The 144,179-nt window shown below is 37.2% G+C and overlaps 1 protein-coding gene and 1 long non-coding RNA gene across 3 annotated transcripts; both read left to right on the forward strand.

The window, feature by feature from the left end:
- The first annotated feature begins 2,625 nt into the window (after positions 1-2,625).
- SNX13 (sorting nexin 13) lies at positions 2,626-70,574 on the forward strand. Of its 2 annotated transcripts, none has more exons than XM_032686323.1 (26): positions 2,626-2,908; positions 24,391-24,503; positions 29,257-29,359; positions 34,283-34,372; positions 34,788-34,909; positions 37,199-37,320; positions 37,460-37,561; positions 38,229-38,317; positions 38,725-38,808; positions 41,215-41,353; positions 41,858-41,946; positions 42,572-42,671; positions 44,232-44,425; positions 45,904-46,008; positions 47,469-47,601; positions 48,345-48,382; positions 52,789-52,858; positions 55,523-55,662; positions 58,016-58,123; positions 58,830-58,940; positions 60,220-60,381; positions 61,593-61,664; positions 63,480-63,625; positions 65,370-65,438; positions 66,413-66,525; positions 67,018-70,574. In XM_032686323.1, exons 1-26 carry the CDS (start codon positions 2,897-2,899, stop codon positions 67,263-67,265), a joined length of 2,874 nt encoding a protein of 957 aa, XP_032542214.1. In that variant the 5' UTR covers positions 2,626-2,896; the 3' UTR covers positions 67,266-70,574. The 2 variants fall into 2 exon arrangements, with proteins under 2 accessions (XP_032542214.1, XP_032542207.1); XM_032686316.1 differs by having other exon boundaries at positions 2,681-2,908; positions 55,490-55,662.
- A 10,485-nt stretch (positions 70,575-81,059) lies between these two features.
- On the forward strand, positions 81,060-83,095 carry LOC116798769. Its single transcript, XR_004360942.1, has 3 exons — positions 81,060-81,122; positions 82,659-82,748; positions 82,906-83,095. It is a non-coding gene; the product is annotated as an uncharacterized LOC116798769 (long non-coding RNA).
- The last annotated feature ends 61,084 nt before the right edge of the window (positions 83,096-144,179 follow it).

Here is a 144,179-nt window from a genome sequence, read left to right on the forward strand (position 1 = left end):
ATCATCTTCTTTCCAATCTGCTGCCTCTTCTCACCTCTCCTTTATGATGCTGCCCCCTCTTCTGCCTTGGGTCTACCTTTATGTGGTTCAGTCCTTCCTCAAAGCCCCATTCCTGCTGTTGCAATTACACTGCTTTTCCCTTTTGAAGTTGAGATGCTATTGACCAAAAATTAGAACAAAGCATTCTAGCATTAGTAACAATTTTGAATAATATTAAGGCTATGCTGACTGGTGTAAAATTAGAGAACAGTTTTCAGTAGAAGCATTGGTAGGTTTATTCCAGCAGTACCAGAATGAAAGGTGCTTCCCAGACTAGTGTACTGTTGGGCTGCCAAGTCCCAAGCAGAAGTAGAGGCAAACTCAAGTACAAAGCACAAACTGTGACTTCATCTTGCTGGGATATTTGCATAACATTTGCTCTTCTTTTACATCTAGCACACAGGATATATACAGCTTTGCAAAAAGTTTTCAAAGGGGATTATTTCTTTTGAAAACCTTAACTGCTATGTCTAAACATACAAGGTAGAGAAATATGGTGCCAAGAGACAGTTTCTTTTGCTAGACAATTACCTTGGTTCAACTACTATCATTTACATATATTGATAAATAGAATGAGATTTTTACCTCCTGTTTACTCCTTACATTTTATGTACTGGGTAATTTATCTTATCAGTCCATGGTACTGTGCCTTGCCCAGAGGACGTATTTATTGACCAGTAGATGCTTTAAGTATTTTGATTCTATTTTCTACGTAGCTAAGTACATGTTGAAGTTTTTGCATAATTACACTACTGATGGTTTACTGACCACTGCTATCTTATGTGTACCTTCAGGGTTTCCTCTATCACAGATCTGAGCACAGGGCATTATCTGCTTGAACTGAAGTGTGACGAAAGCCATGAACACAGAGTCACAGCTGTGTACAAATATGACTGTCTTCCAAATAAGCACCTTCAAAATGTTAGGGGACCAAAGCAATACAATGGATTTGGTATTTTTACAGTTCCCATTGCTTAATGTTTTTGAACAATTTGTAATTTATCAAGATGGTGAAAAACCATGTGCAAGACCACTGCTTGGTTCTGTTATTGTCAAGCCTATTGTTTAGAGTTGTGTGTGTTGTGAGATTTGGATTTTCTCTGAGGGATCACCTTGGAGGAAGGAGTAATGCTAACACAAAACATTCCAAAATATAGACTCAGAAGTACAAAGCATATTAGATACTTAGAAAAGTACTTTTTATTATTTAGAATAGGAAATAAACGATTATGAATATTGAGGGTCTGCTCTTTTTGATTCACATGACTAACAGCTGAACTAAGAAGTGGGCAACCCTGAAGTTCTAAGTATTTAACAATCCCTGAGAAAATTACAGAACTTTGACAAAACCCACCAGTCTTAAGACCTGCTTAATGTGCTTCACATTTCTGCAAGAAAACAGATTTGACTTTTACTCAGGGACAAAAAACACTGCAATTGAAGAAGGTTGGGTTTCTTCACATTATAATAGTAGTGTTGCTTTTCCTCCATCTTTCCTGATAACCACTACTATTTCTTTAGTGTGCATGTTGTATTATTGGCAATGCAGAAAAAATATTCCATCTTGTTTCTACTTTCCTAATACACCTAAGGCTAACTTCATAATTTTAAAGTCTAGTTTAAAAGCAGCCAAAAACCCGAAACCCCACAGAACAATGTTTAAAGAAAGAGCAACAAGTTTCAAACAGGAATCTTTCCATGTATTCAAATACTGAGCTGTGGGGGCACGTTGCCTATGGAGCAGGGCTCACTGGGCTGGGGCAGACATGGCTCTGGTTCTGAGGAGATGTGGCTTTATATGCCACTACTTAACAGCACTGTAGGTGACAGACTTACAGAAGTCTCTTTCACAGACTCACAGGATCAACTAGGTAGGAAAAGACCTCAGAGATCATGGAGTCCAACCTATGACCGAATACCATCATGTAAATTAGACCATGGCGCTAAGTGCCACTTCCCATCTTTCCTTGAATACCTCCAGGGACAGTGACTCCACCACCTCCCTGGGCAGCCCATTCCAATGTCTAACCACACTTTCTGTGAAGAAATTCTTCCTGTGTCCAACCAAAAACTCCCATGGCGCTTAAGAACTATGTCCTCTTGTCCTATCACTAGTTGCCTGGGGGAAGAGGCTCACCCACACCTGGATACAACCTCCTTTTAGGTAGTTTTAGGGAGGGATAAGGTCTCCCCTGAGCCTCCTTTTCTCCAGGCTAAACAACCCCAGCCCCCTCGGCCGCTCCTCATGGGACATGTGCTCCAGGTAGGACATGTGCTCTTTCTTAACATCTCGAGCAGGGAACGACGCGCAATGCTGTATACGTCACTGGTGGATGAGAGGCATGCTGCTTGGTCAGAAATTTAAGAAAATATTTCGATTAGCGCCCGCAGAACAGCTGCCTGGTACCGAAGAGCTCTGAGACAGGTCACACTAAGGGAGACAGAGAAAAAAAAGACAACATGCAGCAGAGCGCCTTCGACGATGGCCTTTCGAGCTCTGTGCCCCGCGGCCGGACCCCGGCGCCAGCCGGTGGTGCCGGTGGGTTCCCTCGGCCCGGCAGGGAGCGAAGCCCGGCCCCGGCAGGGGCGGCCCCGCAAGGCGGGCGGGGCGCGGCGGCGGCGGCGCACGTAGCCGTCCCAAGATGGCGGCCGCTCCGGACCGGGCTCCGAGGGTGGCGGCGGTGCCGGGGGCGGCGGCGGGCGGGTGCTGAGCGGGGCGGCGGCGGCGGGGGCTGGCTGCGCTCGCCTCGCCTCGCCTCCCCGCGGGGTGCGGGGTAGCTTTCCGCGCGGCCGCCAGGCTTCACCATGCTGCGGGGCTAGAGCCGCCGAGGCGCCGCCGCAGCGCAGCGGGATAATAATGTTAACAGAGGTAAGAGCACTGCCGGCAGGGTGCGGGAGCGCGGGGAGCGGCGCTGCGCCCTCCCGGGCGGGCAGCGCTCAGTGCCGCGGCTCTGCCGCCCACCGGGGCCTCCGAGCTGCCTGGGCGGCGGGCAGCCTCCCCCTTGGCCGCGGAGGGCAGAGGCGCTGGCCGGCTCGCCCAGGGCAGCGCCGGGCCCCTCTTATCACCCTGCCTCCTCTCCAGGCAGGGCGAGATGGGAGCGGGGCTCTCCAGCGCCGCGGCGGAGCGCGGCGCACCGTGCCCGCTCCGTGCGGCAGCTGGGCCCGGCCCGTCCTCCCCGCGATCCCCCGCGGCGGGGCCGTGGCTGGAGGAGCGGAGCGCACCTGGGGAGGGGGAACCCGCCTGGGCTCCGGGCCGCGCCGGTAGGTGCCCCCGCCCGGGCCCTGCGCGCCCGCTCCGGCTTCAGCCCCTCTGGCCTCCTCCGGGTAGGCTTCGTGGAGGCTCCGTGTTTGCTTTCTCCTTGGAGGGCTTAAGCCGGGCGGGTCGGCTGTGCTTGCAGGAATCCGTGGCAGTAGGTAATCATTAGAAGTTGGCTACCCCGGCTCGCCGCTCCCCGGTGGGGGGTTTCCGTCCCGAAGCAGCCGGGCAGCTCAGCTGTGAGGCAAGCAGGTATTTGAGGATCAGCGTGGGCTAGAAATGTCTGCTGTGTCCAAAGGCACTCTAAAAGGGGGAACCTGGCAGTACTATCTGCCCGTGCTTTCTAGTTGCTAGGAATGAGACTTTACACCGGTTTCTGTTTTCCTCTACAAAGACCAATCGATTTTCTATTCTTATTGTGTCAGTAAGGTGTCTGGAGTGCAAATACTTCTCCAACATGATGATTGCATTACTCGTGTTTTATAATTTACCATTTTGTCCTCCAGTGAAGCTTATTCATTCCAAAAATGAATTGTCTTAAGTCTTTCAGAGTGAAGTCTTGCTTTCTGACACCTGAAAAATTTAGCTTTGCTTTCCTGAACGAGAGTAAAAAGTATCCTCTACCTTTCAATTTGCATCAGTTAAAAGTTTTAGGGCATTAAGAAAGTGGTTCTGTAGAGCCACGAGCTCTCAGATTTCCCCAGGAGGGTAAAATTTGTGGAGTGAGTTAAACCTGTAAAAATACATGACCTATTTTTGCATTGAGGGTATTTGGTGGGTGGTCAAGATTAATAATGTCCATTAAAAAGAGTTGGTGAGTGTGACGCGTAAGCATTAGCCATAGTAATTTAGATTATTTTAAGGGTGGCATAGAACGTTCTGGGTCAGTGCCTCATACTGAACTGTTTGTTCCTTTTGATGATGGCTCTGTGTGCCTATCCAAGACACTTTATTGTCTGGGAACTGAATTTTTTTTTTTCTAATAATGCTGATATAGTGTGGATAGCAGTGTGGATGACACTTGATCCATTGGCTTTTTGAGGTAAAACCTAGTAATTACGTGTGTGATGGCGAGTTATAATACTTAGCCTTGGTGTCAGGAGGATTCTGATGTCTTTCTAGTTTCTGTATATAAATTATTTGTAGACAAAATGCTTCAGGGTAAAGTATTCCAGGCTTGTCTCTGCCAAGGACATGATTTTAAATTTTAAGCAAAATTGCAGGCTTTGCCTGCTTGAAAAGCAGTTGTAGGGAGTTCTTCAGGTAATCAGGCAGCTCTTGCCTGTCAGGAGTACCCACCTAATGTGAACTGGAGGAGTCCTTTTCCAACACACTTTTTTGGGTGTTCCGGTGGCAACTTGGTAGCTAAAACATGAACCGTGACCAGACTTTGGACAAAGATGCAGATTGTTTCAAGTCTACTGATACATGTATTTCTCCTCTTCTCCTTTTTTTTTTTTTTTTTTAATATGTGAAAATTGAAATGGAATGTGTGGTAGACTGATATTAGAAGCAAACAGTGCACTTGTTTTTGGTGCTGGATTTTTGTGGCCTTGTCTAGTTTACTACTGTCTAGAATGACCAAGATCACTCTACTTTTTTCTTTTTTTTAGCCATTAAAAATTTATATCCATAAGTTTTATAACTTAAGAATGTAGTTAGAATTTTTTTTCCTTGAATACATTTAAGTGTGAAGGAAGGGCACAGTTTCTACATGTATTGTTATCATGAAGTTAAAATATAACTTAGAGTTTCTCAAGGTCAGTTTCCTACATCCTTTGACTGTATCCATGTGTGCAGACCCTAGCAGATTCATTTCAGTTTTGTGTGGATGCAGTTAGAGTTAGGACTTTGTAATCAGTAATTTCAGGGGAAGATCGCACTTCCTGGCAGGAAAAAAAATACTGTGTTTTTTATTTGGCCCTTACTGCCCATCTTATTTTAGTTGCATTCAGAAATCATCTCATTGGATGCCAAGCTCATACACTTATTTGACTACTTAGCAAATGCCATTTCTCAATTTTTCATTCTTTTGGCCACCAAAACTTATTTCTGCAATCATGTTGAATACATTCTGTCTGCATGCATTCCAAGTCCTGCTGCAAGTGAGCGTTTCCCTAGTCTGCTGCGTTGGCCTTTCTGTGTCTTTTCACTTGTTCCCCTTTTCTTGTTCATCAGATGTCTCCTCTGCTTTTCAAGACCCAGTGTGGTCTGTTTCCATGTGATTTACTGTCTCAGCACTTTCTCATCTGATGGGGCCATGATGGGCACAAGTTGCAATGATCTGTCTCTTGTGTTTTCGGACAATCATCTTTGTCCTGCTCGCCTCTTGTACTGCCCTGACTACAGTGATGCAGCTGGTGTTTTACAACTTTGGCTCTTGGTGGTCGATAGTGTCTTAAATTCTGATGGGAACAAACATTCAAAAGGATTTTGACTTAATTTACAAGAAGTTTTAGAATGTCTCTCAAAGCGATGGCCGATGCTCTCTACATTTGCAGCCCATGCTACCTCTGAAGAAGGCACGTTATGTAAAGTGAGGAGTAGATTCCTTCTTCCTTTTTTTTTCCCTGCATTTACTCATTAAACTGCTTTGAGATGCTTGGTGAGGACTTTCTTCAGAATTTATCAGCAGCTAAATTTTTGACAACTTAATTCTCAGCTTAGCAAGGGTACCTTGTGATGGTTGGAAAGATTTTTGAAATTTGATAAAGTAGGAAAACTTTTTTGTATCCACAACTAAAAGTGAACCATGCAAAATGAGCTCTGATGTGTTAGTATTTTTTGTTATTGCCATCTGTCAAGATAATTCACTAACTACATGCAGTATTTCCTTTCCATTAAACAATCTACTTTTTAAGAGATCTTTAACAAACCTTTTTTTGTTAGACTGTGATACTAGCCATTGAGAACTGCTTTTGAGCAAAACTGAGTAAATTAGCCTGATTTTTAAGAATAAAGGTTGACTGAGCAGCTTGTTTGAACTTGCATTAGAATAATAGTGAATTAGCCTTCCTGCAACAGTAGCACATTGTAATGTATGTTAGTCCAGCTCTGAAAGACACAGAACACAGTTGTAGAACACAGTTAACTGCATGATGTACTGTAGCATTTTTATCTTTTCCTTGATACATGGCAGTGGCAAGTTACTTGGATGCTTCATGTATCTGAACTATGTTCTGCTGATAGACAGCTTCAAATGTGTAGAGATTTATCGATGCGTCGAAAGAAATTAGTTTTCTGTCCTTTTGTGAAACTTGTATGCTGGGACTTTCTTTAGTGACAGTATTTTGCTAGATGAGATCTAGTGGGAGCATTAGTTGCAAGCCTTTGGGAGTAAAAATCCTCTTTCTCCTTCAGTATATTTTGTAGTTGAGGTCTGCATTGTCCCTAATTGTTGCTATGGCAGCTCTTTTAATACCTCCATATTTTGTAAAGTGTCAGTTAAAATTACCTGAGGAATGGTAAAATTAAGAAAACTAATCTTCTGAAAAGAATGGTTGTTGTATGTTCCAAGTACTTGCTTTTAAATATTTTGCTGGCTACTAGTAAAAGATAGTGTCTAAACTCAGGACTATTCTTAGAGTGTGCAGTTGGGCCTTGCTGAGACTGAATGCAGAGTTCTGCAACAACTCTAAAATATCAGTCTGGACCATTCCCCAAAGCTGTGTGGAAGAAGAATAGTGTGAAGTTCCTTACTTCAATAAAAATACTAATAGCTTGTCTGGTTAGATAGCTGAAGGAGCTCCATGATGATTTCCTTGGTCTGGTTGCACTCTAGGGAATTATCTCTGTTTTAAATATGTTTGTCCTTTTCTCCCCACCCTTACAAAGATGACAAAGCATGTTTTCTTTTGAACTAGCATTGAGAGAATTGCTATAATTAGAAACAAGAAACCATTGGGGTTATATCTATGTTATTTGCACCACTTAAAGAATTAATATTTAGAAGTCCCATTAGCACTTTTCCCCATTGCTTGGCTGAGAATACCAAGGCTGAAATGATAGAAAAATCAATTGCAATTGTTACTTGCAGTTACATGAGAAAGAAGCTTCAAGAAGCAAAAGTCATTGTGATCTTGGGCCCAACTGCTTCTTCTTCTCCCCCTGCCAAAGTAATGTCTGATTTCTGAATTAAAAACCTCAGGCATTATTTCATGAAGTAAACATATTGACAAGCTTTAGCAAGAGCACTCTAAGCTTGTTTACATAATTTCTATAGTATCATACCTTAAAATGATAAATGCATAATTGTGATTTACAGGTATGAGGTGAAATGGGTGTTTATTTTTAATGTGAGTAAGCATAGTTGATAGGTATGTTCAGCTAAGGGGACTCCTTTTATAACTGCCATTTGTTTTGCACGAGAGATCAATTCCTACCCTGTCAGAGTTTGGGAATACCTCTTAAAGATCACAGTTATTCTGAAACAGGAGTTGTGTAAAATTGTCAGAGAGCTGAAATGGTTTTCTGAAGAAGTTATGTTGTTTTCTATGTCAAAGGGGACATGATCTCAGTTATGCGGTTAAAATAGTGTGAGTCAAATTTATTGCTGTATTTTAATTGGCATTTTACAAACATTTAAGAAGTCCTATGGATTTGTAACTAGCTTTGTTCAAATGGGATTCTATGAAAAATCAGAGATTTCCAAGGTCAGAATACAGAGTTGGACCATAGCAGTTAGTACAGCACTTTTTTTTGAAACTGTTTTGCCAGTGACACTGATATTTGTTCAATCCTGCTGTTTTGCATATTTCTCAGAGAGTGAGCACAAGGCTAATTTGTTTTGAGCCTCACCAGTTTGTCAGTCCACTAGTTGCCAGCAGGAGGAGATAAACTCATCTCTTCTGGCTTGCTTCCCATTAAATCCCTTCATGCCTCAAATGGCTGCATGGTGTCCTTTCTGCAACTTCACTTGGAAGAACTTTTGAGAATCAGAAATATTAAATTTCAAGAACTGTGATTTGTTGGGTTTTTAATTATTTTTTATTTCACAGTTAAAAACAGCACTGTGTTTATTCCAGTGAGGGCTAATGTGGCCTAGTTAAAAGTTCTCAGGTATCACTGATGTCTAAAATGTTTAATTCAGTATCCCGTTGTAGTTGGAGTTTTGGGTAGGAGGATGAGCCTTGCACATTTTCTCTCCAAGAATGTTCATGAGTTTGGGAATGTACTTTGAAGAGTATTAACTGCCTAAATGCAGTTGTGCATTTGTTACAGTGTTATTTTTATTTTTTATGTCTGTTCCTCTGCCTTTCTTCCGTTAATCCCATGCTTCTTCAAGGAACGGAGTGATCCCAGTTCTATTTTAATCAAATCTGTTTGTGTCAGAATGCTATTATTTCATAAATGTCACTATTTTAAGATCACATAGTCCTGTTCTTCTGTATATTTTTGTAATTCTAAGAAATGGCTGTACTCAACGCTTCTGCTGGTGCCTCTAAAGCAGTGCAGGTTAGGCTGTCTCTTGTGATGTAAGGGAATGAACTTGAGCAGGAGGTTTGAATTGCTACATGTCCTGTAGGATGCTCTGCATTTCCACTCTTCCAGTCAGTGCTGTTAGACAAGGCCAAGTAGCAGATACTCTAGAATCTTGAAATTCTCGCCTCAGAAGTTCCACTGATTATGAAACAGTGCCTCAGACCTGGGGTAATTTCTCTCATACCTCTTAATTGGTACTGAAGGCAATGAGGAACAAACGTGTGATGTTCCCAGTCACCCTCTATTCAGCATTTGGCATTTCAGGCTGCGGGGTGAGTTGAAAATCTGGTGGCGTACATGCTTTGGGAAACAAATATGCAACCAGTGTAACTGTAGAAAGAGTGATTGCTTTAAAACCTTGCTGATTGTCAAGATGATCCTGTTTGATTTGGAGAGATGAGGGAACCTTGCTTGTTGCTGAGCTGCTGCTGCAGTCTCTGAGTCTTCAGTCCTTCCTCCTATGTGAGGCCAATTTAAACCTTGGCACTCCATGTCCTTTATAATAACTCGAAACTTTGTTTATTTTCAGTTTCCCCAACTGTTGTAGTGTTTGATAACATTGTATCAGCTTACTTTTTGAAATGTATGTTTTTATTTCTGTATAAAAATATTTTTTTATTTTTGTGATACTTTGAAAATAATAGGATCAGTAATAATGATATCTGTTCCTTATCCACTGAAGGAACTATTTGTGCTTGAAAATCACATCTGTATTTCGATGTGTGACTTATTTTTAATTTTTTCTTTTTTTCTAAAAAACTATGTGAGCGGTTCCCTTCCCCCAATATATCTTGGCATATTTCTTATTGATAGACATCTTAATTTTTATTGAAGAGTATATTTGATTGAGGTATCTAACCTCTTCTAACATATGTGGAAGAAACATACTTTTTTACATTTTTTATACTCAAGTTAGTATTTCTGATCACAATGCTAACAAACTGAAATGTCATCAACTTTGTAAAGTAAAATCATATACTATGGAAATTTTAAATCTTGTGATTTAATGTCTGAATTACAGATTTAATCTGATGGTACATATAATGAAAAAGTAATTAATATGGTTTGTTTATTCTATAAAATTTAAAAATTCTTATGGAAAACAAATTGTTTTTTATGAATATAATTTTCATTTTTTGGTAAGAAGGTATTTCTTTACAACACTAGGCCAGTGCTTCATGCTTGCATTAATTTGATTTGCGTATGTACCTAAAACTTTGAAATAAGCTTTATATTTATTTCTTCATGTTGGTTTTAAGGTCTGGACTTTAAACGGTATTGGTCTTCTGTCTTTCAGTTGACAGCTGTACTACTACAACTGCTTAAAATTTCTTGAGAATATTATGAATTAGCAAGAGTGAGACCAACAGCAAACAATATATCTAGAAATGTTTCTAAGTTCTTCCATTACTTTATTGGTTATTTTCCTTTATTGAATTTTCCAAGTAATGATGGTCTGCCATTGCCCATTACTGTTACTGTTAATTGTGCTTTATTTTACTCATACCTTTTTTGTTTTCTATTTTAAATAATTTTTCTATTTTAATAATCTTAATATAACATGATACTTGCACTCTTCTTAATTTTTCTCTTTAGATTTCTAGAGAATTGCCTATAACTCCTATTTCTCTTATTCTCTAATTTTTGATGCATTATGCAAAACATTTTTTTGTTTTCCAATGATCAAAATAATTGCATTGTTGCTTTTTGGAATAGTATACCTGGGTTAGTCTATGAATACTTCCACCTTGCTGTCTGTATGGTTCTTTGGTTTATTACTTGTTGTTTTTGTGTATTTCCTTCTTCTTTATATTTTTCCTTATATATTTATCGTTGTTTTCCTTCTTGTATCAGGTCTAGCAGCTAAACAGCAACTGCATTCTTTTGCCCTGGTGAGCCAGCCTTCTGGAGAGATACTGAGGGTGGGAACAAGGGAGAAGGTGCCAAATCAACAGCTGCATGGTCCAGTGCTAGAGAAGTGTGTAGTGCTATTCTGCATTTCCTTCTGTGTAGATCTAAAGGGAATCAATATCCAAAATAATTCCTGTCCTTTTGAAAACAGGGAATGTCATCATTCCTTCTGTGACTTCTGAATGTATCTCTGACTCCAGAAAAAGTTATGAGTAAGGTTTGGTAGCTCCACTTTGGTGAGGTTTCTTTTTTTGTTCTTGACAAAGTGGCATTGATTCAAGTTTTCAGATATCTTCTGTAAACTTACCCTGAGAGCTGGATACTCAAATGACTCAATTAGTTTTATCTATAATTAGTTTCAGTCTATAATCTTGAAGTGGCAAATGTTGATGCACCATTTCTGTGGTTTCCTTTCCCCCTTCCACTTCAAATTCATTGAAATATCTTGGAATATTCCATGCCCTGATGTTTGAGAATGAAGTGTTCCAGCGAGTTCATAGAAGTGTCCCTCTACATAAACATTATTTGTAGATATTCACGCTTTCTTTCCTTCTTCAGTGTCTTAGTGGGAGAGGGAGTATATGCACCTGAGAGATATCCAGTTGATATGGTGATTCTGGGCCTAGATTTTTTGTGAGAGAGGAGAAGATTACTTGAGGCTAAAAGATTCATTTAGAATACTCAACAGACTTTTTGTTTCCATAGAGAGGTCAGATGGACAGAGGTTATGGAACAGATTATTGGAAGAAATTGTAGGAGGCTCCACCCTACTTACACTTACCTGTTTACTTCTGAGCTACACATTGCAGTGCCTGTGAGCAGCGTTCTGTAGCAAATCACTTGATAAAACTTGTGAAGTTTCTCAGGGTTGCGCAGGCAGCAGACAATGGTTTTCTCAGTACCAGTATTCAGAAAAAGGCAGAAGTGCATAGGGGACCATGAAGGACATGCACAAAGCAAGTATGCCTTCCCAAAAGGGATGGTGAGCCAAATAGCTCTTGGAAGTGAGTGGGTAAAGCACACAAGCAATAGGAACTGGAAGAGGGATTAGGAAAGGAGGATATTAAATACATGAGGGGGGAAGATTTGGTTTCTTTTTATTATGTTCCCATTACACTTATCCCATTGGAAAAAGACAATAATATTTAAACACTCCCCCCACTCTTAAGTAAGGACATTTTTTGCCATACCCTCAAAGTGCTGATTTTTTTGTGTTGGCACTGTCTGTTCTGCCAAGAGTTAGACATCAGCTGCTTATTAAAGTTGCAGTCTTCCTTGAATATTGTGAACTGCTGAATAACTTGGTGACACTGAACTAATCTCTATCAATTGCTTTTTTTTATGCAACTGGATGATATTCGGTCCAGGAAAACAGCTGCCAGGAACTGGAAGTTTTGAGGCTTACTCTAGTTTTATAAAGGTTTATGTCATTTTGTATAGCAGCTGTTTCCATGGTTATTTTTGTCTTCACCCAGTAAGTATGCTTCATAGGAAATTTGGCCTTATTGGAGTTTGGATGTACTCTCAGAGACCACTGGGAATTTATAGTGAAATAGTGGTTGTATCAGAGTTTCTCTATTTTGTAACTGGAGAACATGTATGGCAGTCAAAGAACTTTATTGAATTTAAACTTGTGAAGGAAGCAGTGGAGTAACACCACAGTTTTTGGAGGACGGTGCTAGTATTCTGTCAATGGATTTAAGTTTCTTAAAAATGTACTATATTTGCAGCTTGGGATCTGTTTGTTATTTGTGTACTGAAAACTGCTTCTTTATGGTGCATACTCTGCTTTGAAGTTCTATTTTTATATCCATTTCGTTTTATATTTTGCTAATTACAATGCTGATTAAAAAGTACTACATACTTGTAAAAATGTTGGGGAACTATCAGTAAATTTTTGACAAGAGAAATTAGATATAGTGTAGAGGTGATCATTTCAAGCATGAAACTAGTTCATGATGCTGGCACTGGTTGAGGTCTTGGAATTAAAAGAACAAAACGACCCCTCTAAGTATTAAAACCAGTGAATTCAATGTTGGTAGCTCTTTCTTCAGATTCCAGTGCTTAGGTAGTAGATGCCTTTTATTATGTTGGTGGTAGGTGTGTAGAGACTACTGCTCTTGCAGTATTTTTATTTTTATGTTATAGAATATATTATATTTATAATATATAAAATATTTATATATTTTTTTATATTATATTTTTAAAGATAAAGATGAGCATCAAGGAGTGGAGGAAGGGGATAATACTTTTAAAAATTGTTTTACTTCTCAGTCACATAAAAGAGGGTTAGAATATTAATTGGGAGCACCAACAACCTTTCTAAATCTACCCTTCTCTTGGTGGCCAGTATAGCCAGTATGTGGCTTCATTATACGGATGTATTTTGTTTTGGCACAAAATCTCTTGTGGTGGAATTGGATATTGTACATTCGTTTCCAGATGGATTTGTTTTGTAGTAGGGGGACCGACACTGGGCACAGGACTCTAGGAGTGTCCAAATAGAGAGGAAGGGTCACTTTGCTGGACCTGTTGGTGACATTTCTGTTGATACTGGGTAGAATACTGTTGTCCACCTTTACTATAAGGGCACATTGCTGACACATGTTCACCTTATGGCCCAGTTCTGGGTCCCTTTCTGTAGAGCTGCTTCCCAGAGAGTTGGCCCCAGACTGTATTGTGGCCCAGGGTATTCTGTCCACCCCAGATGCAAACCTGTGCTTGTTTTTCGTTGAACTTCCTGAGGTTCATGTCAACTCATTTCTCTAGCCTGTTGACACCCCTCTGAATCCTCCAGTGTACTGAGCACTCACCCCACTTTGGTATTCTGTGCAGACTTCCTGGGAGTTCCCTGTGTCCCATCACCCACATTGTTAAGACCTAAAACATCATCAGTCTCATACTGATCCTTGAAGGTTCCCACCTACTTACTGGCTGCCCACTGAACTTGCACCACTGATGGTGTCTCTGCATCCAGCAATCCGGTCAATTTTCCACTTACTTTATAATCTACTCATCCAGCCCATACCTCACCAATTTTGTGATAAGGAGGCTGTGGGATATTGTGCTAAAGCTCCTCTGGTGCCAGTACAGTCTGGGAAATCATTTATATTGGCTTTCTGTTGAGCTTTGGCTTTTTGGATTCCATGATAGTGGTTGCAGTACTACCTGTAGTCAAGGTGCCATTTGACATTACAACTGAGAAATTCAGTGTGTTTTCTCCTTCTGAACACTACATTGTTGCTTATAGATTTTCTCCTTTATAGTAATTTAAAAGAAAAACACTTTCTTACAGGAGTGGTGAGGGATGGGGATTTTTAAAACATGTTATTTCATTTACCGAAATAATTCTACAAAGATATATGACACAACTGACTGGTTAGAGACTAGTTAACCTGATCACTAAGGACAAGGTAGAAATTAATTTTTAGTCTTATTGAGTGTTAACTTGTTGAATGTTGGGTAGGAGGGTGAGTATTACTGAAGGACTCCTTCTGGCAATTGTGATGGATAATATGAATTATTTTCTTCCATTTATGCTCTTTGACATTTGTATCCTGACCTAATAAGGCAAGTATCACAGAATCATGTCAATCTTTATATTTGGTCTAGTATTAGATAAAAATATTCTTAAGGTTATGTTTCTAGTGTAATATTTTTAAAGTAACTTTTTCATCTAGATGAGGAATGTTGCTTATTTGGGAACTGTTAGATTGTGGTATGTAGTATTAAAAGCATAAAAAACCACAGTAAACCACTATACTGCATCCCTAGCAGTTTCATCTTAAAGTTAGTGGGATACTGCTGAAAACTGTGCTGCAAGTGTCAAATAGCACATATAGTATCACCAGCAGATTAAAGAACTAAACAAAACTGTTGGATGACTAATTTTATAGCCTGAGGAAGCCAAAGTCCTAACACGTTGTTTTGAAGTTAATGACTAGATCTTTCTACAGTAAACTTAAGTACTAGATTTTGTGTGTGTGTATAATATTTATGTATATGCAAAATATGTGTAAACACATATAAGTTAAACTCTCAGTAAAAAAAAAAAATCACACATCCTGCAGATATGAATTGAAACATATGGTTTATCAGTCTGTTTAGAAGAAACTACTGAGTCTGAGGAGTGTGCTTGAAAATAATTATTTGCTTATTGATGCTTTCAAGCAAGTCATCAAGTGGTAAAAACAAAAATTTTAGTATTTTTTTAAGTATAAAATTTGAAGGTATTGTCTGCTGTTTACATTAAATGAGTTGTTAGGGAAAAGCAAAAAAAAGCTCAATAGCTGCTGTTGCAATGTGCAGTTCCAAAATGTTCATAATTTTATGTAGTTTGTCTTATTTTGTATCTTTATGTCATTGACAGTTTTGTATTTGCAAAAAGTAGGCACTTTTACTTTGTTTCACTTTTTGTTTTTGTGGGGTGGTGGTTGTTTGAAGTTACTGAGATTTTCTAAAACATACTGGATTACTGTGCATATTTTTTTTAGGCTGATTCTATCAATTAAATATTGCACAAACTATTTGGCACACAACCACTGCTGTGAAATTGTGTGGTATCTCCATAGAAAATATAATGGATTTATTTTAAGAAAAGTAATCATTGTTTATCAGATGTCTTATAACCCACCTTTTTCCACTTTCTCCTCCCTGTAAAGATCATAGACAGGAATGGGTTGCCTTTAAATTGAAGACTGTGTCCCAACTTTCATATAAATTTTCTTAGTAAGTATGAGCTGATACAGGTAATGGCATAAATTGGGCAGTATGATGGAGATTTAAGTTCAAGGAACAGACATTTATTGCTTGGCAGAAAGGGTGTTGAGTTGAAGTTACCACTATCATGGAAGAAGAGCTTAAAACTAAAGAAATTTCTACCTTCCAAAAGCTCAGCTGTTAAGATACAAAGAACCTTTTTAAAAATGTGTCCAATGCAACTGTTTCTGTAGTATCCCTGAGCTTTGCCCTCCAGTTTTTATTAGAAGAGACATAGAGACTGCTTATGAGATCTGATTCTTAGGGAGAGAGACTGATTTAATGTATTTGCTTCCAGATAAATATCGGGAACTTTAAGTGGTAGAAATTGTTCTAGAAGTAAAGCTGATGATTAAGTTCATTCAGTGGAATCAGGTTTCTTTAGCAGTGAAAGAAGAAAATATTGGTGAAAAGAACTTTTAAATAACTCTTGGGTGCAGTTGAAGGCAAGAAAGTAAAAAGCTTAAAATGCTGCTTGAGCAGTAGTCACAAATGAAATCACAAGAACAGTTTCTTGACTAAAGAGCATGTGACTTCATTATTTTTAGCTCTTTAGGAGTACAGAAGTATTTTATTTTTTTTTCACATGATAAAAAGTTGTGGGGGCTTCCCCCTCTCTTCCCTTTGCAATTGCTTTGCACTAGAAAGACTTGAAATACATGTAATCTGTTTATCCAGAGGCTGAATGTAGAACAGTCTAGATTATCTTATTGGCTTAAATTCAAGATAGAGGGATTACTTTATTTTCTCACTTTAGATCACCCTAGGTGATCCTGTCAAGCAATAAACCTGGCCCTGTTTCAATCACCTGAGGTGATCCAAAATGCTTTCATCTTTTTGTCTTGTTTTCTGTCCAAATAACTAAATTAGCTTGGATACAAGTCAATATGGATTGTTACAAAGGAAAAGGATCACTTTCTTGGAAAAAGTATTAAATATGAGTTTGAGTATGTCACTTTTATATTTAAGAAAGTATCTGAAAGTTGGATTGCATCACTTATTTCTCATGGCTATCCGAGATGCTCAAGTGCTTCTTTTAAATTTGACCAAAACTCCATATCCTTTTAAACTAGAACACGATTCAGAGTGTGTTTTAATGCATGCATGTTATCAAAAAGAATGTGTGTGTCTGTGAAGGTTACCTCTTGCTTTTGTAATAAGAGAAATACTTGGGCCATCCTCAAGAAACAGTGACATGAAATGAGGCCTTCTGTCCCTTGCTGATAGTTCTGCGGTATAATAAAGTAGCTGTTAGTGCTGAAAATAAAAGTTAGTAAAATGAAGGTCAGTTTAAATGAAAATTTTCACTTCCTAATTTCATGTAGTGATCAACAATGCTGGCAGAGCAGGTGTGAGAGAGGAATTAAAAATAATCTTTACTAATCTTGATTCTTGACTCCAGGCTGAATTTTTCATCTGCTTTTTTCACTTGAAAAGAAAGTTCGATGTTGAAAATGTTTACCATTTCTGGTAGAACTGGAAGTGTTAACTGAAAGGTTGGTCTTTTTCTTGCAAAGAACCAATTGTATAAAAATATGGAACGTAATTTTTCTATTTTTATTGTAATTATATTACTAATTCAATACTAATATTCTGACTTTAGCAAACAGGCAGGTTTTACTAATGGAATTTGTTGGATAAATACTGAAATTGAAGTAATATGCACAATAACTTTTAAACTTTCTTGTTAAACACCATAATGTTGTGTATTTTAAAAAAAAGGTCACATGTATTTTCATTTAAAGGTTTGTGCTTCTAAAAAAGAGTTTCATGAATAGTCAACAGTGCAGTAATAGTGGTCTTAGAGTATAGATGAAAAGTTATTGCCTCTTCGTAAAAGCCTAATTGGTTAGACTGCCTTGTATAGCTGTAGGGGAGGGTAGGGGGAAATGATCCCAAAAGCTTTACTGTTTCGTGCAGTGTAAGGAACAGCAGGAAAATCTGAACTCAATACAATTAGACCTGATTGTGTTTGAATTAATCCAACTGTTAACCAGTTAAGCCATTTGACATGCAAGGTGTGCATTGAGCGGAAGAAGAGGTGAGGTAGAGAGTGGACAGGTGGACTCTTGTGTAACAGGGAAAGAGCGTTTCCAGCCTCTTAACCCAGAAGGAATACAGCACTTATCCAGAAAAAACTTCACTGGCCAAACTTCTTAATTCTTAACATTAATTGTGTAATTTTATTTATTTAAAAGATGATCAGTGTCTATTTATATGCTTTAGTATTTTAAGCTTGCTTTGGGAAAAATAATAAATCTAAACTTAGAGCAGTAAAAGCAAAATAGACTACGTAAAGTTCCTTTTAAAAAAATTTTAAAAAATCCCAAGAGTTTTCTTGTGAGTAATGCAGTAAATTGTTGTGTAGATTCACTACAATTATTTTTACATAGTCTGAAGTGGCAGTGGAGCTCAGGGTTTTGTTTTGCTTTGCCCTTTTGAGCTAAGGAAGGAAAAAGGAGAAAGGATAAGAAGAAAGAAGTTAAAAAGAGAACTTTAGTGATGTTAGGAAACCATAATATGCAGAACTCTTCAAAACCCTCTTTGACATGCCTTTCAGTTGATTGCTGTAACTTTTCCAGATGGGAGAAGGTAGCTACAGAGTTGTTAATGGTTTGTATTACAACTGTTAAATATTTCTCTGAGTACTGTAACATAACAATTTCTCTGGAGTGAAATTGGCACTCAAGTTGGTACAGCTTTCTAATTTTACTTGTCATGCTAGTGAAGAGACAGTAATTTGAAACCTAAAATAATGTTTTTAATCACTTGACAAAAATGACACTCACCTTAATTTTAGAAAGGTTTATATGTGAACACGCTCCATTTACACTCAAAATGGAAGTCAAATTAAAAGGCAGATGTGTAGAATTAACAAAATTAAACTTGACATCTACTTTATATGTAATATCTGACAATTTTTTTTAATGTGAGCCTAGAGGAGGCATTAAATACATTTGATATAGCATATCAGAAAAACTCTAGTAGTTTCAACTACCCAAATGGAAAGCAGTGGTTTGATTATCAATGTCTTGTTTGGGACAGGTCAGCTACAGTAATTTTTAATGTATGAATGGACAAATGTAATTTGATGAACACAGTAAAGGAATTGTGAGCAAAGAAACATGTTTTTATTTTTAAATTACACTGTTCTTTCAAAGTTCAAATTATTCTGTTGCAACCATTACATTTGAAACCAGTCATAATCAGCAATCTTCCCAAGTGGTACAGGTCTGTTGGATGCTGTTGTAAGACTTAAGTAGTATTCTGCTGAAGCTTTAAGATTGACAGGTAGGTGATTCCACAGCCTGACTTTTCTGTATGGGTGTTCTTTATTTCCTCTCGTACTGCATCTCCAACCTTGGAACCACAGTTACTCTGAATATGTGGGGAAATTGTGAAGAGAGACAAGTGCTGGGAACAGCTTTTTGCTGGAGTGAGAGTACAGTGGCACCTGGGGCCTCAAGAGAAAACACGTGTGTCCGCTGTTTGGTGGCATCGAGGAGGATAGGAAGAACCTGTCATCTGGACTTCTGGAGTAGCACTTGTTTTGCACTAAACTAGAGACACTCGTATATCTTACTGCCAGTTGCAGGCTAAAATTGACAGCACTAGTTTAAATCCAAACGACAAACCTATGTTACCCTGGTGAATCATTTTAAGAGAAAGGTGTGTCAAGGCTGAGGATTTTGCTTAAAGATGGGAGAGAGGCAAAGGTCTGAAAGCTTTGTCAGCTGGATTAGGCAAGCAAGAAACCTCCTGAAGCTACCTGTTAGTAAGATATAATTATGCTTTTTATGGGAATAAATAATTGCTGTTGTGGATTTATATAAGGTCCTGTGTGAATGGTCATGTTAAGTCTCATAGTCAGCTTAGCCCTGCTAGACCTAAGGGTATGCAGCTAAGACCATCAAAATGTTGCAGTGATTTGCTGGATTCCAAAATTTGGATATGAGAAAAAGAAAACTGCTAGGTTTAAACAAAAGCCTTGGGCTGACAGAGACTGGGAAAAAACCTCCACGTGGAGTCCAGACAAGGATCCGTTGGTGTCACTGGTTTGGAATGTCCTGCCCAAGCTTGGAGAAACCATACCCTGGTTTCATCAAACTTGTGCAGAAAAAAAAAACCTTTTGTGTTTTATCTCTGCTTTTGTGTTACCTGTTCCCCCCATGGTCTACTCTGGCCTCCAGTCGGGAGGTCTGGAGACACACTATCTATAACGCTGCTGATGCTTTTGAGAACGCACGCGGGATCACCCTTGAGGAGAAAAGACAACGCAGAAAGAATCGTGCCTTGCAGAATACACCATCTAAGGAGTCTTTCTGCTGTGCCTTTTGCAACCTGTCATGCCTATCTTGTATTGGCCTTTTTAGCCACCAATGCACTTGCAACAAACGTGGGTAGAGCCCTTCCCAAATCTTCGTTCGCGAAGCCCAGCCATGATGATGATGTGTTACCTGTTCCCCCCATGTAATCCCCCTAAGATAAGATGGGTTTTTCCCTATGAGGTAAGTGTAAGACCCCAAGATTTGTTAACCTGGGTTTTCCCCTGATGTCATCCCTGTGAAAACCCTTGTTTAGAATAAACCCAGCCTCCTTATGAATATGCAAATCCACCATGAATATGTAGTACCTCAGACCTATAAAAATACCAGTTTTGTACAAATAAAAGCATTCCAGCTTCTTGCCTCCCTGAGATCATCTTAGTTTTATTGACCTCTGCAGTGGTTAGGAAGCAGGAACCGAAGAAAAAGAAAGCAGATGTATATAAGAAAGCAAATCTTAATGTACTACTTTTAGTAGTTGGCTGTATACTGTGGGAAAAGAGTTCAGTGGGAAAAACGGACAAAACCTAGTAAAATAACCCAACTGGTGGTGTCATTAAGGTGATAGTCTTGTTGTCTCTAAAAGCTGAATCAAACACGTGTTAATATTCACCTGTGTGTGTCTGTTCTCACCTGATAAGGCTCTGCAGTGCACTGTTTGAGCTTACAGACAACCCTTTACTTCAACTGCAATTTAATTTGCTAAACCAGTTCCATACTGTACAAAGTTACCGTGTGTGACCATGATGCTCCATTAGCCCATTGTATATATAAACTTAGTAATACACTGCAGAACTCTGTGAAATCTTAGACTTGAAAGCTAAGAAGTGGTGATGGTGGGGCAAACATACGGTATCTGTAGTGGTGGTAAGCAAAAATGGCTACAACTGGTGAGGTGGAACAGTTGTTGTTCTGCAATAAAGATCCTTTATCCATGTGTGCATGTGTGTATGGACACGGTATGTACCCAAACATGCCTACCACAGGACTAAGGCCTGTGTACTTCTTTAGCCTTTAGGTAACTGTCCCTACTTCCTTGAAAGTCAGTGAACAGCACTATGCCAGTTCAGCTTGAAAGTTTGCCCTTCCAACCTAGGGCATGTCAGCTTCTTTTAAAGGGTCTGGATGGCTGCGACTTAAATGCCAGCATTTATACCATTTATTCAGAAGACTGACTTGTTCTTTCTGTCAAGAGTAGTAAGCAGTTAACTTTAGTAAGGCTAGACAGAGCTTTAGTAAATCTGTGAATCTTCTAAAAAATAATATCATAAAACTGATATTGTTGCAAGCAGGGGTTGAATTTAAATACCTGAACCTATTTTTATACTGATCAGCTGTGTAGTCATATATGTGTAATGTTTAATCAATTATTAGTTGATTTTGATGTGTCTAAGGAACTTTTACGCAAAGTTTTCATTTTTTTTCCTAGGAGTTATACTGCTGAAGTGCATTTTAGAAGTGTGAAGTTAGGAGAAGTTTTTTTTACAGTCAGCCAAAAGAGATCCTGATTATTAAATCCCTTTGAATGTTGCAAAATCTGTAAGACTATAAACTACACATTTAGAGTATACAAGAATTGGGCCAGTATCTGTTGTACTTGCTGCAGTGTACCAAGTTGTATGAATTTTAAGAAATCCTATTAAAATACCAAATGAGATTTGAATCTCTGTAGCCATATGCTAAATTGCAAAACTAGAGCAGAGGACAAAAGGTTACTGTTTTATTTGAGTTATAGAACTTTCTTTGTTAATTATGCATTCATCCAACTCTGAATATGCATCCTGCCATCTAGTTTAATTAAGTCATTTAGAGTGCTTACCCCATATTTAGAACTTAAACTTTTTAAAATGACGCCATTAAACGTACTGGTTTTTTGACCAAAAAAAAGATCCTGATTAAATGTTATTTTCTGTGTGCATATCTTCCTTATCTTCCTATGCTTGTAGTGTTCTGTAGAAGTTTTAAAATGTATTTCTGAGGGCATAATTAGGCAGAGCCTTCTTTTTATATTGAAATTTAGATGTACAGTGAGATCTTGTTTTTACTTTAATTGTTGCATTAGCCAGGTTGTTTTGGGGTTTTTGTTTGTTTGTTTTTGTAGATTGGCGTGTCTCTCTTCTCTACCCTCCAAAGTTTGTCATCGAATCATAGGATGGTTTAAGTTGGAAGGGACCTTGAAGATCATCTAGTTCTAAGCCCCTTGCAATGGGTAGGAACACATTCCACTAGACCAGATTGCTCAGAGCTTGATCCAACCTGACCTTGAACACTTAAATTAAGGGATGGGACGTTCACAACTTCTCTGGGCAACCTGTTCCAGTGCCTCACCACCCTCATAGTAAAGAATTTTTCCCTAATATCCAATCTAAACCTACTCACTTTTAGTTTGAATCCATTCCCCTTGTCCTGTCACTACATGCCCTTGTAAATAGTCTCTCTCCATCTTCCCTGTAGCCTCTCTTCAGGTACTGGAAGGACACAATTATCTACTGCATTTACTTATCCTGAGTCAACAAAACAACAAAATCTTCTACTCAATCATGATCAAGATTTTTCTTTTTTTTACTGTAGCACCAATTCAGCATTAACTGTGTGGATTGTATGGTTTATATTATCTAATAAAGCACTTTTTCAGCTTGAATAGAATTGAATAACTTGCAATGCAGTATTTTAATTGCAGCACTTTAATTACACTCATCTATGTACTTGTATGTTTAATTTTTCCCAGCCTCAAAACTAAGAAAAAAGCCAGTATAGATTATATCATTTGCTAAGAAACTTAACTAGGAAGAAAATAGAATTTCATCTCTATGTTCCATTAAACTTATAACTAGGAAGAATTAAATAATTCTGATTATTACAGTTTAGATTTGTGAAACAGTCTCTCCTCAGAGAGATTTTGCTTTTTGGTGTTGCTCTCAGAAATAATCAAAGCTGCTTTATGTAAGAGTCTTTGTTGTTTATAGGATTTTTAAAACTTTGTTTTGAAAAAGTTGATTTCTTTTTTTAATCCTGTGAAATCTAAGTAGTCCTTGAGAGAAATGGGTTGTAACGAAGCTTCCCCTGTCCTCCATATTAAAAGCTAAAAAACGACTCTCTGCAAATATGGTGTTCAATCTCTGCTTGTTCTCTAAATGTCAAACTGCAAGACAAGTTTATTTAAATACTTCCTTAGTGTTACTTGTTGACATAGCAGTTGTCTGAGTTCCTATCAGGGTATCATTTGATCACTGTTAGGAAAGGCGTAAATTAGACAACAAAAAGAAAAAGAAGTTGAGAACCTTAGAACTGGAACAGTTTTGGTGGCCTATAAATACTTGTCATCATTGGTTTCACACTCTTGGGACTTGGCTGAAACATGCTTTCCAGATTGAGCTAGAGACGGGGTTGAATTAAATTTATGTAAGCTTTGTTGACTGCATTGCAACATTGTGAAGGTCTAAAAACTATTGTAGCTAAGATTGGTCAGGTTTTCCCTACCGTGGTTTTTTAGATTACCCTGCATATGTGTATATGTATGTGCATACACACATCTGTCTATATAGATAGATCATGTATATATATGTGTGTGTATATAAATGCACTTATACTGTAACCTATATTAGCACAATAACCTGAATCTTGCTGCTTTTTTTTGTATTTCTGGTAGCTCCACCAGTGCAGGTGAAGCACTGTTGCATTTATGCAAAATCCCACCAATCCCACAGATGTTCTTGTGGCTGGCTTTAAATGCCCCATGGATTTTTCAAACAACCCTTGTCTCCCCACCACTGCCAAAGTATTTAGTCCTGCCTACTAAACCAGATCTCTTCTAGGAATGTGGTAATGCCCGTGTGGAAAAAGTGTTAATCTGGGATCTCTCTTGCCTTTGTTTGTTTGTTTGTTTTTATATATATATATAAAATGTCCTGGTTTTAAAAGAAAATCTTACTTGGATGTTTCAAAGGATTGTTTGAATGCCCTTAATTTCTCTGGTAGTAATAGTTAGAGGTAGTAATCAGTTTCCTCCCTTTTGTTTATGGGGGAGAGTAAGAGTATACTTGCACGAAATATTTGGAGCACCTGTTGACCCATCTGTGACTTGACTGGAGAAAGGGACACCTTTTTAGTCTTGCAACTGCTTTGATCTAGGGAAGGAATAGCATTGCTTGGTTGTAGAAAATAACATGTTTAGATGTGTAAAACAATGTTGTATTCTGTCTCTTCCCGTTCTGTCACAAAACCTGCCTTTTTCTTGGAAATGTCAGTGAACTTTTCATGCAGAAGGAGAAGGGGGGGATCTCAAGGAACAAAAGTGCACAAAATGAGGGTAGAGAAGAAAAAGAAATGACACCCTAAAGGGTGATAGTTGCATCCAAAATTAGAGATGAGTAACAGTATTTGAAAGAAAATACTCTAATTTTGGCTTAGCTGGACTACTAGCCCACAATATAACAGGGGCATATTTGATAGCAATATAGTCTTTAAAACAACGATAATTTTTATTTCAGCAAGCAAAACTTATTTCCTATCTAGTTACAATGTATCAAGCTTTGCAGAAACTGCAAATATTGCTCTGGAGATTTAAAATTGTATGAATTTCATATTAACTGTTCCTCTTCTATGTGTTCTTCATTACAGACCAGTCTTTCCATATGGGGATGGGGAAGTCTTGGCCTTGTGCTTTTTCTAGTAACTTTTGGACCCTTCGCTATATTTTACTTTGCATTTTATATCCTCTGCTTTGTGGGTGGGTAAGTATACTACTTAGTGTTTTGTGTAATTATCTATGAAAGTAAAATTTGAGTGTGAATTTTAGCAAATAGCTTGCTCTGAAGATCTGTAGTGGCTAATTAATATTTCCACATTTGAGCAGCTTTTTTTGAATTTTTTTTTTCCTTGAAATCTCAGTTTGGCTGTTTATAGTGAGTGTTAGAGGACAAATGCTGATGTAAAACCAATGTTTATTTCAGTTCCTACTTTCTATTACTGTGTCAGTTCTTTTCCCAGGCACTTACTAAGTAATTATGCCTCCTTTTCTATCACAATCTCATTTCCTAAGACACTTGATTCACAAGGGAAGCTAGTGGTTGCTTTCTTGAGTGTTTGGAAATGTTGCTACACTTTGAACAAGTAGATCTGTTCAGCAGCTGTAGACATTTCGTACTTTATGTAGACAGAAAGGAAGCAAACAGGTGAAGTTTTTATAGTCTTTAGCACCATTATTACATTGTATATTATAGTGTCTGCCTTGTAACCATTAAAACTTTCATTTTCGATACCAGGTCAAAATGTCTTAATGGGCTGTTCCTCCTTCTTCTCTCTCATAAAACTAATCTGCAGAGTAACAACATTTCTAGGCTCTCCAAGACCTGCCTGAATGGAGTGTGTGGGCTATATTTAAGGTTTTTTTCCCTTTGTTTGGAACACTCTTTTAACCTTCTTATTCAATACAGTATGGAATGTATGTATATTCCTGTATGTCTCATCAAAAATGTAATAAAGCTTTGTAGCTAGGATTAGAGGTGCTGTGCATGGGTTTCAACTGGATTAAGTTTGGCATTCCATCTCTGAGAAATCAGAATAGTCAGTCTTCTAGAATGAGGATTTAGTTAATGTAAAACTAACTCCAAGTAAATGCTTTTGTCTTTTTAAGTCTTGATGCATGTGTGTTTATCATATTTTACTGGCTTTTTGTCCAGAGGAAAAGGCAAAGAGTCTGTCCAAAGGGCAAGATTTCCTCTGTTTACTGTTTTGTGCTACCACTTCCTTAGTATTTGCAGTACGAAAAATAAGAGCTTCTTCTTCATTCTTGCTCAATTTCAGTAGCTTGGCTTTTCAAAGCTAACAGTAAAAGCAGTCTCTCATAGAGCGTGTCTGAAGCCAGCTACAATTTGCCACCATGAGAATGCCTGTGCTGCCTGTGCTCACTCATTCTCAAGTAAGCTCTGTGGTTCTTCTGTTGCTTTGGTTAATTTTTGTAGCTAGTCAGTAAACATTGATCTTATTAAGGATAAATTCATCTAGTGGTAGTGTATCTGTTAAAGCAGAATTTGTATCCATCTCCCTATTATGTGTTTACTTGACATAGATGTCAAGTCTCAGCCCTTCCAGTAGAATGTCATCACTTCATTACTTTAACATACTCATTTTGGCTCAGGCCATGATCTGGCTGTTTTTTACACTTAATCTTTTTCAGAGTGACACGTTAACATTCAGCACACAGAACTGTGAGTGCCAACTAGGTCAAATAGATTTATATCTAAATTTTTCTTACCTGCTTTTTCCTTTTTTTGAATTAATTCCCTAGAAGTTTAGCCAAATGGTTCATCATCTTTCTCTTATAAACAAACAAATTAATGTTACAAAGTAACTTTTCCACTTACAATTTGCAATTTTATGTCATAACATAATTTACATAAATTTGGAAAATAAAAATGTAGTTTTGTTCCTGATTATTGTAGTGTCCATAATATTTATCATATCCTTTTCTGGAGCAAAATAACAATTTTGGACAGCGATTTTTATGCTAGAATTTTATGGTTGAATTTTACGGTTGAATTTTACGTTACTTCTAGGTTTTTATACTTTGCTCAAAAAAACCAAAAGTGGCCTGTATCAAAGGTTTCTGACTTTCACTAGCTGGAAGTCCAGCTGTTGTCCCATTTTGCAGTTTAAGCAAAAGAAAATGCTGAATCGTAGCTGGTTGCATTCTTAGTATTGACCTAAGCATTTAAATTATACACCAGTGGGCTATGCAGGAAAACAATGGTGATGCCATATCTGTATCAGTATAATCAGTCTGTTTATACTGTTTACTTCTATTGTGTGCTAGTTATTTCTTTTTGATTTACTCTGAAATGTGTGTTTGCACAGATCACTTTTAGTAAACGTAGTATTGTTTTTTTGTGTATGTGGAGGAATACTGAAACCATTTGTATATATGAATAGAAGTTCTAAATCAAAATTTCTCCTTGTTTCATTTTGTTTCAAGGCTGATTTATGATAGCCTTTTTCGATTCAGGATCTGGTAGCTCATCACATAGGGAACTGAGCTTTTTCCACCAAAAGCAGGAGGCAAAATATAGGTATTGTTTCCTTAACCTGTGTAGAATATTGCAGGGTGTTATTCTTCATGAAACACTTTTTGCCTCTTTTTCAAGTGTTGGTGCAGATCCTTCAACCTGACTGCTGGGCCTGTTGGTTTCCATCTGCCTTTTCTTTCTACTAAGCATTAATTACCTTATTTTCTTTCTTTCTCTCTTTCAGTCCTAAGGAAGTAAAATAAAAATTATGTGAATTGTGGCTCTCCCACCAGGCTTGGGCTTCTGATGTTGCAAAAATTGAAATTTCTTGGATCATCAATTGCTGTGTCATTTAAGGGAATTTGCTCTGTCATCAAAACCCATAATAATTGATACTCAATCACATCCATGTATATGTGATTGGCTGCCTATGTTGATGATTCTAACTGCTGACCAAATCAGGAATGGTTCTGAAGCTGCTTTTTGACTTTCACAAAGCATTCAGCTGAGACTGTTACTTTTCAGACTTGAGGGGAAAATGATAAATCTGTGGTCTTCACTTTTCTGTCTTTTACCTTTGTTCTGTTGTTACTCTGTCCTTGAGAAAAGCTGGCCTTCCAGTAATCTTTGGAAGAAATTTTAAAAAATTAAGTAAAATACAATCTTTTCCTTTTCCTGATCAATTCATTTAGAGAAAAATAAAATCGTATCTCATTCACCATATTGAGAATCCTCTTGATGAATTAGATAAGCATTTACACTACAAGATTCCAGTTAGTAACGGATGCCCTGAATAATCAGATTATGTATCCTTCTCTAAGGCATGCAAGGTTTTAAATTAGAGAATTTCTACATAGAAGCAGAAGCTCCTAACATTTCTAACTTAAAAGTGAAAATACTTAAAGGCATCTAAGAAGATGAGCATATTTTTAAACTATATTGGTAGTATTAGTGTTTTTGAATGAGTCATTAACTTTAAGAGTATCAAAACATTTGAGAAAAAACAGAGATATAATCTATAGTAGTTATTTCCAAGACTTCAGTCCTTCTGCACGAAAGAAGAGAAGCAATTTGCTGATAAATGTTTGAAGTTAAAACTGATTTTAGGCCAAATTTGAGTATACTGCTTTCTTTAAAAGACAACTGAGGTTTCTAATAGAAAAGTCATAGATAATCAAAAGAAAACCCAAACTGTTTAATAATTAAAAACAAAACAACCAAATATTAGTGAAACTAATATTGAGATTTTTCTAAGCAAGTTCTTGTCCTTGAACTGAATTATGATGCTACTAGCACCATTGATGTTATGATTTTAAAGTTATCTGGAACAGAAGGACAATTAGACCTGCTTTTATTTTTTGCTGTCATTTGGCAGGTAAAGACGACTATAAGGAAATTAGAGTATAAAGTGAACTTTTCTTATGCATTGCCTAGTTACTGGTAATAATTTTCGGTAGCTTTTTTTTTTCTCTCTTTCCTGGAGTTGTTGAGGTATAAATGACCACCTCCCTACTTCTGAATTACTGAGCTTCTGGGGGACTTAACAAGAACAGTTCCCATTTTGGAAATTAAAAACTTCAAATGTCATATTTTAGCTTGGATAGGAATTTTTCTCTAGTCTTGTGAGTATCATATATCAACAGCAATCTATATTAAAAGAATGTATTATTTCACCACATTTCAAGCTTGAAATAGCTTTGTGAGATCCTGTGGTCACAAATACTGGTCAGCTTGCCTCTAAATTGAATGCTTTGAAATTTCTCTAAAAAGCTATGCATGTTTAGCCATCCCAAGGCTAGTCTGAGCAGCAGTGACTTTTTTTTTTCAATACACTTGATGTTTCAAAAGCTACGTACTTTGCTTAGGTTAGGTTTTCATGTCTTTCTTAGTAAAACTAGCTTTATGTTTATGTATTTTTGTGCCCTAGTACCATAAGCTGTAAATAAATTATTGCTGTTGTAGCAAGTTTGAGTGCAATCTTTAAACATATGTAATCAGTGGTTAGTTATGCTTACTACATCAGTTTATTTTTGGACTGTGCTTTTGTGGCCTATGCTACAGTGGAGTGACCTAAACATATCACTGAAAAGTTTATTTCTTCATAGTGTTGAAGTAAAAGAATCTTTGTATAAATACAAAGAGAGCAACTTCTGTATGTACCCCTCTCTCCATGTACCCCTCTTTCATGTTTGTGAGCATAGACAGTGTGTTATCACACGTTCTTCCCATGCAGCAGGCTCTGTAGTGTACACTGTGCTTTATAGAGCTGCTATGTGATAAGAATATATGAAGACACATAATACAAGACTGGGAAACCTCATACTCAGTATTGTGTCAGTTATTTTAAACAGCACAGTACACTGTGAAAGAGTAGGAGAGTAAGCAAACTGTCATATATTGTCATTCTGTAACTTGCTGTGAAATATTTTCTAGAGGTGGGGAAAGATGGCTGTTGTAACTGGTCTTTCTTTTTCCATTTCAGGGGTTTTGTGGTTACTCTTTTATTTGGAAAAAGCAACTCAGAAAAATACCTTGAACAGTGCGAACATTCATTTCTCCCTTGTACGTCAGTTGGGATCCCTAAGGTAAGGAAGGTTTTCTGGTCTTAACTTCTAGATCAGATTTTATAACTTGGGAAATTAGAGTGACACTAATAATCAGTTTTAATCTAAAAATTGTGCCTTTTTCCACTTTTCAGCTTTCCTTTTTTGAATTCTTAACAGACAGATCATTTTGGTTAGTGGACCTAAATTCACAGTTCCTCATTGGATAAATCTGCATCTGTTTAGTACAGAAAAAATTGTTAGCAACCAAGAGGTAGAATTTCTAGGAATTCCTGGTTTATGAACCAATACATCTTGGTAGCTCAGAAGTTTAGATATATCTTGGCCTAATCCATTTGCATGCATCAGAATAGAGAAAACAGTTTAACCCCAAGATTGCTAGTTATGTTAGATTTAATCTTATAGCTGTTTTTACTCTAACATCTTTCTTAGCTGTCAGGTAACTACACTTCATGTTGTGTATGAAAGGGCATGAATGTTCAACATTATCAGTAGTAACACAGAAATTTATCTTGTGATTGAACATTATGTTTTCTAATCACTGAACTTTTTTGTGGCTGGTTGGTAAGTGGCCTTTTCACTTAAATTGTTGAAATAAATCTACAACTTAAGTATGTTCTAAACTGTAAAATAAGGTCACTGGTCCAAATGGAAAACAGTTAAGACTGAAAAAGGGAAAGTCAGCAATCAACTAATGATTCTCTTCCACTAATGAAACCTCATCTTACAGTACTAGTGTTCTTGGTGTGGTATAGAATTTAGTGCTTATATGGATTGTGGAGTGTTACTTGTGTCATTGTGTTTTGAGAGAAGATTTAAAGAAGTTTTTCTGTCTTTTAAATTTCTAATACATAGATGAAAACTTTTTTAATATTAATGTTACTTTTTTTATCTCAGTACATATGTGTGCTCTGGTTACTTTATAAAAGAATAAAATCTTATGGAGGTTTTTGTGTAATCTTTGCAATTGCAGTAGTTTCACTTCTGATTTGAGTATGGATTATTGACACATCACTTTTCTCAACTGACCTGCCTTGACTAATCTCTGGATTTAAGTTTTGTAGTACCAAAGGTATTTATTTTTAGCTGACTTACAAAATGCTTTTTGGAGCTGTTCACCAACTAGAATCTGTTTGTCTTCTACAATAGTGTTTTGCATTTCTTTTTTGCCATTGTATTAAAATTGCATTAGATAGTGTAGCTGAGTTTTTCAGTAACAGTGCAAGAAGAGATGAGTCCTAACCGAAACCAAATTTGTAGTTTGCTTGTGATTCTTATTTGCTATTTCTGCATTAAATTTCTCCTGACTTATCTATATGGAAAGTAATATTTTTAACTTGAAATTGTTTTCATGTTTAAAACCATTGTGACCCTAAGTGGTCTTGAACTAGGAATATTTTTTCTAGTGGCTAGTCTATATGGGTTGTACTTCTTCCATGAACCAAATAGAAACTGAATTCACCTTAATATAAAATTTTTTTGTGTTACTCTGAGAAGTAATCTGAAATAAATAAGCAGCTCTTTTCAAGAAAGACAATCAGAACTTTATTGATTGTTTTGAGGTTTTTTTGTTATTTAGAGATTTTTTTTAGACTAAGATAAATGTTCAAGTGCTTGATTTTACAGAAATCATTTATAATACAGAGCACCAAAATTGTGGATGGAAATAACGTGTAAAATGTACTGTAAGTTACAACACAGGATTTGGTGCTAGTAGGTTTCCCTGATTGCTGCTTATTATACTTATTAGTGAATATATAACAAAAGCTTCACATTAAGGAGAAATACTTAATGTACACTTGATGGAAGACCATTTATCTTTCTGCTATTTTTTTTTGTTTGCATACACACAGGGAGGCTTAAAAATTAGGATTGGACTTGCTTTTCTTTTTGCAAGCCTTACATAACTTTTGTGTCAGCAACATACTCAATGATAGTTCCCCTCAGTTCAGGAAGGATATTGAGGTGCTGGAGCAGGTCCAGAGAAGAGCAACAAGGCTGGGGAAGGGACTCAAGCACAAGTCCTGTGAGGAGAGGCTGAGGGAGCTGGGGTTGTTCAGCCTGGAGAAGAGGAGGCTCAGGGGAGACCTCATCACTCTCTACAACTCCCTGAAAGGAGGTTGTAGCCAGGTGGGGGTTGGTCTCTTCTCCCAGGCAGCTATCAGTAAGAGGGTGTGATCTTAAGCTGTGCCGGGGGAGGTTTAGGTTGGATATTAGGAAGAAATTCTTTACAGAGAGGGTAATTAGGCATTGGAATGGGCTGCCCAGGGAAGTGGTGGATTTTCCATCCCTGGAGGTTTTTAAGATGAGACTGGATGTGACACTTAGTGCCATGGTCTAGTAACTGTGGTGATACTGGATCAGGGATTGGACTTGATCTCGGAGGTTCCTTCCAACCTGGCTAATATTATTATTCTATGATGCAATAATGTACTGACTCTGCAAGATAAGTCTGAAGGCTTATATTAAAACCATGTTGAACAAAGGGCAAGTTTAGAGCCTTCTGAACTGTTAACTTGAATGCTCTTTTCAGTTAGAATTATAGATTTACTCCAAGTTTAACAGAAGTGCGGGATGTTTGGTTATTATCATAATCGATGTCTCTATGCTTTGCCCAAAAGATAAGGAGTTTCTGTAGACTGAGTATAAGATTGCCAAATTACTGTTAGATAACAGTGACAACAACTTAAAAGTGCGAGTTGCATATTTGATCCCTGACTAGTTTCTGAATCTCTTTAAATCAGTGGGTCATATGCTATGTTATAGATTTGATGCAAATGAGTAAATGAGTGCCTTGTCTGCTCATGAAATCCTGTGACTGTGATTTGGGAAATAGTGGTACAGTACAAATTAAACAGATTTTGTATTTAACAATTACCTAACATAGTTTCAAAAAGGACTTAAAAAATATCTTTTAGTGTAACAAAGCAAGAGTCTGAAGCTACTAACTCAGTGCAGTTAGGTGTTTGTGGAGCCTAGGTTTCTTTACTCGTGCTACATCTTACTTCATGGATTATATGTCTCACATTCCTTCTGAGTGCTTCCTACCTTAAAATGAAGTAAGGAGGTGTCAAATTTAATGATAACAAGTGATGCTTGTTTTTCCTAAGTCATGTTTTAATACTGGAAGAGTGCATCAGACTAATTGTGTGTGAAGTGACAGTTAAATAGAACAGTTGTTGTCATGTGCGTGTGGTCCTTCCTTTAAGTTCGTCTTCTATGTCTGTGTCTGGGAGGCAGACTTAAAACCAGCAATGCTTTCCAAGTGAGACTATGGTCAACTGTTGTACCTGTAATGGACTAAAAGCACATATTTGAAATTTTGGATGTCTTCAGACATACCAAAAGCAAATTAAATTATGTCCTGGGTACATAAATGTTTCAATGGAGAAAAAGAATATGAAAAAATGGTCTAACCTTGTAGTTAGCTCTGCTTTGAGCAGGAGGTTGGATAAGATGAATTCCTGAAGCTCCAGCCAAAACTTGGATCCCGTGAGCATATGAACATTTAGATTTTTACCTAATAATTTTGCATATTGTCTGTGCGTTCCTCTCTCTCTTTCTTGTGGCTGCTCCTTTTTTTGCTGCTGTTTTTCCTCTGTGTTTTCCAAATGTGGTTTTATGGATGCAGTCCATCAAAACTCTCTTTTAACAACTTTGTTTCACAACTTGAACTATGTTGTGCTTAGTAAAAGTATTTAGTTATTCAGTTCTGTATCATTTTGGTGTTTTTGAAACCATCAAGACAAAAATATTTTGCAAATTCATGAATATATAGCTGGGGTATTGTTTGAATGTGAGTCAACTTTATTCATATTAAAGTAGCAGTGAATGGTTCCCTTGTCTTGAAAGTTAAAAAATAGAGAGAATTTTGCAACAAAATACTTTGATGTTGTGATACATAGTTGGTTAAGTAGCAGGCTGATTTTTTTTTCTGATCTCAGGTATTTCGCTGCTGTTCACTGTTAAGTGGTTTAGATGAACAATACTTAGGGAGAGTCACACAGAACAGAAACACTGGATGTATGGTTTATAATGTCTTCATTTATGGTTTTGGCAGTTCTTCTGTGTTTCCAATAGAGTAATAAATTTCTCTCTAGAACAAAAAAAATGATTGCTTATTTTGAACAGCAGTGTAAGTTGTTGAGTTGTTATTTCTGTGAAAATAGAGGCGTTTATTACATATTTAATCAGAACTGTGTAGAAAGACACTGTATTAATTCAACTTAGAGAAGCCCTGATAAAGGGTGTTCTTTTTCAATATGTAAGCCTAAACTCAGCTGTGTTGAGGTCATTCTTGGAGTTAACTGCTCTGAGTTTCAAGTCCTTCTACAATTTCTTTCCCCCCTCATCAACTACTTTCCAAAGATTCATCTGTCAAGTAGCAATGGTACAAAAGAGTAATTTTTCTTCTGGCATATAGAATAAATTGAGATGGATAAAGAAACGAGAAAAACCCAACTGAACAATTACCTCCCTGAGATTTCACAATCAAGTAGGGAACTGGAGTCTTGCACAAAAACTATCTTATGCTGCTGTCATGTATCCCTCTTCCCTCTTTTTCTGACTATTTGAGTTTTATTTCCTTCTGATTTAGTATTTTAGCAAACATTTGCTCTTTTTCAGTGAGCAAGAAGTAGGTTTTTAGGTTAGTTCTTCACCATTATTTACTATATAATGAAAAATACAGATATTATTGTTGCTCAGGGAGGTGATGGTGCCCTATCCCTGGAAACATTCAAGGTCAAAGTGAGCAGGGGAATTGATTGGACTAGATGACCTTCTAACCCAAATCATTCTATGAATCTTTATTTTCTATAAGTTATAGTAACAGGGAAAACGTTATATAAAGTCATTACTGAAGGTATATGTATCATAAACAGTAGAACTATTTTTTAATTAGAGCTAAAATGTGCAAAGTTACATTTCCCAATCTCTTTCAAGTGCATAGAAGAAATGAAACGTGAAGCCAGACCTATTAAGATTGACAGAAGACTGACAGGTGCAAATATAATTGATGAACCTTTGCAACAGGTAAGTTCTAACCAGGGCTATTTAACCTTTTGTTTGTTTTTTATTCAAATATTGACTATGTAATATGTAAATAGTTGAGCAACAAATAGAATTTTAAAAGTTTTATCATATTTGAGAGTGGTAAGTGAGAAAACACTGAGGATGGGTGAGGATATTGGGCAATATTTGAGTATGTTTTCCGCATATTATAGTCTGTCAATGTAGTGGTGATGATACATAGAAATGAGTATTAATAAGAGGTTTCAGTATGTGAATATATTGTTTCATTCACAATTTTATAATGGTAAGGGAGTATGGTTCACTGTGTTAACCATTTAAGATAAGTGCTCTTGCATTATCAGGCAGAAAAACCTTTTGTTTATTTTTTTAGTCCTTTTTCATTAGGTCATATTTATTTTTCTCCTTTCAATTTCAGGTAATCCAGTTTTCCCTGAGAGACTATGTGCAGTATTGGTATTATACACTAAGTGATGATGAATCATTTCTTCTGGAAATTAGGCAGGCTCTTCAGTATGCACTTGTTCAGTTTTCTGCCAGGTAAGATTATTTGTGTTTGCATCAATACACTGTGGGTTTTATAGTAGTAGATAAGTGATTTAAGTTTATCTATTGCCTTAGTTCAGTACATTTCACAGAAAGAATGTGTAAAATTTAAAGACTGTAATCTCAGAACGACAATCTTTTGCTGATCCCTTAAGGAAATAATGGAGATGATGATGTTTGTAGTCATGGTCTTTTGCAAAATGGCCATTTCCAAATTCAGATTAATGTCTAAAATTACTGAATAGCCTTTTTTTTTTTTGAGTTTGTGAATCATCACCTCTTTGTACTCAGGTCTGTTTCATTTAAGAGTAGGGCCACTCCCAAGGTAAGTCAATCTGAAAGTCTTGGATTCAACTTGTGTATCAGCTCAGATAACTTTTAGAAGTGGTATTGCTTTTCAATATGTAAGAACAATGGGTATTTTTAAATGAATAGTAGTCTGGGGAATGAAATGGTATGTCACCTATGTAAATTATTTTTTATAACAGGGTTGATTCAGAACAAATGGATAGTTTATTAATTTCTCCATGTTTTTTCTGCTGTTTCCTGACTTCCTGCTACTTGATTAAGCAATTTATCTGGGAAATTATTTACCTTCTTTAGTATGGCTGATTTCTCAGCCCAGGTATCACATACCTTTAAATCCACCTACTTCTTTGTTAAGTTTTTATTTCAAGTATTCATCCAATTGGGCTGATTGTTTTCTCTTCAGAAGAGGCTGTGGGTCACCTAAATATAATTAACTTTTTAGCAATTTTAAGGTGTGCTACCCCTCTCTCTGTTGACTTGAAAATGTAGGTCGAAGATGTAGATCTAGGTTTAATATGAAGAAAAATTCATTATAATATAATCTTACTGATTGTGGAATAATGGAAATCCTAGGAAACAGTGTTGAAAATAGTGAAAACTATGCTAAATAAACTATATGTTACAGCAACCAAACCTAGGGTTACATGAAATGGACCTGGCTACCCAGCTTCAGTGCTTTTGTGTGTTGGGCGAAGTTACTTCATTGCACAGTATCAGCCACTGAGTTTGTGTCAAAGCAGGTCAAGTTATAACAGATTTATTTTTCTTTCCTACAGCACTATAGCTCTTCAAAAACAGGCACTGCTCCTGCACGGTTTTGTTCTGCTGCACAAAGCAAATCAGTTTCACAGGGCTGCAGCAGTTCTTCTACAGAGAAGATGATGTAGTGTATTTATAACGCCTGTAGCTGGATAGAGCTGAAACAGTTTAGATTAGCACCATCGCCACTAATTTCATATAGCCCTGCGAGCTTCTGGAGAGAATGAATACGAGGGGAATTTTTTTTTCCATGAGAACCGCACACTTGGGAGCCTGGTATAAGGCTGCCACCTTGTGGTGTTGTGCGGTTTGATCGCTGTGCGGTTTGTGGAGCAGGATTATCGACTGTCCTTTGGGACAGCTCTGCTTCTTATCCCCGTCTAGATTTTGCAGTAGACTTCCCTTTCTTCCAGAGTTCCTTATTCCTTTCGAGAGGGGGAAAAAAGAGAAGGCGAGGGAGCAAACACAAAAAAGGAAGTCTTGTAGAAGGATTCTACTATAACAAAGTAGGTGTCTGAGAGAGTTCAGGTAGTAGAATGCTTAGTTCAGGGAAGGACCATCACTAACATCAAGCTTCATTAAACTTATAATGCACAAACACATTTTGTGTTTGACTAGTAAGGCGCAGACATCATAAGAATATCTCTTATCTTTTTCATACTAATGAGGAAATAGTTTTATGCAAATATAATAGTGACTGTATTCTGTTGTAAACCTATGGGCATTGTTGGAGGGCATGTTAATTACCTCATATGAGCTGTGGAATCAATAGTTGATAATATTAGATTACTTTTAGTTTCAAGTGAAATGTGTGTTTTCTCACTTGTGCATATACTGCAAATTCAGAAGAAAATTATTTTGTTTAGGTGCCTTCCAAAATGGTAGAAAGTATGGCTGAAAAAGACCTGGAGATTATTTTAATTCTAGGTTGTAAACTGTTTATATCAGGATTTCTCACAGATATTTGGCAATGTCATGAATCAGAACACTATCCCAAATACTTAATGCATAAATATTAATGTGGTGCAAGAGTGGTAGTTTAAAATATTTGGTTTGTTTTCAGTGAATAGGCAATTACAAGACTGATTTATTTCTTTACTTTACCATGTTTACTATCAATGTTCTTGGCAGGGAGGAAAAAAAAGTAGAAATTTATTATTGTTCTTTCTGTTCAGGATAAATTAATTCATTTTCTTGGATGTCCTTGTCTAACAGGTCAAAGGAAACAGATTGGCAGCCTTATTTCACGACACGACTTGTCGATGACTTTGGCACTCATCTTCGAGTTTTCAGAAAAGCTCAGCAAAGGATAGCAGAGAAAGGTGATCAGATGAAAGGTAACGTAAAATATTTTTTGATTTGAGTCTGAGTAGGCCAGTATCTTACATGTGTGAAATATTTTATGATTGAAATTTGCTTTCAAGTTTCTAATCTTTACAAAAGTATGTGTTTTTTTTTTTATTTTCGTTTTTATAGATCAAGCTGAGGAACTTGTAGATACATTCTTTGAGGTTGAAGTTGAAATGGAAAAAGAAGTCTGTCGTGATCTAGTCTGCACTTCTCCCAAAGATGAAGAAGGTCTCTTAATATTATCTTCTGAGTTAATATTTTAATATGGGAGACTAAATTAAAAGACTAACAGTTGCCATATGAAATATATTAAAATCTTAGCATGTGACTTTCGCAGTGAGATTATCTACTATACACATATATTTACTCTAATTTGTACATACTATTTCTATAATTACAATGAAACCTGTAGATATGTAAGTCTTCCTCCTTTCACTGGAATAATTTTAAGATAGAAACGTGTTTTCTGGGAGGCAGGGTATGGTTTTGTAGGTTCTTACTGCTTTTTGTTAGATGTACCTTCCTTATCACTACTCTGTAGTCTTCATTAAAAAAAAAACAGTTAATCCTTTTAGGGAAAGTGTTGAAGGAGGGGGAAAAATCCTCTGTAAATATAAAGTAAGGAAAATATATTAGGGTTTGTTTTTTGGTTTTGTTTTTTTTTTTTTTTAATCTTGGAATTCAGCTTTTGTTGTCTTGGTTTTTAGGTAGATCTCTCTCAATTAGGTTAACATCAGTGCTGCTTATATTCCATCTGAAAGGTGCTACTGTGATGCTTGGACTGTAAGATATATATGATTGTATCTTTGAAATTAAAATTAAGGATTTATCTATAGGATTTTATAACATCAGGTAAGATGTGAAATGATATAAAATTATTGTTCTCCCTCTCTAGGATTCCTAAGGGATCTGTGTGAGGTTTTACTGTATATATTGCTACCTCCTGGAGACTTCCAGAACAAGATCATGCGATACTTTGTCAGGGTAAATACAGATTCAAACCCATCCCAATTCTTTGGTTTAATCTCAAAAAATTTTAGATCTAATTTGCTACTCTTATTTTCTAAAATTGATCTAATTTAATATTAAGGTATTTTAACTGCAGTAGAGCCTTGATAAGTATTTAGTAGCAGAGAGCAGTTTATGTGAAATGTTTTTGAAGGTTGTTTTAGCTCTAGCAACATTAGAAAAGCATAATAAAATGGATGTTGCTTTTCTTGAGGTATTAACATTTTGTAATGCTAACTAGAAGAGAATGTGCTAGTACCTATTAAATATTTTCTGTAATTACAGTTTTTATTTAGTTTCTACACAGTGATTTTTAAATTGTTGCAGATATATTAGCATTATGAATAAATGTATGAAATGATTTATTGTCTTTTGTTTTTCAGGAAATCCTCTCCCGAGGAATTCTTCTTCCATTAATAAACCAGCTCAGTGATCCTGATTATATTAATCAGTATGTCATATGGATGGTAAGATTTAAAATGTTTAAAATTAATGCTATTTCCAAAATATTTTCATATGAAGTTTTACCTGTATTCCCTTCAATCATGGCAGAGAGATGTCTGGTATAAAAGTTACCAATGGATATATTGGCAGATAGTGAACTTATGCCTGCTATATTAAATTTTATACACTCACACAAACACTCACACTCTATATTTCTGCACTCTTCGTTGTGATTGCTTGTCAAAAGTTGTCTGACTTAGGACAAATGTATGACAAAGTGTAAAGTTGACTCCACTGACTGTTTTGCTTGGCTGTTTAGGAAATACAGCAGTAACTGTGGAAGTTTTCCCTTGGTTGTGTTTTCAGTTTGTCCTTTAAAGCTTAAGAGGCCTCAAGAATGAAAAGTAGTAAGATTTATTTTTTGTTTTCTGCTAAGGAATTTCAGGGCAATTGTTTTAGCACTATTTGTGGTAACCCTTAATAATATAACTGAATGGGAAGAAATAAAGCCTTTAACTCCCTAGTGCACTTGCAAAAAAGCCCACAAACTTTTAAAAATAGTATTATATAGTAAAATTAACATAAAGAGAATATTCATGCTTTAGTTAACATTACTGATTTTTTGCAAAGCAAGTTAAAAGTTGCTCTTATAGTTTATTATCCCTTAGAGTTTATGAATCAAATTTAATTTTTCTTTCCCCAAGTTCTCTTTATTTTTATTCATGTATTTTAGTCTTACAGTATACATTCAAATACTATGCTGAAAACACTCTTTCATTTCTAAGTTCTTATTTATGGAATTATGGAATGAAATCAAGTATATGTGTACAATGTTCCTTCACTCCAGCCTCCTCCATTTCATGTAAAAATTTACACACTGCTATGCTACAGAAACATAGCTTTAGTAAGAAAAAAAATTGCTCATGTGGACCAGACTTTTCAATTTTTGATTCCTCTTTCCTCCTTTACATGTTCTTTATTTGTAACTTGTCCTTGTTCTTTATTTACTGAGCACTGCCCCTGGCTGCATCCAGAGATAGAATTATGAGTTTTTTATAAAGATTTCTATTACCATGGCCATGTCCCAAATATTAATTTTCAAAATTGCTTTTTGAGATGAGGAAGTAAATGTGCTGGGGGAAAGATAAGGAAAAATAAATGCTTTCAAAAATTTAATACAAGTCTTATGAAATGAAGATTGTTGCAGAAATTAAGGTCAGAAGTAGAGATGACTGAAATAAATCCTGGTTCCTTTTGGAACCTTTGACATAAAATCAGATTTGAATAAAAAAATCAGTTTTTGAAAAAGAGAAGCTTAATTCCAGGTTTCTAGGCATACCAAGGTTTGATATTAATTCTCTTGCAATAAAATACAAAACTTCAATATAAAATTAGAAGTTAATCCCAACTTTTCTCTTCACTGTGAAATTCACATTTTTACAAAATGTTTGAAGTTCAAGTACTGCTTGTACTATTACTTCTAAAACCAGATTTCTATGGAGATTTTTCCATTAACTTTGATCAATGGTATCCGGTCTTCATTCTCTCTGCTTCATACAACTTATATCAATGCACTTCTGTGGTACAGACCAAGTATTACATTTCCATGTCAAAGTGAGCATTTATAAGAGATGTGGGTAAAGTGACTTTTTTGGGCTTCAGATAATAAAGACAACATTAGAACTTGACCCTCCACACCTGCATGCACATGCTGTAAAGCTGCCAGTCTTCCCCTGGTCTCCGTGCTGCATTCACAACACAGTTTCCAGTGATCTTGGCAGCACAGCAGGCTTACTTCACTAACACAGATTCCTTTGAGTCCCTAGAGCAGGTTCACTCTATGCCAATAGTGGTAAAATAGTATGTATTGAAATAGCTTAGTAGTATTTGCAAGGCTATCTGAATTAGGGATCCAGAGAAGATATTAATTCAGTTATTTTCTTTTTTTTTCCCCATACCTCTGTAGGTTATGATTATATTATAGAATGTTTTAATTCTCTTTGTAATTCTATATCTTAACAAACCGTAATGTTGGGAGCCTGTACACTTGCAGGAGACCTTGGTAAAGCTGAACCTTTGCAGTGGTCTCACCACTTTCTGCCTACTTAGCTAAGGAGATAGGTAATAGCAGAATAAGATTGATTGGGTTTTGGAGAAGATCTTCATTAAGTAGGTTGATGGACTTTCCATGTGTCTGTGTTTTACTTCTTGAAAAGAGAAAGTGATGGTGTGAAATAGGTTTTGACTATGCATGCTTTTTCCTTCTTAGTCAACGTAAAATTTCAGTATCAAAAGGAATGTTTAGAAGCATCAAAGAGCTTTCAAAATACCACTTTGCAGTGCTGTATCAAAGTAATTCACTTAATGAAAAATCATTTTGTGTACTTTTAGATGTTTTGCATAACTCATAGTATAACACTTTGTTTCAGATTCGTGATTCCAACTGTAACTATGAGGCCTTTATGAATATTATTAAATTAAGTGATAATATAGGAGAGTTGGAAGCAGTGAAAGATAAAGCAAGTGAAGAACTGCAATATCTTCGATCTCTAGATACAGCGGGAGATGGTTAGTGCTACATTGTTTTGTGAAATATGAAATGCATTTACCAGCATGAGCTCTGAACAATATTCCAAAAATTTAGAAAATAAAAGCTCTGATGCAGTGTAGTATAAAATATTTTATTTTAAAAATAAATAAATTACAGATAAAGTGTTAAAACTTAAATTTTCATAAGTGTTTCGTTGATTGGTGTGTTTGATTGTTTGTTTTAAATATAGGCTATTTGGTTAGGTAAGTGCATTTCTATTAAATCGAAACTGCTTGACTGGTGGTTCTGAATTTCAGTAATGTTTTAGGTATCAGTGGGTAGTCAGTTACCTGTTAATCTGAAAAAGGGAAGAGAAAAGTATTTTTTGTTCACTTCCATCAATAAGGTATTTAAACTGAAAAAAACCTTCTCTTTGAAGGTGATGTGAATTGTCAGTTTTTGAATGATGTTTTTAGAGTATTTCAGAACAAGTGTTTATTTACTCACCTGCATTGCTTAATCCTCTTTGTTTTTGCTTTCAGATATCAACACTATAAAAAATCAAATAAACAGTTTATTATATGTTATAAAAGTATGTGATTCAAGAATTCAGAGGTTGCAGTCAGGAAAAGTAAGTGTTCTAAATTTTTTTTTAGTTCCGAAAGAGTGAAGTTGCAAATGACTGACTAGTTGTTCTGTTTGCTTGTTCTGTAATTTAAGGCTGACAGAGTTGATATGTTTGACTTCACTTAGTTTCTTGACTCTCTTAATTGGACCTAGATGTGGCTCCAAGATAATGTAATATTGCACATATTGACTGCTAAAATGATAAAGGATTCTACAACTGGACCCAGAAGCATTACTGTAGTATCAAGAAATGTCATATTGACAGAAGAAAATTGTGGTAATCTGGAGTCCATCAAATGCTGAAATTAATTCTTCTTGTAAAATAATTTTCTGCTGGTGTCACTGTTGGTTAAATTGACCTGTATAGTATTACAAGAACAGTAGTGTTAACAGAGAACTTCTGATGTAGCAGAATAACTATAGCCTGTGTTGTAGACAAATAGTTATGAGAACGTGACTTTATAATCTAGATCTTCACTTATTAGTGATTGTGAAAATAGCTAATCATTGAAAGGCTACTTTATTATCTGTAATTTTTTTTTTTAATCGCGTTTGCTTTGTGGTAAGTAGAGTTTTAAAAGCTAATTAAACAAATCAAGCCTATGAACATAATGAACTGTGTCTTACAGGAAATAGATACTGTGAAACTGGCAGCAAACTTTGGAAAACTTTGCACAGTCCCTCTGGACCATATTCTGGTAGACAATGTTGCACTACAATTTTTTATGGGTAAGCGTTAATTTATCTGTTCTATTTATGAAGAGTATGCTAACTCACAGGACTGTATGCTTGGAATTGCTAAATGTCATTAATAAGAATATCCATGTTTGTGGTGATAATCCTTTTAATGCAGTAGATGGAAATACATTACAACAGAGAGGAAACAGTCCAGGAAGTCTGAGAAGTGTGTGGAAGATAACTCCTTGGCACAGTTGGTGAGGCAGCCAACCTAGAAAGGTGCCAATCAGAACCTGTTGTTTGCGAGCAGAGGACTTGTGGATGATGTGATAGTTGGAGACTGTCTTGGGCAAAATGATCATGAAATGAACACCCTCAGTCAGTTTGAAGATGACACCGAGTTGGCTGGGAGTGTTGATCTGCTGAAGGGTAGGAAGTCTCTGCAGAGGGATCAGGACAGGCTGGATCAATGGGCCAAGGCCAATTGTATGAGGTTCAACAAGACTAAGTGCTAAGTCCTGCACTTGGGTCACAGCAACCCCACATAGTGCTACGGGCTGGGGGAAAAATGGCTGGAAAGCTGCCCAGCGGAAAAGGACCTGGGAATGCTGGTCAACAGCTGCTGAACATGAGCCAACAGTGTGCCCAGGTGGCCAAGAAGGCCAATGGCATCCTGGCCTGTATCAGCAATAGTGTGGCCAACAGGACCTGGGCAGTGACCTGTGCTTGGCACTGGTGAGGCCACACCTTGAATCCTGTGTTCAGTTTTGGAGCTGTCACTACAACAGAGACATTGAGGTACTGTAGTGTGTTCAGAGAAGGGCAACTGAGCTGGTGAGGGATCTAGAGCACAAGTCTTATGAGGAGCAGCTGAGGGAGCTGGAATTGTTTAGCTCTGAAAAAAAGGAGACTCGGGGGAGACCTTATCTCTTCAACTTCCTGAAAGGAGAGTGTAGTGAGGTAGTGTTGGTCTCTTCTTCCAAGGAACAAGTGACAGGACGAGAGGAAATGGCCTCCATTTGTGCCAGGGGAGGTTTAGATTGGATATTAGAAAACATTTCTTCACCAAAAGGGCTGTCAAGCACTGGAACAGTGCTACCCATGGAGGTGGTGGATCACCATCTCTGGAGGTATTTTAAAAACATGTAGATCTTCACTTATTAGTGATTGTGAAAACAATCACTTTTGCAATCTTAGTGGCATGGCTTAGGGTCACAGTTTAGGGGTGGACTTGGCAGTGGTAGGTTGATGGTCTTGAACAATAGAGTAGGTCTTTTCCAGCCTATTCTGTGAACCTAATTTGTTAGAATTCCAGTTTGAACTTCCTCTTTGTATCGTGCTGTACAAGCCTGTTAATATACACAGTAATGATGGATTCACTTTTTACATGTGCATTTGAGGATTCAGTGCTTAGTTCCTAGACTTTGCTCTCAGTTTTGTTTACTGGTTATCACCAATCTGTATATATTACTTTTTTTATTGACTCTGTATGACAAGTATTCCAGATGTATAACCAGATCCTGGAGTTCCATGTGTAGTTAATGTCATAGAGAATTTTTATTCTAAGATACACAACAGTAACTACGGTTGTGTGGTGTCTCTTTTCTGTAGATTACATGCAGCAGACTGGTGGCCAAGCACATCTGTTTTTCTGGATGACAGTGGAAGGATACAGGGTTACGGCACAGCAACAGCTGGAGGTACTTCAAAGCCGGCAGAAAGATGGAAAACATCAGACTAATCAGACCAAGGGTCTATTAAGGGCAGCTGCATTTGGAGTTTATGAGCAATATTTATCAGAAAAGGTAGGAATAACTTATTTTTTGCATTGTTTGGCATTTATTCTTTGTACAGATACTTCTTTGATAGTTACAGCTAAGTTAATATGAAATGGTTGTGATATAGCACAAGTTGTTTACGAATTACATGTGAGGTATTGTGTATCTTCTCTCTCTCTCCTTATGTCAAGCAGTAAGAAAATGCCGTCCTCTTTTTTCTTTTCTCCTTCTCCATTTAAAAGGCTCATACTGCCACTGACTATCCTGTCAAATGCTCTGAATGTGTTCCTCAGAAGCTGACTTTCTAGAATAGGCAAACTAGAGACAATGTGAAGACAGAGTAAAAAATACTGTCTCTTTTCATATGCTGCCCTTTCCCTTCCTTTAACTTTGCCCTCCAACCTTCCCTGTCCCCTTGGAGCCCAGTATTTGTCTAAACTTGGATTAAGATTGGGTTTTCAAATGAAATAACTTCCTGTGCCTCTCTACAATTGTCTGTGTAAATTGCTCAAATATCACCCTTGGATATCTTCCAATAGGCAATAATGTATTCTTCTGTGAAAGGAACCACTAGTGTTAACAAAGCATCTTTGTTCTAAATTTGTGTGTGCAAAAAACCACTTCTCACTCAAAAGCTTCCTCAAGAAATTATCCCTCAAATATCTAGTAGCATTCTCTTTCCACATAATTTCTTTTACTTTATTTTTTCACTTCAGTAGTCTATCATCATGGTGGTCTGTGCAGAACTTGCTCTTGAGCTGACTGCTCACCAGTTTGAAGTCAGAAGCCACCTAACACTAGATCTATTCCAAGCTGATAAACTCAGCCTCTCAACTATGCTATCTAGTAAGCTGTGCTGAGTCTGGTTCAGTGCTGGCTCTCTGTCTCTGTTACAGAAAATGGGGAAAGTGTGTGAATTTGGGCCCATTTAAAAGAATTCTTGATGGGCAGTGGTTTGAAATCTCATACCAAGGAATGTCTGGGAATCTCATAGATGATGCTTGGTACTAGCATGCTCGTAGCTTTGATAGAGTCTGCATAAAAAGTTACTATGTTTACAGTAACCTCTCCGGAAATTGGCAGAGTTGAAAAACTGTTAGCCTTTCCTCAGACTTTTCAGGGCTTCATCCATTTACTTTCTTACTGGCTTGTTCTTGATTTCTGAATCTAGATCTTTCTATTCATAAATAAATAAAATCTGTTTTTAAGTCTTAGTAAATCTGGTTTAGATACTGCTTCAAAATAGTATGCATAAATTGTTTTTGAGGCAATTCTTAGTGTTTAATCTTGAGACTTCTAAGTTTAGATACACACTCTTAAGTTAATTTGGGGGGGAGAATGGGATCTGACTCCTGTTGTATGTTCTACAGAGTTAATAGAGATATTCATCCAGAAGAAATTTCATTAACTTTAAAGAATTGCAGCATTGGATTGGGGTTTTTTTTGGTGAAAATAGAACTTTCTTATTTTTATGCTGCAAAAGTTGATTTAGATCTCTATGACAGGCATCTCCGAGAGTTAATATTGATGACAACTTAGTAGCAAAACTTGCAGAAACACTGAACCATGAGGATCCAACACCTGAAATCTTTGATGACATTCAGAGAAAGGTATACTCTATTCATCCTGTATTTCGTAAGAACTGTTAATGGTATAGAGTATTAGACATCTTTACAGATACTGAAAAAGAAGGAACTCAAATATCTAAAACCTGTGTTAGCATTTTTCTATTCTGTAAAAATCATGCTCTAAACTGTCAACTTGTACTTAGCCCATGGTTTTCAAAGCAATAGACAGAAAGAGTATGAAATTAATTATGAAGCACAATTTAGAATTATGGCATTTTTATTTGTGTTTATGCACCAATTTAAGAAACATGCCACATGTAGAATAACTAAGAGGTACAGTTTTAGTTCAGTTTCAGCTCTGTTTTTCAAAGGTTGATGTGGTGGTCCCATATTAAATTCTATATCTCTTTCCAGAAGTTAATTTGACTGGTCTGTTTCTGCAAACCTGCCCAGTGTAGGAGTCAGAAGCAGCAAGTGCTGAAGAAAAAACAGTATTTTTACGACTTGCATACATAGATTTTATCACTCAAGTCTAATATATGTATTTAAAAAGGAAAAGTGAGTGCTTAATATTCTCACAGTTACTTCCATACCCAGTCTGAGAGGTTTTTACTTTAGGTCATTGATTTAGTGTTCTCATTCATACTAAAAATTAGTGATTTGAGCTGTAGAACTTAGAATCACACTGTTGTACTTGAGGCCCACATGTAAGACTAATGGAAGCACCTTGTGAAATCTGTATTGTTCAAAGTAGGCTACAAGGACAATTTATGCTGAAGAGCATAAATTTCTGGTGTTACAAAAGAAATGAACTTCCTCAGACCTGCATGATTTTTTTTTTTTCATTCTTACCAGGTGATAGTAGTTGAACAGTGTTCCATGAAAAAAAAATCATAATTAAAATATTCTAGGCTTGACATGAGTATCCAAACATTATGAAATAATTTCTGCTATGTATAGATACATGTGTTTGTGTATATTTTTATATACTACATAGGCTATGTAGTATACATTTTATGAAGTGGTGTTATTAAATCTTTTTGAGTGGGGTAGTACCCTATTGACTAAAACTGGCAGTTGTCAGGAAGGTAGCATATGGTGTTTTCCTGCCCATCCGTTCCCTCTTCTCCCCTCTTGCCCTGGGTGTTTGCAGGTCTACCTTTATAGTTTATCAACAAAGAAGGACTCAGAGATAACCTGTTATGAAATGGATAAAGACCAAATATGTTTATGGTGCAACTAGAAGGGTTAAGAGGAGAGGATGGAAGCATTTACAGCTATTGTGCTACTTCGCTTCCAATGTGTGCATGTCTCACTAGAGAGATATTTTCTGAGAGTCTCATACTTCTGGCACAATTAGCTCTCATAACTTCTCCGTTACGAGTAAGTCAGAGACACATATGCACAGATACATGTTGTTCAAGTAGAATTTATGAAAAGCAGTCCGATTAATTAAAAAATGTTACAAGTGTTTCTGAAGGTGGCATTTTTGTTTCAATAAGGTGTACGAGTTGATGCTGCGAGATGAAAGGTTCTACCCCTCGTTCAAACAGAATGTGTTGTATGTGCGTATGTTGGCTGAGCTGGATATGCTGAAGGATCCTAGTTTCAGAGGATCAGATGATGGTGAAGGAGGTGAGCTCTATATCTGTCAGGGCTATTCCCTGGGACTGTTCTTTTCTCTGCTTTAAAATGAAAACAAGAAAATTATCCACACCGATTTTAAGAAATTAAGTTGTTCCTGTGGTGTCTCTGATATTTAAATTAATGTTTCCTCCTTGTGCTTTTTTGCGTAAATTGTTTTGGGACTCAGATAGAGTTTTCTCTGTAGTAAGTTTATTAATCTCATGTAAAGTTTTGTCAGGTCTTGGTAACAAGTGTGTCACTAAACTAAATATGCAACTCTTCCATTCTATTTTTTTATTACAAAATATTTCGGACTTTTCAATATGTTGGGTTGTTTTAATATATAACTATACTCTTCCTCTGGAAATAGAAATTGAAAGTGTGTAGGAGATGTGGCTTTTTAAAGAAAATAAAATCATTGTTCTTGTAACTGAAGTACAAATCCAATGGAAATTGTTTTAACTATGAAACTCACTCCTTAATGAAGCAATGTCATTTGGAGATACAAACTTAAAAAAATGTTACCTGGAGTATTTATTTAGTATCTGTACCTTTATAATCTTGCATTTCTGTAGGTATCTTTATTGGAAACTTGAAACACTTGTATGTTGGGTGCAACATTTTACCCAGTACCACAGTTTTCCTTGATTTTCTATAATGTTTTGTCCATGCATTTTTATTTGTGTGTGACCCTACAACAGGGAAAAAGCTTCTAACCTGTTTTTTCCTTTTCTCTTCCTCATTGCTCCCAGAATCTTTTAATGGGTCTCCTACTAGCAGCATAAATCTGGTAAGTACTTGAATTTTTTGAACTTTTTTTTTCTCGTCAACAGCACAGAAAATGCTATAAAATAGTTTAACTTATGTACATTAGAGGTTTTACTTCACTGCAGTTTAATTTCTGAAAAAGTTCTTGAATCAAATTGAAAGACACAAGTTCTTAATTCCTCTGTAAGATAAAACTGTCCCTTTTTTTACTTTATGATGTTTAATGAAATTTTGCGGTGTTTCTCACGGAAACAGTTAATCTATGCAAAGCATACTTTCTTATCCCTGTTTGGTTTTCTTAAATAGAGATAAATTTGAAGTTAGGTGAAAACAAATCCTTTGAAACAGAAATCTCAAAGGATTAAATTCAAATACACTGTTAAATGAGCCATTTAATTAGATTTTTGTAGGGTGGTGTGTTGTTTTTTTTTTGTTTGTTTTTCCATTAGGACCTGATTTGGAAACATGAAAGTATCCGGAGTTTATTCTGAAAATGTATCTTTGTTTTCTAATCTGACCAATTTCAAGTTCAACTTTTGGTATTTTTTTAAGTGATTCTTGACTGTGTCTGTTGGTCAGAACTTTTTCTTTGAATGTACCAAAACCAAAAATCTTATACAGTTATTTAAAAAGAAAAATCATAAAAAAAATTTATGTATATCCTATCCTTCCTCTCAGTTGTTTCTTCAGACTATGTGTAGCTGAGCCATAAGGTTCAATTAAGCCAAGGTTCAATTAAGCATATGAGAGTATGTTTCCAAACCCTTTAGTTTTATAAAAATTTACATAAAGATTTACAATCTGCATGCAATTTCCTGGTTTATGTGATTCATAGACTCTTATAGTTCATTCTTGGAAAATGCTGTAGCTCCTTTGGAGTTCCACTGCATTGATTAGATCATGCTTACATGCAGAGGAATAAGAGTGTATTTTTTAAAGGAATACACTTAACATTAATGTAAATGTGTTTCCGTGTGGAGTTTATTTCTTTGCGGGGTTTAGTTTTTTGTGTTCTTTGGGGTCTTTGTTATTTTGATTTGTTTGTTTGTTTTAATTTAAACTGGGGGTTTTTTTCCTACTATTTTCCTCTTGTTTATGTTTTGAAATGCAAAAAAAAAGGGGAGTTCATTAGCTGGTACAATAATAGCTGATACAATTTATGCAAACTCCTGGTAGATGCAGAAGAAAACTTAATTTGGCCATATTTTTTATAAATTTGCATACAGTTCTGGTAACATTTCACAAGAGAGTCTTTTAATTGATTGTACTCTTAAAAAGATCTTTCAAATATCTCTTAGGTACTTTTTCTAATTATGTTCTGATCTATCAGAGTTATATTTTATCAATAGGGATTTGTCATTGTGGTGGCTTATCTAGCTAGTAGTTATCTGCTGCTTAGTTTCATAGGACTTTCTCAGCTAGGCTAGAAAGTCTTAAAGCCTTTATCAAGCACTCTTGCAATACAAATAGGTATTTGCATGGAACGCTTCCAAGTCTTGATTTTTGTTTCTGTTGTGAAAAGGGTATTTATAGAATACTACGTCTATTATTTTTATTAAGAGTGAAGAACATTCTAGCAGCAATGCATAATAAATTTCTATTTATGCAGAACTACTTTTGCTTTTCTGTAGTCTATATTGTTCAGGGTCTTCAGTGCTTTTACAGGTGCTTGAATAGTGGTAGATTAGTTTTTCCTGGCTGAATTCCATGTCAAGAGTAAATTTCTGTACACATAGTTTAGCTCCCTTGTGTTAGTCTGTTACATGAAGAAAAATAGACCTCGGAGAGGTTACTTCAAAGGTCAGGGAATTTCTGTACTTGTAGCTAATGACAAAGTATTAAATAAGATTGAGTTGTGATGTGATATTTTTGGGGTTTTAATTAACTTGTGTTCCTGTGAATATACCTAATGGCAAAGATATTAGATCATATTAAATGTCTGTGTGTTGTGTTATCTGTTCAGGTTTCAACCTTTTCATTTGCTTGTATTAATTGTTGCTGTATAGGGCCTTGCCACAGCAGTCAAGTGTTTCCTAAAGTTTCTATTATAAAATACCTCACTTGCAGTTTATACTTTCACTGGAAGAATTTGGAAGAGAGGCTTAAAACAATTTTGAGGAAAAGTTATTTTACAAAGATATCTTAATTTCTGCCTCTTAGTTTGGCACATTAGTCTACTGTATTAAACCAGTAGGGCACATTTTGAGGGTATGTAACCATTGTAATATTTATAGACTCTTGCAGATTTCCTCTAAATGGATCCATAATGGGAGCTTTACATATTGTTTTTGCATTAAGTAAACAGAAGGAGTTACACAGGTGTTACCTCTCAAAGACCTTGAAGAGCAGAAATGGCTGGGTTGAACTTCTGGCACTCATTACCATATGTCAGCTTGAACCCTGTTCAGTTATCACAAAGAAAACTGAACTTGAGTGACAATAAGGAGAAGCAGGAAAACAAGAAGTAATGATGCTTTTTAAAAAAATATAACACTACCTTAATGTTGGTATTTTGTAGCATAGAAAATATTTGAGCAGTTGACTGTTACTTGACTTCTTTTATAGCATCCTTTCCATCTTACTGTTTATCAAATCCTAGAGCTTTCAGAATGTCAAACACTTATCCAAATTTCCACAGATGCTTGCTGTTTACCAGTCTCAGGTGATGCTCTGCTCCTAAATTTGAACACTGCAGTATAGTGCACCTCGCCTTACAGCATCATTGCTGTCCAAGGGTGACTCACTTGAGAATGGACTAGGTTGGAGAAGCTCTAGTCCTATGTCCAACAATAGCCAAAAGCAAGGGTAAAGATTAAAGGAACAGGCCACTTATGGTGATATTTTACCAGAATATTCTCCAGTATCCAGTAACTTATAGATTTGGGAATTCTTTAGGTAAGATGATGTCTGCTATCAGAGTAGTTTTGCACGAATTCATCTGTTCTACCATTCAACAGTCATAAACTTTTAGCACAGTAGCATGCAGTGGCAAAACAGATTTCCCAAATAAGCTTTTTTTTCTTCTACCTTTACTCAGTCTGGGACTTCAGTAGTGTAAGTCTACAAGGTGAATGATACCCAGGAGACTCTTTACTGCAATATATATTAAAACGTAGTTTCTGTGTTCAGACCCTTTTAGTTTTAATTAAATTCAGTATGTAGACTTTATGACAGAAATGTTACATACCTCGCCTTCCATAGTGAGGGCTTAGGCAGAAGCTGATTGAGATGGTTGAGGCAGAGAAGAGCCATTCCCTGCAGAGACCTAGAGGAGGAAGGAGTGGAGTTATTGTGTTGGGATATTGTGGAGTTGATAAAGATGCAGATGTAGAAGGGGTAGGAGCAGAGTCTTTAAATAATTTATGTTTTCAAGTCAAACCTAACTTTTAACTGTAATTGCATAGATTGTTTTATGTTTAAGGAAACAGGAGTTTTGGAAACTGGATTGATGTAGGTTGAGGTTTTAGTTTGACATAGGCATGGCATTGCTACCCTGTAATTCCCATTGTAGGTAACTTTTTGTGGCAAGTCACTGTTAAACTGGCTTGGTTAAATGATAAAAGATAGCAGATAGCTGTATTCTTTCTGAATATGTTTCTTTGGAGAATTTTAGAATTTGAGGGTAAAATATATAAAGCAGCTGGGATCTCAGTGTCTGTGTATTCTACATAAGCAGCTCCAACTGGTAATTAAGATTAAGATCACACGTGTAGTGACCCATTCAACAAACTTGAAGAGCTTTATTATGTAAAATCTTAGTAGCCAGATATAATAATTTTATATAATAGCAAACCTTCTCTAAAAGACCCATTGGGCTTTTTTTGATCCCAGCAATTACTGAATATGGAAATGGGGCATTAGCCAACTGAGAATGTAGCTGTTCATTTTTTACAACAGAAAACATTCCTGAGAAGAATGTTTGCTGGATTTTTTACATACAGCAGAGAACCTATTCAAGTTCTACTGTACTGTAACTTTTATGTAGTGTTTTAAATCATTTGGAAGAAAACAGAATGGTATAAAAATAAAACCAAAAGGTCTGTTATCTCCCCGGTTGTTTGGGACGTTTTTTGGATTTTTTGCTTAATGCTCAGTAAAAGACTATCTGTAGCCATACTTCCATTAGAGTTGAGATATCAAACTAAAGTGGCAAATATGTTTGATCAAATATGAGTGATCACAAAACTCATGTGTGAAAATGATAAGGGAAATGAAGGGCCTTACACTCTGTAAAATAAAGGCTTTGGTAACCAGGCAGTACAAACACTTACTTGCATTGTTACAGTGCATTAATCTATTCTATTAGAGTAGTGAACTGAAAGTTTGAAAATTAAGTAGACTAATCAAACACATCTCAAATTAAACACATCTCAGATCTAATTGGTTTTGCCGGTTTTTTCCTTCTTCCCTTTCTCCCCCACCCTGCAGTCCTTAGATGACCTTTCAAATGTCCCTTCTGATGAGACAGTTCAGCTCCATGCATACATCTCAGATACTGGTAAGTGAATCTGTTATGATGCCTGCTTACTCGTTTTCCACCATTTATTTTGAGTTTTTTAATATTACAGGCCCTTGAAATCCTAATCCTCTTATTTTTTTTGACCTCATAAAACATTTGAATTCATATTTTCCATTAAGTCCTTGTAAGGGAAATCTTTACAGTATTTGTGCTGTAGGTGGTAGACCTAGATAGTATATTTGTACTTAAAAATTGATTTAAATTTTTTTGTTTATGGTACTAGTATTATTATTACTACTTCTGTCTCTGGAGAATCATTCATTAAACTTAATATTGAGTAGTATTTATTTTAGCAATTACTTAAAGAAATTCTGGAAGCCATCTCTTTCTAGTCATGCAATTATAATTCTTGACTGTTTACTTCCCTTACTATAATATTTTCCCCCTAATTATTGTGTTTCCTTATTGGCAGAGCTTAATTTAAGAAAATTACTTCAGTCTTTATAGTTGGTGGCATTTTTAGGTATCTTTTAAAAAAATCTCAGATAATATTTGCAAATATTCTAGTTAAATGAGATTGGGTAATTAAATTGTGAATTAAATTAAATTGAGCTTCATATACTTTTTTGGGTAGATTTTTACTATGCAATAGGCTTTTAAATATGTGTATTTATATAGTGGACACATGAACTATAATTCAGAATTCAGAGAATTCAGCTACTCAACATTTTAATTAAACTGTTTTTCCAATCCAGTGTGAGAACACTGTGCAATCTAAGTGTCACTGTGTCTTTGTAGTCCTTAGAGAAAGAGGAAAATAATGTGAAAGTTAAGAATCACATTTTGCTTTTTTGTTACAATGGTATGTGATACCTTTTTTGGAGTTAAACTTTGAAGTTTCTATGTTTTGACCTAAGAAAAAGAGGTAAACTTAAAACCAGATGAATGGTAAAATTGATAGTCTTAATGACAGCATGTATTGATAACTATCAGCTTGACTGTGTGTATCCATAATGGTTCAGTTGAAACAGGGAATATGTACAGGTTTGTATTGTAAGATAGTATTAAACTGGGTATAATCTTCTTCACCTCATGTTTGGCAGTAGGTGCATCTTGCATCTGTGAGCAGGCTCTTTTCCTCTGCCAATTATTATCCTTTACTGTGCTTGTGGGCTGTATACAAACAGGATTTACCTCCACGTGTTTCAGGACTCACACTGTCTTGTGTTGCAAAATAAATACTGATTAAAAGACTATGACATAAGGGGCAGCAGGGCAACTTCTTTCCTTTTCTGCCACTCCTGTCCTGAAGCAGTTTTCCTAAAGGTGCAGTTTAGCAGTGCCCCTGAGATGTGGTCTGGTGGCTGCACGGCAAAGTGGTCAATGTGAATGTAGAGGGTAGGGCTTGTGCAGCATCCGTGGGGCTGGGATTTCCTGGCTCCGTTCTCTGGGCAATCTTGGCACCATTCTGACTGCCAGCTCTTTCCTCTTGGGGTTCAGCACTCGATATTTTTCTTCTAGAGGGTAGATGTCAAAGACAAGATGATACTCTGTGCCCACTGTGCACCTTTCTAGTGTTTAATTCTGGCACTGTTAGCAACTGTCACTATCCTATAGGTGCTCCCTGGCTGCTTAGACATAAGCATTATACTTCAGAGAGGTCAAGACTGGAAGCACCACAGACAATGAAATCGATGATTTGTCAGGAAAAGTATATTTTTCGGAGCGTGGCTGCCTTGAAAAATTCACAGACCTTGATTAAAAAGTATTTTCATCTAGCCACGGGAAGATTGTGGGTACTGCATATTGGTTCAATACTTAGAGATACAATATGTTGCCAATTTAAAAGGTGTGCATTGTAAACAATATTGGTTCTAGGTTATTCTCTAGACTAAATGAAAAGTTTTGAAACAAACTACAGTGGGAAAATTCTGTGAAGGAGGAGTGTCCAAGAGGACTTAAATATTAATGAAGATCAAAAAGGTGCTTGTGTCTTTTTCAGACAGCTGTCTGTATTCTTTTCATTTATAAATTGACTTTTCCATAAAATGTGTGTATGCACACAGAGAATATATTGTATATATATGTACAGATATGTGTCTGTATGTATAGTTTCTATTGACTAAAATAGTGAGGGGAGTGTTTTTTATCTTAGAGTTAATAGCAAACTGCCAAGTTAATAACAAACCGCTGATGCTAATAACAAAACTGAAGGCTTGCAGCTTGCTATAATTGTCTTGTATTTATAGATTTTTTTTTGATGGGCAGACTTTTGCAATATGATTAGACTACTTTGCAGACTGGAATTTCTTCTGGTTTCACGGTTGTTTTTCATCCCCATCTTGAGTTCTTTAGGTTCAAATACTTTTTAAAAGATCTATTCATCATTTTAAAGTTGAAATTTTTTTCTGTTTGTTTATGTTTTGCATGTCAGTGAAACGTGTCTAACTTTAAAGCTGCTTAATCTCTGTTTAAGTTTACATAATAAGTTTTTGGAGAGTGTCACTTATGCAGTATTTTGGATAAAAGGATAGCTTACTCTTCTTCTTGCATGTCCATTTTTGTCTTTCAAGTCTGTCATTCCAGACATTTCTTCACTTCACGTTTGTGTCCTTTCGTCTTCCTTCTTTCTGTTTGTTCCTTTTTTATTTTTGTTTTTAAAACTACTAGTCTATGCTGACTCTGACCCATATGCTGTGGCAGGAGTGTGTAATGATCATGGCAAGACATATGCCCTGTATGCCATCACAGTCCATCGGCGAAATGCAAATAGTGAAGAGATGTGGAAGACATATCGACGCTACAGTGACTTCCATGACTTTCACATGAGGATCACTGAGCAGGTAAATTAATCTCACAAAAATCTTTATAGGTGGATGTTTCTGTAGTTTAATAACCAATGACTGTATAGTTGCTCTATCAAAAGGAAATGGAACTTAGAAAGTTTCCCCCCACCACCTTCCTACTTAATTTTACTTCAAAATATTTGTGTGAAAGTCATATTGGTCTCAAACAATTATGTATTAGAGATTAAGAAATAAAAACTGAGCTTGGGAAATAGGTATTTAGGTTTTAAGTGAAGTGTTAAGAATCGGTGGGGTCCCAAAAGGGAGAGCTGGTAGCAGTTCACTATACTGCTAGACAATCTGCCTTTTACTGCTGTACTTGTATTCTCAGCCTCTTAACCCTCCTAAAATGAAAAAAGGAAGAAATAGAGAGTTGTAGTTTACCAACTGGTACAAAGTAGAACCTGCTGATATGAAAAAATGACGAAAATACAGTGCTTTTAAAAGGAGGCTGAAGTACTTTTAAACCAAGCCTTTGGAGAAGTCAGATTTGACTGCATAACCTTTGAACTAGTCAGAAGTGTCAGTTTATATCCCTTTACTCTGTTATTAATAGAGAGGTATAGAGAACAAATTCTGTGCAGGTAGGTTAGCATTTAAAAGTCACAGCAGTAATAAAAATGGAAAAGGCTTTATTGAAAAAGCAAACGCGTTGAATATTTGGATTAATTATAAACAAAGTCTGACTTTCCTTTGAATTTGTGATGGTCTTAGAGTGCTGTCAATAAATTTGAAATACGAACTTTTGCACTCCTTCAAATTGATTCTTTTTTTTTTAAATGAATTCACTGTTTTGAAGAATTCTGGGTCTTATAGTGAGTTAATGTTCTGCTGATATGGGGCACTCATTCAAAACTAACCTAACTGCAAATGACTAGAAAGAAATGGCAAAAGCGAAAATGTTCAAAGTATGAAGGCTCAATGTTTGTTGTTGCTAAATCTGATTTCTTTGAATTTCCAGAGACTAGAAACATTATCCTAGAACACTAAGATTGAAAAAAGTAAACAAATTCCTGTGATTCTCTGTAGCAAGACTTCCAACGGTTTTGCTTTATCTTGACAATAAAATAGACATCCTTACTGTCTTATGTGCTTGTCTGAGGCATTTTAAGGGTAAGGGTTAGAATCACTGATTTAATAGGAAGGGCAGGGATTGTTTAGGTTCTTCAGAGAAAACAGATAGTTGGTCCAAAATGGAATTGGAGTTAGCTGTGTATAGAATCCATATGAGTTTTTTTCCTTGAAGTACTGAATAGATTCACACCAGTGATTTTAGTCAGTCATTTGGAGTAGATACCTGTATTTAAAATAGAGACTGTTAATTGCTTACTTTGCTTCTGCTTAGATACAAGTCTCCAATTAAAAACTAGACCATCTTCTGTTCAGTTATTTTCCCACATGACCTACTTGCAAGGGAATGGGATTTGTGAAGTTGGAAGGAGTTATTTTTTGGTGCTTCCTACAGACCATAAATTTTATATGAGCTTTGTAACCTTACAAAGTTTAATGATGCAGGAAGAGATTTTGCAGGGACTGAATGGAATCCATCTCATTAAAACTGTAATTTTGTGGTCTTTTCTGGAGAGAAAAGGATGCAATCTGTTTCAGGTTGTTCCTTAAAGCCTAAATACTCTATGTTTCTCTCTTTACTGCCTTAAGAATATTATTTATTAATTACAGCAAGTCTGGATATGTGGATAGTCCCGATTCTTCAAGCTTTGTTCTTGTCACTTTTTTATTTTTGTGCATTGTGCCAATTATATTCAGCCTTCTTAAGTGTTAGGGCCTCTTCTTTCCCTGCTGCTTCCCCAGAACTACCATTCTTTCTGCAAAACTGGAACACTGTCATTACCTGTAGAAAAGGCACAGGTGATGCCACACTGAGCATGGTATGATAAGCTATGTGTAAGCTGGGTGCTGCCATGTCTCCAGGGATGAAAGCTTAATAATTCCTTAGTAGGCTTGATCAGGATAGGAAAGGGAAGAGATTTCAGAAAGATTTACAAGTTCCCTTGATGTAGTCTCATAACTCTAGTAACTTCAGCCCAAATAATAATAATAAATCTCGAGCCTAAGCCTTTTGCACACTGTATGAGTCTGTATGTCAAAAGTGAGTTTCACATGTGAGTTCAGAAATTAAATTTTGCTCTTGATAATCTCCTGGGAGTTTTCATACATTTGTTGACAGTGTATCTTTCATTTTGGCTTCTCTGAGGATTCTGAGTGCCAGGCATGATGCAGAAATTTTTTTTTTCAGATGTTACATGGTTGAATAGGTGAATATAATGGCCTTATATGGAGATTTGAAACTCCTGAAAACAGAACAAAAAAAATCTTCTCTTTTTTCTAGTTTGAAAACCTTGCAAATATACTGAAACTTCCTGGCAAAAAAACATTTAACAATATGGACAGAGAATTTTTGGAAAAGAGGAAAAAAGATTTAAATGCTTATTTGCAGGTAAGCTGTTACGTTTTTTGACTCTGTGCTTGGTTGGAATTATTAAAAAAAAAAAAAAAAAAGCTGTGTTATAGGTGGTATACAGTCCTTAACAAATATATCATAAGAGCTTGATATTGTCTAATAGGTTTACCTTTTCTTTGCTGTTTTGGTTTGTTCTCGGCTGGTTCTGTCACAACTTTTCTGAGCTGGTGAGGTTCCAACTGTGTTGATTTTGAGCTTTACACCACTGACTTTCTTCTTTAACACACGTATCTGTGGCCACTTTCTCTTGTACTGTTGCATATGGATTTCTGTGGCACCCACTTTGGTGGTGTAGGAAACCACACAGCTTCTTCATTCACATAAGACCTGTGTCAGCTCAAGCAAAGGAATTCGGTTGTCTTACTTCATAGGGTCATTTTGCATTAAAGTCTGTTGACCAACTCAGTGGAGACATTAACAATAAATAATGAAGATGAGTAAAATATTCTTAAATAACAGTTTGAGTGTTCATAAAGGTGTATATTTTTCTGTGAGATGTCATAATGAACATAGGGGTTAAAATTATGGGAATTAACAAGAAGCCCGTTGCTTCAATCTTGAGAATAGTGTAATGTTGGAATAAAATTGAGGAATGAATGAAAAAAATACATTGCAAGATGCAGTGTCTTTGATTGTGTCTTGTTCATTATTTATTATAACTTTTAAAACTTATTTTACTCAGCTCTTGTTAAATCCTGAAATGATGAAAGCTTCTCCAGCCTTAGCCCATTATGTGTATGACTTCCTGGAGAATAAAGCCTACAGCAAAGGGAAGGGGGATTTTGCACGGAAGGTAAGAATGTTTTGCACTGTCAAGGGAACTTCAGAGCATTCGTTTGTGCAATGATTGCATTAAACAGACAAGTTGAATTGATATTAAACAGCTATATAGCACTTTGAAAGCAGCTTGCAAGTGAGTTGCTTTAATACTTTTGAGTGGCAAAGTATCTAAGGACCCGTGGAACCAAAAATTAACATTTTAATAATAAGTATATTTTTTTTGTATGAGGAGGAAATAAAATTTTCAAATTGGACTTAACACCAAGACGACAAGTGTGTTTGTTGCAAGTTGCTTTCTGTCAGACATCTGTGATTTATTTTTTTTGTGGTCTCATTCCTTCTGGTTTCTTTTTTCAGTTCTTTACTCTGTATTTGCTGCTGTTACCATGCTTTTCACTCTTCAGCCCAAAAGATATGTGCTTCCCTTCAGAAGCACCTGTTATGTACTTAGGTGTTGTAACCATCCAGAGTCATTGGTCAAATTCAGAGCTCTGGGCTGTGCATCCTTTTTGTTAAGCCACCAGAACTCTCTTTAGACAAGTGATTCTTTGTTCAGTTGACCAGTTTGTGTGGGCATCTGCTTTGTAAATGCAGTAATTTCTAAACTTTTAGTGATTTTGGTATAAAAAGCATCTGTGAGACTGTTGTCACTTCAAGTTGTTGTTCTACCTGTATTCCTTTAACTGAAACTGTTAAATATTTATCAAGGTTTATGTAATGGCTGAGTAAGACGTGATTTCCAGCTTATGAGACTCTTTATAGCTTAACTTTTTTTAAGGGCATCACACTAATATTTGTGTCTCTTTTGGACTGAATTTAGAGTATATACTGAAAGAAAAATTGTAACAGTTTCTATGGAACTACTTTATGGTTTTAATTATACTGAAGCATATTACTCCAGTGCTGTTTAAAAGAGGCATGTTTCAAAGATGAAGAGTTGAAAGCAGAAGTGAAACATCTGGAAGTAGAAAACCTGGAAGGGAGAAATGGTATTTAATGGAGAAGAAAAGGAAAATAAATTCAAGCTAAGAAAAGCCAAGGGATGGGAAGTGGAAATGACTCAGGAAAACATCTGTTGAAAGATGTAGATAGCTACAGTGGGGCTGTAAGGAATGAGAAATATAGATGCAAGTGAAGCTAAAACTTTATTCTGCATTCTGTAATGAAGTTAAATAATTTGAGTTTTCTTTTATATTATTGGTCTCTGGAACAGTGTGATACTTCTCATAGTGTATTAATTTACTGGTACCCTCATAGATTATGCCATTCTGGTTAAACATCTTCCCCTTCAGATGGACACATTTGTAAACCCACTGCGTAACTCTATGAGAAACGTATCAAATGCAGTCAAGTCTATCCCTGACAGCCTGGCAGAGGGAATGACTAAAATGTCAGACAACATGGGTAAAATGTCAGAGAGATTGGGACAAGACATAAAGCAATCATTTTTCAAGGTAAGAAAATATTGATAGTTAATACATACAAGTAAATTAATAGAAGATTCACTATTGACTCACTTAAGCCAATGTTATATACTATAGAGTCAAGTCATTAAACAGAAAACCAATCTGTTTTTTACCTGCACCTTTTTAATAAGGTTCAGCAGTCATTCTAGTACAGATATGGAGTTCTCTTTTTTTATTAAGTAAATTCTTTTAAGATGGCATCTACATACATACATCTACACACTGTTGCAGTGATCCTTCACTTGATTCAATGCAGCCACTTGAGAAGAACATGAGATTCACTGATTTTCGTATTTTTTTAATGAACTGTTCTCATAAAGCTAATTTCCTGCATCTATTGCATTCATGAGGAAAAAAACCACCATATATTTTGAAACTTAGAATAGGGAGATAGCCTCTTTTTCTGCTTACTCCTTGCTGAATTCTGATTTAAATTAAATTTTCTTTCTGTTTTTCTAGCCATCTTTCCTCATCTCTTACATTTCTAAAATATGATAACTTAGAGGTGGGGAATTGGTAGCATGGCATGCCATCTAGCAGTCCTGTAATAACATGTTCATCTTCCCTTTGTTTCTCTTCCTCTTTCTGTGTGTAGCTGTGAGGTCTGGTCAGGGATTGTCTCATTTTGTGTTACCAAAGCAGTTAGATGTGGCAGATGTAAAACAGCAATTGAGATGAGTGAGTTAACCCTTAAACCATGAAAGGGAATAATAAATCAGTAGCTGGGGGCAATTGGTGGATTTTTTTTGTTTTGTTTTTGTTTTTTTAAATTCTTGTGGGATAAAATAACTGTCTCTGGAGTTTCTCATTGCTGGTAACTTCCCTGGTGTGTGACCAACAGTATATCTGCAGTTATACTCATGGGGAAGTCCGTGACTAGGCAGGACTTAAGATCAATAGGAAATGCCAGAAGCAGTATCGGGCTCATATGAATTTTTAGGTGGGTTTCAGTTGAAACACTGGACACTTAGGGAATTATGTGGATTGTCTTAAAGATGTTGATAACTTTGATAGCTATAGGAGAATATCTACAGGTTTGATTTTTGGTTTTGGAAGTGAAAGGACTGCTGTATATTTATCTTTTGGACTTTTGACCAAAATGTTTTAGTTTCATAACCAAATTGCTTATGAAAAATTATCTGATTTATTCATACTCCAAAGTATTTTTTCCTTCATAAACATAATCTTTTTTATTATAGGTGCCACCTCTGATCCAGAAAACCTATTCAGATCCTGACCACTGCCGTGTTGCAGCACCAATTGATGACAACGTGAGTCTGACATTTGTCCTTTCAAAGTTGACTCCTCTGAAAGCAAAGGAATGAGTTACTTATTCTATGTTAAATTATACTTTTTATTGTTTTCTGACATTATTATTACAAATAGTTCTTAAGTTTATAAAAGGAAACTTACATACTTGTAAAATTAACATCTTTGTTAGTGTTGAAATGGTTTGCACAATGTGGAAGAACTGTGAGAGTGTACATGCTACTGCTTCTGTGTTTTGTGGTTGGGGGCGTTATTTTGTTGGTTTTTTTTTTTTTTCCACTCCTCCCTCCAGTTTCTTTCTGTTAAAGACAGTGTGGTACCAGACTGTTAGCATAATTTCAGCTGACATTTTATGGATCCAATTTCTGATGGGACTTTTTAAAGAGCGTTTGTTTAGTGGATCAAAAGAAGTGTTTGCTGTGTTATTGTGAAGCAATCTTCAGAATGTGTTTCTGAATAATAAACTTTTAGTGTGAAGTAGTAATATTACCAACTTGAAAATGAAGTTTAAGCTCCTGGTGTTATCATAAACTATAGTATTTTGGTATTGTTTTGATTGAAACATTGATCATATATGTGCAAACAACTGGGGAAAAAAACCTTTTATCTCTAAGTAGGACAGAAAAACCATAAGATTACCAGTGATTATATGAAATTTGCTATGGTCATAAATCTGCACCTGCTCTGCCCTTCATGTTTTGAGTTTTTTGGTCACATCACAGCATTTCAATTTGTCTTCTTGTACGTAACTGCTATGAAGGCTTGGTAGATGTATTTTTCCTCAGCTAACATAGCCTTGAGTTCTTCTGGATTTTCTTTTTCCGCATTATTTTTCACAAAATAAGACTATCCCCAAGTTTGTAATTACAGTTGGAATTAAACATCTTTGATGCTCCTGGAACTTTTGTTTTGCACAGGCAAAACAAAATAATATAATTCAAGTATATGAGCAGCTTCTCTATAGGTATTTCATTGATCTTCTGATTAGAAGCTACAGTTCTTGATAGTTTCTAAGTTAAGATATCAAATGCTACTTAAAGGCAGATTTCAGATATTTTCAAACCTTTCAGCTCTCAACTTCTCTTCTAGGATGCTTTGCTCACAACTTCCAGTCACTAAGTTAGACAAAAATATGGCAATTGGTATGGAATTTTACATGGAGAGGCAGTACTGTAAAAGCAAGCTATGGATCTGTACATCTCCAGCTGGGTTATGAACCCACTTGTCTGTGTTCCAGGTGTATCTAAAGATGTAGTTGTGTGGTCTACCAAAATAATAATACTAACATGTTTTTTGTAAACTAATCTGTGTAATGTCATCTATTAAATAATAAATTTATGATCCTTTTTTTAATCTCCGAGCATCAAACCACTTGACAGCTATGCAGGTTAGAACAATACCTAAAAAAAAGGCAATTCAGTGCAATGAAATGTCGTTGTTTTTAGCATCCATAAGAAAATGATGCCACAGAAAAGAAAAGCTCTTTCCAGAGTTTTCATGTTCAGCTCTTTCCAGAGTTGGAAGCATGGCAACCAAAGGAAGAGGTTAGGAACCAGCTCTCTCTCTAGGACATGTATTAATTTTACTGAACTTTTTTTGATAACTCTTGACTTTTGAAATAACTATTTCTTCTTATTTTAAAAATTCAATGTATATAAATTTATTTTTAGTTTTCAATCTTTCTTTGCTATTAATGGTGTTACAGATGATTTAGGGAAGATTTCACATTGTTGTGCTTATACTGAGCTACTAAAACTGTAGCTTTCTTGAACTGAAATAAAAGTTTACTGAATTTTTTTTTTTTTCTTGGTGGTCAGGTGGATGACAATATTCCACTGAGAGTAATGCTCCTTCTTATGGATGAAGTCTTTGATTTAAAAGAAAGAAATCAGTGGTTAAGAAGAAATATAAAAAATCTGCTTCAGCAACTTATTAGAGCAACATATGGTGACACAATTAATAGGTACTGCTTTTCTTATATTGAATAGTGTGTGAGTGAAACTATGTAGTCTGTGTTTATAAATTCTTCTTGGTATTACTAAATTATTGTGGTTTAAATCTGCATGTATTCCCCTTTGAAGAGGATCAGTAAACCAAGAACAAATGTGATGCAAAATGGAGATAAACACAAAACATCGCTGAAACTCTTAGTAACTCTTAGTAACTCTTATGTGCCAGAGAACTTACAAAAGAGCTTTCACATACCAACAAGAATTCAAATTCCTGTGAACATCACTTAATACTGATGCTTTTTGCCCTGTGTTTTACACTACACTTTTTGTTAATAATATTATTTATTACTTTTGGCGCTATTTCTGCTTACATCTCTTTCATGCTACAAATTATGTGAACTGAGTTGCTATGTAAAGTTTCTGCTCTCACACTTTAGAAGATGCAAGGGGGCAAGGAAAAGGACTGTTATGGGATCTGTTCTGCCCCCTCCATTTGCTCTGTAATTCACATGTATCCTCATTCATGCAAAACCAGTTAATAATGCTTAGTAAGTAATGTTTCTTGCCTTCAGTTTAGAGGTATGCAGTTTCCAGGATTGCCCTTCTAATAATTAGTTTCTGAAATATAAAAAAAATGTAGAACAAAAAAAAATCTAAGTGCAGATTTAGCGCTGCGTTGTCACTTTGGATTTAGTACCACGAATTAAAAACTTTATTTCTAGCAGGTGAGAAGTAGTTTCCTATTACTTTTTATCATGATATTCCTAGCTGTATCATTACTTTTTACCCTTCACAAGTATATATGTGACATTTTCATCATCACTGTTAAACATATAGACTTGTGGTACCAGTAGGGATGTAACCATGTAATAAAATGGCACTTGGTCTTTCTCAAATAATACCTCTTGGCCAGGTGGCAACTACCTTGAAACCTGTGCTTCCAAGAAAATGCTGCCCTGTTGAATGACTCTGAATACTTTTTGCTGTTTCCAGATTGTAGAATAAGTAGCAGAGTTTATGCACAGCATGCTGCTTCCTTATTGGAGAGATGGCTGCAGTACTGTTTTGCTTCTGCATTTGGAGTCATTCTAGATACTCATGGCTTCATCTGCTTCAGCAGTCATACCTTGTACTGGCAAGTTCTTGGGATTTAATGGCATTCTGCAGCAAAATTGTGGGGTTTTTATTTCTTAGAAAACTAAATTCGAATTGTGGTTAGGGAAACAGTCCCAGGATTATGGTGATATATTGATGCATATATCATTTCTATAAGCATCCTAGATTTGGATATAGAACTGTGTGTATGTGCTGATGAAGGAAGGTCTGATGAATGATCAGTCTATATCTCCTATTAAGGGTTATGAGGTAACTGCATACATAAGTATGATATTTTGAGATTCTGAATAGGTCTTTTGCTTACAGAAGCAGAACTTTTGAGTGCTCCATGAAGAGGAGTGCTCTACGAGCAAACCAGTTATCTAATGCTGATGGGAGATGCAACACCATTTTTTCCAGCCAGCTTCATCATCATACACGTACTGAAAAAGAAAAAAGCTTCACCTTTAGGGAGTGATCAGTGAGCTTAGATTTTTATCTTGAGAATCACTGTTTGCCTTGCCTATCATAGAACCTACTTATGAAATTTGAGAAAGTTGAAATTTTAGTTTGTCTGTCCTAGAGTGCTCTTCAAAGTGCTTCATTTATATGTTCTCTGTTCTAAAAATTAAATGAAGGTCTTTGTTGCTTTGATTTTAGAAAAATAGTTGATCATGTTGATTGGATGACGTCTCCTGAGCAAGTAGCAGATGCAGTGAAACGCTTCAGGTATGTCTTTTATCACAGATGTTAAATGTGAAGTACTTGCCAATTGATGTCTATTATCTGTGTATCCTTTCTATTGATCTTACATCAGGAAATTGTTATCACTCCAATGAAGACCAGTTGGATCATACAATTCATACACTGCTTTTTACCTACGTTAAGTGAGAGAAAGTAATTGTCACATGAAGAAGAGTATTTTTGAGTTTTCTCCTCTACCTTAAAAAACTTGTTAACCAGTCTAGAAGAGTTAGAATACGGGTATACTTAGGAATTTCATCATTCATCCCTACTGGATATAGTGTCTTGTTTGGATCGATGAAGGCATGTACATGCCTTGCTTTTAAAGGCAAACAATTAGTACTAAAAGAGCCCTAGTTCTAAGATAATACCTTTCACATTGAGCAGGTACAACAGAACTGAAGTTTGAATTTGAAAGTATCAAAGGCTCTGTCTCAATTTCCTAAAAGTCTTAATGGCTTCTACATTGTTGTTGAGAGTTACCCACCATTTTTTTTCCTATAGTTTACTGGTTTGTTTTTTTTTTTTATTGGGGTGAAAGACATAAAGTAGGGTGGTGTATTCACCAAAAGGTCATACTTTATGAGTATTCTGATATTCTTTAATTAAACCGAGCGAGAAAGTACACTTTTTATTCAGTGTAGTGCTTAGGTCTATTTTATGTAAGAACTATATGGTATTTGAATGGTTTTGGTGTTTAATATTTTATTACAATTTTATTTCATCTGATTCTTGTACTAAAAAGTGTATGGTTTACTAATAGGTTGAGTGTGTTGTACTACTTGCTTTTGATTTCTTCTTCGCCTTTTCTTTTTCCGCTTCTAATATTTGAAGTGTATGTTAGGTTGTGTGCAAATTACTTTCTTGTATGTATTTTGTGAGGTAGCTTTGAGGGATTTGAAAGAGCCTTTCACTTGATAAAATGTTAATGTATTTTGACAGATTTGCTTTTGTTACAGAGATGCTTTTTGGCCCAACGGCATTTTAGCAGAGACTGTTCCACGAAGGGACAAAGCTATTAGAATGAGAACAAGAGTGGCAGGGAAGACCAAATTACTGGAAGTAATGCCAGGTGAGTGAGTCTGGGATTGAAGCCTAATAATCCTTACTATATGTTGTTACTGAAATTAATGTCAATATTCTTCTTGATTGTTTTAAGTATCGAAAAGAAATACTGAACATATGAACTGTATTTAAATCAAAAGATTTCTAAATATTAAAGCATTGGACATTTTCACATGTATTGTGAATTTGCAACTGTAATTCTCTTAGACTCAATCCAGTATTTAGCTCCACTAGAGGATTTAAGTTTAGTGTGTGAAATATATTCCAATACAGTATGATTTCTTGTAAACTAACATGGTTTTCATGTATATAGGGTAAAAGTGAAGTAATTTTCAGAAATCCTTTCTGTTGTAAGAGAACTTTTAATTTAATCATGATGTGTATAATAGAGGCACTGTGACTTCAAATTTCAGGCTACATAGTTTGAAAGACTTAACATTCAGTTAAAGTTTGTTAATATGTAGAATTTAGTTTAAACTTCTGGCTACTATTTTTGTAGATGAACTGAAGCACATCATAGGCGCTGAGACTACGCGGAAAGGCATCCTTCGGGTCTTTGAAATGTTCCAGCATAGTCAACTGAATAAGAGAATGGTGTACGTGTTTCTGGAGAGATTCCTAGAAACCTTATTTCCACAAAATAAGTTCCCTGAGCTCTTCAACAAACTGCATTCACGGTCAAAGCAGATGCAGAGATATAAGCAGAGACTACACTCTACTCAAGCGCCTTCCTTACAGAAAAGGTGACACTTCAAACCTATTAAGCTGGTGTATGTTTGTCCAGGACTAATTACTTGGGCATATTCTCTGGGGCTTCAAACTCACATGCTGTCATTTCTGCACCAGTCTTCTAGTGTCACATATTAGATTATTAATGCATCTGTAAGACCTGTGGATCTTCTCATCTTCACTTGTAATTCAACCACTACCAGAAAGGTTTGTGTGTCTTAAATGATTTGGTGCGTCTTCATGCAACCTTGAGAAGAAAACTGGCCCAATATACAAGAATGCTGATCCCTTCCGTTCCTGAGTCGATGTTTTGCCAGTGGTGAAAAGTGCCAGACTGTTCAAGTAAAGCACAACTATGGTGATACAGCTGAAGAAAAGGGTGTTTTGGCACTGGGAGATAGTGCAATGTGTGAGAGTCAGGTGGAATTGTTCTACATTAAGACTGTTGAGGCTCTGTAGGGCTATTTTAACATTCCTGTAAAGGCTGAGCTAACAGGAAAAGCAGTCTCTGGAATAGTAGGTTCATAGGAGAAGGGAGAAATAGCTATAGCCCCATCATAGAAGTACATTTATTAAAGGAAGGTTGAGGTAATTGGCTTTTATGCCACATTTATGTCACCCTTCATGTTTCGAAAATTAAACTAACATTATATCTAATGGGGGTTTTAGTAAAGGCAGAGGTGCAGTAGAAACAAACCCTTTATTCTGAGTATTCTGTAGCTTTAAGGGCCATATGCTGCTCTTACAGCACCTGGCATACATTTTGCATGTAACTTCAGTGGAGAAGGAGCATCATATTTATGTTCAATTGGTCTATATGAACATATGTCAAGTTGATAGTTGTAGAAGGAAGGGGGTATATGTTTCAAAGAGGATGGATGTTGTGTTAGAAGCTGAGGAAATTGCACTAAGACACAGTTTACACGCAACTCCCCATTAAAATCTGGAACACTTTTGGGATGTAAAAGACTATGTCCTACTTAATTGGAAGATTCCTTGCCTTTTAGTGTGTAAGCCTCATATGGAAAAATGTTAGAATTAGTTGGTTCCTCACAGGTAAAAGATTTCATTTGTCATATGCAAACACTTGGAAATTTCTGAACGCATATCAGTGTATATATGAAAATAAAAAGGAGATAAAACTACAATATTTTTTTAAATAATTTTTTTATTTTTTGCATAGTGTAAATTTTAATACAAATTTGACATCAAGGCCCCACATCCATCTGTTTAGTTTCAGTGAAGAAGTTCTGTCCAATTAAAAATACAGTAACAACAAATCTTGTTTGGCCACAGCATATCTCAGTTTGTGTTTTCTTTTTCATAGTCCCCAACTGTTTGACCATCACTATCTTGAGTGAACAGAAAGTAATCTTATAGAGTCCCTTTTTTTCCTGAATGCTAAACACAGGGTAAGATACAGCTATGGACCAAGGATCCCAAGGATCCTTGTAGTAATTTGTGTCTTAATGGGAACAAATGGTCCTTTTATGCGAGAGAGGAACATAGACCTTTTATGAAAGCATTCTAAGAGAAGATAGAAGGCTCTCGAAGGACCTAGTTAAATTGACTGAAGCCTCTATATAGATCATTTTTTCTCATGGACTCTATTAATGAAATGTAGCCTTTTATCATACTACTTAATGATGATCATATTGTACTGTTAACATTCTCATACAGTATGCATGGGCTCAAGTGCACTTGTTTTTTTCTTTATTGCAGAACTAAATGCTGTAAATTAAATCCCTTTCTTTTCTAATCCTTAGGAAGACAACTTCGTAAATATGTAAGAACCCCTCTCCCTTCCTCTCTGCAGATTCTGTAAAAGTGTGATGGTTAAATGCTTTTGAATTTAACAAAATCCTTGAGTTCTGTGTGAAGTAAACAACATAGCCAGCTCCTATTGTTTACATGCCTATACCTTCCTCTAATGTCAGGGTGCTCAAGCATAACTGATATCTGACTGATGACAGATCGTTCAGCAGTTGTTCTTGGTGATACAGTAAATATCTCATTAATCCTACCAAATCTAATTTATGTCTTTTAAGTCATGAATTTGTTATTCAGTATGAAAGTGGGAAGTTCAAATACTGTTTTGTCAAATCTGTGGAACCTTTTATCTATCTGTAGGTACCATGAAAAATTTCAAGAGGATAGTGATAATATACAAATTTGGGATTTTTTTTTTTAATTATCTGGTACATTTCTGTACAAAAATAAAATAATATCTCTAGAAATGTGAACTGAACATAATACACCGTGCTTTTTATTTGTTTTACCTAATGAATTTATTACATACATATACCTATACACACATTTATATATGCATGTGTGCATATGTATATATGTATTGAAGTTTAGTCTTCTGTATTTAATTACAGAATATTCCTAATTCAGTGGTGCCTGTTGGCTGGCAAGAACCATCAGAAATGAATACTTTCTGTTAAATTGAGTTTGTATGTATCTTCATTTAAATGGTTTTCCTGTCAATGATTTAAAATACCTACCCTGTCAACCCATGCAGCCTATTATCCTAGAAAGTTTCCAAAACTGAATGTTAATATACAGCACTTAAGTGTCTGGATGTATCTTCTGGCCTTTGGGTGCTGTGACTGGCCGCTGAAAATTGTGCCATTGTCAACAAATGCACTTGTTTTTTAGCCTTAATTATTTTTAAGAGAAAAGGAGCAATTTTTCATTTGGTTCATCCTCAAGCTTGTGCTGCTGGTGTTTGCTAGAACTAAACAGTAAATTTTAAGTTCTACCAGAATGTGTACCAAAATAAAACTATATAAATTCCACAATCTAAATTTTAATTTTGTGCAATATTTTCATTTAATGCATGTGTATTTGCATAGCTGTAAAATAAATGAATTTTTAATGTTCTGAAGTCTAGGTTAAACATGTCTTCTCAGCTGAACAATTTTTGCATTCTCTTGTTGCGTTAGTTTATTTAAGGACTTGTTTTAAAAGTCTTATTTGTTACTCTTTTGTTAATTCCTTTGTTCTCAATGATCTTTGCTCACCTGAGCAAAGCTCATATATTACAAAGGAAGAATCTGGAGAACACATCTCATAAATAGAACTGTTATAAATTACTTGTGCATATCATTGTACAGTGTGTCAGCTGTGTGCCTAATTGTTCTATTGATGCTTTTCCCTTCCCTTCCCCCTCCTCTTGTTTCTGTAACAAAGATTGAACATGAAACAGGCTGCCATGGTCACTTCTACTGAATGGCAGAGGACTCTGAATTTTTTTTTGGAGTTTGCATTTATGTTCTGTCCAATAGAAAGCTAAAAAATTACACTAATAAAGTATTAACAGGATTGTTATGAGTCTTTGTTTATTTTTAAAATAACTTTCTCACTAGCAGGTACAAATATTTTGCAAGTCTGGAGAAAAATCACTGAAGATAAAACTGTCGCTATTTAAATAAAGCAATGATTCCTTGATTTATTTTTTTTAATGTTTTATAAACTGGTTTTACTTTTAACAAATTAATCTCTATGTTCATTTTTGACCAGTGTTTGTAAAGAGTCCTGTATTTTAAAAGGACTTACACAGAAACAGTGAGATTGTGTGATGTACCGGGGTTTTTTTACTCTTTCTTTTTTCCCCCTGGGTTTATTTTTGCAGCAGCTGGATGTACCATGGGACCACAATTGTTACCCTTGATATATTTATTCCAGCTGTTTCACATTCATCAAAAAGATGTCCTGAGCTACAGAGATGTTAGTTCTTTGACCCTTGAGTGAAGTGCTTACCACTCTCTCTAGCTTTCACGCTCTTGCTACAGGATACATATCTCAGGAATTTCACTAGTAGACTACAAGTTCTTATTAGTTGAAACTGTTATCCTAGGATGATCTAATTGCAAAAAATATACTCCATAATAAGCTTGTTTTTAGAAAAGTCATAAAAATATCTACCATTTGCTGAGGTTTATATTTGTCTGTGGCTTCTTTAACTCTTCAGTCTATCCCATTATGTTTAATTTTGGTTTTGATGTCTAGTGCATGTGTGAGAATTGCTAAAGTTTTGTTAAGCTGAGTAGTCAGCATCACTCTGCATTGTCTTAACTACAAATTTCATAAAATTTATCTCTTGGAAGAAAGGAAATTATATCGTGAAAACAGTGATTTACTTATATATTTCAAAAGAAATTGAGCTTTTATTTCGTTAAACGGTTGAAACATCTATGCCACTGTAGGTGGACTCTTAACTCGACAGTATTGGGGACAGGAGTTAAATTCATGGGTGATCCTGTAGAGGATATTAAGTGGCATTCTTTCCAAATAAAGTGGTAACTTACTGAAGTAAGAATACATGAACAATTACTTGAGCAGTCATATGTTTTCTGAAGTTAAATACAGATTATCAGTAGCTTGTATGGACTAGAGTGCAGGTGGGTACTAGACAGGAAAACATTTGTTGAATTTTTTTTGTGACTGAGGTGGGAAAAGAACCTACTACATTCTGTGTCCATTCTGGTGATGTCTGTATGCAAAGAGAGAAGGCACTTGTTATGCTCTTAACTCTAAATGGCATATGAAAATGTGGTTGAGTTTTATTTTATATACGAGATCATCTATTAAATTCATAGTTGGGAAACCTGGATTGCTAATTCATATCTAAATGACAGTCACAGCTTCAGCTATCCGTGTTGATGAAAATCAGGTGAAATATTTGTTTTCAGTGCATATAAGATGGTGACATTCTGTGGCCATCATAGCCTTTTTCTTTTGGTATTGTGGACTAGAACTAAAAAGAATCCATGAGAAGCTACCATTTAATTTTAAAGTTACTTTAACTGAAAACTTTTGTATTGATTATTTATTTGATGCCAGGTCAAGTGAATGTTTAGTAAACTGAAAGAGAAGTGCTCTCATAATGGGTCCATTAAGCTGTTTCTTAGAAAACAGTGAAATTTTTTACACGGAATTTAGAAACAGCGTGTGCAGTACAATATTCTCACTAACTTAGTTCATTAACTTAGAGGATTGAATGAACTGAAAATAAAGCACTGCAGAAGAAAAACTGAGGTGGGTCAGAAATATCTCTCAACTTCTGATTTATTTTAAAAGCTTAAATAAACCCCCCACCAACCTCCCTTCTCTCCCAATACTTTAAGCTTTCACACTGCTCATACAAATTAGACTGTAAATAATTGAATTTTGCAGGTCTATTAAAATTTTCATGCATCTCTAATATTGTGTGCATGTGTGGTTCTGACACTTAAACATTTTGCATTAAGCGTTTCACACCAGAAAAATACTATTTCACAAGCAGTACTCATTTCCTTTCCCATTAGCTATTTGTAGGTTTTATCACAGATCGGGAGAAGCACTCTCCAAATAAAGTGCCTAGTGTTTGCAAACTGCTTTTGTTTTGTTGATCACATCAAAATTAGTTAAATCTGCATTGACCAGTCAGCTCAGCTAGAGAATATTTCTCTTTTTGTTAAGACAAAAAAGACCAAGTACCACCACTAGGAATTGCCAGAGGTAATGTCCACTTTTTCTCTGATTGTTTTTTTAATCAATCAACAAATCTTATTTTCCTTCTTCTAAGGAGGCCTAAAACAAGGAAGTCTAAAATACACATCTGTAACCACTTTTGATAACATTAAGTTGTAAATACTTACATAAGTGTATGTGTGTGTTGCAAAGCATTAAGTACATTAAGCATTAGTATTGCATACAAGCCTCCTTCAGTCCGTTTTTGTGGAACTTTGCAATTTTAAAATTGTGTGTAGAGAAACAAAATTATGCTTTTGATTTTTTAGTTTAAAAATATGACAGCCTTAACACTTGTTTTGAAGAATTCTTTTTGTTTGATTATTTTCTTTTTTTAATCTAATCAGTACTTTTATACTAGTTATAATCCCTCACATCAAAATGGTGAAGGAAAAAAAAGAGAGAAAGGACTGGCATACATTTGCATATATTCTTCTGGAACATGGAATGTTTTCAGCTACTTCATGTTTTTCATTAAGTTTCTCTTAAAATATGAACAGTGTAAACACCTTTACTCTGAGTGATGCCGTGCATTGCTTAAACAGCATTGGGACTAGCTTAAAGGTAGAGGGATTGTGTCTGTAGAGAATATGTGGGCAAAGAATTGTATTTTGTGGGCATTACAGATGTTCAGAACATGGAAATACCTGAGTTGTTAAACAATACTTTTTCAATATAAATGCAGAGTGAAATCTTAACTAACAGAAGCTGATTACAAAATAGTAATGCACATACTGGTCGAGCACTGGAACAGGTTCCCCAGGGCAGTGGTCACAGCACCAAGCCTGCCAGAGTTCAAGAAGCATTTGTACAACACTCTCAGGCATGTGTTGTGGCTCTTGGTGTTGTGCTGTGCAGAGCCAGGAGCTGGACTCAATCCTTGTGGCTCCTTTCGAACTCAGGATGTTCTGTTGTATGATTCCTGAATTGCTGTCTGAGCCTGTTTTGACCATGTAGCCTTTTACCTTCTACATGGTGGCCGTTCCCTTAAGTGAAATGAGAAAGAAACCACATTTTGGACTTCTGTTTCTGTGCCTGTTTTTTATGGGCCTGGAATAATTTCATTTCAAAGAATATTCTCTTTCCTATTAACGATTCCACATATAAGTTAAAATCTGTTCTAATAACCTGCTGCATCTTTTAGGTCATTTCAATTCACAAGTCGTAAGAAGAAAATAATGCAAGGATAACTACCTGAGGTTTCCCATATTTGCTTTGAAGTTAAAAAAATTTTACTCTTGATTTTATTTTAAGTTATGTTTGAAGTAATCCAGGCACTTCTTTTATTGTTTGTGCTCAGTAGATTTTGCAGCAGCAATTGTTTAATCAGGGTAGGAATATCTTTGAAAGACTGTTTTTTGTTAAACTAACTTAAAAAAGAAGTAAAATATTTCCAAATAAATTTAACCAGATAAAACACTTTTTAAAATGTGCTCTATTTCAATTATAGTCAAAAGTTAACCATTTTTTTATTCCTCAAATTGTTTTGTTATAAACACAAGCAGGGGAGAGTATGTTTTTAAAAGCAAATATATTTTGAAGGAGATTGCATAGTGCACGTGTGGAGTTGAATGATGCATGTGAGAAGGTACTTGTGAACAGGCAGTGAAGTTACTGAATGCAGTTAGGAAGAAGTGGAGTAGAGGAGCTGATACTCCCTTGAGTTGTACAGGTTAAAAAGAGGTCAGGCAGTGGAGTTCTTGGATCTACACCCCTTCTTCTTGTCTATCCTTCCCGCTCCCTGCAGAGTGTTTTGTTTATGCTTTATGGCTTCAAAATTCAAGGAGCTTGTCTCCTGGCTTGATTTGCTGCAGACATTTCACAAGAATAATTGGTCGTATGAGATGAAAATAAATACTTCAGAAATATTTATGAATTTCCATCCAAAACTTCATGGCAGCAAGTTCCAGACCTCTGTTCTCATTTATTCTAGCCCTGAATCACGTTCCCAGTCTACATTCCTCTCTCTTCACAAAGTGTTTTATGTGCTGTGGTTTTTATCAGTGTGTGATAGGCCAATAGTGCCTGAGATCTGCAGGGTATAAAGAAAGTGATTGTGTATGATCTGTACATGTGGTAAGGGAGCTGCAGTGGGGGAAAACTGACACACAGCAGGTGTGCAAGAAATAAGCAAAAACATTTTACTATGATAAAGATCATGAAACCGAAGGCCAGAGAATGTGAACTATTCCTAAGACCCCTGACATTTTCATAAAGTGGTCTTATGGTACACGCTTGCCATCATCTGTTCAGCTGTGGAAGGTTTTGGGAAAAAAATGTTAATTCAATGCTGCTGTCTTTGACAAGTTTCGAAACTTCATGCTATCACACAAAAGTCTGTAAGCTTAATTAGTGGAAGGTATAGCTTGAAGTATTTTCCCCCCTAGCACTCAGTCTTTGGGCATTGCAGCATTTTTGGGGTTGTATGTGGGTGAATTATGTTCTGCAGTTTGGTTTGAGGGGGGCAGGAGGGAGTGAGTCTGTTTCTGAGCCCGATAAGATAGGGCTGAATTTTTTCTGCAGCCAGGCATGATGGGCAGGATGGGCATATCCTTGCACAGACGGAAGTAAGTTCCGCCAAAGGCATTTGTTCTGATACTTCTGGTGCTTTTGTGAAGAGGGAAAGGTCTGTTTTGAAAGTTGCAATGTGTCCACAGACCCTACTGAAGTTCTCTGATCCCAAAGACCTGACGATCCTTTTGTCAGAGAAGACTTTTCTGAAGTTACCAGGACTGAGGATGTACAAGGAGGTTGTCCTGGATTTAGCATTTAAATCTAGCATGTCGTCTACTTAACATTATCCTACCAGAAGGTTGGTTTAGAGTTAGGGACCTCCTTGACATCTGAATCACAGCAAGAGAGATGACTGGTGTGTTTGCAGGTCCAATTGCTGAAAATCTGCTGTAGTTTCCCTGCTAGGAGAGAGGCTGAGGGTAGGAGCAGGTTGTGTGGAGTCTGCACTGAGCAGAAGCTGTTAGAAACCTCTGGTGAGTCCTCCAGCTGAGAGTGGGCCAGGCTCAGTGCTGAGCCCACAGGAGCCTCCATGTTTTAACAGAAGACACTGCCCAGGCAGCGAAAGGAGAGTTTTGCATCCCAACATGTGACATGAGCAGCTATATCTCCAGGAGAGGAATGGTGCTCAGGTGTAGTGGTATTGGGATGATCTCCTATGCCCTCCCAGGTAAACCCTTTCTTTCATGGAGCCCCAAATGGAGCTAATACAAAATTACAGTTCTACTTTCAGAGGCATAGAAAGAGCATGAGGCTCTGCAGGGAACAACGTGGCTTGTTGCTTTTCACTTTTGTCCTTCCCAAGAACTTCAGGATGGTCCTCATAAGTTTCAGCTTATTCTCAGAAAAATAACTAGGAAGACAGCCTTGAATAATGCAGATAAATAACATGACTTTGCCAGCCTGGTGCTACTTTCAAGCCTATGTTTAGTGCTACTTCTTTAAAAAGTAAAATTTAATCCAGTTGTAGTCACCAAGCATATACACCTATTTTTGCCTTGGTCAATCCAACTTCACAGTAGTTGGCACTTTTACCCTCTTAGAAAAAACTTTCTGGCTACAGGTGTTTTTCTTTTCCCATAGGGGGCTTCTAGAAGGTCACAGAAGCATGAAATCTATCCTAATTCAGCTTAGCTGCTAATCACATAGAGAGAAAGGAAAGTGTGACTGAGTATTGAGTAAATGTCAGTTGGCACCTGTTTTCACAATCTCAATTTGTTTTTCTTCTCACACCATATTACACCTCTTAATTTAATTTGTGACTGGCCTTTTCTCCTCCCAGCTGTCCAGGGCTGCAGGGCACACGTTCCAGCTGGTGTTACCAGGGACTTTGCTCAGCCCAAGGACTGAGCTGAGCAAATTATCCAAGTCCCGCAGCCACCCGGGATGTGGGTGCTCTCTTACTGCCTTATCTCACTTACAGGCTGGTAACTTGATTCCCTGGACCCAAAATGGAGTATACATATTTCACATACCTTTGAAAAGTCTTTCCCATCCTAACTATGTTGTTTTGGGATTAAAATGGACTTTAGGTAACAGAGTGGCCCATTCATCAGCTTTGCAGTAATTACGGTGCTAATGTTGATTTAAGTTTGTTTTTTTGAACAAAAAGATTCCTAATGGTATTTGCAGAAGGGTAGGCTGCCTGGCAGTTGTACTGTGAGTGTGTCACATGTACGGGCTGCATTCTCCTTCCCTCCCGTGTGAAAGCACAGAAAAAGCAGCAGGGCTGGAGAAATCCAACATCCCACCCCTGTGCCCCAGAAAAGTTTAAGGCAGTCCCAAAGTGACATTCAGAGAAGTAGCAAATTTAATTTCTTTGACCTCAGGCTATGATAGCTTAATCCTTCCTCTCCAGAATAGCTATCTTCAAAAATAAGATGCATGGCTGTCTGGCAAAATTAACAGACAGACTGAAAGATGATGAATTTGTAGGATACAGAAGCCAGTGTTATGTCCAGAGCTTCTCTTTGTGGAGGATCTTGGTGCTGCAGGTCAAGAAGGAAGAAAATTGCCAGCTCTGTTCTCCTTGAGCAAATGTTTCTTGTCTTCTGTCAGCTCTGTGAATTTCTAAAAGTTGGTGTGTGCACGTCATGGTGCGTATTATTAAACAGGCTGTTAATTTGCTCTACAGAAGCTAATCTGTTCTCTGACTACCACTGAAACCTGTTAGCTCAGGATACTTCTATCCTGATAAGGTCATTGCCTTACAAAACTCATTGTCACAATTACCGTGACTGCCGTTACTAAGTTTTCCTGTTTTAATTTGGGAAAAGTCCTGTGTAGTATAAAACAGTCCTGAATAGCACTAAACATAGGGTTTTAAAGTAGCACCTGTATAGTAGTACATTCTCTATGTAAAATGATATTGCTCCTTTTTCTCCCAGAAGAGTTGTTCTGAATAGTGAATATGGTAGCAGTTGTCTTTGAATAAGTAGTTAGATTGAAAACATATTCCTGAAAATAGGTCCTAAACTGAGAAGCTGCATGAAGGTTGTTTGGTCGGTTTTGTTTGTGTTTTTGTTTGTTTTATGTTATTGTTGTTTGGTTTAGTTTGGTTAGGAGTTTTTTGTTTTGGTTTTTTTGGTTGGGTTTTTTTGGGGGGGGAGGGAGGGGGGAATATTTGTGACTTCATGGGGAAAAAAACACCAAAATTTAATTTAACAGAGTTTTGGTCAGCACAGGCTGTGGTTGCAGACGGTGGTGGCAGAGCAGGCATCAGACACATGATCTTGTAGGTGGAAAGGGCAAAGACCTGGATGGAAGTGGCTGTCAGCCCTGCCAGCTCGCAGGGTCTGTGTAAGGAAGCTCTAGAAACTCTTATTTTCCCCAAACCCAAAACAATTGAATTGTTTGTATTAATATCGTACTTAGTTTCAGCAGATCATTCTCTGTTGCCCTTCTCTATTACTTTCTTGCCTCTGTGCATTTGTAAAAGCTCCTGGTGGGCAAAGGATCTGACATCTATTGAAATGTTACCCCCGTTCTGCATGTATTTCATGGATATGGGATGGATATTTGAGAAGAAACAATCTTTCAGTCTTCAGGTTTTGATTTTTAGTAAATCTCTGCTCGCACATGATGACTAAAGAGGAATTTTTAAAAAAGTCACTCTTGTCACAGCCGGTGACTGCTTGAAGCTTGAAACTTAACACATGTCAAGGCTATCATCATATAGGTTATTGCAGCTTGCTTTTTCCCTCAGCCTTGGCAAGTGCAATCTTACTTCTCCAGAGCACTGTCACAAAGCACATTTAACTTGGGCTATTATAATTTTCTGCTTTTCCTGCTGTAGTTTTTTTCAGAGTACATGGCCTTTTTAGTCCCCCAGAACCTGTAGAAGCAGTAGCAGGAAAAATTAAGCTGCAGAGAGATCCCATACAAAAGTCAGAAAAAAGTACTTTTTGGCAGTTCTGGCAAATGGTATTTAAAAAAACCCTCCACATGCTCATTTTGATTTGCAATAGACTTCGCCCCCCACCCCTCCAAGAAACTGTCCCAGCTCTACTACTTTATAGTTCTCTTAGACCTATTTTCTGTGTATGGCAAATGCACCTCAAGCAAATGTGGAGCAGAGATTCTGGTTTCCTGGTGCAGTCAGGTGGCTGCTGCAGCAGCTGGTAGGAGACCTGGGTCTGCTCTTGGAATTGCCTTCCTAATCACTCTGGTGTGATGCATGAGATAGATACATCAATTGAGCGATAAAGGTTAATTTTTCTTCATTTTTCTGATGTTTGCTCTCCATATAGTGCCTGATATTTGGCAAAGTTATGCCAGAAACATTGGAAGGTTCTCTGTGTTTTGAATTTCCATGTGTTTTTTTCATCTCTTCCAGTCTTGCAAGTTTGTCATAATAGAATTATTATGTTGACTATTGTTTTGTTTATTTGCCTATATTTACTTATGTTTTGTGCTGATTGCCACTACTTTGAGTCAAAAATGTGCAGATAGTAGCACCTAATTTTCACAAATTTCTAGCTAAACTCAGAAAGTAGAAGGTTTGTATAAAATGTTGGCAGAGATTTATGGCAGGCTGGCAGTCTTCCTTCTCTCTTGCCTCACTTTTCCTTGTTTACTTTAACCCTTACATTAAACTCTGCCCTTTCAAAAAGGTATCGTAAGGCTGATATGGCAAATAATGTTACTTGCGTGCCTATTGCTGATTACAGAAATGTCAGATAAAACTTCAGCATGTACAGGTTAATCTGTAGAAGCTGCTGAATTTCTCTTCCGCTCTTTCTAATGAAGGGTGATGCTGCCTAAGATTGTCACACTGAGACAGAGAAAATAAAAGTGAAGCTTGGAAGAGAAGTAAACACTGGGAAAATATATTTGATTCATTAGCCCTTGTGGGAGCAGACTGGATTGAACTTCCTAAGATCATTCTATATCCTGGTGAACTTTTATTTTTCTAAGTACAGAGAAATTCCCTAACCAAAAACAAAGGTACTTGGCTCTAAAGTAGGACCACTTAAAAAGAAGTTTTCTCCTTTTCCTGCACTAAAAGTTGCTATTCAGAGTATTTCAGCTCCAGCACATCTTGAAAAGTCATGAGGAGTAACGTCCAAACAAAGTCTGTAAGAAGTGGTGCATCCTTTTTCTGCAAGGGATGGGGAGGAAGAGACTTCTTTTGAGAGGAGCCATATGTTCAGTCAAGAGAAACAAGAAAGTTTCCCAGTTGAAAGATTCTGTACAGAAGAAAATAGAGGTTTATTTTATCAGCTCTGCATAGTTGACTCAGATCTATAAAATGAGACTTCTAGAATAATTACCTTTCTGTTTTAGCAGGTCCCTACTGCATGGGTACTGTAGTGTCTATATGACTTTTTCTCTCAGACCAGAACTCTTGCCCTGTATCTCTTAAATTGTTCATGCACAGCTCCACTGCCCACCCCAGACTGGTGGGGGAAGAAGGCAGTAGGCCTTTTACCATGCAGCAAAAGAAGAGCAATGAAGCTGATGAAGGATCTGCAGCACAAATCCTATGAGGAGTGGCTGAGGGAGCTGGAGTTGTTTAGCCTGGAGAAGAGGAGGCTCGGGGGAGACCTTATTGGTCTCTACAACTAACCAAAAGGAGGTTGTAGCGAGGTGAGGGTCAATCTCTTCTCCCATGTAACAAGCGACAGGACAAGAGGAAATGGCTTCAAGTTGTGCCAAGGGAGGTTAGGTTGGATATTAGGAGAAGTTTATTGTCTGAAAATGTTGGCAAGTGTTGGAACAGGCTGCCCAGTAGAGCTGCTGTTCCTGGAGGTATTTACAAGATGCGTAGATGTGGCGCTTAGGGACATTGATTTAGTGATGGACTTGGTTAGTGACTGGACTTGATTATCTTAAAAATCTCTTCAACCTAAATGATTCTGTGCTTCTCTGAAAATTATCTGAAGCCTCTGCTGCTGGAAGGAGATGACGTGGGCTCTCCCTGGTTATTCTTGTCCTGTTCTCTGCCTGAAGGGCAATATGGAGGACTCCAGTCATGTAGCCCCTGCGCTATTTCACTGTGTCAACCATCTGTGTTCACTTGGATCTTTTTGCTTGGCTGAGAACTAAAATTGGTGTCTGAGGTCTTTTGATGGCATCTCTTAATAACTGATAGGTGCTGTTTGTTCAAGCTACCTTTATAGCCTGCCTCTTACTGTTCAGGTTTTGTAAAAATGCAATTTTAGGTTAGACATGCTTCATTACCAAATCTACTCATTAAAAGAAACTTTGCTTCCTCAGGTTTTTATGGCTGACTACCTTAACTTAAACACAGGTGCAGGTTTCCCTGAAAGAACATCTTTTCCAAAGGAATTGTGGCTTTGCTTTTGGCTCCTGACTCCTGTAACAGTATCATGGTGTATAACTAAGGTAGGAAATACATGCCTAGAGTTGTTGCCTGTCTTATACTTCCACTTGTTACTGGCAAGCTCTCAGACAAATGAAATGTTTAGAGAAGAACATTTGGCAATGTTCATTGCCACATCACAGTTCAAGAAACTGGTAATATTTGTGTGCCTTCAAACAGGAACCTGTTCTCTCCCTATTTAGCTAAAAGTCCAATTAACAACTGTAACTGCACTTATTTTAAAAATTAATATTTTAGATAAAGAACTTCTGAAGTAATAGTTAAACTAATGGATATCTAGCATTTACTGAAAGGTGACCAAGGCTTTGCATATGCAACTCTACCTAATCTAAGGCACTGAAATATAACAATACTACTTTTCACGTTTGAAATGTGCAGATATTGTATGTATCTCATACTGCAAGCTAGTAATTGCCTTAGAAATCATACCTACCTCATTTTATAGATGAAATGCTTGATCTTACAAAGATTTGCCTGGCTGTCTAACTTGATGCTTTCAGTCTCTTTTATGATGTAACATCACCTTTCCTTTTGTGCAACCCCGAACTCCACAAGTTAAGGGAAATGAGAAGAAAGTGACGGTTATACAAAATTTTGCAAGAAATGTACACTGTCACCATATATTCTAGATCGTGCCTTTTCTCTTCCTTCTCACTGTTTTTTCTAAGGCTCTGCTGGGCTTTGGTTGCATTGCCACCAGTGTCCCAGCCTGTGCTGTACCTTCTGTGCCCTGGCAGTTCTCCTGTTTCACATGTACCACAGTCCCAGGGTGAGACAGAACTGCCAGGGGTGACCTGGGCTCTGGGGTGTCCCTTTGACCCCCATGCATGGACTGACGGGCAGCACAGCTCTGCATAGGGAGCACTTTGAAATGAGAGTGGGGCAACAGTTCTCTCAGCAAAAGTTAGTGAGGGGAAAACTGTTCTCAGGGCCAGAGATGTTTTTGTGATCCGTTTCCAACTCCTCTGTAAATGTGAATTGTGCTGTGTTCACTTCTGAGGACTCATGGAAAATGGTCAGAAATTTTTCTCCATCCTCTCCCTGCAGCCTGTGATGCTCTTCTATTAGCAAGACAAGGAACAGCTTCTGTCACGCTATTTTATTTAAGTGTCTATGTGACATAATCTAAGTTCAAGGGGAGAAATTTTATTTCTGTTTTACAAGGCTTAGCGCAATGGTGGTGCCCCCCAACAATTTCCCTCACAGAGGGGTGGCTGAAGGGCTTTCTGGCTGTGCAGAAAGAAGTATGCTGCTGCTTTTTTCTTTTCTTATATTTACCAAGAAGGAGGGGTGCTAGCAGCAACCGTAACAAACTTGAGCAGAGGGCAATTCCCAATGAGCTGATGACTGACTGATTTTAATGACCCTCAGCTTTTCTCTGGGTCATTAACTCTCCTAGGTAGTTATTAATCCCCAGGAAACATCCTGGGTCTCAATGTTCAGTGCTTAAAGACAAGACAGTCTTGCAGATATTTTTCCTACAAAGCATCCAAAACACACATTCAACTAAATCTTTTTTTTTTTTTTTTGCTTTCCAGATGTTCCAGTACTTTTTCATCCTTCTGGAGGAATCTTCTCTTATCTTAGTGATTTATTTTAGTCTTATGTTGAGTTGGCATGCAGTTAGTGTAAGCCTCCAGATTGAAGACTTCCACACTCTTTGGTCTTGGGGCCTTCACTCTCACTTCATTAAGTGAACTGCAAATATCTGTGCACAGCATAATGTTTGTTGTGCTTTGGAATATGTAATTTACTGGCCTAATTCTTGCTTTCTGTCCTTTACAGTCACCATGCTGTACTGATGCCCAGAACAACAGCCACTTGCAGAGGATGTTGCTCTTACAGGCACAAAGCCGTTCTCTGAAAGTAACTATTAATCAAGTACTTTCAGAGCCAGAGGATGAGGGACTCTGTGCTTCAGCAGCCACAGCACGGCTCAAACGGATGGTGACTCAAAGAACCAGAAATACTTTCATTTTACTCTTCTGTGCTCGTATTTCTTTTAAAATAGTACTGCCTAAAGTATTAGGAAAGTTCTTTGATAAAATTTACATGATTAAAAAAGCATCTGCTGCAAGGCACAGCTGAGCCTCAGAGAAAATAGCCCATTTCAGCTGCTGTCGTGGTAGGTGCAGCCATGCATTGATGCACCAAAAGCCTGACTTAACATGTGTCTAAAGTACAGTGGCAGGAAATCCTGACACTGAGCACATTTCTGGACTCTGCTGAGAAGCCTGGTTTCCGTGTGCTGTTTATGGATGAGCTCTTCTTTAGCATGAAATGTTTTGAAATCTATAACGTCTGAAATGAAATAGTTTGTTGCTACCTGATTAGACCTCTGCAGAGACTGATCTCTGGGTTTTACACACAGCTTGCAAGAGGGAGTTCTTTTCTCCAAACCGAGGACTTCTTGGCATGTTTCTGGGGTGCAAAATACCAAAGTATGTCAAGTATTGCTTGTGTTACAGTAATCCCTTCGGAGAGCAAAAGTACAGCTGCCATGCCTGTAGAAGTTCTGAGTAGAAGTGTTCTCTGTGATACACTTCTTTCTCTTGGCTTGTCTCTGTCTACATGCAGCACCTTGGAAAGGCAGAATGGCCAAACTTTCCCAAAATGCACAGAAACATTGTGGGAGAAGAGTAGAGCTGGGGAGTGAAAAATCATCACAGACTTGTGTTTCCTCCAGTTCAGTAGTGATCACGGACTTTGCCGTGGTAAATCTCCCATTTCTTTCACTGAGTAAGGTGTGGCAGGTGGGAGTAGGCTCTGTGTAAGAAGTAACTCCTTCCCCTTTATTTGTGGGAAATTATTTTAATTTTCTCTGCAAACCAGGACTGAATTGCTTTGTAGTGTATGCATTTTTTTTTCTGAATACCTATTCAAATAACCTTTTTGTGTGTACAGACACCTATTAATTTTTTATTATTCCAGGTTCTTCCAGGAAGCAAAGTTTACATCTTTCCTGTACAGAGCTCCTCTGTGTTCATTTTGTGAGGAAGGCAAATCATACCTCCAGTAAAGAAAGAAAAGCTTTCCATTGCACCTACTTCCACTTTAAAAGTTCTGCCTATAAAATAGACCCATGATCAGTGTCTCAGCCCTAAATGTAATTATAAATAAAAGACCAGATGCAAAATAATTCTACCTACCAAGAGCAACTTTAAAAAATTATATTATTTTCAGTTGAAAGGCTCAGTGTGAGAATATCTTTATCTCTAGATATGAGGGGCTTTTTTTCCTTTTCTTTTGATGTTGTGCCTATAAGAAGACTATAGCTGCCAGTTTAAAATTGAGTTGGTTTTCACCATTTATTCTGCAGGCACGCAGGTCACAGTCCTGCCACTGGAGTCTGGCTGGAAACAGCAAAATATGAAGCAAGATTGCCACCTCCTGGTTGGAAACTGAGCTAAATTGGATGCATTGCAATAAGGGATATTTTTGTTAAACAGATTTTAGATGACAATATTAATGCCTGCTTTTCTGACTCTGCCAGCTGACTGCATGGCCAGTCAAAGACTGAGTTCCCACATCGTGATGAGTCTATGATACCAGAGGAGAGGAGTATCAGGGAAGCCACTACCATCACTATGAGGATGTTTATCACTTTTAGTCATCTCTGTGGCCCCTTTCAAGCCCTAGAATCCAAGGGGGCATACATAATAAAAAAAATAAAGTTATTAAATAATTATAGCTGTGGGAAATGCAACTAGTTAGAGCTATCTTTGCCACCTTAAAAGTAGAAAACCAATTGTAGTACCTGCTTGTTCCTGTGGGGATAAGAAAGGGGAAATATTTCATATTTTATCTCTTTAAACTATCTCTTGGAAAAACTTGGATGTTTACCAGTAACACTTTTTTTTCAGAATTTCTTGTAATTCTTCATCTTAAGCAATGAAGCTAGCAAATGTTGTTTTAAGCACTGTGATAATATCTCTATTCAATGTATGACTGTATGGGTAAACACTTAGAGTCTTATTCAGCTCCAAACAGAGGGTGACTTCCTTGAAAAGTAGGAACAGCAGTATCAGAACTGAACCACTTTGCCAGTGAAGCAAACAATGTTATATTTACCTTCTACTGCAGATACTGGTTTAAAAGACATATATTTAACAGTTGGCATAAGTCAGCCTGAAGAAAGAGGTGCTACAGACCTTATGACACAGTATTTAATAAACAAATTACATCCCTAACGATTTTAAAGGAAGTATTTTTCAAAACTGCCTGGCTGGGACCACTGTGGGTGGAGAGCCCTGCTGCGGATCCCCTGTCTTGGCAGGTGCCTTTGCCTTGGCCATGTGCATGGGTGACAGTGGCCAGTCCTCTTTCCAGCTGCCAAATTATGCTTGTGCTGTTTTTTGGCTACTGGTTCTTTCTGACTGATCTGTCCCTCAGGGCACTAATAACAGAGAAAAGCAACATGTTTGTCTCTTTGCACAGTTTGCATTAATTTATAATTTGCATTAATTTATTTGCATAATTTATTCCTCCTGCCCTGCTGTGTTGAAGGGCCACACTCACTGTCAGCTCTTTCTGCCATCCAAGTGCCACCTGAAGTGGCACTTTTGCTATACCATGATAATTAAAAATTATTTATGAAATTGCTTTCCTGACCTTTTTTCGGCTGTAAGGGAAGAGCAGACAGACTGTATGGAAGTTGTATAGACATACATCCAAACTAAGGATAAACCCAATTATCCAAAATGTATGAGAAGTGTGTAAATGCTCTCTCATCCAAAGAAAACTAGGTAAACTCCTTTTACTAACCTCTGAATATGTTACTACATTGTATTTAATTTTTATGTCATGCATTTAGTGCACAAGTATAAATAATTATATATGGCTGTAGGTTACAATACCTCTTCTCAGGCGAATAGAACTCACATCTACTACATACAGCCTACTGAAATTCTCTTACGTTGTTATAAGGAAATAAGGAAAAGCCACAGAAGGAAACCTACTCACGAAAGAAATTTTTTCAGTGTGTATTTTGTTAATGGAGTCCAGAAAACCAAGGTAGAAATAGTACTGAGGGTGCTAATTACTTATTATTACTACTTATTATTGCCTATTGATGAAACAGAAAAAAAGAAAATTCCTAGGCTTTTAAAAACTGGACCCTTCCAGTGCTCAAAGATGACTCTGGTTTTATCCAGCATTGTTTCTGAAAACTGAAATAGTCTCCTGCAGTGCACATAATGTGGAAGATCCCAGGTAACATGCTTTAAAGTACCCTTGGTGTTGAGGAGTTGGGCATAATACCCTAAAATATGTTTAAACTGATGCATGTTGGACACTGTTAATGCTCTTGGGTGATTTGTATGACAGGGACATCCAGTCACACTGTGGCTGCAAGGTCTCAGTTGCGGGTTAACCTCACACTTATTGCAGTACAGAGTCCTGGTGGTTGTGTGCAGCTACAGCAGGACAAGGCTCACAGCCATTATTTCCTTCCCCAAGCTGGGTAAATAGCTGAAGGGTAGATGTGTCTGCTATTATTTATCTGCTGGGAGTTGGACTGAACCAACTAACTCACTTAGTGGAGGTCATTACTAGCACTTTGCAGCTGTCTCAGTCACATTGCTGAAAGGAAGACTTTAGACTCTCAGCCATGAAGCACTTACAAAGTAATGCATTAACTCCTATTAAATTCAGTGTTTGTTCTTCTTTTTTCAGGATTTGCTTGATGAAATAGCAAAATGAAAGTGTATGCCTGGAAACAGACCTATAGCACTAAGCATTGCTGCTGAAAATTTGAGGAGAGCTGCCAACTAATTAACACATTCAAGCAGCTTAACTTTCCTGCTGAGTTACAGCTGCCAAGGGACTATTGAAGGAGTTAGTTGTGAGCACAGTAGTGCTCTGTGCCTTTTTCTGAACTTCTGATATGTGAGCAAGTGACAAACTGAAAGAAGAAAAACATTCAAATAAATACTTTTAAAGGACCTCAGGAATTACTCAGAAGCACACATTCCTGTGAACAGTAACATACGATTTAAAAAAAATGCCCTGCACTAGAAATAGGCTTGATGCAGAAGGGTTGTTTTAGCAGGGATTTTCATCCCTCATATTTATGATTCTGACAGCTTCTAAGAGTCAGATTATCCCATCTCCTATTTCATCACCTGAGATCCAGATTTTCAGAAGCAGTCAAACTGGTAAGTGCATTTGAAAACATAATTCTAAAGGGCTCTTGGTCATTTGGAAACCTGCTACATGATTTATTCTCTGAGTGAGGCTGGAGTTTGTCCTGTGGGAAGTCTGGAACTTTCACATGTGAATGGTTCTCTCTCTTATGTGATGCACCAATTAGATATGAATTGCGGCCTTCATAAGCCCTTGCAAGAGCTCGTATACCTCTCCCCTGGGTACCTGTCAGACCTACCCTGGCATCCTGGTTTCTCCTTTCCAGGTCTCACCTACAGCAGCGTCTGCCATTAGCTCTATTTCATAGCTAGACCACAGATCACTTAAAAACTGTTGTTCATATATGTAGACCCTTTCTCCTCTGGAATTGGAAAGGAACTTTATAGCAGAACCTGTCCATGACCTTTACAGCAAGGAAAAGACTCCCAAAGGGAGCAGGCGCTGTCCTTTCATGGGCAACCACTGGGTCTTCATTTGACAGAGCAGTGTCACAGCTATTTCTTATTTTGGCTTTACTTTGCTTTTCCTCTCCATGGACTGGCACTGGACAGAGACCATGGTGGCTCCCAGCTGAACTCACCATGTCCACAGCCTGTGGAGAGACAAGCTGCAGGGGTCTCCAGGAAAAGTAATCCACCAAGAGTGCTGGAGAAACAGCACAGGCATGCAGCAGGGACTGCTGCTTTCCTTTGCTATCACAGCAAAATCAGCTTTTGCTTTCCACCTTTCTCTTTGTAATCAGTCTTGTGAATGGTTGACTTACTGACCAAAACATTGTTAGAAATCAGCCCAGGTTTTGGGGGATTTAACTACTTCTTCAGTCTCTACATGGTTTTGTAAGAAACCCTTGGGTTTCTTCCATCCTTGATATTGTACAGTCCTCAGCAGGGCATTGTGTCTCATGTTATTAGCATTTCAGTTTAAGAAAAGTCAGATTCTAACTTCAATTCCCCTCATTTTCACATTGTTTTCTCAATAAAGATCAGTGAACCTACTACATGGGCTATTAGTTTAAGTTTTAGGAATCAATAACTAAATGGAGACAAACAAAATAAGTGCTATTATTATTATTATTCAGGTTCCTTGATGGAACGCTTAGAAATGTCAAACTTCAGACAGAAATTAGTTGTTTCTTTCTCCCCCCATGCTAGATCTTTCAGTCTGTGTGCTTATATCACCATTCAGAATATTATAAATATAAAGTAATATATTTACATGCTGCATTTTGGGACTTTAATTTCTCTTTGAAAAATTGTTTTCCTGCTTAACATGACAAAACATTAAGTTAAACCCAGAAGAGCACTTAAAGAAGGCTTTAAAACATAACAGTGCTTTTCAGACAGACAGCTGCAACAACTAGAGGAGAAAATACTGATGAACTTTAAATTCATTAGCGAAGGACTGATGGACTCGTAGTGCCACCTAGTGAATAAGGAAGAGTTAGCCACTTTATATTATCCTCTACTAAATGAATTTACTTTCTTCAACTATATCATAAAGTGTGAAAGAGTAGGTTTTAGACTAAATATATTTTCCTTGCTTTTCAAGCCTGGAATGCTTGGACATTAAATAACAGACTGTATTTACGGTAATGTGTAAAAGCTTTTCTATTTGGCAGAGTATTGCCACAAGGTGATATATGTCACATCATGGACTTTTCTTCCCATATGTAATTTCCCATAAAGCTTGTGCAACTTATTTTTTGTGACGTCTTTGAAAAGTTTCCGATTCTGTGTCTGTATAAACTTGTTTTATGCTTAATCCTGATCACAGGGGTAGCGTGTGTGTTTAATGGTGTTCCTGAGCAACATTTTCACTGGTGGAGTTTAAGGATATGACAACAGGAAATCAAGATCAGATGGCCTGTTTTTCTGCTTATTTGGTTGGATTTTTTTATGTGTGGGTTTGTTCGTTTTTTGCAGGTTTTTTTAATAAAAAGGAATTCTCAGATCTCAGATTTTGATTTGTGATATTAATCCATACCTGCTATGTATCATCTCCATGGTGACCTGGGGGACTGGTTTCTGCTTGATAGTATGACTTTGCACAGAGACATGTGCTGTAAATGTTAAGTCTTACACACACAGAGAAGATATATATACAATACTCAGTGTTTTGCCTTTCTTATATATCACAACTTGGGTGAATGCAAACAGGTTTTTGAAGGTATCTGCTTTAAAATATGCACACAAAAAAGGTAGCAATTCAAGTAACATGGAAGGAGAACAAGAAAAAATATTGCCTCTCTCTATTTGGCAGAAGTGTTTTTTGTACAATTTTAAAATTTATTTATTTAAGCCATCTGAAACACACATTTGAGATTGAAATAGTTACTGGAAACAAGAACACTGACCATCAATAACATTGATGTGTCACAGCATATGCTACCCTATTTGAAGTATTTGTCTTTTGCAAGGAGAGAGACTCTTAAAGAAGAATTTTTTTTTTGTAGTTTTAATCCAGTTGTTTGAATTATTTAGGAAAAAATTCTTTATTTCTTTCTTGCAGTTTTTGTCGATTTTGTTATTAAATTCTGTTATTTTCCTTCTTATACCATTGTCCATCTTATACCATTGTCCATATGCTAGGAGTTCTCTGCCAGTAGTTGAGTGCAAGTAAAAGCCCCTTGTGGCTGGGCACATGACGACTGGACCCTGCTGCTGGATAGCTCTGATTTGGTTTTATGTTATTGTTGGGTTTTTTTCCCCTCACCTGCTCTGAATTAATTCCTTTGGTTAGTTTTACTGGGATATCAAGGTTTGTGATTGCTCTGCTTGGCAGTTCTTTTTCAGCCAGAAGTAATGTAGCAGACTCTATCCCAAGTGTCTCAAAAGCACTTTCAGGTTGGATGAACCTCTTTTCGAGTGGGGACATGGCGAAGTTTTGGAGAAAGGAAATGCAATTAGGGAAACATCAGCACAAGCACTTAGATATGAGTCTTCAGGAAAACCAACCAACAACGGATACACAGTCTATTGCTGACCTCCAAGGTCAAAACATGGCACATTTAAGAGAAAAATGCTTTGGTGACTAATGGAGCCGTTGCAGTAACATCCTTTCCCAGCCCAGAATAGTAGTCATTTCAGCTTCGTCAGAAAACTGCCTCTGAGTTGTATCACAGCCTGAATAACTAACCCTTTCAAAGAAGAAACAAATTCTAAAGCATTCAAAAGGATCTCTAATCTTTTATCTCTCTCTTGTGGGTGAAAGAGTGTGTGTGCACGCTGGGCATGCTGTGGATATGGATGCAATAAGCATGCTGGCAGGTATTTTTTTCTGAGGAGGCCGTTCTGCTTAATGCACTGAATCTTATTCATATGAGGTTAAATTCCAGATATAAAACTAAAAAGTGGGAATTTAGAGATCAGGTGGCTTGTTACCCTAATAATAACTCCCTTGTGAATAATATACATTTGTTTTGATATTGGAATCTTTCATCTTATATGACATAATCATAACACTGACTAGTCTCACCTACTAATATATTTTATGAGAGTGCTCATTGTATAATTTTTCCTCTTCGATGTGTGCATGTTTATGGTGTAATGGGAAGACAGTGGGTTTAAAATCTTAAGATTTAGCCAAGCCCCACACAGCCACTCAGTCACTCCCCCACCAGCAGGCCTGGGGAGGTAATTGGAAGGGAAAAGCTGGAAAATTCGTGAGTTGAGATAAAGACAGTTTTATAGGGAAAGCCAAAACTGTTCATGCAAGCAAATAAAAACAAAGAATTAATTCACTGCTTCCCATGAGCAAGCAGGTGTTCATCCATCTCCAGGAAAGCAGGGTCCCATTTTGTGGAATGGTGACTTGGGAAGACAAATGTCGTCACTCCAAACCTCTCTTCCTCCTTCTTCCCCTCACTTTATATACTGAGCATCATGCCATATGATCTGGAATATCCCTTTGTTTACTTTGGGTCACCTGTTCCGGCTGTGTCTCCTCCCAGCCTCCCATACACCTCTAACTCCCTTGCCACTGTGGCAGTACAAAAAGCGGAAAAAGCTTTGGCTCTGTGTAATCACTGCTCAATATTATCAACTCTGTGTTCAGCACAAATCCAAAACACAGCCCCATATCAGATACTGTGAAGAAACTTAATTCTACCTCTGCTGAAACCAGCATAAATGCTTTGCTAGACTCTGGGGTTCTTGTCCCCAGACAATGCCAGGGGAAAAAAAAAAAAGTAGCAAATGATGAGAACAACAAGCTGGGGAAAGGTTTTGACATCCCATGTTTACAGGCACAGCACAGAACAGGCAGCTCCAGTGGGATGGAGATAGGCATGGGAGCACGCAGCTCAGACACTCAGAGAGACCACGTTTGTTTGGCTGCAGGGTCAGAAAAAAGACATTTATATGCCCTTTGGTCAGTCAAACCAGTGGCCTTCCAGGTGTTGTTGTGTCAATGACAGTTTCCCAGAGCTGGGGATAGAATCTTTTGTTACATCCCTGTCTTAAATACCCCTTATACACCTTTTTCCTAACCGAAGAAAAGTATTGTTTGAGCAATTTCTCATCATGGCTGCATAGAGAAGACATTGCTTGGTGAGTCCTAGCCCCTTCATGATTCCCCTGTAGTAGTGACATTTTTTTCTTCCCCTTCTTGCTAGTCTGGATCCATCCTGAAGGAACAGGTTCACTCACTGGGACTGCAGGTTGGCTTTTAACATTGGCCTGCAAAAAGTCCCCTTCACTCCAATATAAATAAATAAATCAATAAATAAAGTTAACTTAATATGGTTGAAGTGCTCTACTGTGTTTTGCCAGTTCTGCTATTTTTGGTGCTATCAGCAGCTTCAGAGGCACTTTAGCTTTCTGAGCACTCTTGACTTCTATTTGTTTGGCTGCATGTGGGCTGTCTTTTTGGAAGACAGAGGAAAAAGATTGTCAATAAGCTTTCAAGGCCATTTAATTTTTATCCTTTCCAGCTGAGATAGCTATCTTTGGTCTTAAATGACTGTGGTCAGATGGTGACGAGGGACTGAAGTAATTCTTTGCTATGAAAAATATACTGGGGGTCATGTATGTTCATCACTGGTTTCAAGCTACTGTTGGCAGCTTGCTTCAGTACTCTTCAGAGGGTCAAAATCAGAAGCCTAGATTTTTAAATGCAATGCAGATGGATATAGATATTGACTATGCGTAGCTGCAAACAATCACTTGTGCTGATGTGACTCCAGGGAAAATTCATCTTGCTTCCTTAGCTTTGATTTGCATGCCAGCTAGAGCCAAAATTTCTGTGTGACTTTATATGCAGTCTGTGTTTCTATTCTGAGTGAAACTACATAATTATGTTTTTGTAGTAGTGTATTTACTTGTTTGCACTGCTGAAGCTGGTGCTAATGGTGGAAGGATTTATAGTTTAGACTGACTTTTCTGAGCTGCTCTTATCAAGCAATGCTTATGTTTTGGCATCCAGTAAGTGCTTTCATACTTACAAAAGTAAGTGCTTTTGTAATAATTCTCGGTTACTCTTGCTGAGAGACTCTCAAGAGATATTTCTACTGGACCAGGATTTACAGAGAGATGCTGGGAACTTTAGCCACTAGCTGGCTAGCTGATGCAGTGTCCCTGTGGATGTCATGTCTGTGCATGCCTACACCAGCTGATGGTTGAAAGATAACTCCTTTTCCTCTGCTTTGTATGTTAGAGTAGAAAATTCTGCAAGACTCTATGCTCAGTTTTATCAACATATCCTTTCATTTTGTTCTAGCAGCTCGTTTTTGTTGTTATTTGTATTAGTTTTCCAACTGGAACATGCTTTTTTATTCTGATGCAAAATACCTATTCAGTTGTGGATGTGTTATTACTATGGTCCCTAATATGGGGAAACCGTATCTCAGAGGCTTTATTTATAATCACTACTTTCTGAAAGTAACTCACAGCCTTAGGCTTGAAACTTTACTATCTAATCATGTGCTAATGGGCAGAGTTGTATCTTTGGAAAGCTTTCATTCTGCTGCAGAATAGTTCAAAAAGAATGCCTGTTTGAGATGTTTCCCGGCTGAAAAAGGTGACTTGGGTACTAGAACAAGTACCTTCAAATTGAAGTCATCCTTTCACATATCTCGTAAACTCTTGAAGGCTAATATAAAAATGCATCTAATTCCAATCTAATCTTGCCTCATTGAGGGCTGGCATGGGGAAAGAAGGAAAAAGTTACCCATGGAGCAAAGAAGAAAATTTATGGCTTCAGCTGACAGAGGCTTGTAGGCTGACTTCAAAGTGTACTAATACTCTACAGAGATCAGTAAACATGATTAATATATAGTCTGTGGGATATTATTTTCTCTGTGTGTGAAGTTACATAAAAATAAATACAACTTTTATATTTAATGTCTAATGTATTCCATCTGAGGGAGTGTGTATCAATATGTTCCTATTAAGGGACAGATTAGGGACAAAATGCTTAGTAGTAACTTAGTCTGCAAATAGGACAATAGCACTGTTCTAATGAGAAATTAATTTGCATATGAGTTTAAATTTTCCATATCAATATATTTAGAAAAGCAATGGGCTCCTACAGATTTTCTCCTCTGTGCCCTACCTATTGGTCTCCCTTAGCAGGCAGCCTGGGGAACCATGTAGCTCTGATACTAATTTTTATTCTGTGGTGGGTCTGCTTATGTGGTCTGTGCTACTCATGCCAGTGTGGCTTTACTGGAAATTCCTTCCCAGAAGCCACTCTTCCTTTGTGCATCTTAATTTAGCTTTATGGGTGATACATCTTCTTGTCAGCAGATGCTGTGAGCCTAGAGCAGTGCGCTGGTGGGTCTTGTGTCTCATTTGGTAATCATGCTCTAATTCAGGTGTCCTGAGTCATTTCTTCATCTCCCTTTGCTTTCTTTAAATGTCAACATTTCTGGGATTTGTGAATTTGTATTTTGTATACTTTGAAGGGTCTCCTTTGGCTATCTGTAGGGCAGTTAAATTCCAGTCCTTTTTCTATCTAGCTAAGAGTATCTGTTCCGTTCTAACTGGTCTTTCAGCTGGTACAGCTGCCTCTAAGTGGCCATGTAATTTTCCTACAGTTCTCTTATTTCCTTTTAAAATGGGGGCGGGGGAATGTATGTTTCATATTTTTTCTTTCTTCCTACATTTCTCCTTGAAATTATTTTTACCAAAGCTATATACTGGTTAATTGTAAAGTTTCCCTGTTTCTCCTTTTCTCTGCAGTTACTGAACAGTTGGCAGCCAGCTGCAGCTTAAAAGGAGAATTTTGAGGGCGTTTGTGATTTTCTGCTGGCATTGGGGCCAGCTCTGCCTGCAGCCCCATTTGGGTTTGCCAGGCTTTGTGCAACATGTATGTGCTCTCTGTGCCCTTACTGCTGTAATTCCTGTGAGCCTGGAGAACACAACCTTTCCCTACCATTATGTAAGCACCTTGGCAAACCTATGTCAGCTGTCCTTTCATCCATAGGCACTGCCTAGCATGGCCTGTCAGTGAATGCAGAGAAGGGTGCCTTATTTTTCTTCATTCAACTTACTACTCCTTTGTAAAGAGCTGTTATTAAATGTAAGACATTAACTTGTGAAAACTAAACTGAAATTCTGTGGATTCCACCCTGAAGTACACAAAATACTTGCATGCAGTGTGCAAAGAATTGCTCAGTTATGGAGTAGGGATTATCCCTTTCTTCTCAAAAGGTAAGGCAAATTTCCATCCTTTCTAAAAGGAATGTGGCACAAATAATGTTTATAACAGCAATACAGAAAAAACATCTTGAGATGTAAGTCTACTGCCATGGGTCCAAGAGAAGTCAAGCAGGTGGATTTTATGATGGCTTCAGTTTGTTCTTCACCTGTACAGTACTCTGTCAGGGCAGTTGGTCAGGGCAGCAAGACTGGGATGTGGCCCTTTGTTGTAACATCCTGCCATTGCAGAAGAGGTACCACTCTGAATTTCACTTGTCCACTTAGATGTGGCCCATGGGTATCCTGGATGTTGGAGCTCTCCCATTCTGTCTTTCATGCTAACATTGCCAAGGGAAATCATCCAGGGTTATGTTTCTGGAGGAAGACCCTTCTTCGTTAGACTAAAGAGTGGGATTGCTGTGGAGCATGGCTTTCTTGCAAGATGGAAAGAAATTAATTAGGGTGTTTCCAATGCTGTGGAGTTATCAGTAATTGTGAGCATTTAATTGGTGCTTGTGAGATGTTACGTCGGGATTTTTATTTCTGATCCATGACATGAAGTGAGAATAATAAAAGCAGTAAACATTTGCAAGGATTTGGGTTTGCTACAGTTGATTTCATTTTAAGCCAATTACTGAAATTTGTAACTACAAATTTTAAATATATTTTTATTGTCCTGTAATTTGACCATGGATCAGAAAAATGAAACCCTATTATACCGTGTTGGCACCGGAAAGTTGTTTAAGACCCATTCAGTTTGCTGAAATCTTATAACAGTTAGGTGCTTAACTCAATGGCAAAAGACAATTAACCCAGAAACTTCTATATGCAACCTTTCCAATGTTGCCTTGCTTGTGCAAACAGCCATGAACATCAGGCTTTGACTAAATATACTGTGTAACCAGGATGTGCAGAAAGTGAATACATGAGGTTTCTGATGGGGGACAGTGAACCCTGGGATGGACATATTCATCCTATTCATATTCCATCAAAACCAAAACAATTAGGCATACAGTATTTGTGCAGTGAATAGCTACTTTTCAATGGAATGGCTGCTTGTTCAATGGAATTCTCTTGAGGATGGGGGTTGGTCTCTTCTCCCAGGCAACTATCAGTAAGACAAGAGGGCATGGTCTTAAGCTCTGCCAGGGGAGGTTTAGGTTAGATATTAGGAAGAAATTTTTTACAGAGAGGGTAATCAGGCATTGGAATGGGCTGCCCAGGAAAGTGGTGGTTTCTCTGCCCCTGGAGGTTTTTAAGATGAGAGTGGATGTGGCACTTAGTGCCATGGTCTAGTAACCACGGTGGTAGTGGATCAAGGGTTGGACTTGATGATCTTGGAGGTCCCTTCCAGCCCAGCTGATTCTATGATTCTATGAAAAGGCTCGTGGTGCTATGGGTTGGTGAGAGATCAGGCAGTGAAGTTTCCCACAATCTGCAGGAGTCTTTAAAATTGAAATCTATTCCCCTTTGCCATCTGCTATACTAATCTTGATTTGAAAAGCCTTAAATAGTCCCAGGTTGCAAAGAGTTAATTAAATATTTGGATGTTTTAATTAAGGATTCCCCCCCCTGGATTTTATAGTACTATATCAAGGAGAAATATCACAATGAACTAAATATTTTGGAAGATATTTCTCCTCTGGGAGAGAGACATTTACAGACATTCCGAACATTAAAATGTCAAATGTTACTCATGCACTCTGAGGCTTTTTTTCCCCTTTTTGAAGTATATTTACTTCCACTTGGTAGCTGAGGGTGTCACTGCTTGTTATTTGATATGTGGAACTGGGGCACACAAAAGGATGACTAATCCTATTTACTGGAATTTTACAGTTTTCATCAAGGCCACAGTTTCCATTTCAAGCTTTATAGTAAAAGCAAAACACCAACTGGCAAACTCAGTTCTGTTATTGTTGTAGAAAATTAATATGGATTACTGTTACAGTAAAATGGTTCTTTTTGAAAGTTGCTTCTTCAATTGAAATAAAATTTACATTTAAATATTTTCTCAGGGACAGTTTATAGTAACCACATAGACAGTACAGAAGGCTCCCTGTCCTTCACTGAGCAATACCAGCCAGCATATTGTGTTCTTTTGCAAATATACATGCTCTCTCTTTCTGCGTCTCAGTCTCCCTCTCTCTTTCTCTCTTTAATTTCATGGTTTCAAGATCAATGGTTTATATCTAGTCTGAAATAAATTTCTCGTTATAGATAGGTGACTCAGTTATCAGTGAAAAACACATGCATCCCTTGTATCTTGAATATTTTTTGCTTAACATTCAGCAGGTCTTGAGAAAAAAAGAAAACCTCATAGTCACTGTCTTAAGCTGTTCCTTGTAGAAGCCTTTCTTTCTTCCAGTTTCTCTAATGCTTCTCCTCCAGTGTTGTTTCTAGAGCATCAGTGAGGACAGCTAGTGCAAGTCTTCAAAAAACGGTCTGAGCTTATTGTGATAAATCTGACTCCCCTTTGTTAAAAAAATGAGATCAAATTTTAAGATAGCCATCAGTTTACATTCCAACACTAAGCCCCTTTCACTTATATCACTGTGCTGGTCTCTCCTCACTAGTCTCTGCTGCTTATCCTTCTTTCCCTTTTTGGTCCTGTGAGTTCCAGTAAGTACATGTTATGTTTCCTTCCTTCTTGCACTCTCCATATTACGCCTACTGTGCACAACTTTGTGACCACCTTTTAAATGGGTTGCTACAAAAGGGCACAGCCTTTGGAATAACAACGCAGACATAGAGATTGGATATATGTAGAAATAAAATCAGTGTTCACTTACCTTTGCTTTATTGCAAATCCTACAGTACCTGGTATTTTCAGAACATCCTGCTGCTGCCATGGTTTGCCTACCTAAGGACCTTACTTTCTGGGTGAAGCTGGAGGACATAACTAAGCCAGTTCTAAGGGATGGAAGTCACAAGTCTGGAAACTTCATGGGTTTTAAACCATGATCAATCCTGATTATACAGGATCTTTTTTATTCCATCATGGATTTTTCTCCTATTTTCTCCTGGAAACTGTGTCTGCATAACTAAGTCTTCCTGACTCCTTTTTTGTGATATTAAGTACAATTTATTTTTGGAATGGTAAAGTGCCCTTTGAGATGCAATTAGGTAAAGGAACTACCAACACACAAAGGAAAGTGGAAACTTTTGGAAATAACTTCAAGATTGGGCTAATCTGCACTGGGAAGATTTCTATTGTAAATTCATCAGACTCCTGAAAACTGAAGTCTTCTCTTGCTGGCAGCACTGGGACAATTTTAAGTTTCTTGAGACTTAATGCAGATGTTGGCTCTGTGCTGGTTCCATATTGAGACCAGACAGATCAATTGTGGAACCTGAATTACTCTGGAGATTGGAAATCTGGGATGTCCCCAGGTCAGGTACATCAGGTACAGCCTATTAGCATGGGTGGCAGGTCAGGCCAGAGTTTGTCACGTTGCACTGCCAGCCTGCCCCATCTCACAGGGTTGAGGGCTTGGTGACAGCAGTGTGTGGCACCAAACAGTGTGTGTTTTTGTCTGGGCTGAATCAGTGTCAGCCAGCTGGTGGGTTTGGGCACAAGGTTCAGTCCCCTATGAGTACAGCCGAGCTCACCTGACTAATTTGTTATTTTGATAGTTATAATGACTCTTTCCCATGTAATACCATTTCCTCTCCACATGATTCAGTGTCCAAATTAAAGGTCAGACCCTCATCTGGTTTAAATCATCATGGTTGTGCTGATTTCATGTTTATGTATACTAATTAATGAACTGGAAATTTACAGCTAGCACTGTTATACAAATGGATGGAGACTCATGGCACAGGGGTCATCAGTGACAACGTGAGTAAGAATTTTGAGACATTTTGGAGTTTGTTCTTCTGACGTCAGTAGTTGTGAATTTGGAAAATCACACTGCCATACTCTTTGCAGGGGCCTAACAGCTCTCATTTTGGTTAAATTTCAGCTTTTTATAAAAAACTTTCTCTACTCCTACACTTTTCCTGGATGAGCTGTTCATCAGCATAGCACTGCTAACGAACTGAACACGACCATCTCCAGATCCCAGACCTTCCTTGTAAAACTTACATTTGCTTAAATGGCAATCAACTTCAAAGTCTTTTATTTTTGTAAGTTTAGTGAGACACAGCAGAGCCATTCTCATGACAGTGGTCTCAGAAACTACTGTCAATGCCGGCATAACTCCTTTGTGTGTTAAACATTGAGGGGGCCACAGATGAAACTGGGAGCTGTGCCATGATAGTAGATTGTCAGCAGCTGAACTGCTCGCTAGAAATGGTAACTGTATTTTCACATCTTCTGCTATTCTCCTGTAATGGATTTTGAGGTTTTTTTCCCTGTTTCACTTGCCTGACCAAATAACTGAAGTCTGTGTACCACAGATACTATTCCCCCTTAAAGGCTTTTAGTATTTACAGAAGTGTCTCTCAGCATATAGCAACATTTTTAGACAGTATTTCAAACAGAATCAACTTTAATTCAGCAAAAATAATTTCTTTTGGTTTTATTTGTTTTTATCTCTGTGCAATGTTGAGAAGAATGTGATATTATGACCCCTCTACACTTGAGTACTCTTTTATGGAAGAAAACAAATATGACCAGATTAATGACATAGCGGTAGATTTGGTTTTGAAAAGAGAGCTGAAGCCATAGGGTGGCTGTAACAGCACTGTGCGTGTATTTGAACGTCAGAAGTCTTCCAAAAATTAGTGGTCCAAAGCTGACCTGTGTTGAGTCACATCCGTCTTACACACACTCTCTTTCTCTATGGAGCAGCTCTCTGCCTCCTCCTAGATTTTTCCAGGAGGTGTCACTGTAAGGCAGTGATGGTCAAAAGTCTGTAGGTTTAAAAAAATGAGTGAAAAGGAATTAATAGCTCTTATTTTGTTGCAATGATTATTTATTCCTAATAAATCAACAGAATAGGAACAAGAATTGGGAGTATCAAAGTTTCTTCATAGTTTGAATTTACAGTTTGTCTGAGAACACGACATCCCAAGCAAAATTCAGCTACTAAGGACAGTAGTTCAACAGCTGAGAGTGCAAAATTACCAAAATGACCGAGCAGTTTTAAAGTCTGCTTTTTTAATGCTCATATTATGTGTGTACACACAAGGGTGCATCTGAGAGATACATCTGCACACCAGAGAGTGCAACTTCATGCGGAAAAGCTGAAAGCAAAAATATCTTTTTTTTCAGGTCTTCCATGTGATCCAGTTTTTTGCATATTTCAACTTCCACTGGGCTGGGGGGCTCAGCACAACACACCGGGGCCCTTACAGAATGAGTGAATGACACAGATATGGGAAATACTGCTGTTGTGGGTAGAAGGACTGGAGTGTAACACTACAAGAATGGATGAGCATGAGGGTTCCAGCCATCCAAATGCTGAGATTGAATGCAAAGGTTCAGACCTAGGAAGAATAAGCCAGAAGTATGTCTGTAGGCAACAAGTGAAGAGATGAGAAGAAACTTGTTATGGTGATGTCTAAAGGGCTGCTGATATGAAAAGTAAGGATGGTCTAGAATCAAGGAGAAGACTTGCTTCCAGTGAAGCTGGAAGACCTTTAGCACCTCTGAACTGAGCCTGGTTGAGCACTCACCTGGAAGGCTGCACCCAGCTCCTGTCCTTTACCTTGGGAGGTGGTAAGTAAGGGCTGAAGTGGGAAAGCACTAACATGCTTTGGGAACCATAACAGAAACAGAATCTAGGTAAGTGGCATCACAGCCTAGTAGAGGGATAGTGGTCATTTGAGCTGGAAAGCAGAGAAATAGAGTTTGTGGACAGAACCCTCTCTGTTAACTCTAAAATTAACTATAGACTGTATGATGTCCATACTTATAACTCAAGACTGGATTTAAGACTTCTGGAGGGGTCTGTATTCTTCCTGTTTCTCCGTGAGATAATAAGATGCAAATGTTGGATCATTCATTCCTCTTCCTCCCTGCACAGGATAGGTGAAGCTCCAGAAGTGATGCTACATGACCTATCATCTGTCTCATAGTATCCCAAGCATAAACCACCCTGGAGTGTTCTTGGTGAGGAGGTAGAGGAGAGCAGCCTTTCCACAGCACAACCTGTGCAGACATTGGTGTGGTGCTGGTTTATCAGCAAGGAGATGAAGCCTCCAGGCTTCTGCCAATCCTGTTTGTTACCAATCACCTATTGCTTATTTTGAAATGGAATCCATAAGATAGGACAGTCACTTTGCTCTGGTTATGGCTGTTTTCCTGGAGGAGCTCTGTCTTGTGAAAAAACACTGTGGCAGGAGCAGTTTTGAGGCCAGGGTGGATGTGTGAGCTCTTGAGGCTTCATTGATTTCAATGGGAAGGGGATCCCCGCGAAAAGGAAGTCCAATACAATAACAACCAACAGTGATCACAACAGTCCTGGTTTCACTTTGTGCAGACTTGGTTTGTGGGCCCTTTGGAGTGAAAAGCCAACCTGAAAGATGGGCACCAAGCCATAATGCTCCTGTGATTTCTGCTTCTCCAGGACAGTCATCAGAGCGGAGAGAGGAAGGGAGAGCAGGTGGGAGCAGGGGGGAGGTAAGGTGAACATTGGAGTTATGTCCCTGAAGGACCCTACCAGGGCAGAGTTTCAAGCACTCGTTTTTACAGTACATTCTTTAGAACAAATTTGCTATTTAACCTATGTGTTGACAAATAACTCCTGATTTGAATTTGTACATTGCTTTGATTCTTCAGGCAACTCAATACATAGACAGATTCTTAATATAGAAGCAACTGGAAGTAGGTCATTTCCGCCCTTCAAATACCATTAAAAAGTTTCTCTCTGCTATGGAAGAGAGGGAAAATTTTCCCTGTCTTTTCATCTTCCTAGGTTTCTGCTGTGCAAAGCGCCCTGTGAAAATAAATTGGCATCAAATAAAAATTGTTATTTCCTTTTTCCTTCAATTTTACTCTTCATCAGGACAGTTTTAATGAAATCCATCTATTTAGTTCGTGGGATTCCAGTAATGTACCTTCTCATTATACCATAAATAATGGCAAAGTAAGAATCTTATGACTATTACTTTTAAATCAAAGTTATGGGTTTCTTAATGGATTCCATAATACAGATTTCAAAGTTTACAGTAGTTTAACCATAGACAAACATTGTATCCTTCCCCCCTTTGTAATTCAGCTGGTCTTTATTTTCTTCTGCAGCTTCATATGGTTTAAACATCTGGGCCTTCAGAGCTGTTCCACGCCTGCTTGCCTTATTAGAGGGTTTGGTGCTGGAGCCTCTGACTGAATGCCAGAGTCCTTCCCTTTGTGTTCCTCAGTGACGTACACAAGGACTTTGAGGTGGTGTAAGAACAGAAGGAGTCGTGGCTAATAAATACTTCGTCTAAATGGATGAGTGTTTGAGCTGAGCTGTTAGCTTAATTCTAACCATAAGGAGCAATAACCGCAGCATACTTTGGGTGGGAGAAGGCATCAATCACTGTCACTTTTCAGCAGAGGAAAAGGAGCAGAGAGAGAAGAAGCTGGGGTAGATTTTAGCTTTTGGAAACCGGGATGTAATCTTCTTATCCAGTCTAATTCTCTTCTGGGTTGTTGGTGCTCCTAAAGTTTTATTTCCCTGGTAGCCTTTCTCCTGTTACTTGGTAAAATAAAATGATTAATATGTGTATTATGACCAAGGCTGGCTACTGATATGTTATTCAATTGTGTTAGATCTTAGGAAGACCATAGTGGTCCATGGTTCTGTATGGAGGTTTTCCACAGTAACTCCCTTGATGTAGCAGAACTGACATACCTCTGCTGTGCTTTGAAGTTTATTCCAAATTATTCATGTGTGGGAGAAGTCTTGTGACTCTTGTCACAAATTAACATGCTGCCATATCAAGCATTCAATAATTTCAGAAGTTTCTTTCTCATGGTCATTTTAAGCTTCATTTACATCACCATTAGTAGGCAACATAAAGATTTGCTTTTAAATCATCGTAGTATGTTCATGGTGAAGGGGGCAGGGGGGTGTGGTGATTACCTGACAGAATTCTTTCTGATGTGGAAGTTATTTGTTCCCTTTAGTAAGTTTTGCATTCACTGTTTGACACGCAGAGGGTGGGCTCCTGGCCCTGCAGATGACAGTAGAAGTTTTGCCCTTGACTCTAGAATTTCAAGACATCACCTTCAGTCTTCAGTGCCATCTGTCTTCCCACAACCCTCATTTCCCTGACAATCTCCTCAGAGTTCTTATGATTAATGAAAAACTCATTGACACTGTCCCTTCCTATTTGATCTTTGGACACTATGTGCACCCAGGGAAATCTCATTTTCATCAGCAGCATCGCTCCTGTCACTGGCATGGGGAGAGGGGCAGCTGTGGCAGTGCGCTGCTGTCTGTGCCCATTATCAACAGAGGAAAGAGATCTCGTATATGTCTTATTCATTTAGAAGGGAGCCTTTTTCTATTGCAAACCTTCAGTTTCTTAACTATAATCACTATAGATGTTTTTTTCTCGCAGACATATGCTGCCACATTGAAGCAACCGAGTTTTTGTAAAGAAAATTCATTTTCCTCTTCTGGAAAACTGCTGGCATTCAGATGAGTTGCTATTTCTCTTAAGTCTCTCCCTCTGCCCAGTTTGAGAGCCAGCTGAGTCATATAACAATACATAAATGAGAACTAAATGAGAAGGGCTTTTACTTCCCCTAATCATTATTACTCTATCCATGTCAGCTTCAGATTTACACCAGATTAAATTTTGAATAGAAGGAAAGCTGACACAATCCAGTAGGATCTCCTAATTAAACTCTTTCAATCAGTTGTAATTTTTTTCCCTTCTTGTTGTAACTTTTCAAGTGTTAGTGGCCTGATCAGGTTGGAAATGTTCTGCTTATATCTTTTGTAAAAGCAGGCTTGACATTTCTGTACTGAAATGGTCATATACAATTTTACCATTTGCTTCAGTGGAGCAAAGATTTTTTTTTTGCATCAGCAGAAAACTTGTAATACCTATTGATAGTGTTTTGTTATTTAGAAAAGAAAAAAAACTTTTCAGGGCAATATAAATAAAGTTTTGTGATGTATTTTTTCACCAAAAAAGCATTTCTTAAACAGAATTTTTTAACTGAAAAAGTTGGTTTGGTTTTTTTTTCTCTTTTAATTTCAGCCTCACTGTTAAAAATGTAGATGATTGAATTTTTTTTTATAATTTGTTGGGTTTTTTTCTCTTTCCCACCACCATTTCTTTGAATCTTCCTTTTATATTCCATTTGTTTTGTCTTCTAACTGGTTTCCATTTTTATTTGCTTATGTATATCTGTATGTATGTATATTTTTTCTTTTTCTCTTTGTATCTCTCCATTATTTGAAGTCTCCATTCCCTTCCCTCCCCTACAATCTCTTTTGATCTTAATCACACTTCTGCTCTGTTACTGAGGAAGCAACTGGAACCTCAAAATGTATTTAAGATCATCATTTTACTCCTTATTTGAAAAACGGAGGTTTTTGGTACCTCCATCTAGCATGCAGCTGCTAAGGAAGGAAGGTAATTCACCAGGCAGCTGGGGCCTGACAGTAATACCTATGAAGTGGAAATGGACGGTGTAAAGCACAATTCCTGAGCTGGTGTTAATAATGTAAGTGTCGGAGGAAGAGAAGACCACCAACCATTGTATTTGGCCTCTACAATAGTAGCTAAGCTGCAGTTTTGATAGTCTGGTACAGATGCAGAGGATGGAGAGCTAGAAATCTGATGCAACAGCTCCCAGAAATGACTGGCAAAAGACATTTTCAGTCTCTTGAATGATGACTGGAGCGTGCACCAAAAGCTCATCTGGTTTGAGTAAACTCCTGTCAGTAGCCTGCCTTATGCTTAATGAGTTTTGGGGTCAAGAAATTAGACTTCCTCTTTCCTTAGTTCTTTGAAAGTTTTGTTTCTAGGTGTGTGATTTCTAGGTTTCCTAATGCATAGTGATCACACAGGATTCATCTTAACTCATTGGGAGGGGTGTGTTGAGCAGTCTTTTGAAAAATAACCAGAGAACAGAGAGCTTTTTCAGAAAGTGGAAGATTTAGATCCTAAGTACTTTTCAACTCTAAAGTTTTTTAACAGCATTGTACACGTAAAATTAATAATCTGCAATTGAAGAGTACCCTAGTGATCTTCTCTAAGTATCTAGATACAGTCTGCCCTATTTTATTAGTGGAGTTTCAGTTTATGCAGTTATCTGAATATTTTTTGAAGTACAGAAATAAATTATGTTCTAGCACAATAATTAGGTCTGTTGCCTTGGGAGACAGGAAAGCAGATTTCAGACCTGTGATTATTTCCAATTGTTGTCTTGTATTTTGATATGAAGTGAGGAAAAGCAATGAGGGATTGAGGGTAACCTTTCCAACACCTGTCTACAATTTGGTTGTTCAGGCATTTATTAAGGAACTAGGTGACATAGATTTCAAAGTCCCTGTAGTTGTGAGCATATTTTATGGGTTTTTTGGCTATAAGGTGAAAGCCTTAAGCATTTTTAAATCTACTATTTTGTTTTTCAGAGTCTTATTACAGACACTTTAAAATATGTACTCTCTCTCCAAATCAAACTTTTATATGTCTGTGACACCTTCTTTTAAAATCCTTTTTTTTTTTCTTTCAGCCAAATCACTATTTTTATTTCTTACTGCTCTGCATTGTTTTGTTTCCTTCAAATCAGTTATCAAACTTTTCTGATTACCTTTTTAAGTCATTCACTTCTTGGACATAATAAGTGAAATGAAGACTGACTGCTTTGAAAAATTCTGTGCCTTTCTTCTGGTACGTAAAATAAAGATAGCTGACCAGGCTAAGTCAGCTCTTATTCTTGAAATAGTTCTTGACTGGGAACGTTCAGCACAGTGTTTGATGTGGCAATGTGTTTGCCACTCAAGAATAAACATCTCCATGCCTGCACTGTAAATAAAATAGTCTCCCTCCCCCAAATACTCAAGTCCCCTCATGATCTTCCTTACTGACCAGACAGAGACAAAGCATGTCAGCACTGAGAGCTGTAGTTGATTATGTCAAAAGGAGAATCCAAACCACATATCTAAAAGTTGTCTGGAAACACTTTTGATGTCACTAAATCTGAAGACTACTTGTTTAGGAATCTCCCCGTAAATGACCATCCCTCACCCTTTCCAACTAACTTACTAATAATATTCTGCAATATAACCTCAACAGTTTTTCAGTTTGTTAGCTTAGGAAGCATAAGCTCCCTTACAGTAATAAGGAAATTGATCTTGGCATCCAAATTACTTCTGCCTGTTCCACACTGGATCTCTCAAATGACTGCTGCCACTAATTCTCTTGTAATTCATGTGAGTTACTACATATCTTTTAATCCTGTTAAGAGGAGAATAGTGATTATTTCATTAAGGAACCCACTGGAAAAATTATCTAAATTGTGCTCTGAATCATTAAACAAAGCCCATAATTAAATTATGTAACACTGCAGAAAAAATTCCGTGCTTATTCCAGTGGGTCAGCAAGGAATATCAGTTTCAAATGTATTTAACTTGGACTACAAGCATGAAAAAGGATGTTATTCTTTGTCAGTTTCTTACTTTTACCCATGTCACTTCTGAATTAATTTAAAAATTTGAGATTGGATTGGTTCTAAAAAAATTATTGTCATCCTGTTGTAATTTTTCTGAGCAAAAGGAAGCATCTATCAACTCAGCTTGATGACAGTGTGACAATTCACCTGCTGATAGATGTAGCTCAGGTCTTAATACATTTGAAAACTCAAACTTTTTTACGTTTTCCTTTGGAATATATAAGCTTTGTTTCTTTTGAATATAGAAACTGATGTACTGTTTCTGTCTCAAACCCCATTCCCCCCCAGTTCCCTGAAGATATTCATTGTTCTACCGAAAAAGCTGCCCGCCTCTTCACCAAGCATCCAGCAAAGGATTCAAAGGAATAGTAGAAATCTGAAGTGCAGTGGTGAGTGTGTCTCTTGAAAAGATCTGACCAGTCTCTCAGGAAAGACATTTATCTACTTATCTAGTATGACAAATGACAAATCAAACCCTGTTTTCAACTTTGCTCTTCTCGTAAGAATATTACAGCACTAAATGACAGAGCAGACCATGATGTTTAAATACCTATCGATTAAAATTTTCAACATTATAAAAGTTGTAGGATTTTCTCTTTACCCCTTTCTTAAATCTGAAAATGTTTCTGTAACTGCACTTACCTTGTTAAGTAAAAGGGAATTTCAAACCCAGTGTTAAAGCTATAGTTAGTGCTTAACCATACATCTTTGGCAATATTATATTAGGCATATGAAAGCAAACCAGTGTTCAACTAGCAAAAAATGTAAAAACCAATTTCATATACCCTCTCTCTTAGTGCTTTGAAAGAGCAGTTTCATAAAGCTGAAAACAATTAAGAGCTAAATCATTTGGGAGAAAGCTTTTAAACAGAAAAATGTGAATGATAATTGGGAGCTGCTTATGAATATTTTACCAAATGCTCCAAAAGCCACAATTGAGAGAGAAGGCCATATTGGTTTAAAAAGAAAATACCACCCAAACAAAACAAAACAAAATAAAAGAAACCGTGGCTCGAACGGAAAGTGGAAACAGATATGAAATAAACAAACCAACCAAACAAACAAACAGAAAAAATGAAAATTTATATCAAAATGAAAGAAAGGCGAATTTGATAATGGTACACGTCAAAATCATAGTATCACAGAATGGTTTGGGTTGGAAGGGACACTAAAGAATGTAAGAATCGTTTAACACTTGTTAAGGAAAAAAAACCACACAAAGAGACAACATGCAGAGTGTAAGAGGGAAGTTTTAAAACATACTAAGAAATCTCACAACTGTATTGTTCCAGTGGTAAAGGAAAGTGTCTATAATGACACAAAGAGGCAGAACTGTTCTGTAAGTAATCATGTTATCCAGTATTTAAGAAGGACATAAAACACACACCATTGAAGCTACATATTTTAAAATAAGTTTGCTTGATAAACTTATCTCTAGACATTTATTCTAACCTAGAGTTGGGAAAAATTAATCTTGTACCAATATTTTAAAAGAACAAGGGAATGACCCCAGTAGCTGAAGGATTTGGGAAGGGAAGCTGCTAAAGAACTTCTACATGAAAAATGAAAGGAAGGTCCTAGTGTCAGCATCCATTGACACAGGTTTTCAGAAAAAAGCTTTTAGTGTCTTGTTTTGATAAGTGTCATTGAGAAGGACAATGGCACTGAAGTGTTCTGTCATTTGTCATTCCGGTCAAGACATGAAAGGGACAATTGGTAATATAGCATAGACTAAAACCTCATCACGATGTCTCAAACTTTAATCATCTCAGGGAACTGTCACTAAGAGGACAGGTGGTTCTTGGCCTTTGCATTGGTAACACTTTCATCACTGATATAAAAGACAATATGAAAATTATTTCTGATAAAGTTTTTAGAGTACCCTGAGGCTGGAGATGAAGGAAACCATTAAAAATTCCCAAAGCAACCAAAAAACGAAAACCAAAACCAAAAAAACCCAAAACCAAACCAAACCAAACCAAAACAAACATTCCCCCCCCCCCAAAAAAAAAAAAAGGGAAGGTTTCAGAGTACTGATTGAGAAAGAAAAAGAGAACAATTTACTTTTGTTTGGGAAGGTTATTCATCAAAGAATAAAATGTTAGAGCAGTGCAACAGAGGAGCTAGTGACTGTGCACAAGTGGTGACAATCCTGTGAGTGGGCTCAGAGGATGGCTCTCCCGAAATGATTGGTTTTGGCTTCTCTGTCTAGCAACAAAAAATTCATTAGTATGGCTAGCAAGTATAGTCACAGTTTGTCTATTCTACAATTCAAGGCAGGTTTGGTTTCGGAATTAGTTGTGGGAAGTTCTGCAGCCTGTGAGTGGCTCAGGCTGGATGGTCCCTTACAATCTATGAAGCTACAAAAGAATAAATTACTATCCAAACCAGGAAACCCCCAGGGGTAAGGGGAGAGAACTACCCAGGTCTGAAAATACTGCTGCAGATGTCACAACTCACAGAACATTTGGAGAGTTTTACACTAATGTAATCCATTTATCCATTTCTGTAAAAATGACACATCTGTTTCCACTTTCTGTTTCTTATATTATCTTTGTAACATCACTGTAGACTCCATCTGGAACTGAAATTCTCTAATTTTTTTAAAGCAGCTTTCCTGATAAAATCTGGCATTGTAATGATTTGAAGGTAAGAATAAGCTTGGAAAAAGGAACATTTTCTGTTTCCTACCCATGTAACTATGGTCGTTTCCTCTCTGCAGGCACACATGGTAAAGATATATACAAATATGAATGAATTTACACTGCATGTATACTGTGAAGGAAAAACCAACAAAGTTAGACTGAGAAAATAGATCCTTGCTTTGTATTAATAACATTGTACTAATCCTAAAAACAAATTAAAATGTGTATTTGAAGAAGTGTTCTAAATATTAAAATATTTCTAACTTCTTAGTGTTAATAATTGTGTACTGTTCCTTCTTATTATTACTCATGTTTTAAAATCTCCCTTGGCTTTGTAGTCAATCCAGGCTGCTGGGGCTTGGTCTTGTCTTACTGCAGTTTAAAGGAATTTTGTCATTGACTTCAGTAAAAGCCAGCTCTACTTTTACTTTTACTTTGCAGCCTCTTTTAATTTCCTTTACTGTATGCATTACCCCAGAGGTAATACTCCCAATCCTGTTATGGAAAGATGCTTTTTAAATTTCAGCATTTAACTATTTCTTTGGAAGTGTGAATAATTTTTTTTTGCGTGTGTGTTTTGATGATTAGTGCTGAAGGGAACTGTTAAATGGTATCCTCAAGCTCTTTATCTATGCATTTAATTGCAAAAAGTATATTTGGAAATCTAAAAATGTTCTTGGTTAGTATGGAGTAACCCTTGGTGTATCTTATTTCACTGGGAAGAATGAATAAATGTAATTACTGGAAAACCTGTTTAGTCTCATATTATGTTTCCCCTAGAGGTCCCAGTACAAAGTCTCCTGGAGTCAGTGAAGGGTTGGAGTGCAAGTATTCCTCCAGTGTCTCTGGTTTAGCAACAACAGTGACTTATTAATCTTCAGTTGCTAGACTAGGGTGGATATCTTTCCAGGAAAAAATGAGCACTAATATTTTGCTCAGGGAAAAAGAGGAAAAGAAAAGCAATTACAAAAAATATATTTTTAAGCAATAAATCCACTGAATCCCCTTTAAATTTAATCAGGAGGATTTTCTGGTAACTTAGCAATTTCCCTGTGTCTTTTTCCTGTCTGACTAGTCAGGCACTTCAAGGTTTTTACTGGTCAGGAAAGGAAAGAATAAGCAATATCAATCATATGACAAAATCTGAACATGGAGTAAAAGAGGGCAACTACAAGGAGGACTGAAGACCACTTCTCATCCAGGTTCATAGCTTAGTTTAATTTAGATTTTTTTTATGGAGGAAAGAGAGGAAATATTTTGCAGTGTCACATGTGATTATAATGGAACTATCTCTGGATTTCTCTTTCTTCTTTTGTTTCCTTGTGCTCCTGCTTCCTGCCTCAGGTTTGGGAAGGAAATGCACTGCAGTCCAAACACAATGATCTAGTCCTTCACAGGGTGCAGGAAAAGTCTGAGAACTTGTTAATGTTGGTGGCCTGGCAACATCCTTTCTCTCCTTATGAGAGTTGGCACAGCATAACTCATTCTTATGACTTCACTCCTGCTTTTTCCCAGTGACTTATCTATGTGACAACAATACTCAAAAGGCATTTTGTCTGGTAAGAGCCAAGAAGCGTCTTGAAGCCGTGGTCATTCTTCAGCTTTTCCATCAAAGACAGAGAAGGTTTTGAAGTGTTTTTCCTGTGCCCAAATCAAACAAATAGTGAGTAATGACACCATCAATCCACCCTGTTCATCTAGAACTGATAGTTTTACTCTGTCCCTCACTCTTTCCTAGATATCTACTTGCCTAACCTGAATAACTATCTATTAGTCTAACCTAGGTAGATAGATTCATTGACAGATTTATAGATAGATAGATAACTAGGGAAATGGAGAACCTTTTAAACTTTACTAGCTTTTAAAACATCCCAAATAGCAGTCCATGTTACAGTTCATGGGGCTATTGAACCCTTTAAAAGTCTGTCTTTCAACAAAGACTAAGTACAGAAAATAAAGTTCCAACTGCTATACAATGATAAAAAGAAATCAAGAACTAATCCTTCAAAGAGTGGGAGGATTTCTGTTGACTGGATCCGTTCTCTGGCCACATCATGCCAGTGTTGGCTGTCAAGTGATACTGATAAATAGTCATAATAGTGTTGATGATTTGCAGAGGTGATCAAGGCAAACTGGGTGTGTATGTGTAAAAGTCTTGTGAAGATTTTAAAAATCTCGGTTGGAAACAAATTACATATTGAACAGTTTAATTTTTTTTTAGCAATTCAAATCAGGCTTAGATTTAAGAGGTCTGAAAGTTGTCAACACTGAGTAAAGAAACTGAGTTTGTGGTAGTAAGGTAGTTGCAGTTCTGGACCTATCAAAAAACTTGCTCTCACAGCTAGCACAGTTTTCAGTAGACACATCTGCTTCTGTTCCTGAGTAGAGAATAAGCATTGTCATTTTAACTCATGAGGATTTATCTCAAGGACTGCCATTTTAACTCCCTTTTGGACAGATGTAAAACATTAGGTAGTGTCAGAACTGGAGCCAGTAGAGTTTGGCTGAGTGCTCTGCACTCTATTTGTTACAATACATCTATTACCGTATTATTGAGAGGTGTTGTAAGCACAAATGGCAGTATAACTTAGCTTCACAGTTTATGTTAAGACCCTTTTGAACCTTTCCAGGAGGTACAGGGAAAATTAAAGTGAAGATAAATCAGAATGAACTCAGTATAACTTGGATTGTTACTTTGTGCTGCTCAAGCATTGAAAAGTGTAGTCACTGCAAGTGAGACTCCATTGTCTTTAATCAGGGCTCAGGAGTACGAATTTTCTGTGAAGTTCCCTGTAATTTCCTCTGTTTGAATGCAAGAAATCTTTAAGGAATTGATCAAATTTGCTGGAGGCCAGTTCTGATCTGTAATGAAACAGTCTAAAAATATCAATTGATTTTATGGTTTAAGCAAAATTGTCCCAGGTAAGGAGAGTGCATTATTACTTTCTGTACCATCACGTGTTGAATAGACTTGTGCACTATATTAAACTACCTGTTTGCCTTTATTTTTTTGACCATGGAAATGGAATGGACAACTTCATGTAAGATTTTTCCATTTGCAGAAAAGACAAAGAAATATTTTATAAAGTTTAGGTTTACTTTTGATTTATTTAGCATTTTTTATTTTAAAAAAAATTAGTTTCAAAATGAAGATATTTTCTGATCAAAATGCTTTCCTATTGGAAATGTTTGGAAGCCCTGGGTTTCCCATAAAGTAGACTCTTTCATACAACTTCTGCAGCTTGTCAAAAAAATTAATCCAGTGTTAGTCTTAATTTGCATTGATATGAGTGTGAGAGGAAAGTTAGGCCACATGTTCCCACTTGCTCATTCTAAGCCCTTCTGTGAAGTGTCCAATTTCAGTACAATCATATCAGACTTGAGATATCCACAGATATACTCTGAGATCAGCAAGCTAGAGACATTTTGAAAGGTGGTGATACATGTGAGAGTGTGTGTGTGTGTGTGTGCATGTGCTCCTTTGGAGGTTTCCTTTGAGGTTACGGATTGCAATTTCATCCAATTTTACATAAGCCATTTAGTTTTAATGGAAGCTTTGATCATTGATAGCAGAAAACAGCTTTCATTAATCAAATTTAGAATGCAAGGGATGACTTAACAGTGAAGTGTGTGCTTATGTTCATAGCCCTACTTCAGTCCCGGGGTGCTGTTTCTCTGTGCTTTTCCTCTCAACCCAAGAACATCATGTTCTGTTGTAAAGATTGAAGTTCTGAAGGTATAAAGAACTTTCTTTTAGTAGATATTGAACACATGAGTTCACTGTTTTTGTTACTTAATTCTACTTTGGAAATTTTCAGAAGTCATCAGTTATGGAAATGATCAAAAGTAGAGCTGTGACATTGCAGAAAAGATTTCTGCATGAATGAGGATGGTCATTCAAGGATTGCCATTTAAGGGCCAGGGAACCATGATACAATTTTATAGACATTACAAAGTGGATTTTTGTTAAATTAATAATTACAATAATAATAAAAAATAGGTCCTCTTAAAATTAAGAATTTTTATGATAATGAATCTTGTGCTGGTTGAAGCATGTTAGACAATAGCAGCAGAGTCAAATATCAGATTGGCAGAGCAAGATAGAAAGAAAATACTAAAAGAAGGATCTGGTCTCATTCCCTGTTCTGCTGTTGGACCACTGGAAAATCTCAGCTCCAGTAAAATCAATGCAATTTCATAGCAAATTCAGTGGATTATCGTTTGGCTTTTTTCCTTTCCTTTTTCCCCCTTGTATGTATGATACAAGACAAATCTGTGTCTTTTCATGCATTCAGTGAAGAAATAATGAGTAGTGAATTCCCCGATGTTTGTTAATCAGGTGAAAATTTGAGTGGAAGAAAAATTACTCAAAAATTAAATAAAAAGCACCTGTAACTGTAAGAGTTTGCTAAACAAGGAAATGCAGATTTAGGTTAATTTCATATAATTGACTAGGTCCATATATTCCTAGATATATAAACATCCCAAGTCTTTTCAAAGAAGTCCTTGAGTATCACTGTATGTGTTGATGCTGGAGTTTCAGCCATTATTCTTGATTTCTTCTGCCTGTATATATGCAAGCCAGAACACTGACATTGTTTTTGTAACATTTCTGTGTGTTTGACTATGTTTTGTACAGCGTGTAGTCAAACAGCCAGATCAGAGCATAAGAAGATGAGCCTTTCTTCCTTTTTGTTTCATGTAGGGCGTATGTCAGCTGAGTGGGCACAACATGAGTTTCGCCAAGTTGTTTTTTCATGTTTCCTCCACAAAGCACTGCTTCTCCTGTAGGCTTCTATAAATATAGAAGAAAAAAGACTTGCATTTCCAAAGGTTGGGGCTTGTTACAGTGTGACTGTGGGTAGAAGACACTATAGTATATGATCTTTTTCTTCACAGTCGTCTTTCTGAACTCTTCAAAGTGTTTTCTTGGGAGCCTGCTGCTAACTCAGAGGAAGCCAGGCAGCCAATCAAGAGCTGATTCAGTATGCTTCAGCTACCTTGTGCAACCAAGTGCTGTTGGTTGCACTTGTACTACTACATTGCACCACAATAAGTTCTGGAAAAGGAACAGAAAGAGAGCTCACCAGCTCTGAACAAGATATTCTTGTCTGGCTAAAATTTTTTCAGCCTTCATTCTTAAGAAACTTCAAAAAGCTTGTAAAGGTGACGGATAGAAAAGACTTCCATTGGAGATTTATCATGGGGTTAAACTATATACCCTCTCATACAGATGTTTTTGGTTGTAATGGAGAGCTTGTGTCATGTCATAGCTGCTTGACTATTCTCAGCAGTAGATTGACTGTGATCTCACAACTCCTGACCAGCAGTGATCCCTCTGATGTGATCCCAGGGTGATGACTCCAGGGGGAGTGATATGACTTGTCCTTCCAAGGATCATTGCTGGTAAATACTTAACAAGGCCAGCATATCTCCTTTCTGACTGTTATCAGGATATTGATCTCACAACCCATTCACTAGTGAAGCAGAGAAAACCCAGCTGCTGTAAGACTGCTTCTGAAACAAGTCTCCTGTTTTGTCCACTTGCAGTTTGTTCACTCCAAGACCACATTACACTGTGGAACAAATTGGAGACCTTTCAACCAGAAGAGATCCGTCTGGCTCCTTATTTGCTTACACCACTTCTGATCCATCAGGCCAGACTAGAACTAATCTGCTGTAAAACCCTCTCTAATGAGTGAAGTGGAGAAGCTGGGTCCTCAGGAACAACTTTGCTGGTTGAAAGATATAATCGTATCACAGTCCACCACTTGCTAAGGAGAGGATCCCAGTTTCTGGTTGTGAACATTGGCATTTGCTGTAAACTGATGACCTGAGCAGCTTTGTGTGGCAGGATCTTCTATGCACAACTTTGCTTCAGAGCTTGACCCTACCGTATCCACCATCTAGGCATTCCCTCCTTGGCTGATTCTCATGACTCAAAGTGAAGGCTACAGCTTCCTTCCTGCAGGACAGCAGACTGACCAGCTGCCACGCCTCTTTGCTGATGGATTGAGGTGTTTTCAGGCCTGAAGTTGCATTCCCTTCAGCTGTTACTGATGTATAGAATTTTTACTAGGCAAGAATAAAGGGATTTGAGGGAAGAAAGAATAAAAGTGAATTTTCAAAGGAAATCCTGCTATTGGTTCCCACTATTTCCTTCTATTGTTGAATATTGCAGATGCTGAAGTAAATTTCTACTGAGATGGGAATCCCACATTAACTATTGTCATCCAAGTTTGGTCATGGCCAGCAGTTAAATCATTCTTCCTTCTCATTTGAACAGCTGGAGCCTCCAGTGGTATTTCGGACATTTATCTGAGTAAGCATGCATAATGCTTCTCACAGGTCACTGTCCTCTGAAATGGGCCAAAAGGATTGAAATAAAAATGTTGAACCTTCCAGAAATTCTTTGGCAGCTTCTACAGAATTGCATAGAGAAGGATGCTTGCCAAAACAAACAAAAGTGCCATATTTTTTCCTTTTTTTTTTCTTCCTCTTCCCTATATTTTTAGCTTATTTTATATGGAACATAATTGAATTCCTCAGTGATATTGTTGATATTCTGTCTAATGAGTTGTGTAGGAAATTTCTGAGAATCCCTTTCAATCCTAAAATGCTTTTCAAATCATTAGCCCTTAAAGACATAAATGCAATGTAGGGGGCAATCTTTGTTTTTACATGTGGTGCTTAAAAGAGAATTTAGAATCCTCACTGAGAATAAGTTCTAACAGGGCTATGTCTCTAAGGGGAATGCATAGGCCTGCCCCACTGACCAGACATGACATTATCCTTGCAGGCTTGATTGTGTTTTCTCTCCTTCAACATGAATACCCTTTTCTGGGAAGTGTGGGTTACCAGTGTTCACTCTGGTCTGCAATTCTGCTCACAAAAGGCACAAAAATGATCCCAGTGAGAAATCACCCAAAGAAACAACCCAAGTGATAGGGTTAGCTATTAATGCTTATTAATACTTGTTAGCTATTCATGCTTGTTAATGCACTGAAGATGCAACGTGTGGATGAGCAGAAAGACAAGCAGCAAACCAACTTGTAAAGTAATATAACAGGCAGTGTATTTAATAACTGTTTTACTTAAGAGAGCATAAGAATCTAAAAGCTGTCTGAACATGGCCTGTAGATGTTTCCTTAAGAGAACAGTCTCCTAGCTGTGTCAAATCTGCCAATTCTCTGCTTCCCACCACTCCCTACTCTACAGCACTCAGCAGCACAAGGACTGCAGGAGTCCCAGTTGTGGCAGGACATGCTGTGAGCATAGGCTGAAATCACTAAAGACATTGGCATTGCTGGAAGGGCGGGCTTTAGAAGTCTCCTGTCACCACGTCTGTTCTGGCGCCTTCTATGTTCCATGCTGGTGTTTACCATACCCTCAGGTTGCACTTCTGTGACTAATTAAACCAATCTGAGTCAGCACATTCATGGTCTCATGACTTTGCTCTGGCTCTGCCCCGCCTCTCTTGTACTACTACTGGCGGTGAGAGTTCCAGGCTACAGAAAAAGCTAATAGGTTGCTGTTAAGCCCTTTGAACCAGCTTTGAGACACTGGGAACCATCAGTGCCAGCAGCAGAGGGGTGGAGATCACAAGAGAAAGGCAGGGAGGATGATGGCAAAGGGGGTTTAGATTGGTTTAAGCTGTTGAGAAACTTCATCATCATTGCACAAGAACAGCAACATGTGGGGCTACTCAGTGAGCTGAGTTACTGAAAAGATCTTCATTTAAAAAAAAACCAAAAGACCCAACCTAAAACAAACCAAAAACCCCCAAAGAACCCCTCCTCCCTTTCCTGTAAAGGGTTCTATTGGTGTGGCTGAAGGGTCAGTGAACTACCACAAAGTATTTGTTCTTTTGGGGTCACTATGGTTCTCAGTTCCCACCATAAACTTCATTCCATAAATTGCCTCCAGAACTAAGAAGATCATAAAAAATAAAGTTAGAAGGCCTTTTTTAGACTGAAAGTGGTAGATTGTGATTTGGATTAAAGTTCTTAATTAGAATTTTCAATTCAAATAGCCTGCTCAAAGTTATAGAATGTATGTGTTGATATCTGCACCTCAGCTGAGTCAAGGAAAACCTGTTGTGCCTTTCAGAAAAGATAATTAACTCTCCTAAATGTGTTTTCCAGAAATACTGGAATATAAATCATCCCAACAGAGTGTTTTAAATAAATTAAAACCAGTCTGTTAGAGTGACAACATGCTTACTTAACTCAAGATACAGTAATGAGTTCTTTGATGTTGTTCTAATTAAACCAGATTTCCTGAATTATTTTCTACATTTTATTTTAATGTTTTCATTTATGTTTCTGTGTCTAATTGAAATAAAATCACTTTTTTTATGTTTTTAGATGTATCACCACCTGCTTTGAAACATTTTTGGTTAAAATATTTATAATTGTAACAGAATTTTAGGTAGTGTATCATGATGTTGATTTATTTATGTGAAGGATAGCAAAGCTTTCTTCCTAATGAAGTATAGGGATAATATGAACAAATGTTTGCTTTATCTTTATTTTTGAAAATCTCTGTGTTAGGATAACACCCTGTGTTAAGAAGTTGTGTTTGTAGTTTAATGGATCTTTTAACATTGTACACTTCCCAGGAAAGAGAATATAGCAGGATTGTCCTTAGTAATGTGCTGCATCTTGTTCTTTTGCTATTTATTGAAGAAGGACATTAAGACATAACACCTGGCTTGCTGGGTACCTAAAAATGGATTCTACTTTGGTTGTTCAAGGGTCTGTGCATCTACCCCAGTATAATTTGTTCTGTTCCATTAGTACCCACATCATGTGATGTTTCAGTTTCCACAGGAATTTCCAAGTTAATTTCCAGGAGATGAAACTGCTGAGTGGTACCTGTCCTTTAGCTATGTTGGTTTGGTTTGTCTGTACAGCATTTTTTCTGTAGTACAGCCATGCCTTTGTGTTCCTGTACCTAGATGTTAAAGCAGAGTTGACTGTCTTATATAAAACGGGGTGGTTAAAACAACTCTACTCCCATTGGAGTTGATAGCAGCACCGTATGGTGTGGACATCAAAATTCAGACCATTTCATGCCTTGTAGCTTTTTCTTTAGGAAGAATAATAGATGGTCAAGACGTTAGTAGCATCATTAAAAGAAGTAGCACCATCTAAAATGAACAGAAGAGTGGTGTGACTGGTTCACGCACTCTGAGAGGATGCCTTCAAAGCTCTAAAAAAACATGAGATTCATCACAGGGCACAGCTATGTCCAAATCACTTCCCTTGTCTGCTCAGATGACTTCAAAGAAACTAATGAAATGCAAAAACCAGCCATGTGGCACAGTGAGCTGGAACTGATGCCTTCTATTGAGATTTACAGTTATATCTGGATAAAAGAAGTCTTTCTGTTCTCTGCCCTAAATGAAACAACAGCTACATTTAAAGACAGGCTTATAAATGGATGTGGGTGCTGGCTTTAGAGTACTACTTTCTTGGGTTGGGGGAAAAAAGAAAGAAGAAACCCTTAGTGGAGGTAAAAGAGAATGTGAGCATTTTAGTGTTTTGTATTACATACTTCTGTTTCTTGTCAAACGCTCCTCATTCCTATTCTATTCATAGAGTACTTTGCAGGGAAACAAACTGTAATAGTTAGCATCTGAGAAATCCATAGGCAAAATAGATTTTAGAGGCCCTTTTGAGCTAAATCCCAAAACATAACATTTATTATGCTAATTTGAATTAATGAACTTTGACAACAAGATTCAGAGTTGCAGCAGTTTACATGGCATAAGTAACAGAGGCTTGTTGTCACTGTTTCTAAACTTCTGCTGTTCCTAGTAAATTCAGTGAGAAAACAGAGCACTAGAGAAGGAAAGATTTTCCCCACATCCATCCTTGGTTCACACTTGGGAGTAAAAAAAATGCCCCAAAGACAACTCACAGTCTGTTCTTCAGCTGACTATAGGGTAAAAATCACACTGGATAAGCTAAACTAGCAAAGACTCAGGACAAGAGTTTAACATGTTGTTGGCTAGATCCCAGACTAAGGAATGTATCTTGCAGGTATCAGAGGTTGGTAACTGTGCTCTCCCCAGTTCTATTGAGGTAGTTTGTCAGATGACAAAGAAGAGAGATTTGTCTCAATCTAGAGATTTGTGCTATGGAAAGACAGTGTCTCTCCAGAAACAGTGGAGAGGCACTAGTTTACTTTATCTTCCTTTATTAATGCAATGTTGAACAGGTTCTTCATTATTTCTTTAATGTGTATTTTCTGTGGCCAAGTACAGCATCTCTAGAGCTAATACGAAGGTGTCAGCTACTCAGTTGTCCTCAAATATATATGCATCCTGGGAATTATCCTTATCCTGTTTGACGTAAGTTAATTTCTAATCTTCATTCCTAATATTTGTATTATTATAGTAATGAATTATTAAGATGATGAATTATATATTTTTCGAAGTTTCTGTCAACCTAAAACATAGAGGACTGTAAAAAAATTTACTGACAGAAAGTTTTCTTAAAGCATAGTAAAATATACTTCGTTTTCTTTTATATTGTTGGATTTTGCTTTTAAATTGAACTTGCTGGCAGCTCTTGAGATTTATTCTGGGAATTTTTTGATTTGAAGCAACCAAGACAAGACGGTAGCACTCAGCCTCACAATGCAGAGCCAAAACTGTGCCAGCAACAGCTGCCTGAGCTTTCCCAAATTTATGTTTCGAAGCACTTGAGAATAGGCAGAGGAGAATGCAAACTCTGAAATTCAGCAAGACAGGCAACTGCCTGAACCAAAATTCCTTATGCTGTTTGTGAAATCAGAGGTTTAAGATGCTGTTCTCTAATTTGCCAGAAGTGTCACTAATGATCTTTGTTTCTTGAGTGAACTGTCTTTGTTTTGACTGAACAGAAATCTGAAAAAATAATAATAAAGGTGTTCCAAATAGGAGATTTGCAGCAGGACTCTTTGAGGCTGTGCTGTGTATCAGTGCATATGGTCATGTAGCTGTGTATGAGTGTATGCTTCTCTGTGCTATGAAATAGGAAAGTGTTTGGAAACAATCTTCAGGTATAGCACTTTTTATGATGCTTAAATATTAATGTAAAGTGAGGCTGGCTGTTTTCTACCTGCAGTTGTAATGCAGCCAGATTACAAGGGGAAAAAACCACAAAAGCAGTCTATTTTTCACAGTGCTTTGACCCAGGGGTCTCTGTTGCCTGCTGCAGCTTTCACCAATGCTGACTAAACCTCACTGCTAATTCTGATGAATTAACTTGAATAAAGGGGTCAAAATCTCACTCCTAGAGACTAACACATAAAAATCCTAGACTGAACTGCTCTTGTTAACCAAGATCCAGACAGCAGGGGCAATCCACCTATTAAGAAGAATCACTGTTGATAAAAAAACATGTATGTGAATGTCATGAACGCCCATCTCAAATTTAGAAACAAAAAAGCATTCAAATATGATGTTGAGAAGCTTTATTTTTACCTGAAAATTGTAATTAATTTGGTGCCTGGGTCCTGAATATAATGTCTGTCTTTTCAACATAGGATTTTTTGCATTTTATTGGGCAATTTTCTACTTTTTTACACGGCCTAATACTGTATCCCTTGTTTCAGGGAGTGGTATCTAGCCATATAAATAGCTGGGATTAACTGCATGCCTAAATACTGAAGTGGAACTACTTGCATAAAAAGCTACCACTCAGTGGGAATAAAACAGAATTGGGTGTAGAATTATTTGTTTATTACTCATCAGGCGGAATTACTTGACCACCCAAATGGAGTCCCTGAGGCAGTATTTGAAAGCCAGCAGTAAAAAAAAAAAAAACAGATTACACTCTTATAAGTGGTCTTTACAGTGGATTTCTTCTTTAGTTTTTTTCTGGACAGTTTTTTTACAGATTATTAATGACAGGGTTAAGAAAAGAACATTTGAACTTAATTAGCGATGTAAGATAATACATATAATTACAGTATTAAGAGAAGCTAAAATGTCTTGGTACACACAGTGGCTGTGTTTATTCCCACAGTAATTAACCCACATACAAAAAGGACTTTTCAGACCAAATTCTTGAAGTTAGTGGCAAATGTGGATAGCTTTCTAAAACTGTGAGAACCTCACTGGCGCCATCCGACTTCCTCTGAAGTCAATGGAAATTTTGCCTGCAACTTCAATAGAAGTAAACAACGAGATAGTTTGGAAAACAAAATGAAAAAGTTGCCATTAGTGAGTCATGAAATCTGGAAACAAGCTCAGAGAGTCTCCATGTCCTTCAATGTCCATGTAAGTGCACAAAGTAGAACTTTTAACTTCTTTGTTTTCTAGGAGCGCTAAGATTGAGAGCAATGACATAGTATGTCCCCATATTTGAACCATTAAGCAAAGGCCATGCTGTTGTACCCAGAGCTGTGATTTTGCATTCCAGCATTTTTGAGCCTAATGTATCTCATGTATGGCCAGTAATGTGGGTATTCAAAGCCTAGAATTGTGCAGAGGTCTGTTAAAACTACTTTATGTTTGCCTAAGTTGATTTCTCTTGTATTAAAAGAACTATGGAAAAAACCCCGTAATTTTTATACTATAAAAGTTTTCCTAAGCAGTTTTTCAGTAACCTGAACAAAGAAAAACTATGGTTCATAGATTTTTGAGAGTATTCATTGGAATAAGCATATAAATAGAACATGGGATTAACGCAATTAATGGGAACATAATATTTCAGAGTGAGGGGACTTTTCTTTGCAAGGTATAATGAGAAAACATTTTCCCACACAAGATCCCTTGTTACTAAAAGGGTGAAAAATGCTCACATCGGAATAGAAGACAGGAGAAAACACAACTGGCATGGAGTTAAATCCCCTGTGAAAATACTATGGGAAAGGCCACTTCAATAAGTGAACAATTGTGTAAATAAGGATTTCATCCACTAGTCTGCCATGGTTTCTCAGAATACAACAGTGGTTCAGTTTGAATGTATTGTGCGTATATCTGAGTTCTGTACACTGGATGTCAAGGGTCTCTCTTCAGACAAAGCCTTATTGTTTATTAAAATGTTTCATAAGTCCTTGTTGTGGGAGCAACAAACCTCTTGTCCCCACCAAAGCCAGATCCTGCTCAGAGCACAATTTGGAATGCATGTCCTTGTTAATTTAAAGTACAGAATAGCCTCTCTGTGGTCTGTGCTAAAAATCCATCTGAATGCAATATCTTTCCCCTAAGCTTAAATGGGCCATGGTGTTTTGTGTCAAAATAAAAGCATACACTGACCCTGACACTCTGCTCTGGCCAAGTCATTTTCTGTCTAAAAGTGGAGAAGAATTTAGAAAGAATATTCTTGTCTCCTTCTTAGTCTACCCATTTTGTGCCTACAGTGTAGGTAAGAGCAACCTTATTCAGGGCTCTGCTAAATTTTGCTTTGCTGTGTCTTCTCCAGAAGATACTGAAGCAGGGGAATCCCACCAGACACACTGTGTATCTACCACAAGCATCATCATTGCAGGACTTCTATACTGGGTCTGCCAAGTGGACAACACAGAGGTATTGTGCTCCTTCCTTTTTTTTCTGGGATTTTGTTCCTCTGCAGCACCAGAAATGCTACAGAAGCTGCAGTAGAGCAGATTTAACCCTCACATTTTCTAAGTTTTAATCTTTTAAGTAAAAATGTGAAGTATTTGTTTTCCGGAAGGGATGTTATTTCTTCATAAGTCTCCTGCAATTACTTAGCAATGACTCTTGTCACTGCTCTGGTTGCCTGAAATCTGTTTTTGTGTTTCTGCTTACGGTAGTAAGATATAAAAACTCATGAATAGTAGATTTGAAATCTTGTTTCCATTGGTAAATGAAAGTTATTTATGGATAAAATTATTTCACAGAGAATCAGAACCTGTACAGTGGCTAAGAAATCTCTTATTTATTCTTGCTACACAATACTACAGGTTTGTATCAAGTTACAACCCATTGACTCCCTTACTACTTAGCATGAGAACTACAACTACCCCTGCAACCCATGGGTTAAACAGGTCCTTTACTGCTGGAGAAGTGGGATGTGTATAACCTCTGGGGTAAATGGCATTATAATTTTAAATGTTACAAGCATTTTCATAGTATTTAAAATAATTTATTTTACCTAAGAAAATTATCTTGGTTCTTGATTTCACTGTTTTCTAAAGTCTTCTGATCCAAAACAGTTCTGTAGGTGGCTGGAGCTATACCATATTATCCTGTCATTTCCTTGAGATGAGTACCTTTACGCAAAGACAGTAAAACTTCCTTTTTTGGGGGAGCTGGGGGCAGGGGGAAGGGGGTGAGGTGGGAAAAGGACAAATAAAATCCTTCAGTGGCCCATACCATATGTTTTAAATCAAAGACTTAAACAAAAAGATATAGGACAGCAGGATAAGGAACTGAAAATATAACAATAAAGTACATCCTGGATAAATATACAAAACAAAGGACTCTGTCCTTTCTTCCTCAAAAGTATATTTTAAACATAAATATAAACCAGGGTTTTTCTTCTATAAAACCTCAAACCCCAGTGCAAGCACATTCCAAAATAACTCCTGGAGTGAACAGCCCAACATAAACAACAATGCCCCACAAAAAGCATTTTTGGATCATTAATGAACTTTCCATTTTTCTTCAAACTGACAGCTCAGGAGAGCTTCCAAGTACATGGGTATGTGCAACATATCAGCTAGAGCAGGAATGTTGTCATGTATCCTGTCAACCTCAGCTCCTCATAGTCACTGTATGGAGAACATTCATCACTGAAAACTTACCACATCTCAGGACAGATTGCTGCCTCTCTGGCAGTGCTGTGTGACCTTCCTGTACAGCAAATGTGCAAGAAGCTGCTCTCTAGTGTGGCAAAGCAGCATGCTGTGCTCCCTGGTGAGCTGCCACAAGGCAAAAGGGATGATTTACCTACAGATTGGGTTGGGTTAGGTTTTTTTTTTTATTTCCCATATCTCAAATGTAGGATCACTCTCTGATGGTTTTTATGCCAAGAATTGTACGGGTTTTGATTGAAATTAATAGTTTTCACCAAAAACTTTTGCCTGTGCCTTGCAGAAGGCCGTTCTCATCAGGTATACTTTGAAGGCTTAATGATCTGAGTGTTATGTGCTTGCTGCTTTGCTGAACTGGGAGTTGTCTGGCTGTCTGTTTTTTTCATTCTTCTTTCAGTAATATCTCAGGACAGACATGAATGCGTATGTGTAGGAGTAAGTACCTGGGCAACCTGGTTGCAGGAATGACACAGTCTCCTGGTCTCAGTGGGAAAATAGTGCATTTGCTTTTAGTAGTTTTCCTCTTGAAAGTGAATAAACTTCTTAGTGAAATGGGTGCCCTTCCTACCCAAGGAACCATAGCTGGACAACACTCCTAACCCCCTCAGCATGGAGGATGCTGACAAAGCATATCTAGGGGGGTTTGACTTCGTTTTGGGCTTTTGAGCAAACTGCAGTGTTTCTGCCTTTGTTTGGGGATCCAGCAACTACTGTAACAATTCCTCTTCCACTCCTTGCCTGTTTTCCTCCTGAGCTTTGCCTGGCCAGAGGAAGGAAAGGAAGGGAGTGAAAAGAGATCTGCATACCCAGAAAACACTTAATAAATCACCACAGCTTTGTTTTCTGCATTGTGTCCACGGAAACACCCACAAAACGAGAATCTGCTCAACACAAAACACCACAGGAATCTCCTGCTCTTGTACAGAGTATACAAATCAATGCAGGGGCTGCTTTAAATTGGGTATCTTTACTTAAAGGAAAATTACAGACTGTTTCACAATCACTTAACTCCTCCCCCTCTAAAACTTTACACAATCTGCTTTTTTTCTTTTTTATTAGGCATATGTTATTTGATGAACAGAGGAAGCTTTTGTTTAAACGTGATTTAAAACATTTCTTGTGATAATTTTCAAGCCAATTCCTTGTATTTAGGAAGGATTGAGAATAAACAATAAGAAATTAATATTTATTGATGAATTTGTTAAATGAAATGCATCAGGAAATTTTCAGCCTAAAAGGATTTTTAGGTTATAAAGGTGACATTCTAATCTGAGCATAACTTTAACAGATATACTGAAAGAGTCATATACATGTCCAAAACAAACACCATAAAAAGCCTTCATGCTACCTTTTCTCTTTTCCATTTACCAGTTCTTTCCTGATGACTGACACAGTTGCAACATCCTTGCTTTGCCCTGTCAGGTACCAATCATCCCCCATTCATGTCAGTGACCATGCCCGTTCAAACAGAGCTCCATGTGCTCCACCGTAATTATTGATGACAGCTTTTCAAAGAAAAGGAGGGCCTGGAGGATGGGCTGGTCTACAGCCTTTGACTCTTAAGTCTTTTGGTTCATTTACACAGGACATATTTTTTCCACCTCCCTATCAGAAGGGTGAGTCATGCTCATATGCATGTCCATAACAATGCTTAGGTAAGTTGTCTCATTAAGTTCAGTATGGTAACACACATATAGATGTTTTCAGGCTGTGGACACGGGACTGCAAGTCTCAACTGTGATATGAACACCCTTTTCAACATGTATCTGTGTGTCAATACAGGGTAAGACTCGTATTATTTGGGGCTTTCATGTGCAGCTACAAATATCACCAGACGGTAAAGAACGTGGCTATCTCTTGGACTGCCAAAATGCAAAAAAAAGAGAACAACTCTCTGCTCTACCAGCTCAGAGTTAATTTCATATTTATGGGAAGTAAAAATGGCTAAAAATGCACCAGCCAAGGCCATATGTTCCTAACACATGTGTTACTTCTCCATCTAGCTGCCAAAAACAATGTCTGTGTCTGTATAAGAGGTGCTGCGTGGTTTCTTCAAAGTCTGAAGCGTCTCTGTGAAATCTTGAGGTCTCAAGATAATACAGAATCAAGGCAAGACAGCTGGACTCTTCTTCCTTCAAAGTCACTGGGATAGCATATTGTGATTCTGGGAGAAAAGGAGTAAGCTGCAAATTTGCCATCTCTCTCTAAACTAGAGAATTTCACCCTGGTGATGCTATGTTGGGTACACAAAACATTTAACTTAGCACAGTGGCGGTGCTTTTGTATCCTGGTTTGAAACTTGAGGTTGCTAAAGTTTTGTGTGTTGTACAGAACTGTGGGAAGGGAGTTAAAGAACATTGCAAATATTTACTATAGGTTTTACCAGCAATTAAACTTTGTATTAATCCCTCCTTTCTGATGAGTAACAGATTATAAAGGGCCTGAATTTACATTCTACCACTGCAAGAAATGCAGAGATGAGTATTTCAGCCTCGTATGTTTTATGCATATACAGGCTAGGACTTATACAGAGATAGTGAAACCAGATAGAGGGAATCCTTATTTTCTTCAGGAATATTATGCTGTATTGCAATGCCTGCCTTACAGTGAGCCTTTCTGCTTCACAAGTTAAATTCCTACTGTAGACATGAAAGCAGAAAGTAAGCTACCATGCACTCAATGGCTTTCCTAAAAGTCTGGCATCCCAAACTACAAACAATGCAGCATTTCTTCAAAGACTGGAATCAAGCTCATACACCAGAAACAACAAAAAAAATTGTACTATATTTAAAAATACCATTAGGTCATACTAATATCAGTGCAACTGTGTTCATGACTTTTTTTCTTTATATTTTTATACTTTAGGTTTGATAAATTGAATTATTTTTGATCAGAAGTTATCTAGACTCTAGAGGAGTTAGGGGGAAAGTGAATGGTTTCTTGAGTGAGATGTAATTTATGTTCATCATCTCTGAGAACACAACAGCAGATCTCTATTATAGGGGCTGATTTGGCTGAGGAAGGGAACAAAACCTGGAAGAAATGAGATTATTTCTAAAATGTTTGTGCAAGAAATACAAAGGCAAAAGCAAAGAAGTTCTCTGATGGCCCATCACACCACAAAGCCAGGCCCAGAGGAGTCCTGGCTCCCCTCCTCTGCTGTCAAAGGCAAGGGGATTTGACCAGGCATTGACCACACCAGCCAATAATATAGTGTAATTGTACAGAAAACCCTGCTGCTCTTCTGTCCCCACTGCTCTGACACAACACAACCCCAATGCCTGTATATCTTCACCTTGTAAGCAAAGGTGGGCACTATCTTCCCTATTCATTTCCACTAACCCACAAAGTTTTTCTCTTAGGAATGTTGTTACAGAAGATGCAGTGTCACTGTTTATAACATTCAGAACCTTTAAAATAAAAATAGTCAGAGTAGCAGAGCTTTTGCCCTAGCCAAAAAGAATCAGTGTATTTTTCATGTCATCTGTCAGTTTAATTCTACCCTTTTCACCACAAAAATACATTAATTAAAGGACAGCTTGTTCATTTACTTTCTTTAGAATTATTCTCAGCTATCAGTGGCAGCAAACCCAAATTATTTTTTGCCTAATAAAATTATAGCTGCTGCCTGGGGCATTAATATACAGATGGTTTGACTGTTCAGAAGTGAAATGCAATATCAGCTACTGAAAGATCTTATATCTATTCAGAATAAATTATTTTTAAGAAGAAGCCATGCGACAGAGTGGTATTATTTGTAATTTTTACTATGGTTTCTTTTCTTGGAATCAGAGTTGATAGAATTTTGCTTTATGATACATAAAAAATATTTCCAGTGATACCTGCAATGACATGAAAAAATCTTTTTTCAGAAATCTCTCAGAACTAGTACCTTCTGTTTGCAGGTCCAACAAACACCTCTATTTTATTTTGCTTTGCATGCTTGTATAGGGACCCCAAAGAGGGAACTTTGTGCTGGTAATTAGGATGTGATCTGTCCAACAAGTAAGTGGAGAAGATTGTACAGGAGCATTACCTGATCATAGTGGTTCCACACAGTTCTTCCCCCATTACAGATTCGGAACTGATGTTTTCTGTGCTGTGCACTACAAATCTCTTTCTTTTCTGCTTTTCAAGACTTATACGTGCTTTAACTCATTACTGACATTCTTTCTGTGGCACTGCATCCCAGACAGAGAAGCTAAAACTCTAACATTTTCAACAGCACGTCCTATATTTACATTTTGCATTATTTTAAAACCAGTGCCTTGAAGCATGAAAGTTCCTGACAGTCCGTTTCCAAAGAGTGCTCTCTCTGTAAATAATACAGAGGTTCTTTCCACTTACCTGGTCCCCTCCTCTCCTTGTCCTTTCAAGATCTGTTTCTCCTCATGAGATCTGTCCCCATTTATGCTTACATCCTCTATTAAATCTAATTATAATAATATAACCACATAATATAATAATATCTAGCTATAGTTCTACGTCAGCTAGAAAGCTTTTTGTAAAAAAATACAAATTTTCAAAGCAGTAGAGAAATGAAAACACAAGCTCACTTGAAAGAAAGTAACATTTTTTACTTGTTAGCTATGCATATCTACTGGTATATTTAATGACTTCTTACAGTCTAGCATTAGATCGAGCTGTTTAGCAAGCATTTATTTGTTCCTCAAGTTCAATCAAAGTTATACCAAAGTTAGTTTGAAGAACACTGGACATCCTAGTATTCAATAGAAAAGTTGAAAGTACTTAATAGATGATACATCTTGGCCAAGAAAAACACTATTTGAATAAATATTTGCTGCTTATCTTCTCTTTGGGCTATTATGTCAAAGAGAAAATCATATATGTTTGGTAAACTCAAAAGGAAAGTTTTAAAAACTATAGGGAAAAAAAGAAAAAAGTTAAATTCAGATAGGGTGGTTTTGGTGAATGAGAAGTTTCAATCTAAATTTAGCATTTATTCAGAAGCATCCTGCTCTTCTACAAATGACTACTACTGTATACACACAGGCTTTCCTGAATGTGTTGTTTATTTGCAGATGCCAAGATGTCCTTCAGACAAATATCTAACACAATATTATAGAAAGTGGATGCAAAATTAACTCTTGCTGTCAAGGACAGCCAGCTGGGCCCTATGAGTCCAAGCCAGAGAGAGATTCAGACTTGAGAGAAGTTGATGGGGGTCCATTCTCCCTAAATTTCAAAGTCTGTGAACATCTTAAAAATTCCTCTGAGAGTAGTTTTGTTTAGAAATTAAAGAGTTTAAGAGTTGTGCTTTTTTCTTCTGTTTTAATATGTCCATGAGGCAACTGAGCCCAGAGTGTCACGACAGAGTGAAAGCCTTCTCTGAGAGCCAAATTAGGTTTAAATGGGTTTAAGCACAAAAGCAAGAAGCTGTTTCTTGAGTGGTGACAACACAAAATAGTGAAGGAAGTTAGATCACAGAAAGCTGAGATGAGGTTTTGATTTGGAGTCCTCTCTATTCAAGGCATAAAAAATAGATCTGTTTTTGGGAGTGGCTGAGCACCCAGAACTCCAGCTACAGGAAACAGAAGGGCAGCACTTCAGGAGACCCATGAAGTAACACACATGCTGCTGTGTTTTGCTTCAATAGTAGCAGAAGTTTAAAAATATACTTGTGCGTATTTTTGTCATTGAAGCTTTCTGCAAACACAATTAATTATATCTCTATTTCTCACTTTCCAATGTGAAAAAAAAAAAGGAGCACCAAATTTTTAAGGCACAGAGATGCTGACATTGGTTGTAAGTGCTAAAATATATGTCAGAGAACATTTTGTTGAGACCCTGCTGAACAAGTGTCATCTGAGAAATTATAAGGGTGGCAGAGATGATCAGACCTTGGAATTCATTCGCTTCTTCTTCGAGAAAACTTTCTTGCTACTTTCAGAGTTCTAATTGTGAGGTGAAATTTAACAAGACACAAACTGCATTTTCAAAAATTAGATATCTGTCTGCAATCTCTTGTCAGTATCACAGTACTTTGTAGCAATTTTTAGTCCTGTTGTCATACAAGTATGGACTTTCTGCTCAGCTCGGAAGCAACCATGACCTAAAACATAGCTATGTAAATGTAGCTCTTATTGTATGCTATTTATTTTATTTCCCTGAACCAAATTTACTGAATTGAACTATTATTTCTTTATAGCATAGTGTTCTGCTTTAAGTGAGAACTCCAAAACCATTTGGAATTGTTAATGGCATTGAGTAGGAGCCACTGAAAGAACCAAAAAGGTTATGGATTTACTTAGCTAGATGACACGGTACAGCCTGGATGCAAAAACTTCTGTCACTGGTGTCACTGCAGGAGAAAGGAATGTCTATCACACTGATATTTTTAATACAGACATTTTACAACTGCAAAGAGAACCTTGGAGAGCAACTCTTCCATGTCCTAGATTTGGATATCAGAAATAAGCCAACCAGAATCTCATCCATTGAATCTAAATATTTCTTGGTGATGAGCTCCTAAAAGAGCTCTTCTATAGTATCTGAACCTAGATATAGTAACTGTAGAGTTACTATAAACTCCAGAAAAGTTCAACATTTCTATCTACAAATAGCTATTAAAATATAGAAATGTAGTGTTTCACCTTCATGCAGTTATTTTACATTTTAAATCATTCTTTCTGTGTCAAAGTAACTGACAACTTAAAATGCAAACACACTTCCAGTACAAAAAAAAATATCAATGTTTATTTAACATTACACTTTATATTCTTAATAGTCATTATTCTAGTAATAATCTTTAACATTTTAAATGTGTTTTTCCTTTTTGCAACTATCCAGGTTTTCAAACCTTTTGTGCCTTTAAAAGAAAAAAAAAGATAAGGAACTGTCTGCTATTACATTGGCAACAATATATTTTAATTTTTATATACTATATGGCATTTGGGAACATGCATATAGTAAGCTGAAATAGGTCCCATTCACAACTGTTTTTAGACTTCAGCTTTTTTCTGTCCTTCTTACAAATCTCTCATTCCCTTCTTTTAAAATTACACCTTTAACACAACTAGTGAGGTGAAGGTGGTTTGTTTCTGACTGATCTCCTGCTTACACATCCTTCAAATCAAGGGCAACGTGTATCTCTTGCTTCTCCATCATCTTCAGTTAGCTCTGTGCCTTCTAGGATTACTCATTCTCCCAGCTGTTGTTCTGATATTCTCTCCGTATCTAACATTAGCCTTACACCATTCCCAATTTACATAGTTTTCATTGGGCTCCTGCATGCCATTCTAATTTTCCCTCTGTCTGTAAAGCCAGGTTTAGTGAGCTTTGTGAGATCTATTTAATTACTAAAAAAATATGCAGCCCAGCAGTAAATGTAATACGCATTCCAGAAGAACTACAAACAAGTTTTATTTGGCATTCATAGCAATGAGGTAAGAGGATAAAATGAGTTTGTGGTCACATTACTAGACCACCAGCACAGAGTTATGAGAAAGCTAGACCCATTTTAATTAGGAAAAATATAAAAAGCTTACATGAGAGCCATTATTCTGGTCTTCTATGAACCACAAGTTGTAATTATGTAAACTATAACAATGAATTTTCTTAGCTTTATTCTTGGATTTTAATATCACTTTGTGAAATAAAAATTGCATTTCTTGAGATTGTTCAAAGTATACCTATATTAAAAAATCATTTTTTTCCAAAAAAACCTGCAAGAGATTGGACTTGATAATCAGCATGTTCTCCTTTAACTTCAAAATTGGTCCATACCGTTCTATGAATCTGTGCAGTATATGTTTTTAAGGCTGATTTCTACGTAACTAGAACTCTACATCTTAAAAATTGAACCCTTTGACTTCTGTAAGTGGAAATTTAGGTCTTCAGCATTTTTCTGAAACAGTTATGTCCTGAGCAGTTCTTGCATATTTGATAGGATAGTGATCTTATGATAGGATGGACTGTGGCTTATGCTGATAGAAAGTGATTTCTTGTGATGCAGGAGTCAAATGCAATTTTTTAGCCATGTAATTCAGTATTACAGTGATGGGTTCAAACTTTTGCTTTAGAGACTTGCTCAAAGGATGATGAATTTGATAAAGAGTCTCAAGTAGCACATTCTCCAGTATTTGATTACATCAGCAAGGACATGGCTAGATGGAAATAATTCAGTGCCATGTTAGGAAACTGAAACTATCACCAAACTAGTTGGTATACTTCTGTGGCATGATGCCATATGAATCATTAGTAACCAGCTTGGGTAACAGTAGAAATGTAGCTGAATAAACATGATGCTGTGCCTGAACTAATTAGCCTCAAGACTGGGTTTTCTGACAGTAGTGGATCTGTCTTTGCATTCATTGAAGGCGTAACTATTTGACCATCTGCTGTTTAGTAAAAGCACAGACCTATGTTTTCTAAGACGTGTCGTCTGTTCACCAGGTACACCTACACTATAGTCTACAGGGAAATATAAAAGAAAATCAGAAAAAACTCTAGTAGGGTAGATTTAACACCTAAAGCGATGGAACTGTGGGATCTGGAGTAAACTTGGAGTGGAAAACTGGAGAAAAATTTCCTGAAGAGAGATATATGGTGAGGGAGATTCTCAGCTTTGCTAGGCTTTGCTGTCACTATGGGATAGCCTTTCTTTTTACCTGTTTCCTATGCAGTGGCTGTAGTGGTGCTTCACTGCCCATCTTTAATTCAATAATTCAGTGATTTGGACACTCATACAAATGTGAGATAACCAAACTCATTGCCTCCTACTGCTTGCTGAATTTCAAGTCTTTGCCATCTTCCAAGCAAATGCAATGAGCTTGTGATATTTGCATCAGTGTGTATAACTACAGAGGAAGGGACAGACAGTGACTGAAAGGAATAGATCTCTCTTGTTGAGGCTGTTTGATTTTAATTAAATATTTGTCATCTCATGAAAGCAACTGCTATAATCATTCTTAATGTCAAAAAATTCAGATTTCATTCTCTCTGTCAAAAATAATTTAGATGGTTCTACAAGATGGCACAGGTTCAAGAACATGGACTGAGAAAACCATGTAAGGAAGATTTCTATACAGGATAGAAATTTCTATCTACAGTGCTTGCTCAGAAGGTATGCCTATCTGGCCAAGCATGGAGAACAGTGGCATGGGTGAGTGATTCAGACCTTTGGCTGTTGAATAAAAGACTGTTATTATCAAATCCAGCTTAGGATACATTCTGTTCTTGTGTCTGAGTGCTGGGCAGCCCAGGACTTCCAAAACATTAGCAGTGGCAGTACTGACAGAAGTGTAGGGATGTGTCCCATGCTTCAGGAGCATGCTGGCTGCCCTGCACTGGTGTTGTAGATCTGTGGTAGAAATGCCATCTATACTACATGTGTGGGGGGGTATTCAATTTATGCATCTAACACTTCCTGAAAGGGTGCAGACCTACTATGAAAACACATGCAATGCCCTACAGGATATAGGAAGTACTGTTGTAATATGGTAGCAACAATATAATAAAGCTCAATGCAAGCCCTGATGGGAGTATATTATTTAATTTAAAATTAAATAAATAAAAAGGATTTTATCCATTTATATTCACACCATCACTCCCACACCAAGACATGTATACAGGTTTGCTCAACATGCAGGCAACAGGAAACTTGTGTCCAGGAAGTTTGTTTAGCATTCTTTGTGATGACTTGGCATAAAGGATGCCAGCCGCTGAGCCCTCTTGACATCCCTTGTGTTGACCTTGGGTTGGCAGTCATTTCTCGCTTTAGGCCATGATCTTTCTGAGCCTCTCTATCCCATCACATCCCCTCCCGTGCTGTTCCATCCCATTCCATCCAATCTCATCCCACCTCTGTTTTCAGGACTTGCTCGCTATACTTGATCTTCCATACTGGATGTCCTGAAAAGCTGTAAGTGTGAGGCTCCTGGTGACCTGCTTAGTCTGGTGCCATCAGCATGTGCTATTTGTATAACATTTCTCCTGTGGCTTTTCCCACTGGTGCTTTCACAGCTTTACATGGGTTGGATTTTTTAGAGTAACTTGGTATGTTCATCAGTGTGACTTAATGAAGCCCCAGGTTTACAAAAGGAAAAATGGAATTTTTCCAAATTACAGTTCAAAGTAAGGTTTTTTTGGTCTTGGTCATGTGAATTCATTGCTATTCACCACCAAGATAAACTGAAGAAAGCTAAGGCACTTGTTTAAATTGCTTTTCCTGAGGAAAAAAACCCCCACATTGTCTAAGGTAAAAAAAAAAGAATCCGAAGACTTACTGTTTAAAAATTACATCCTTATCGTGATTAATAATTAATTTCAATTACTTATCTGGCAGGAAAAATGAGTAATCCTGAAAATGTGTGGTAATCCAGTGGCTGTCTCCTTCTATAATGTTTTTTTCTCTGCTTCAGGCCAAGGAATGGACATTTATTTTGAAGATATATCTTGCTTCCTTGAGTTGTCCTTGGAAGACAGTCCCTGGAAGAATTAGTGTTTTGCATACTTAAAGTGTTTCTTAAATCTTTAATTGATTCCTTACCCTTCTGTCCCCATATGTGATCCGTGGTTTTACCTCTCTTATTTACATTAGCTGGAGAACAGATTTTATGTTCTGAGTTCATTCATTTATGTAACTTTGGACAAATTAAGCTGTATAGCTGCAAACTGGCCCTAGGAACCATCATGGAAATTATTAATCTAAAATGCACTAGCTCTGATCTGCTCATTTAAAGATTAGTGAGTAATCTCATCAAAGTCCAAAAGCAAAATGTTGTTCTAAACATTACTTCTAGGAATAAAATTTTCTGATTCCTTATCTTAATTTCTGAAGGTGGGATTTCCTCTTCCACCTTTTTTTTCCTTCTTGTTATTAGAGCTCTGATCTCAGCTGGTCCAAACTGGAATCCTTCTGTAAAGTCAGTTAGCCTGATTCAGACCAGCTGAGCCACTCCACCTCCCTTTATGTACAGACTTTGTGCTTTCTCTTTGTGCTTCCAGCTCTGCGCTCCTTTAACGATGGGCCTCCAACAGCTCATTAAAAGCTGTTTAACTTTTTGTGCTTTCCTCATATAAAAATGTTTGTGGAGGAATGCTATTAACATAATGTAGAAAAATCTGAGACTTCCTGACTAGAAGAAACACCTTTGCATCAAGCTTCAAGCAAAGCAGTGTATATCAAAATTGTATCTACCTTGTAAACATGGGGCCTAGCAACACTCTTGGTTTCTACCAGAGCACTATTCCATGAACTTCTGGATTGTTTATGAGTAAATTTGACAGAGACATGTCAGACAAATTCCAGACTCTACTTGCCCTCCTGGTAAACTGTGGGATGTCCACTCTGTTGTACCACGGGGCTGTTTTGGGATGGCTTACCAAAGGCTTACCCTCATGTTATGAACATTAGTCACATTCCTGCATGGAGACCAAAATATTTGTGACAAAGGAAATAGTGGATGTTTTCAATAATTATGGAGAGTTTTATGTGTAACATATATCTAGAATACAAAAATATATGTCCATCTCTATCTATCTATCTATGTACTATATTATAAAGATACATATTGCTATCTTCGTAAAATACTTCATTTTGAATGACACATCCAGATATAGTTTTAGGAGATAAACCAGTGCTGGAGCATTTTTTGTTATATTTTAGAGAATGCAGAAAATGCACCTAGATTAGGTGTCTTCTGGATAATATTTCAGGAATAGTCAAATTGCATAATTAACTTTGTCACCTTGCCAACGTTCTCATTTCTTGTAGTGGGCTTATAGATTGCTTACTCTCATAACTTCCCAGCCTTACGCAACATAGTTTCCTGTGTTTGTGGACCAACTAACCTTTGATTGCAGAGACCTACAGAGAGTTTTAATGGCCCACAAGGTATGGCTTAACATAACCAGCAGCTAAATGGATACTAATATTTTGCTCAGCAACATTCTTCTTTTTCAATCCATTTGATAGATGCTTAAAAACAGTAGTAATCTTAATATTAAATGTCTTTGTTAAAAATCTCTGCAAAAAGACTTTTTGTTGTCAGTTCAAGATATCCCAGAGGATTCAGAAATATTTTCATAAAGATGAGCAATTACTATATTTGGGTTGGTTGGATTTTATGATATCTTATAATTTCAGTTTATGAATAACTTGATGGCTGTTAATTATTTGCTAAAAACATCAGGAGGACTGAAAGTTTAGTGAATGTTAATAACAATTCTCTACATTTTTACGGTGCTCTATTAATTTCCTAGTTCTGTTGTTCTAGGAGCCCTTTCTGGTTTTCAGTTCTTTTAAGTCTTTTGTCCAGATATTTTTTTCATGATACACACAACAGTGAATTTTCAAATACATTCCCTTCCCTGCTGTAACCAGTTCTGTAGAACAAACCCAGAAAGAAGAGATCCCAATTAACTGTATAGATAAATTTTGTAATAATTAATTTTAAAAATACTTTAAAAAACCCTACACATACAGAGAAATCTAGATTGGTTAGGTAACAGTTGATAGTCTGAAGAAATATCAGTGTGTTGGGTAAATTATTCATGTCTTTGAAGATAAAATGAGAAATTCTGGCTTGTGGTAATGTATCTATTATAAGCATCTGTCCTAGCTTGTCAGAAAGAGCTCTAATCTATCTTCTAAAAGTATAACTATGTTTCCCCCCCCCAAAAAAAAAAATGAAGCTAGAGAAACAGATAAACTTTAAAGTACTTTACAGGAAAAAAACTCCTGATCATTAGCAGCAGACATACCTAGTTTAAAAAAGGTCAAAGACTTCTAGAATTGTCCTGTATGGAAAGGAAATACCTTTAGGCTTTTGCTATATAACTTTTGCTCTTTGCAGTTTAAAAAAGCACAACCACAGGGGAGATGATGGTTTCTAAATTGTATAACTCTTGTAGTTGTACCTAGGCAAGCTCTGAAACTTTTCACTCAAGGAGATAGTTTCTTCTGTGGGAAACAACAAGCAAACCTGTTTGCTAGACAGTAGAGATAAAATTGCCTTATTGTGACCAGATTTCAGACTAATTTAGCTGCTTCTCAAAATTGTATCTATAGTTCTTTTCCCAGACCTTATCAAAGTCCCAAGCCTTAAAATCAATACTAATACATTATCTGCTGCAGGGGTGAGTAGCCACAGTGAAGTCACATGCCCTGTTACATCCTTTAATGTCTGCTGACATGAGGCCTAATATCAAATAAGTCAGAGAGGCATTTTCATGCAATTTTAACTGCATTTATGTATTTAAAGAAAGGGTTTTGTGTCATCTCACTTTGTGTGTCCAGAAGTCAGATAGGTAGCCTGAGATACCTGTCTGGGTGTCCTGTCTCTGTAGTCACTGGAGAAAAGAATAAGATGACTTTGCTCCTGGAACTAGTGATTTTTGCCCTCTATCCTGAGATTATATTAAACCTTTGGGGCAAGGAGCTCTTCATTAATTAGGATAGCGACTTTAGCTAAAAGCTAAAATTAACTAAAAGTTAATTTTTAAATAGTGAAAATTACATGAGATAAATTCCATTCTCCATGGCAAAGTTGTGTAAGAATTCTTTTTCTATGAAGAAAATATTAAGGGAATTGTGGTCTGAGAGCACCGCAGCTTAAATCCTTGCATTTTTGTCCCTGCCCATGGCATTGCCTTAGGTAATGTTTTTAAACATCCACTTTCTGAAATTATAATAACAGCATATGTAAAAATAAATTGTGATAAACTGATTTAATGTACTGTTCAATTAATCCTATACTGCTAACGTGACCTTTCATGAGAAAGGGATGTAGAAGTAAAATATCAGGGAGGAAAACCAGAACTACTCTAAACACTTACCACAAACACTTGAAAGCTTAATTATAACATTCAGTTGGACTATTTTATAATCATACTCAAGGGCTGGCTGCTTCCTCTCATTTCTTACCAGTGATGCACAGTTCCCTGTCTTCTCTGCTGAGGACAAGCTATGCAGACAGGCATGGCAAGTCTACTGCACTTTTGACCTGCTAGTTGCCTTTGTTTCCTGTCTACCTGAATTAATTTTGGTTCATTTGCACAAGTCTTCACGTACAATAAAATAAATACAATCTCACAGTGTAGCTTCTCACTTAAGTGGGATAATTAAAAAATATTTCTCCTTAATTTCTTTATATAGCTTTTACATGCATAATAGATATAAAAAGTAAGAATAGCGCCAGAGGTCTCTCTGTTCTAGGTCATTTGGCTTTCAGACTCTGAAGCTGGCCTCTCTTGGGAAGGTCTAATGTCTTCCAGTGGAAGGCAGGAGGAAATGAAAACAACCCTGTGGAAAAAGAAGAGAGGAATATTTTTCCTTCCTTGCTGGATTATATTCCCTTAAGGCTCAGCAAAAGTCTGTACAGCATACTGAATATGCAATAGATGGTTTTGCTATTGCTAATTCTGTAGTAATAACCCAGCAAGATAAAGAAGCTAATAGGCTGCCCATATGTTTAAAATAGTCTTCCAATAAGACATTTTAAAAATAAATGTATTCCAGAAGATGAACTGGAAAGAGACAATTTTTTATATCCTAATTAGGAAAAAACCTGCCACAACCAACATTAAAATTGATGTTTCTCTCCTGAATTCAGTTACAGTAGAGCTTTAAGAAGCAGTTCTTGACAACTTTGCAGGCAATGTTTAGCATTAATGCAGAAGCAGGTTTGTGGCAAATGAAGACACCTGTAGAATATCTGTTTTTTCACAAGTGTAACAGAACCCAGTAAATAACTACTGAATAATGAATGCCTACATAATACTATTTTTCAGCTTCATTACATATGAATGTAGTAAAAGATTTGCTAAATTTTCTACCTAAGATCGTGGTATTGATATGTCTTTTGCTGCCCATCTATACCAAGAAATATCAGTGGTACCATCTTCTCTTTTGGCAGTTTTCGTCTTCTTCTATGATATCAGCTGTTACATCTTCTTCACTGGTTTTTACATTCCTTCTGTGTGTTACCTTCCCTACAATCCATATGTTTCTTGTAAATGCTTCTGTTAACTTTTTCTTGATGCCTTCTTCCTATGGTTTCCATGTGGCAGCACACAGATTACTTTCTGTTCTTTTTTACCTTTCAGTAGCTAATATTTCTACCTTTCCTTATTTCTAAAGTCCTTCTACTCCTCTATCTGCAGTCTATAAAGGTGTTTTGCGTCACTTTTTAATCCATAGACCTCATTCTCCATGGTTTTTTATTGTGCAAGACACTGTCTACAACAAAAGTACTGATTATGGTTGGCTAAATATAATCCACTGTCTCCAGAACTTCTGTCAAAAAGAAAGGCTAAGCAATGGCTGGCAATAAAGCACCAAAGTGTTTAATAGTTATATAAAAGGCAATAGAACAAAGGCATTGTCTGGGTGTCTGTCAAGTCAGCCTTTTCTTAGAAAGTATTTTAGACTTACATACATAAATGGTGGCACTTCTCTCCTAATTTTTATTCTGTAGTTAAAGGTTTGGAGTCTTCTATTGCAATACAAAAATGAATCTCCAAAGTCTGTGTGGGCATTTGTCCATCAGTTGTGGAAAAACTGAATGAGAACAAAAAAAGTAGTCAACATCAGAACTGAGGATGTTTTTCTCCACAGTTCAACCCACAGTTTTGTCAGTGTGGAATTATGAATGCACAAGTGAAAGCTAATTCTTTCTAATGTATTGGTGCAAGTATAGACTGTTCATAAGTGAATGGAGAAATACTGGACCACAGTAGCAGGTGAAAGGGCTGTATAACTTGAACAGTTTGTTAAACAATAGATCAAAAGTTTCAAAGGCATCTTAATAAGTTCCTACATAAAAGAATAAAAGTCAGGTATAATGTCAAAAAGGAGATCTTCATAGTTCATGTTCTGCACATGCAAACTCTACTTGTGCGTTCTGAAAATCAGATGAGATATTTCTCAAGGTGACCTGATGTCCTGGTTTTTGGCCAGGACAGGGTTCATTTTTTGCAGTAGCTGGGAGGGGATGTGGCTGAGGGGGCGTGTCCAGGACCCAGAGGTTATTCTGTATCACATCATGTCATTGCCAGGGGCATGGGGGAAGAGACCTTTTGACGTTGGAGAAGAAGGGTGTGGCTTCATTTCCTTATCTCACTGCTGTTTCCAGTAAATTGTTTTTATCTCAACTCCTGATCTTCACCTTTTGTTCACCCAATTCTTAATTCCCTCCAACGGCATCAGGAAGTGGTGAGGGGAAGAGGAAATGAGAGAGCAGCATGTGGTTTGGGAGTATCTCAGTGGGGGCACTGAACTGGGGAGTACCGCTCCTAAACCAAGACACCTGATTACGTAAGCTGGTGATACTTTCACATTTAAGCAACAAAGCTTGCAGATGATATTATTATTCTATGATCAATTTATCATAATATTTGAGTGACTTCGGAATATTCTGAAAGCTGAAGGATTATAGTTTATGGATATATTACAACCAAATCTTTACAAATACACCTATATTTCGTAAGTTCATTTGCCATGTCATTAGTGTGCATTAATTACAATCACATGACTAGATTGCTCATTTTCTTCCCTGTTAGAGAAATGAATATAATTTATTTTTAATTTGAACCATTCTAACATTTTGTTTTAAATAACAGATTTTTGATCTCTGAGTACATTCATAGCATGCTAACAAAAAGAAAACTGTTACTCTAGAAAAATGAAATGTGGTTAGGTTTTCTCATATGGATGCAATACAGGCCACTTCTGGTGGCTTGACATTGCACAGAGGAATAGTTTTTGACAGGGAGAATAACTATAGCTTAGTCTGAGCTTTGGCAATATGACAAGTTATTAAATACTTGCAGTAGTCCGGTAAGCGAAACTTTATTCTAGGCAGGTTGCTTCAAAGTGTATTGTCTCCATAGTTAGACATTTTCATTATGTTAGCCTTTTTCTATATGGAGGTACTGCCTTCTCCTTTATTTTTATATTGTTTCATGGACTGATCAATGGTCTTTTGGAAGTTTTTGGGTTTCCTTATTTCTCCTCTTTTCTCTTATAAATAGGATGAAGTTTTTCTGAAAACATTTTACCAGAATGTTCTGGTAAAATAAAAACAAATAAAAGCTAAGAGCTGCTGTTCAAATCAAGTATATTTAAACTCACTTATGAAGGTTTTTTTCAATATTGAATTTTATTGAGCTCTTTCATGTCTTTATTTCACAAAAAGAATACTGTATCACTGTGTATATGTTACCTTACCTATCCCTTGGGTTTCCACTACCACAGTATGATAGTTCATCAGTCTTAATGTACTTCTCTTCTGCTGCAGCTGGAAATCTTCCTCCAAGTGCAGATGTGGAAATGGGGACACCTGAGGGGGAGCACACGGCACCCAGTGCAGATGTGTGATATGAACATCCAAGAGTGATATGAACAAGAGAGCTCTTACACTGCCTTGAGAATGGGTGCAACACCATACGCCAGAACAGTTGTACTGCATCCAGGATCTCAGGTAGCATCTCTTCTGACAGTTGTGTGGTGTCCTGCAGCTGTATTATCTGCTCCAAGGGCTGGCCTGGACTTTGACATGCACTCTGAGTTGGGATGAGGACACCAGTTCCTTGTTGGTAAACTCCATCTCCTAGTTGAGGAGCACAGTCTCTGCTTCATTCTTTCTGACCTACAAACCACCTGAGATGAAGGTTACTGAAGCACATGAAAGGAACCTGTTGGTTTTGACCAACATTTGTTCATGCCTGAGTCAGTAAATCTGCTTGTGGGGAGGTCTCAATTAGGTGAGCTCAGCTCTTGTTCCAGGGTCACGTCTCAGGATTTGCATCAAATGCCCTCACACCTTGTAGAGGGCAAAATGAAACCCCATTCTTTGGATTGGTTGCACAGATAATTTGAAAAAGGAAAGAAGGAAGGACTCACATGATGAGACTATCTCACCAAAAGAGGAAAAATCTGTGAATGGAGGTGAGACAACTGTGATTGAGGTATATAGGTGACAAGACTAATGAAGCCTATCAAATGTGAAATGTCCAAATCACAGTGCCAACATGTTTTACCAAGTTCTGCTATATATGTCTGTATTTCCTTAAATAAAGTTATTATAATTAATGTCTCTTTGTAGTGATGATCAGTAGACTAAATTCTTGTGTAGAATGAATTTTTTCAGTGGACAACATTTTTTTCTCTGGTAACTGCAGCTAATTTCTGTCATGCAGAAATGTGAAATGTGGCATTGAAGGTAAAAGAAAGAAAAGATGAGGAATAATCAACTTAGAATTCCAACAGTGTTAGGTGAAAAGTGGGAAACAGACTAGTGGGTGATGGAAAAATTTTCCTGAATATGATTATTTTTCAGAAACAAATTACACTCATAGGTATTTTCCTCATGTTTCATAGAATCTGATTTTTTTTTATACTACAGAGAAGTATCTTCTGCAAAAACAGTCATGGAAAAAAATTTAATAAATTCAAGCCACTAAACTACTGTGAACTATCTTATAAATGACAAGTTTTGTATAAGATAATTCTATACCATATTTTAAAATAATGCACAAATAATTCTTTCCATTTCTTATGATAAGAAATTTGTTTCTTGAGCTACACTAGTTTTTAGCTTTACTCACATTGCCATGGACGTAACACAGTCATTTTTCAAATTTTTCAATGGAATAGATCATTTAAAACTTTCTATTAATTAGAAAAATCAAAAGTTTTTCATACAATGAACTGTTTGTATAAGCCCAACTGAAGGACTCCTATTGTGGAAGAGACCACACAATTTTATACAGTCTTTTGGGACTTTTGTTTTTTAATTATCATGCTTATAGTGTAAAGTTTTTTCTTGATATTGAAAAGGGACCAATATTATCTTTCCAGAGTTGAGCCGAAAGAGTTTTTATTAAGTTCAAATTGTAACACTTTTGCAGAAATCAAGTAGATATTTAGTAGAGGTGCAGAAAGTTTTGCATTTAAGAGAGTTGTTTATGTTTTCTGTTATTTTAAACAAATATTCATAAAAATACTAATTTGTAAATCCTGATGGATTTAATGAGGGAACTGAACAGTACTCACAGTACCACAAATATAAGGTTTGAATATTACAAAGGAAGGCATCACTGTAAGTAGCACTTCTGTTTGGTATCTAGTAGGTGATAAATTGTGGGACTAGTGAGAAGGGGACGGGGCTGAGTTTTATAGCAGTCATGATCAGAGCTGATGGATGCCGATCTCAGTCGTGCAAAGCAGATTGAGGGAGGGGAAGGTGAACCTTTGTACTGAGCTGTGAGACTGGTGCCAGGTTACAAAGGTCAAACATTTAACAGCACTCTTTCATTTTACAGCTTTATTCCATGTGTGAAGGCAGTCTAGGAATCCAGCTTAAATAAGGAAAAGGCATAAATACGTATTTTTCTGTCCTTTGATTTTGGATATGTTTTATGTTTCTTTACTATAATACTAGAGCCTCAAAAAGTACCATGTTCCTGACTCAAAAACCTAACACAGAACTGTTACCTAAACATCCATACTGCAGTGCACTGTGTTGGGGAAGTAAGGAGGAATCAATTCCAGCTGTTGCAGTTGCTCTGAACTCCCTAGTGGTGGGCTTAGAGCCATTTTTGTATTCTCATTTAAAAAATTGCTTAAATCTACAGGGGTTTCAGTGCTCTGTAGGGACTCTTACACACATTCAGGCAATGTCTGGTTATAAAAACACAACTCTTCATCAAACATTATTTACCTAACATAATAATTAACTGTATTGGATTTGGCCGAGATGGCATTAGCTTTCCCCATAGCAGCCCTCACTGTGCTGTGCTTTGTATTGGCAGCTAGAAAGGTGCTGGTAACACACCAGGCTGTTGTTGAGAAGAGCTCACACAGCATCAACATTGTCTCTCCAACATTCCCCTCTCACCAGTAGGCAGGTGTTGGGCAAGATCTTTGGAGGCAACATATCCAGGAATCTGACCAAAACTGATCAAAGGAATATTCCATATCATGTGATGTCTGCTCAGCAACAGAAGCTAAGAGAAAGGAGGAGAGGAGGGACATTTTTTTATTATGATGTTTCTCTTTCAGAGCAATTGCTCCATGAACTGAAGCCCTGCTTCCCAGGGAATGGCCGGACATTGCCTGATGATGGGAAGTAGAGAATACGTCTTTTGATTTTCTTTCCTTCTGCATATTGGGTCTTTTGCGTTGCTAAACAGCCTTTATCCTGACCTATGAGTTCTCTTTCATCTTACTTTCTCCCTGTCCTCATGGGAGGGGAGTGATAGAGCAGCTTGGTGAGCAACTGGTCCAGTCTAGGTCAATACAACAAATTATTTAAAAATGTGTTTAATATGTTC

The sequence above is a fragment of the Chiroxiphia lanceolata genome, chromosome 1 (assembly GCF_009829145.1).
Source record: "Chiroxiphia lanceolata isolate bChiLan1 chromosome 1, bChiLan1.pri, whole genome shotgun sequence".
NCBI classification, from domain to species: domain Eukaryota; kingdom Metazoa; phylum Chordata; class Aves; order Passeriformes; family Pipridae; genus Chiroxiphia; species Chiroxiphia lanceolata.

What these genes read in the sequence shown, in the direction of transcription:
- SNX13 (XM_032686316.1), top strand. An exon ending in TTCTCCCAAAGATGAAGAAG is followed by an intron (nt 37,562 to 38,228) that starts GTCTCTTAATAT and finishes CTCCCTCTCTAG; the next exon opens with GATTCCTAAGGGATCTGTGT. An exon ending in AGGGGGATTTTGCACGGAAG is followed by an intron (nt 58,941 to 60,219) that starts GTAAGAATGTTT and finishes CTTCCCCTTCAG; the next exon opens with ATGGACACATTTGTAAACCC.